At 38.8% G+C, this 144179-nt stretch overlaps 2 protein-coding genes and 1 long non-coding RNA gene across 15 annotated transcripts; 1 reads left to right on the plus strand and 2 right to left on the minus strand.

Annotated features, from left to right (window-relative positions):
* Positions 1–4753: 4753 nt before the first annotated feature.
* ALS2 (alsin Rho guanine nucleotide exchange factor ALS2) lies at positions 4754–66660 on the minus strand. 12 transcript variants are annotated; one of them, XM_087885116.1, is made up of 35 exons: positions 66554–66660; positions 60780–60854; positions 59464–59613; positions 58008–58927; positions 55680–55731; positions 55371–55553; positions 53545–53713; positions 53070–53166; positions 51481–51558; positions 50470–50652; positions 47247–47418; positions 44991–45171; positions 44052–44117; positions 41109–41268; positions 37973–38104; positions 37435–37563; positions 35930–36000; positions 33687–33753; positions 32554–32756; positions 32236–32301; positions 31703–31801; positions 31124–31288; positions 30575–30686; positions 19529–19606; positions 19303–19436; positions 17953–18120; positions 16657–16774; positions 15809–15966; positions 15539–15661; positions 14523–14699; positions 13873–13918; positions 12603–12664; positions 8778–8927; positions 7816–7912; positions 4754–5856 (listed from the first exon to the last, which is right to left on the minus strand). In XM_087885116.1, exons 4-35 carry the CDS (start codon positions 58761–58763, stop codon positions 5818–5820), a joined length of 4491 nt encoding a protein of 1496 aa, XP_087741242.1. In that variant the 5' UTR covers positions 58764–58927; positions 59464–59613; positions 60780–60854; positions 66554–66660; the 3' UTR covers positions 4754–5817. The 12 variants fall into 12 exon arrangements, with proteins under 12 accessions (XP_087741242.1, XP_087741238.1, XP_087741208.1 ...); XM_087885112.1 differs by having other exon boundaries at positions 37961–38104; XM_087885082.1 differs by having other exon boundaries at positions 59464–59618; positions 66554–66652.
* CDK15 (cyclin dependent kinase 15) lies at positions 66434–109454 on the plus strand. 2 transcript variants are annotated; one of them, XM_087885118.1, is made up of 13 exons: positions 66434–68893; positions 71386–71483; positions 72131–72210; positions 75578–75672; positions 76376–76438; positions 86391–86514; positions 87181–87301; positions 89240–89333; positions 90176–90239; positions 94661–94709; positions 98197–98336; positions 104924–105019; positions 109286–109454. In XM_087885118.1, exons 1-13 carry the CDS (start codon positions 68783–68785, stop codon positions 109303–109305), a joined length of 1155 nt encoding a protein of 384 aa, XP_087741244.1. In that variant the 5' UTR covers positions 66434–68782; the 3' UTR covers positions 109306–109454. The 2 variants fall into 2 exon arrangements, with proteins under 2 accessions (XP_087741244.1, XP_034286853.3); XM_034430962.3 differs by lacking the exon at positions 109286–109454 and having other exon boundaries at positions 104924–107234.
* LOC148116621 (uncharacterized) lies at positions 96560–104975 on the minus strand. The gene is made up of 2 exons (XR_015731992.1): positions 104897–104975; positions 96560–96710 (listed from the first exon to the last, which is right to left on the minus strand). It is a non-coding gene; the product is annotated as an uncharacterized LOC148116621 (long non-coding RNA).
* Positions 109455–144179: the final 34725 nt, after the last annotated feature.

The following is a 144179-nucleotide window of genomic DNA, read 5'->3' on the forward strand; positions in this document are numbered from 1 at the left end:
TATGTATTACAGGAACCTAATGGTTACAGAATCTAGTATACCAGTATATCATATTCTAGTATTATTTATTATATCCTTATTATTGTTTCCCTTCACTATCTTTTTTGTAATCAATATGATTAATCAATATGAACATGAATATTCCAATTATTTCCATGCAATCCAATTTCTTACAAATCAATTAATTATATTTACCAATAATAATAAACCAAATAATTTCCCCCATATATTCCTCCAAACCACAACTTAACCATTTCTACTTTCAACACAATATACAATTAATAGTATCTCAATTATTACAATTCCCTAGTTAAATAGAGCTTTTTTTCTTTTGTGTTTTAAGATCTTGAACTCTCCTCTTTTGCCCTAAATTTCCCATTGTTTGCACCTACCTTTTTTGGTGAGCAAAAAGAAAAAGAAATCTGTCCCTGCCTCATTTTGTCACGTTGCAGCAGAGCCTGCTTTACTTTCAGTTTCGTTTTTTCCCTAGCATAGCTACTCATTTGTGTTCTTTTAACACTGATCAGCTGTAGGGCAGCCCTTTGAAGCCCCGCGGCAAGAGTTTAAACAGTTTTTTTCCCTCTAGCCATCAGCTGGGACTCAGGAGGAAGCAATAGATTGGGAGTGGGGCCAAATAAAGGGGAAGAATAATGCGCGGGGGGGAGGGGGGAGAACTGGTTCGGTGACGTCATATCGTCACCGCTACAGGCTCATGGGAACCTGTGCGAACCGGGAGCAACTCACCACTGGGCGCACCCGGGTGGAGGAGCTGCTCCGGGATGAGCAGCTCCGGGTTGAGCAATGGCCAGTCCTGTGACTAGAGCTCTGGAATATGGGACTGGCCAGGCAGCTCATGGTGGGGCTGTAAATCTCCGCTGTAGAGGGAGGTTTGTGCAACTTGCAACTTTGCAGCGCAGCCCTTGCTGTCTGGAATGAGGTAATGGTGCAAGGGAGGGTGGCAGTGCAGGCGGACCAAAGCAACGAGTGGCGGGAACCCCAGGCTGTTTTTTCCCCCTGCTGTAGCTTCCTGTTGGCTGACCCCACCAATGGTTGTTCCTGCCCCTTGCCCTCCCTTCCCAGTCACTCCTCGCCTGGCAAGGAAAGGGAGGGGGATGAAGATTTGCTCCATATTCTAGAGCGGGAGGGAAGCTTTGTTTCTTGCTGGATCTCACAGCCATTTCTTCCAGCCCTTGTTGGTGCTCTGTGCACCTCAGTCTCTCGGGGAGACGCTTGACTTCCTCTCAGCCCCAAGACACTGGCTGGCCCATGAGATGAGAGAGAGAAAGAGAATGAGAATCATAGAGAGAATAAAAGAGAGCGAAAGAGAGAAAGAGAGAGAGAGAGGGAGGGAGAGAGAGAGAGAGAGAGAGACAGAAAGAGACAGAGAGAATGAAAGAGAAAGAGACAGAGAATGAAAGAGAGAGAGAATGAGAGAGACACAGAGAGAATGAGAGAGACAGAATGAAAGAGAATCAGAGAGAGAATCAGAATGAGAGAATGAAAGAGACAGAATGAAAGAGAGAATCATAGAGAGAGAATGAGAGAATCAGAATGAGAGAAAGAGAAAGAGAGAATGAAAGAGAGAGAATGAGAGAGAAAGAGACAGAGAGGGAATCAGAGAGAGAATGAGAGAATGAGTGGGAGAGAGAGAAAGAGAGGGAGGGGGGAGAGAGAGAAAGAGAATGAGAGAGAAAGAGAGAGGAGAGAGAGAGAAAGAGAGAGGAGAGAGAAAGAGAAAGAGAGAGGGGGAGAGAGAAAGAGAAAGAGAGAGGAGGGAGAGTGCCTGAAGGACCCCATCCCATCACTGGGAGTCCAGGCGCTTCAGCAAGCGGCGTGCTGGATTCGTATTAGAGGTCCATGAGATTTAAAATTATAAACTTGGTGGTCCCTGAGGTCCAAAAGCTTGGGGACCCCTGATATAGTCAACTATGTTTTACTAGTGTACATGTTGTTCAATCTAAACAAGGCTCAACATAGCTAAAGTAGCTGTAACCATTAGGAGAAACACAACCCTGAACTTGCTAGTGCAGCATCCCCTCGATTCCTTCCTTGGCCCATACATTGTTACCAATACCTAAGATTCCTTGTTTACTCAAAATGATAGAGTAGATAGTATTGCACCCAATAAATTTCAGATGTACTGAAATGAAACAGCTTTCCAGGATAATTTCCTTGTAGTTTCATACCTAGCTTCATCACCAAAACTACCCTGGTTCCCCTGAGAAATTATTGGTACTAGAAGCGGGGATTCCTGTTGATTTCTCAGGGCTGTTGAGTAGGGTGGTCCTTGTGCTCTAGACAGCAGCACTAGGAACATCTGCTTTGTCCACCTGATATTTAGTTGTGGAACGCTGTAAGTTTCTTTTGAGCTCTCTGCAGCAGAGGAGCTTTCAGAAATTAGAGCAATGAATAATCAGAATGCAAAAGATACCCAGTTCTCCCTTTTGATTGTGTTTGTATTTGATGAAACAGTGAAGGCATTTGACCTATGTCTGAAAGCAGGACAACAGTCAAGAAACTGAAATTGACCAAACAGAGGTGCCATCACTGGTAAGCAACTGACAAATTGGAAGACAGCTCATTCTGGACCAGGATTGTTCTGCAGAATCCAACCCAGATTGGATCCTGCATTATCCCGGAACATGTATATTCGCCTTCATTCCCAGGATTATTTTTTCAATGAAGAGGGTGAATAGTTTGGAGGTAGTACTGGGTCATCTTGATCACCAGCTTATTTATTCTTCTACCCAACTATAACCAAAGGGATAGAGACATTTCCATCTATGCAAGAGCCTGGCCAACTATTTTTTGTTTCCTTGTTGGTATGGGGAAAACACTTTCGCAAATATTAGTTGCAGAAAGAAGTGTCAATCGGAATGAGGTTCTAGACAGGTTTGTACTTCAGCAAAATATATGCATTCAAGTTCAGGAATGCAGTAATTTACTACCAATATTATTTACCAGTTACCAGGCTTCTGAACGTTTAATATATAATTAAAGCTTAATTCCACTAAAAAAAAAATTGGTTCTTCTTTAATTGGTAACCTTAAGATCCTCTACTTGAATGCTCCCCAAAATATAGTTGCAAATAGATAGAAGCATCTAATTTCTGGAGACTAGTTCTTTGAAACTAATTGTTCCTATGAGACCATATCTATTCACCATGTTTTGATGAATGCAAGTTCAGAATGTTAAACTCCACAGCAGAATGTTAAACTTTCCTAGAAGCTGAGGTCTCAATTTTAATTTTTTAAATGGCCTTCCAGGGCCATAAAAAATATAGCAGGGTCCAGAGGCTTAAGTTTCCTATCGTTGAGCCTCTAGCTCTGCTAGTAACTCTGCTTGTAACAAGAAGCAGCAGCTAGATTTTTGCAATATTATTGACCAAACATATTGAAAAGGATAAAGGAGATAAAAAAACCTTGGCAATTGGATAAATTACCTTTAGAATAGAATAGAATTCTTTATTGGCCAAGTGTGATTGGACACACAAGGAATTTGTCTTGGTGCATACACTCTCGGTGAACATAAAAGAAAAGATACATTCATCAAGAATCATAAGGTACAACACTTTAGCACCAAGTTTATCTTTATATTGGATGTGGATTTGTTGATCCACTTATTAACCACATTAATGATGAGGTAGTTCCCCATTTCCTGACAAAGTAAGCATATGCAGAGGTTCCAAAATCCATAACACCTATTTTGTCATTTTTGTTTAGTAAAAACTTCAGTGTTTTCAGTCAACAAATATTGTTAGCTCATCTCGGGGTGAAGGATTGCAATATGGGAATCCACACATGACCTGTGGATCTCAGATTACCCATCCCTGTTCTATATACAAACACTGTTAACATTCAGATACTTCCCTGCTCACTAAATTTTAGTGTATTCAGGCTGAAAATCTGCATTGAAGAGACTAATTCATATGTATGTAACAGCTAACATAACACATATTAAATATTCTTTTATACAACTACATAATTTTGCACTTCCAAAAATAGATTTTATTTCTGACAGAATTTACATATTTACAGTTTTTAATAAAATTCACTGGATTAAAGTCCAAGAACTCATAACTTGTTTTTTTCCCTGCATATGTAGTCCCACTTTAGACATGAAAAACAAGACCAGTCCCTCTATGTCCAACTCACTTACAAGGTGGTTGTGGGGAAAATAAGGTGGTATATTCACAAAAGTGAGTTATTTATAAGTATAATAAAGGTGACATATGAATAAATATTTTTTTAAAGAAAATACCAAAGCACAAATATTAGCACTTAGGCCAGAACCCTTGACAATGTGCTTGCTCATTATCAAAAGATGCTACAAATAATAGCTAGTTTAATTGCATGTGATTGTTTTTTGCAGCTTTGTAAATTTTTGTGAGTCATGTCCTTAAATGGCTCAAAGGGTTTGTGGTCAGTGGCTACATATATTGATTCTTAAAGTTGACAGTATATTTGATAGTGCTATAATGTAACGGGCAACTGGCAGACACTTTTTGAGGCTTGAGGAGATCCTATCATGGGGATGAACCAAAATAGGTTGTGTTCCTTTGTAGGCATCCCACTGCTCCTGAAAACAGTAGCTTTACAGCCCAAAGAGCCTAAAAACAGAAAACAATCCTTTAGGACTGATTTTATTTACTTTAGCGAATGGAGAGCAAACTATGCTGTTAATGCAAGAAAACTCACGTTGAAATGATAATAAAACATTTCCAAAAAGCAATTTATATATTACAACAAAAGAATGACAGAATTAGTATTTTTATTATGAAAATTGCTTCATTTATAATTACAGTTCAACGAAAATGTATTTTTAATAAAAGAAGTTAACACACAAGCATGATTCTGATGTCCAGAGGTTATTTGTATTGAATATTATTAACTGAATTTAACCAGGGGAGTTATAGCAAAGAACAGCACCTGTTTTATCCAGAACGAGAGCTACCTATACAAGGCAAATAAAAAGTAACAAGAACAATGACATAGAGTTGCTGGTAATAAGGTTTCCTTCTGTCAAATGGCATTGCAGATATAGCAGTTCAAAATCGCATAATGATAATACTTCAATCCTGAGCGCACATCTTTAATAAGATTGCAGTTTTATCATTCTGTAACATGAAGTCCACCATTGTCAAGTAAACCATTTCAACTGTAGCTTATAAACTTTTGTTCATCAAGGGTTAGAAGAAATAAGAGTTCTGTAAACATTTTTAATATTAAATTTAGTGCTGACATTTGCAATAACCAATGTTCCTTGATGTTAAATACTAAATTCCCCTTAACACCTCCCTCCAAAAAAGTAAACAAATATCAGCTCCCACATATTTAACACTTTGGAATTAATAAATCCAACAGATCTTGATTTCACGCAAGCACTTGTATTTCTATTTATAACTTTACAGAGAGGATTTTTTTCACAAACTATTTTTTTAGTAAGTTATTTTTGTGTCAACTTTTTTTCCCCAGTGACACACAAACCTAGGCAGCTTCATTTAAAAATAATACAGTAGTTCCATAGTGCATTTCAATCCTTCAAAATCACAACATTTTAAACTTCTTCTGTATCAAAAGCAGCATGTTCCTGGATGATCTTTTTCTTTCTTGAGATCTATGCAAGTCTAATGTTTTCTTCAAAAAATAATCGCTTTCCGAATCTTATCTCTTTTTCTTTGATCTGACATATTTGCTTTTTTTCTGACTTTAAAGCTTTAGAAATTACATCCACAGAATGACGACTCTGTTTTCATTTTAAGTATTTCAGGGAGAATGAATAAAAATTCAGGCAAGTCTTCCACATAAGGCAAATGTGTTAGGTAAGCTTTTCATGCTGAATCTGGTAGTAGCATGCCTAAAAATAAAATTTTGAAAAATAATAAGCAAATGCATCTGATTCATTAAACATACTTTAATTTGCCAACAGTAAGAGGAGTATAAAATTATAAAACAATAAAAATAAAATCAAATAAAATGCTAAATAAAACTAATAGAAAACAAAACAAAAGGAGATTCCTCAAAACATCTTTAGGCATCTAAATACAAGTAGACAAACCCAAACCCAAAACTATTCAGTGGGAAAGGAATAACTTAACTTACTATTAAAAGGAGTATATAGTAGCAGTCACGCATGCCTGGCATAAAGGAAGGACTCAGAGAGGTCCAACAATTAAAATGGGCATGGGGGGCTCTACTTTTTATTTACCCTCTAAAGATCATGCAAAGTTCTTAGAAAAGGTCCTCTAACAGAATACATTTGTTCTTTTAAATTAAAAAAATAGCTCCCTTATATGCAGATATTCAAGCTTTATGCTGGTCAGGACTTAAAATATAGTATCACATGGGACCCAGCATAGTTGATAAAACGCTAACATTATATAATTGTCCTATTAATAATTTAACTTCCAATTAATGTATTCTATTTTGGATTAACTGACATTTTGAAGCAGACTTCAAAGACTACCTCATATCCAATACACTGCAGTAATCTAATTATCACCAAAGTAGCATGTGTATATGTGTGTACATGTATGTGTGTGTTTATCTGCAGAACTATTCCTGTACAGTGGATTTCAGGTGAAATAGCAACCAAACTGATAAAAAGATATCAGTGAGGCCACCGATGACTCCAGTGACAATAATGAGTCCAGGAGCACCATTCAATTAGGAGTCTGATATTTAATAAACTAACCCTCTCCAACAGAGATTGAACATCATAACCTGGATAGATAACCTTCCCATGTACCAGCAGATGCCTAATCTGCACTAAATTCTTTCTTGGCCTTCATCCAATTCATTATAATGCTCAAGTACTTATTCAGGATATGTACTTCCTTCAAATGAGCTAAATGAAAAAGAGAAGGGAAGGTGAGTGATAGCAACTCAGCCCTCATCTTTGATGTGGTTTCAGGTAGATGTTAACAAGAGAGGATAAGATAATACCACCCCCTCCAAGGAATGCCCTAATAAGGGCTCTGCGTAAGGCATAATCTACAATTTAGCCAGTCTACTGTGAGACTGCCAAGTGAATGATCTAAGAAGTGAATGATCTGGGTGCACTTTCTGCTATCTTCTTAGGCAAAGCTTATTGCCATGGCCATTTCTTAAAAGAAAAAAAAGAAATAAAGCCAGACCGAAGTAATTTAGAGAATAAACTTTATCCAGATGCATACAAGAGTTTGTCAGGAAATACTTTCAGATCCATTTTTATCAGGAAGTAAATATTACTACCGTAGCTAGTAACATTTCTTCATCAAGGTAATTATTCAGGTTACATTTTTTTTAAAAAATTTGATTTATATGCCGCCTTTCTCTGGAGACTCAGGGCGGCTTACAATGCATTAAGCAATAGCCTTCATACTTTTGTATATTTTATACAAAGTCAGCTTATTGCCCCCACAAACTGGGTCCTCATTTAACCTACCTTAGAAAGGATGGCTGAGTCAACCTTGAGCCTGGTAAGATTCGAACCTGCAGTAATTGCAGGCAGCTGTGTTAATAACAGGGTGCTTTAAACCATTGTACTACCAAGGCTCTGTAACATTCAGTTAGGATTAGCCAGTTACTGATATTTCAAAGAGACCTCTTTAAAATAACAATAATAATAATTATAACCAGCTATTCTTTTCTTGTTAGTAGCAATGAGCCAAGACAGGCAAAGAATAATTGGACATGAAAATTTTTTGTCTATATTTGATCCAGGTCAAATTAGTGAATTTAGTACCAACTAAATATGATTCTTATAATATCAAAAGAAAATGATGCAGAGGACATTTCAAGATTACTTTGAATAATGAACACAATTAAGACATGCCTTCAGAGTAGTGAACATAATGCCTTGCTCCCCATGTTGGAGATACGGATCCATGAGGTCCTCAATCAAGTGCACTTCAGACCCCAAATTTCTTATCCTGTCACAAAAAGGAAAAATAGTTATACTAATTGGCATTTATCAATCAGCAAATGCAAATGCAAACTGTGAGTGTGACAAATAAAGGAGAGAGCTGAAAATGGATGTTTTGAGTTTGAAATGTGTTATACTGATTTTATAGGCAATTTTCCAACACTGTTTTACCTATTCCAGAATGTTGTTTTGAACTTTCAGTAAGTTTGAAACAATTCTCAGCTCAAAATGGGATGCTTGGAATGTGAAATGGCCCATTTTAACCCAAAATGTTTCAAATTCAAAATATTTGCACACCATTGCACATTTTATTCCTTTCGTTTTATGCAAATATATTATTGTACATCTCTTGTGGAATCAACCACAAAGCAAATTTTCAGGACTAACTCCCATGAATATCTAAACATCAATATTATAATCACATAAAGTTATTTATTGTGATTCTATTTCTTCCTAATCAATTTTAAAATAATTGCATTTTTTTTAGCCTAAGAGTCTTTCACTGAAACTGACTTCTGCTGGAAGATTATCACAGGTGTTCAATAATAACTATGTTTTATTCTATGTGTGGGAAAAGCAGCACATTTCTTCTAGAAAGAAATGATTCAGCTTTAAGTTTCATTGTATAGTTTCAGTGCCAGAGAATCCTATGACTTCTTTTTAGAAAATACAATTACCATATTTAAATAAGAGTTATATTTTCAAACTAGTCCATTCAGAAGAGGATCAATTAAAATATGTTATGCTAGAGAATTCCAACAGATCAGAATTAATTAGTAAAACACAATTGGGTCCCATGGCTTGTATCAGTTAGATGAGTGATGGAATAATTATAGCTATAATTAAAGAATTTGGTTCAGAATTTTACCTACCGGGCTCGTAGCACCACATACAGAAAAACGGGAAACAAATCATCCATGGACCAAAGGAAATCTTCATGAAGAGACTCAAGAACACTCTGTGAGATCTCCTCAAATGTCTGCTGGATCACCTTCAACTTGTCAGTAGGTGTAAACGTTGTGCTATTAGGAAGATTATTTTGAGTGTTGAGTGCAAAAATGAGAGTTTTGTTCAATCTCTCAATATTAAATTGAACCTCTCCTCTGATTATTTCAGACATATGAGGGACTACAATATCAATGAAATTCAAGAAAGATCCCAAGTTCTAGATGTATTGAGAGGAAAAAGGCCTTCAGAAAAGAAAGTTTCATTTGTACCGGGTGAGTTTCCTTCTTCTTGAAAGAAGTTTTAGGACTTAAACATTCTTATTTTGGAATAAATAGCAAAAGAATGGTTAGAACATTGAGTTTTGGAAAGTTATAAAAGGACTAAGGCACCAGTTGGATTAGAAGTATAATTTTAGTTACAAGAATCAGTCTAAGATTTTTAAAATTTTATAAAAAGACAGTATATCTTTTTGATTTTAAAACTAAATGTCAGAAATCTTTTTGTGATTAGAAAAAGAAACATGATGACAGGGAACATTGAAAGTTGGACATTACAGGGAAGAGGAAATAACTACAGTAATAACTTTAGTAATTCAAAATAATGCAAATGACCAGCTGTCTGCAAGGAGTGTAAGTCCTTCCATTCCCCACCATCCAGTCAGAGCTGAAGAAGCTTCTTGGATGAGAAGCAAAATGTCTTCAAAAAAACCAAGAAAGTGCAGTTGCCTCTTGTAAAAGGACCTTTGGGACAACTATGACCTGGATCACTATGAATCTCCATAGATTTATTTTATTTATTTATTCATTATTTAAATTTATATACTGTCCTTCTCCCGAAGGACTCAGGGCGGTATACAGCCAAAAATAAAAACATAAAAATATAAAATTTAAAACAATTTAAAAGTATATTAAACAAATTTGGCCCATATTGATTAAAAAAAACCCTTTTTAAAAAAACAAATTAAAAACAATTAAAAGAGCTACGCCAGCCCGGCTTGCTGGAATAGAAAAGTTTTGAGGGCATGGCGGAAGGTGCGTAGATCCGGGATCCTTCGTATCTCCGGGGGCAGTTCGTTCCAAAGGGCAGGTGCCCCCACAGAGAAGGCTCTCCCCCTGGGGGCCGCCAACTGACATTGTTTGACCGATGGCACCCTGAGGAGCCCCTCTCTGTGGGAAAGTACTGGCCGGTGGGAGGCTACCGGTGGCAGAAGGCAGTCTCATAGATACTCAAGCCCTAGGCCATGGAGCGCTCCAAAGATGGTAACCAATACCTTGAAGTGTACCCGGAAGACTACCGGGAGCCAGTGCAGCTCGCGCAGGAGAGGTGTTACATGGGAGTGCCATGTCGCTCCCACAATCACCCGTGCAGCCGCATTCTGGACCAGTTGGAGCCTCCGGGTGCTCTTCAAGGGGAGCCCCATGTACAGAGCATTACAGTAGTCCAGGCGGAAAGTGACAAGGGCATGAGTCCCGATCCAGAAAGGGACGCAACTGGCGAATCAGGCGGACCTGATGAAAAGCCCCCCTGGCCACAGCTGTCACATGTTCTTCTAAAGACAGCCATGTATCCAGGAGGACGCCCAAGTTGCGAGCCCTCTCCGTGGGGGCCAATGACTCGCCCTCGATAGTCAGTGACGGTGCCAACTGACTATAGTGGGACGCCGGGAGCCCCAGCCACTCGGTCTTGGAGGGGTTGAGCTTGAGCCTCAATATCTTGAGATATTTAACTATTCTAATAATTAAAGAAGAAGAGACCCACTAATATAGAATACTCTAATTTTGGAAGAATTCAAGGATATTTAGGATGGAATTAGATTTAAGATGGTCTGCTATCATAAGAATATTCTAACTGGAAAAATTCAGGATATTTGGGAACAATGCACACAGAAATTACTTTTCAGACTTACTGCTATCATAAAAATGGATTTAAAAGAGGTGGTAGAATAGGACAACACAGATATTGAAGAAGCTGCTGTGAATGTGCAATTAAAAATGACACATTACATGAACAATATGGAAAAATGAAAGCAAAAGGTATAAAGTTGGCTTATTTATTGAGGTTAAAATATATATGCTGCTATTTCTGGCAATTCTTAATGGACTTCTGCTGGTTAGGATTGAGTGAAAAGATGTTAACACTTATTTATAGATAAGGAATAAGATACAGAATGAATGGTTTTTTTGTTGTTAATACCAGAAAAGAAAATAACCTATTAAAATTATTGGTACGTATCTTGATGAAGGGATAAGTAATTTGTTTATATATCTCTTTTCTTTATTATTTTTCTTTTTCTTTACAATTTTCTTTTACTTTTTATATTTTTCTTAGTTTGTATTAGTTTTTTTACCTTTGTAATTGTAAACTTTAATAAAAAATATTTTTTAAAAATGTTTGTTCTATGGATAGACTGTGCCCAAAATTTGTTTTGGAAAAAATGGCAGAATAGGAATACGTTTTATCTGACAAGACAGAGTTGACATTAAAAGTAGATTTATAAATGACAGCTACAGGAATGACATGGAAAGATGACTCATTGGACATACAAAAATAATTGATTAATGCTTTAAAAATCAAAAGGGAATTACAAATAATAAACCAAGAGAATGGCCTGGATAATTCTTTTACACCAGATTGACAAAAGAGGTTGATTAAAGCTTGGATGAATCTTGTGAGAAAGGGCAAAAAAGAGATGTTCTATGACATTTTTTTAAAAAGTGTATTTTATTTTATTTTATTTATTTATTTGAATTTATATACCACCCTTCTCCCGAAGGACTCAGGGTGGTGTACAGCCAGAATAAGAACACACAAATAGAAAATTTAATAACAATTTAAAATATATATTAAACAATATATTTGGCCTGTAACTAATTAAAAACCCATTTTTAAACCTCAAGAATTAAAAATTAAAGATTAAAAGTTAAAAAGAATTAGAATTAGGCATGTGTTAGACAGGGATCACTGAGGTGGCTGACTGCCCCTGTGAAAGGAATTTTTTTTGGGCGGTATTATCTTTACCCGTGGGATGCCTAAATGCTGGTAGGCAACCGGGAGAGGCTCCTTTCTTGTCCCTACACGGTTTATTCGCTCACAGGAATCGAGCCACTGACCTCAGAGATACGCAGGCCCAGCATCTTACCACGTGAGCCACCGCAGCCCCCTTTATGACATTATTTGAATGGATTAAAGATTACTTATAACAATATTAATTAAAGGAAGGCATATAAAGTTGATTTATTTAATCAAGATTAAAATATGTGTGTTATTTCTGGCACCCTTAATAACTTTTGCTGAGACCAGGATTGAAATGATTATGTTTTTGGATTGATTTATAGACAAGAGGGGTGACATCATTTGTTGTAAATTAAGAGGAGGTGAAAAGTTACTAAAATTGTTTATTCTTCTTGTGATGAAGGCTGGAAGTCTATCTATCTATCTATCTATCTGTCTGTCTGTCTGTCTGTCTGTCTGTCTGTCATAAAATTATTTTTTTAAAAAAGATAATGTGGCAAACTCTGTTTAGTCTATATATTTTTTCTATATTAAACAATTAACTCAAAGTTCCTCAAATCCTTATTTATTTTGTTATCAAAACAAAAATGTGTAAGTGATGAAACAGTGTGAGATAAATTTATTAAAACTGTGAATGAGACAGCTTGAGTATATGACACAAAAACATTAATCACAAGACAAGTCAACCTATTTCCCAATGAAAGGTGGGAAGGTAAGTATGCTAATTTTGAAATTACCTGATCTGTTGTAGGCATTCCACAGCAGAAGCAAAACAGGCATCTTTTGTATTTGGCAATACCTAGGCATAAGAATAAAAAATATAATTATGGCTAGCTTTCGCCTTAAGATTAAACTGGACTGGAATAAATAATTTAGCATATTGATTTACACCCCCCCCAAACTTTATTAAATATCAGAAAAATATGAAATGCAAAAAAGCAAAGAAAAGAGAGTTAAATAAAGGAGGGATCGGTGTGGAAAAAAGCAAAACTAGGAAATGCAGACCAAAATGTAAAAAAGCCATAGAAAAGTAACTTCCAACTTTGTTTGGTATAGATAAAAGCCTAAAAGTTAATGACCCTTTGAATTAGAATAAACCGTAGCAACTAGTACTTCTATCATTATAAATAAGTCTAAGAATCAGGTGATTTCTTTCATTTCTTTCAATTCCAAACAAAAAATATCATATGGTGGTTTCCAAATGGAAACAAAGCAACACAATGATTTCCACAATAGATGTACTGCATCGGATCAAAAATCAAGTAAACAATATACCAATCAAGGAACTGCCAAAGAAGTCAACAATAAACAGCCCAATCAAAAAACCTCTAAGACCACCCCCATCAATACTGTCAGGGGAAGCCACTAAAATATAAACTGAGAGCAAGCCTTACTAGCACTGACAATGTTACTTAATTTGGGTAAGGAAACGTCTACTAGAAAACAACCAAGCTCAGAAAGCACCAAGGACTCCACACCTAATATGTTCATTTCATAAAAAACATATGATTTTGACCTAAATATTATTTAGCTGCTGGTTTAACATAACTGTTACAAGGCATGACGCAAAAATGACATCTCACTGTCACATCATTCATAGGATATTCGTACTTAATAAAAATCACAAAATACAGTTTCTAAAAGAAAACATCCATCAACCAACAGAGAATCTGAACATCTTGGGAATAGTAAACTCGCTGCCAAAATAATTAAATATTCTAAGAAATTAAAAATCTAAAAATTATTTAATAGTGATAGAAAATATGTAAGTGAGAAACATTTCCTGTAAATATTACAATGTTGTTGCAACAGGAAATATGAATTGTTTCTGGAAGACTTAAATGTTGTAGAAGAACTACTAAGTGTAAAAAAGATACATGATTTGATACTTTAAATATTAACTGAAAGATACTGACAGTATATTCTCCAATTCTCTTTCAACCAGGATAAAAATTCAGAGGAACAACAAACATAAATTGTACAAGTAAAATTCCTGTAAACACATACCTTTTTATTTTCACCAAGGGGAGATGCTGTTGTTGGCCAAAATTTCCTGTAAGTAGTACCATAAAATAAATATGTCATAGAAGAAAGATTTGTAAATATAGAATGAGTCATTCAGAAAATGAGTCCAAACCATTAGTGGTTTGTCCCTTATTTACAGATACAAAGATCTCCCAGATCAATAAAGCCCTAATTATCACTGAAGTCCAATTTCTGGGTACATAAATATTCTTCTCACTTTAAAGAGAATCCAATGAAAGACAATATATAGTGGATTTACATTAGTGGATATAAAATTTTAAGCACTTTTAGATTAGACCACATTATATTATCTAGATATTTCTGACAGTGGAAGTTTACGAAGTTTCGAAGTTTCTTTTGCTACTCAAAGTAAGCCTATTTGAATGCCAAGAAATTCAAATAATCAATATGACATACAGGAATTTCTTAAGATCATGATAATTATTTGTTTCCTACTAGGAATCCTTTCAGGATTGAAGGTGCTTAGTTAAGTAAAACTTAACTAAGATAATTTGGAAGGGACAAAAAGGGAATTAAATATTTTTTCTCCTGCTTAAAGCAATAATGAAAACATACATCTCACAACAAAAATTAGCTTTCAACTTTTTTTCAACATGTGGAAGCATGCTTACGTTTGTACTCCCAAAAAGCTCAATAGTGCTTTGTCTGGCTGTTTGTTCAAACGCAGAACACATTCCCAGTAAACATCTTCCTCTCGTTCATTGTCCAAGGCATACAGCATAAATAGAGGAGGGTAAAGTCGTGGGAGCAGCACAGGAAGTAATAAGCCAGAGCTTGTAACCACATAGCTTAAACACATAAAAAACAGGAAAACAAAACATTTGGGGTATTATTTTGAGGAACTGGTGTTCTATGAACATTAGTGGAATTGATTTGATTCAGACCAACTAATATTTTTTTAATCAAGAAAACATGAAGAAGCAAAAGGGAATGGAAGATCTGAATTTCACTTTCTCCTACCTACTTCAATTCTCTTTCAACCAAGAACAATTACTTCTTAAATCCTTTTTCTTAGTTATTCCTGAAAAATTTGAATATTTCCACACACTGCAAGACATTCCAGCACAGAAATTCTTTAACATTTAAACTATATAGAACGAGCCAAAAGTATAAAGATTTCTATGCATTGAGGGCATGATGCATGCTATTAACCAGTGGCCAGCAAAAGGGCTCCTCTGGCAGAAATAAAGAAGATTATACCGCTGTGGTTAATACTCCTGCCTTGAAGCAGTATAAGAAAGAGTAGCAGAGGCAAATCAATCTCAGTCTATTCATTAGTTAGGTAACCTGGCATGTCATCAAAAAGGGTAAAATATTGAAAAATCTACTGAATCAGAACTTCTCCATTTGAAATAGAACCCCCTTAAACATAAACATTAAATAGCTGAAATTCACAGCATTCAATCTATAATAATGTTTTAGCATTATACATTTGTATTTAGCTTTTTGTTTGGATTAAATGAAGGATTAAAAAAAAAGGTATAGTATGCTAAATGATATCACCTATATTCCAATTGAAAGAAAAAGAAAATGAAGCCTGAAGCTTCTTTTGATCAGATTTAATGCTAGCTCTTGTTTCCTAGATTTATTTCCCAAAAACCTTAGTGCTTTCTTGTGATCAAATTACCCAGGCTCTGGAGAGTCAGGTTCGGAGTCCTTTTTTCCAGTACAGAAAGACCTGGTTCCTTTCATCTCAGTCATCAGTGAGGGAATTACACTGCCCTCTTCAGGAAGATCAGGGAACAGGAATCTTAAAAGTAATATAAAGGCATTACCATCAAAATGTGTAGTCTAATTGAAAAGTATCAATAAATTTTGAAACAAAATTTTCTTCATCTACTCTTTCTGCAAAATGAATCAACAATTCCAAAGTTGCTTAGTAGCAGCGTCTTCTTACCTGATCAACTGGAAGATGCGTTTCAAATAGGATTTAATTTCCTTCACTGCCTCCTTCAAAAGTCGTCGATTGGCTCCTACTCCCACATACGTCATGCGGTATACAGCTACCAGGGTTTCAACAAGTTTTCCCAAAGGGTGCAGAGGAGTATCACATGCCTTAAAAAGATGGAGATGAAAAAAACCAGAAAGCTACATAAAACAGCAGAACTAAAGGGCCCAAATGTAAAATATTTTAAATAATGTAATTATAAATAAATTAAAACCTAAAAAGTATGAGCTGTGTATCTCACACAAATAGATCCTAAGTTCAGGATTAATATTTGTGCAGTATTACCTGAAATTCATATGAAATACTTGCAGAGTTCGGGAAGAAATAGTTTTCTTAGAAAATTATTTAATCCAAATTCACATTTTTAGTAAGCATATGATTCTCAAAGTTGCTATTTATATATATCCTGTCTTAAAGATGGGACCTTAATACCTTTTTCTGTAATCACTACAATTCTTCTGGCTGGAATTGCTGATAAATGGTGGCCTTAACTTGGATGTTGATGATGAAGTACAAACTCAAAACTCTAAAATCCCAAGAAAATTCCAAATCCCATCCACTTTATATCGTCATCCACCCAACTGCCATCCCCCATACGTTGTCCATCCCTGTGCAACCAAGCTTCTTTTCCAAGGAAGCCCAAATAATCATGGGAACTTTTTCTATGTATTAGTTAATTAGAAAAGTATATTATAGATATCATTACAGATAGCAGCCCTTATTTTACTCTGCTTAAGAGATTAGTTAACATTAGCAAGCTGTAAATGCATATTATATAGATATTGGCTTGCATATACCTTTATGAGATATTTTTTAATGTTGTCGTATTTTTCCAATGAGAAGGCACCGACATGTTGTGGAATGAACTCCAAGCTTTCCAAGGTTTGTGCATGTGATCTGCTCAAGAGTTCTGGACTGCAAGAATAGATGGCTAAGGTTAGAACCTATACAGAAAAGGGTTGGGAACCAATAAACACAACAATTTTTCGACTTGTAGTTATTAAAAACTGTTTTTCTTTCTCAACAGAAGATTTTTTTTCTCTCCACAAATTAACTATGAACCTTTAAAGCTAAAAATGTGGGGGGAAACCAGAAATACATCAGAATAATCAACTGTTAATGTTAAACATTTTGGCTTACTGTCTTGCAATTTCACAGCATGAATCAGATTTGTCACATTCATCCCAGTTTCACATCTTCAAACAGATAATTATTTTTAAAATTCCATTATTACTGATTTTAAGTGCACAAGTTATATTTCTTTCCTGTATCACTGGCAAATTTTTTTTTACCCAAAACTCTTTTAGTAGGTAAGTAATTATGAATAGAAAACAACAAATATGTGAAAAATAGCTCCACTATAGAGCCTCTCACTAACGTATTTACTCTGACAATATCAAAAGAATTTAGAACATGTTGTCAGCGTCCCAGCACTGACATAGAAAAGGGAGGAGAAGCCTGAACTTTTGCCTGCTAAGATTCGGTCTCCTCGGAGATGGGGAGGGGGAAGACATTCCTGTGATCTGACGAAGAAAGAATCAGGAAAGTGACTTGGAAGATAGCCAATGAGAAGCAGAGAATTGGGGATCGGAAAGGGAGGGATTGGGGGGCAAAGGTCAGTACTGACCGCGAAAGAGTCAGGATCAGATTGCTGTGCTCGAATAAAGAGAAAATTTCCTTAAAGATCGGCAGTTTGGAAATTCATTTATTTTGAGATAGCATCGAAACCTGACACATGTCACACTGAGGAATTTTGTATTAAGGATTAAAAAAGGGATTAAGAAACACTTTTCATGTTACTTATCCATAAATACAAATTGTTTATATTCCAGGGTATTTGCAGATTAACTTCCCTTTTAACACTTTAGAGCAGAGCTGTCAAACTCACGGCCCGTGGCCTGGATGCATCACGTGCTGGCCATGCCCATGCCTGGTTTAGTGAAGGGGAAAAAAACTCATGATATGTCACGTGACGACATGAGTTTGACACCCCTGCTTTAGAGTGTTTCCATCTTTACAAGAAAATAAATGGCAACTGGACTTTGTATTAGAACTGCTGTATTGAACAAAATACATCTGCCCCATCTACTGACCTGTCTTTGTGTTGCCTTCGATTGGTTGTCAGGGCAACAGCAATGTTATCCCAAGCTTTCCACCTATCCCCTTGGCCTGGCTGTTCACAGCCGAGCTGGTGCCAGCAGTCCTCGAACACCGCCCTCCACTTCTCATCCGCTGGGACAGCAAGGTTTCCTAACTTCCGCCTACATTTGACAACATTTAACAACAGTAACTACAGGTTTAACAAAACAAAACAAAACAAGAGTCCACTTCTGAAAAGTTTCTCCCCAAAGCAGACTTTTTGATATCATAACAAAAGTAACTCTCAATCTACGCTAAAAACCTTTAAACACATTTGCACAGAAAGAATGAAGGAATCAGCATATCTTATTTTGCACTAGGCAAGACAGTCTTCCTCACTCCAATCCCTTCTTCCCCAATCCCAGCGTTTGAGGCTTGACTAGCTCTATGGTACTAATGAAAGTGTTTAAGCTCTTTCTATATACAGCTTTTATTAAGAACCATAACAATTTAATTCCCCATTTCAAGATGAGTAGTCATATTGCAAAAAACCCAAATTTTTGTTATGTAAGTTTTCATGGATAAATTTCAGCAGTTTCCATTATTACTGAAAACCTGCCAACCATAATGTAAATGGGCTTCCTAAATATTTCAAATAATCATCTGATTCAAGAGTACTACAGATAGCTGAATATTTTTTATTTCATTGAATTAACATTCCTGAAAATTCATTTTTTCCCTGAATCTTGCACAAAGGGAAGACAGCAGCTTTGATTCTGCTGGTGCTGCAACCAAACTGAGGCTGTAAGAGTAGAAACTTCCTCAGAATCATGGAATAGATAGGCATCCTTACATCCACAAAGGAGTTCTCTAAATAAAGATCTCAGGCTGCTTATGTCTTTAAATTACTATTAAACTTACTGGTGCAATAACCACCAAGTACCATATCAGATGCTAATCAGTGCAATTTCTCCAGCATTGGGCCCTATATGATATTACCATGGCACAGTTACAGAATATTTTCTATTGGAATTTAGAAGTTTCAAATATCTTTAAGAGACATTTCAGTTAGGGATCTTGCAGAAAACAATCTTGGAAATTTTAAACACACAGGAAATTTGAATAATAGACTATATAGAGCTAATAAAAGTCTCTTTAGTCCTATTCTGTTTTCAAAAGTCATTAGGTTCAGAACTTGTCCCAAATTGTCCACATCATTCTCTGGTCCAATCATCTTAGTTAATTAAGTAAACTAGTTTGATTGGAAAAGCATCTGGCATCGAGTTAATGCCAGTGTTCAATTACAAGTTAATTACCTACAATGATAGAACCATCTGATGAGAAGCTAGCTCCCATTCACTCACAGTGTTTTAGGCCGATCTTTCTCATGATCATATAAAGTGGGTTTGAAGTAGGTTCCTGTAATCTTTATTCCAGATCCCCATTCACCACTGAATGTGCCTTCAATAGTGTCTCCATTTGGCAAAGTCAGTGTTCCCTTAGAAGGAAAAGGGGAAAGAGGAAAAAATGTATAATAAACTTATTTTTAATGAGCTGTTCTGCTTAAGAAAAGCAGGTGTTTCAAATTACCTTTCCATTAAGAGTCCAATTATCTGAAAATTCTCCTTCGTATACAGTGTCATCTTCAGAAAGCAATACTCCAGTCCCCTATGGAGAATATAGTACTGCAATCAGTGCAAGACATGTTTGGAATGATTCTCATATTATCATTGTCCATTATTTAAAATTTATATCTTATTTTTTCAGATATTTTAGATAAAAGCATTTTTTTAAAGAAAATGTTAAATGGTATGTTAAGTACGCTATTTATTATCACTAGATTCCATTTAATATAAACAGTTTTTGCAGCATCGTAATACATTCCACTTAAAATTCTCTGAATAAAAAAAATGGCTATTGTTTTTACAGATGGCATTTTATAAAGTTCCAAAAATAAATCAATTCAGCAAGGAGAAACAAACTCCCCAAAGAAGTCCATATTAGGTTCACAAAAAAAAAAAACAATGAGAGAAAAAATATATAGAAGAATGAGAGAGGAGACAGTTATGTACAAAGGGAGGGAAGTTCTAACATTGAAACAAGTACTGAGAAGAGCCAGAGACAGGAGAAGAGACTACAATTTTTTAAGTAGACAACTGAATAAACTTAAGATAAAATTCAGATGGCTCATACCGGAAGGCCTACTTATTTCATGGGAAGGAAAGAAAATCAGAATAGATACAATAGAAAAAGCTCAAGACTTTGTGGACCAACATCTAGGAAATGAAGGAGAACAGGAAAGCAGAGATAGTAGAGAAGAACATAGCCCAAGTGACCAAGAGATACAAATAACAAACAAGGAAGACAAAGAACCAAAGAAGGGAAGGCTGGAGAGGGAGGAAACAGCGGGGATTTCACAAAGAGTTACAAGAAACACAACAAAACTCAAAATAACAGAAAATTAAACACTAGCGGAAATGGAAGAAGAAATAAAGCTCATTTCCATAAATATAAATGGTTTAAACTCACCAAGCAAAAGACATCAGATGTTTACAAAGTTGCAAAAATTAGAGGCAGACATAATCACATTACAAGAAGTACACATAAGAAAACAACAGAAAAAACTACTTGAAAACAAAAAATTAGGAGTAATATACACATCTTTAGGAGATTGCAAAAAAATGGGAGTGGTAACATATATTAGAGACCACATAAGATCTAAACTGATTTACACTGATAAAGAAGGCCGAGTCCTAATGGTAGAACTAAAATTGGAAATAAAAACAATATTGTTAGTAGCTATTTATGCTCCAAATGGAAACCAATCAGATTTTTACAAAAAATTACATGACAAACTAAAGGAGTTGGACTACGAAAATGTATGCATTGTCAGCAACTTTAATGCGATAGTAAACTTACGAGAAGATTACCACAGTATTAGGAAGAATAAAAATAAAAGGAAGACATTGCCACAAACATTCAAAGATTTAGTACAAGAAATGAGCCTACACGACACCTGGCGAGAACTAAATATCAAAACAAAACAGTACACATATTTTTCTGGCCCACATCAATCGTGGTCCAGGCTGGATATGGCTTGGATGATACCCCAACTAAGTAAAGAAACACACGAAGTAGAAATTATGTCTAGTATATGGGCCGATCACAATCCTATCAAAATAGTCTGGAAAGGTTTTTGAAAACAGAAGAGATGGAAAATGGACACAAGTATAATAAAGGAAAAAGAATATCAGCAAATGATAGAAAAGGAAATCAAGATATTTCTAAAAATTAATACAAAAGATACAACATCGTTACAAAACCTATGGGATACCACGAAAGCCTTTATTAGAGGCCTAACTATTGCATATGTGGCAAGAAGGAAAAAAGAGAAACAAAGAATCAGAAATGAATTATTGGAAGATATTAAGACAGAGGAAATTAAATTACAACAACAGCCCAACAACATGATTGTGCTACAAAAGCTAAATTTGGCCAAACACAAACTGAACCTAACCACAAAAACTGAATTGGCACAGAAAATAAGAATGGTAAAACAAATTAATTTTGAACACGCTAACAAAACTGGACGCTGGTTAGCATATAAGCTAAAAAAGCAAACAGAAAAAAGAATTATATGTCAGATGTAAATGCCTTATTCTCTAATGTGTAAATAATGTATATATGGGATATCAGGGGTTAACTTATTCTTTGACTCTTAATGTATTCATAATTCACCACTCCCACTCTTGGCTCCACCCTTTGTATATATAAGGAGCCACCTTCACCATTTTATTTGCTTCTATCTGTGAATATTCAGTGAATATAGAATGCCTGTTATAATTAAAGAGAAATATATTTAAACTTCTAACTCTTATTATTATTATTGAGTCTGATCCTGAAAATATTGCAACAAGCTGGTAGCAGAGGATGGTTAATTGACTCAATAAATACCTAAAAATGTCTAAGAAAGATAGGCCCAACACCAGGGCCTACAGCAAAGAAATAGAAACTGAACAAGAAACAATCAACAAATCCACAAACACGATTTCGAGAGAATCCGAAGAATACACCACTGAAGAAGGAGAATTAATAAATGAAAATGATGACCAGGAGGAAATCGAAATAGAAAATAACGAACTCAGGTCAGAAATATTGAAGCTATTAAAAAGCCAGAAGAATGATGAAAGCCTCATCGCGAACCTCCAAGAAATGCTGAAGAACAGCGGAGCAGCGAGAGGGAAAAACATCGCTAAAGAGAAACCCAAAGACCAAAAAACTGTGAGTAATATGACTACAGAGAAAGCCGTTATGAAAAAGAAAAAATGTGATCCCGCGCGAAATTTTGAATGGCAGCCATCTTGGTTTCAACAAGCCTCCAAAGTGAACGAAGCAGAGCCAATCAAAATGCTCAGTTCAAAATTTCTGGCGCGAAAGACGTTATCAGACAACGAAAGTGAAAAGGAGGATTCAAACTCTTCGGAAGAGCCAGAATCAGAAAGTGAAGACGATTTAACAAAATCTCAAGTAAAGTCAGCAATGAAGACGCTTTTTGCTGCATTTGGGCCAAAATTAAAAATTTCCAAAGCGCCAACGAAGAAGCAAGCGAACAAGCCGATACCTCAAGACCTGCACGCTCCCATCCTGACTTCGAGAGCGACGACGCCCGAGCCCAGAGAGCCATGTCGATTCCGCCCTACACCGCAGACCGAAGCAAGTGCCAACGCACCCAAAAGAAAGAGAAGAGCAGTCGCCGCCATCAGAACTCCTAAGACCGAGCCAGAGACCGACTCGTCTGAAGAGGAGCGGAGCGAGCGAGCTACAATGGAGAGAACCTTCCACGACGACGCCAAAGAAGAAATGAACAACGCGCATGTGCGAAACTACGTAGACGGTCCGGAAAGACTTGAACTGGCCAGAGAACCGCGCAGACTCGTTGCGAGCATCCCCATGCCGTTTTGTAATTTCCTACACTTGCGAGACCACGGACTACCTCAGGTTGTAAGTAATGGACAAAATAATGTGGGAAACTTACCCAGTGACTTTCCAAAACTTAGGGTTGATGGCATTAATTTGCAAGAATGGTATCAACAGCTTCAGGTTGTCTTTATGAAAGAAAATTTACTATTTTTTATCACTAGTCCCCCAAGACCTTGGACTTTAAAAATAGATTGTTTACACCATAGAGCATTTTTCTTAATAATATCTAGCGTGTCTCCTGCAATGTATCATAGCATCAAACCAAATCTAACTGTTTCAGAAATAATTCAATGCATGTTTAATTTGTTTCACAGCGATAGTGTAGCTACCACCACAAGAATGTCTAAGGACTTCTTTTCTTCCAGAGTAAAACCAGGGGTTTCCATAAGTGAGCATTTAATATCTTTAAACAAAATAAGAGCTGAGCTGCATTTGAGGGGGGAAGTGATTTCAGATCAAACAATGAAAAGTGTTATTATCAATTCACTTGATTCATCATGGGATAGTTTTATGTCACACTTAGACACCATCAATCTAGGATATTTAACCATAGAAAGTCTATCTAACAAATTGATAGCAGAAGACAATTCAAGAAAAAATCGTTCTAGCAATCACACAGAACACAAATCTTTTAGGAAGGTAGCTTTCCAAGAAAAATATAATGAAACTTTTAAATGCCACAATTGTGGGTCCAGGGAACACAATAGAAGAGATTGTCCCAAAATTTCAAAGGAAAGACATAGGTCAGAATATAGGAATAAATACAATTATAGACAGTCTTCCACAGATAGACATAAATATAGAAGCCCACCAAATTACAGAGAAAGTAGAGGGGGCAGAGAAAATTCAAAAGAGAGAAAATCTGGTTCACTGAATGGACTAAATAAACAAGACAGCACTAAAACGCAACAAAATGAGAACAATAATTGGCTTATTGATTCTGGGGCAACTAATCACACCACTAATAACAAAAATATATTGTCTTCATTTACAGAAGATAAGTTTGTAATAAAGGTAGCTAATCAAGAAAAGGTTCAAGTATTAGGCAGAGGGAATGTGACCTTGCCTGGTCTAGGAAAAATAGAGGGGGTATTGTTAATACCAGAAATACCTCATAACATACTAAGTGCCATAAAACTAAGCAGAGATTCTGACATCAATATAGTTTTCTCAAAGGGAAAAGCAACTTTAGAGAAGAATAAAACAAATGTAGGCACTGTGATGATTAAAGGAGGCCTACCCTATCTGATAACAAAAGAAAGATGGTTACATAACATTGATTCAAATGTGGAAGATTGTATTGAGGCAGATGATGAAAATATTAGTAACAGTGACAATGATGAATGTAAAATATCTCATGATCACGCAGATACACACAATGAGAAGAAACCAAAAATAGGTAAACCAATTCATGATGAGTGTGCTCACATCTTACATAGGAAGTTAGGACATGCAAGTTTTCCTGTAGTACAAAAAATGACTGAACACGCAGAAGGTGTCAAAATAAAAAATTGTGAAAATTATTTGGAATGCTCAGTATGTAAATCTACTAAACTAAAAACTAGTCCCAGGCCAAAAAAATCCACCAGATCAACTAACAAAATTTTTGACTTAGTACACATGGACTTAGTTGGCCCATTAACTCCATCAATCACTTATAGAAAACGTTACTTCCTAACAATAGTAGACGATTACAGTCGCTATGGTTTTGTTTACACATTAAAACACAAGGATGAAACCTTTCAGAAATTTAAGGAATTTTACAAACGCATAGAAACACAACATAATATCAGAATAAAACAAATTATGACAGATAGGGGATGTGAATTCATGTCTAAAGAATTCTCCCAATGGTTAAAGGATAGAGGAATGCTACATTACACGTCTAGTCCATTTTCTGCGTTCCAGAACGGGATTGCAGAGAGAAAGAATTCCACATTACAAACCATGATTAGGTGCACATTAGAGGATGCTGGTTTAGGCAAACAATTTTGGTCAGAAGCCTTACATTATTCAAATTACACTCAAAATAGAACCTGGTCCAGTATTGTGAATAAGACACCATATGAGGTGATGTATAATAGGAAACCAAAATTAGCACACATGCACATATTTGGGGTCACTGCAGACGTACACATACCTAAACAGTTGAGAAGAAAGGGAGAAAACGTATCCAGAAGATTAAGATTTATGGGATATGAAACTGGCACCAAAGGGTACAGATTCATTGATAATAATAACAAATTTATAGTTTCCAGAACAGCTGTGTTCCATGAACAGGCCAACTGGTCTAAATTACATCTTAATGAAATATTTCCAAATAAATGCAAAGATACAAAATCTCGTGAGGAAGGGACAATAGAAAATCAAAATATCAACAAAAATAAAAACAAAACCAAAACATGGACAAATAGTCAACACAAAATAAAGACAGACACATTAACAAAAAAGGAAGCAAGATATTTGCATGACAACCATAGCAAACCTGAAAGAGCTATTAGGAACAACAGAAATCAAATACCAAATAAATACAGAGATTACATAATGCATATGGATGGTGAACAAATAACACCTAATACATATGAGGAAGTATTAAAACTCCCTCGTGAAGAAAAGGAAAAATGGGAACTAGCTATGAAAAAAGAGATGGAAAGTTTGCAAGGATTAAATGTATTCACACCTGCGATTGCACCTAAAGATAAAACAATTATTGGTACCAGGTGGATTTATAAAATTAAGAACCTAGAAGGAGGCAATACTCTATACAAAGCTAGATTGGTTGCACAAGGTTATGCTCAAAAATATCCGGAGGACTATACTGACACGTACTCCCCCACAGTAAGAACAGAGAGTGTTAAAACAGCTCTAGTAGTAGCATCTGCACTCAATCTTGATGTGTTTCAATATGACATACAGACTGCGTATCTACACGCAAAACTAGATAAGGAAATATATGTAAGAGCACCTCACAGTCAATACAGTAATAAAAATGAAATTTGGCTATTGAACAAGAGTTTATACGGATTAAAGCAATCTGGCAAAAGATGGTACGATTGCTTGGTAAAAGTACTTAAGACCATGGATTTCAACGCTACCACTGCTGATAACTGTTTCTTTGTCAAAAAGAGTGATGATTATATTGAATTTGTATTGATTTATGTAGATGATATTTTATATATAGGAAAACACAAAGAGAGAAGAGAAATCTTTGTAAACAAGCTAAATGAACATTTCTCGTTGAAATCTCTAGGTAAAGTAAACAAATACCTTGGTGTACAAATTAACAAAACTAGAAGGGGATTCAAACTTACTCAGAAAGATAAAATTATTGAACTTCTAAACAAATGCAATTTAAACAATGCTAAACCCTGTGACACTCCTATGCAAACTGATTTCCTTAGAAATACTGATGAATCTTCCCCTGAATTCAAGGATAATACATTTTATAGATCAGTCATAGGTTCACTTCTTTATATATCTAATTGGACTAGGCCAGATATTGCATTACCACTCAATTTATTATCAAGGCACGTTAGCAAACCAACAATGTATCACTGGGAAGCTGTCAAAAGAATTTTAAGATATCTGAAAAGTACATTAGACTTTTGCCTAGTATTAGAACCTAGTGATAATAAAGAACCAAAGCTCACATGTTACGCAGATGCGGATTGGGCTGGAGATATATCATGCAGAAAAAGTACTTCTGGTTATATTTTTCTATTAAATGATTGTCCAGTTTACTGGTACACTGGTAAACAAGAACTGGTAGCCACTTCAACCACAGAAGCGGAATATGTTTGTTTATCCAAAGCTGCAAATAACCTTGTATGGTTTAATGATTTAATTTCAGATGTTTGGAAAAAACCTGCTTTGCCTTTTGTTATGCATGAAGACAATAAAGCAGCCATTGAAATATCTAGATCCGATGCCATTGGACAAAGATCCAGGCATATAGATATAAAATTTAAGCATGTGAGACAATTGTCTCAAGATGGATTTATCAAAGCAGTACATTGTGATACATCTGAACAATTAGCTGACATATTGACGAAGCCTTTACCTTCTAAACAGCACAAATATTTAACTTCTAAATTGTATGTCTTATATTGTCCTGAATCTGAATGTAATTGGTGTTGTATAGCGAACCGGCATTTAGAGGGGGATTTGTCAGATGTAAATGCCTTATTCTCTAATGTGTAAATAATGTATATATGGGATATCAGGGGTTAACTTATTCTTTGACTCTTAATGTATTCATAATTCACCACTCCCACTCTTGGCTCCACCCTTTGTATATATAAGGAGCCACCTTCACCATTTTATTTGCTTCTATCTGTGAATATTCAGTGAATATAGAATGCCTGTTATAATTAAAGAGAAATATATTTAAACTTCTAACTCTTATTATTATTATTGAGTCTGATCCTGAAAATATTGCAACATTATACACCAACTCCAAGACGAATCAGGAACTCTTTACCACACACATTTGGAGAAGAAAATCATAGCTAAAAAATTCTTTCAAAAACTTTATCGCCAGGAAGATGTCCCGGAAGATCAAATCAAAAAATACCTCCATAAAACCAATCTCACGAACTTCACAGAAGACCACAGAGAGATGTTAAACCGGCCCATAACAATGCTGGAACTAATGGAAGCTCGCAAAAAACAAAAGAACAATAAGACTCCAGGATTGGATGGAATTCCTACTGATGGAATTCCTCTATAGACCAAATACTGTTACAAGTTTTCAACGAAGCATTATTGATAGCTGAAATTCCAAAATCCTGGACAGAAACTATTATTACATTAATACACAAAGAAGACTCAGATCCGACGCAAATTAAAAACTACAGACCAATTTCATTACTCAACGTGGACTATAAGCTATTCATGTCAATACTAGCACAGAGACTCAAAGCAATAATACATAACTATATACACCCAGACCAAAACGGTTTCATACCTAAAAGACAAATCAAGAATAATTTGAGAATGATTATAAATATTCTGGAATACTATGATCAGAAGATAGATAAAGAAATGGCCATAATCTCCCTTGATGCCCAGAAGGCCTTCGACAACTTAAATTGGTCTTTTTTCATAAAACAACTTGAACTAATGAACTGTGGAGAGAAATTTCATAACCTGATTAAAAAAATTTATTCCCAACAAACAGCAAAAATCTCAATAAACGGTGACATGACACAAATTTTTGATATTCAGAAAGGAGTACGACAAGGATGTCCCATGCCACCGCTAATATTTATAATAGCATTGGAGGTATTATTAAATGAAATAAGGAACGAGGAAGAAATCAAAGGACTCAAGATCCGGACAGAGTACAAATTGCTCGCCTTTGCAGACGACATAATTTTCAACTTGGAAAACCCAAGATGATCTGGACCCAGACTGATGTCGATGATAGAAGAATACGGGGAAGTTGCGGGCCTCAAAATAAACAAACAAAAAACAAAAATAATGACGAAAAATATGACCCAGACACAGAGATTGGAATTAGAAGAAGAATTAGGAATCCAAATAGTAAAGAAGATAAAATATTTAGGTATTTGGCTGACAGGAAAAGCAACCACGATCAAAGAAGATAATTACACGAAATTACTAAAAGAAATTAAAAAAGACCTGGAAATCTGGAATGGGCTACAATTGTCATTGATGGGCAGAATCAGTTCAATTAAAATGAATATATTACCGAGAGTACTATATCTATACCAGGTAATACCATTACATCCAGGAAGGGATTTCTTCAAAAATCTAACAAAATTACAATGACTTACATATGGCAGGGAAAGAAGGCTAGAATTAAGATTAAAGCACTACAAGACACACGAGACAAAGGAGGCCTCGCAGTACCAGACTGAGAGCTATATTATAAAGCAGCCGGATTGACCTGGATCAAAGAATGGATGAGATTAGATGACAAAAGAACTTTATATCTAGAAGGCTTTGATCTCATACGAGGATGGCACGCCTTCCTATGGGATGGACCAGACAAACAACACATGTACTTCCAAAGACACATAATTCGGGCCTCACTCTTCAAGATTTGGCAGGGAATCAAGAAAACTTATTATACTAAAATACCAAAATGGTGGTCCCCGATGGAGGCATTGATATTTCCAAATACCCTTGAAATAGGAAAGATGATGCGATACCAAGATTTACTGAATCATGAAGGAGAACTTACTCCAAGACATCAACTCCAAAATGGCGATATAAATATTGATTGGTGGCACTATACTCAAATACATTCAAGATATAATGCGGATAAAATAAAATACGGAATTGCAAAAGATCTGAACGAACTGGACAGAATTCTATTAGGAGCAGACCAGAAAATGATTACCAAAACATATAACTATCTTTTGAGAGACAAATTAATAGAAGAAACAGTTAAACATAACATGATAATGTGGGCCAGGGACATAGGACATAATATTCAATTGGCAGATTGGGAGAAATTATGGAAGCAGAACATTAAAATGACAAGAGCCACATCTTACAAGGAGAACCTCATTAAAATGTTTTATAGATGGCACCTACCACCAGCCCGACTTGCCAAAATACACCCAAATACTCCGGCATTGTGTTGGAAATGTAAAACAAAAAAGGGGACATATTACCACACTTGGTGGAAATGTAGGAAAGCCCAACAGTATTGGCAAGATATAAAAAATATTATTGAAGAAATAACGAACATTCAAATAGAAAACAGTCCAGAATTCTTTTTATTTGGCATGATAACAGCACAATATCTTAAGGAAACGAAATATCTCATCATACATATCTTGACAGCAGCAAGACTACTGTTCGCCCAAAATTGGAAATTAGACCAACTCCCATCCCAAGACAAAATTATCGCAAAGATAACAGAGTGTGCTGAAATGGACAGATTGACGCTGGAACTCCAGGAAAAGGAAGAAAGTGAATACTATCTTGTATGGCACCAATGGTATCAATGGCTGGAAAGGAAAATCAGCAATAATGTAGAGGATAGAAATTAAGGTAAAGACTTACATAAGGAGATGAACTCATAAGAAAAGTAAATTTGTAGTGTAAATTTATAATGTTGGAATTAGATACTTAATAATTACTTCCTATTAAAATATATAAGCTCAACAACATATAGTCTGTTGATGACAAAAACGTATATGTAGAATGTTAGGTGGGTTTGTAGGTGGTGGGTTTTTGTTTGTCTTTGTATTGTCTTTATATCTTTGTTTATATTTTAATAATAAAAAAATATTAAAAAAAACAAAAATAAATCAATGTATTCAATTAACTTTCTGCAGAGAAAAGAGCCTCTTAACAGTATTGAAAACTCCAGCAGAACAACTGGTAGATCTTATAAATTCAAATGAACAGATAAAATCTTTCACCTGTACATAACCTGGGTCATTTGAAAGACAAAAGTTTCACTGTAGCATATGGAAACAATTTTTTACTTTAAAGTAGAACTATTCAGGAACACTGCTGATTAGAAATATGTCTTCAAACTAAAATACTACTACCTTTAAAAAATAAGTGCAATAAGATCATCATATATACATATATTGTCTTTTAAAGGGCAAAGCAAAACTGGGCATAGGTAAAAATGTTTCCCCATTATACAACATTTATTTATATGAAACTCACCATCATTTTATTGTTGTTAAAGGATCCTTCATAATACAATCCAAACTGTGTGACCACAACACCATTGCCTTGGCAAAAATCATCTTGCCACATCCCCATGTATTTTTCTCCCCTAAAGATACAGAAACATATTACTGTCTCTAAAATCTGAAAAAATGAGAAATGAGGTCAATTGGATTAGGTGACATTCTAATTTAAATAACAGTTTATTATAGTTGAGCAATTGTTTCAACAACTACTAAGATCACATCAAAAATCTATTACCATCCTTTCAGATTTAAAAAACTTGTACTAGCAGGCACAGACTTTTGTGAACTTCTCACTCTTAAATGCAAGACTGGTGATTAGGTGTCTAATGGACGCTAAAAGTAATCATGCCACTGAAATTTTATTTCAACGAATTAGAACTAGTATTACTGTATATCTCATTTCGAGGATTATTTAGGTTCTCTGCTTAAAAATAAACATTTCTTAGCAATTCTTTTTCCTGATACAGTATAGTAGCACTATATTATTAATGAAGTAATTCAAATGTTCAGATCTATTTACCTTGTAATATCATCAAATACTCCATATCCAGCCTTCTTATCCATCACCCATTGGCCAATGAACATGCTAGGTGAAGAAGAAGTCAGTTTCCCACTGCGAAGAAGGCCATGGCCATGACGCATATTATCCTGGAAGCTTCCTTCGTAAACCTCCCCAGTTGCATACCTAGAGGAAAAATAAGTTCACCTTACTACAAAGAAGCTGAGGATTTTGCTCCAAGATATTTCTCCATCATAATTTTTTTCTCTCTCTCTAACCAAGAGAGATGAATGACTATTATGTGGGCAATACCATTTTGATAGGAATGTGGAAACTTAGATTATGAGGTTAAGGAAAATATTTCTGGCAATTGATGTTCCCACCGTCATGGCCCTTATCAAAAATCTGGTCTGTTTTGTTACAGGTAGTAAATTCTATATCAAAATAGTGTAAAAGTCTGGGTACTTTCTGCTCTCCTTTCTAAAACAATGTGGGACTGGCAGGTAGATTATAAAGAGGTGGTTTAAAACCTAGATCTTCCTATTCTTAGTCCAAAACATAACCACTACACTATATATGCACTCTGTCTTTCTCTATTACCTGTAGATACCGTGTCCACACATTTTGCCTTCTTTCCAAAATCCAATATAATGGTCACTCTTCTTCATTGTTTTATTTGGTAGTTTATATTCACCATATCTGCCAATATTTAAAAAATCACAGCATTTTACAATACTAAATTACAATCTAAATTACAATGTAAATACTAATTTGCAAAACCATGCATGTTTCAAGAAAGGTTTGGAAGACATACTTTGGATGTCTATACTATGTAAACATAGTAGTATCTTCTATTCAATAGGCAATTGAAGTTTCTCATGAGCCTTAAACAAAATTCTTCTGCTTTAAGGTGTTCTCCTAAAATGTTTTTGCTTTTGTGAAAGTCTGAAAAGTTGAGCTTCTCTACCAAGAAGGGAAGAATTGTTATGCTTACAGAGTCCAACCCCCTCCTTCCAAATAATGTTTAAGCCTGCCCAGCCCTACTAATCCTAATGTGACAGTACTTTTTTTAAAAAAAATTATTTGTGAACAGCAGGTTTCCCCCCTCCCTCGGCTTAGTTTATTATACCTACCCATCCTCCATGCCATTTCTGAACATGCCAGAATACATCTTTCCATCTGCCCACTTCAAGACTCCTCTGAAATATATGGAATACTATAATTATATTGGTTCTATATTTAAATTATCACAATACAGGTTATGCATAATTTTTATAACTTCCAAAAGCAACTAGGCTATGCCAGATTAACTTTTAATTCTCAGAGTTATGACAATGTAGGCTAAGGGGCTTTCAATATATATTACTGCATCTATTTCAGGGTAAATCTACTATAAACATTTAGGTACAATAAATGACTTCTCATATAATCTGGAAAAATTTCAGTTTCACCTTCCATGTGGCTTCCCAGAAAGCCATCGACCATTGTAAACAGCATCCTTAAGCCGAGGGTCTTTATAGAAGGTATATCTTGCATTCCTTGAAATAGGAGGCTCCTGCCTCTGAAGGCTTCCACTACCACCATAGGGAGGAAAATCAGATGTCCCTTTTAAGGCCTGATCTATAGCTTGGCTTATAGATTTCAGCCACTTAGTCTGAAACAGAGTGAAAAATAGTCAAAAGCTTTCTGATGCCTACATTCCTCTTCCTTCTCTCATTCTGCATCTCTTGCAGGAATTCCATGGAATTGGTATTACACATCTACTGAGGTCATGGAATTCATACATAATAACAATAGTGGATTGTAGAATACAGTATAAACATTCCAGTACTTTTACTCTTTAAAAATCAGAATTGAATTTTAACATTACCAGTTATATAGGCCCAATATACAATGCTATATCAGACATTTCTTCCTAAATTAATTAGTTAACCATTATGTAATTTGTGAAGCTCGTGGCCTATATAGTAGAGCTCAGTCCAACTATGAGTTGTGGGTTACCATTTTAAAATAAATGCTGAAAGATAGGCAACATATGATTATTTAATGTTAGTAGTTCTGAAAGTACATAGGTTCACACCACTAAAAATGTCAATGTTCAACAATTGACATTTGTTCTGTCCCCTTGTTTTAAAAATTAAAGGATAAAATGGACATACTTAATACGCAACAGACTTAACACAGTTGTTTAGTCTTTAACCACCACTAAAAAACAGTTATGAGGACCCTCTGAAGATGTAATTTTATCTCTATCAACTATTGGGAATCCCACCTAAAAAAATGTTGAAAAAGGTGAGATCCCTGTTTGCTAAGCAGTTACCTCTTCTTATCAACTATTTTCCAAAGATGGGATGCTGGATATTTAGACTGTACACCAATTCTAGAGGAAATTTACACAATATAGTAATTTTATTAGGTTGATCCGAAATCATCACAGATCATAAAAAAAAGTTTCATACCAATTTCAAAGAATGGAACAGAAAAAATACAGAATAGGCTCTAGAAAGCAAGCCATACTAGAAAATTGAAAAATCATTAATGCATCTGATGAACTGAATGGAGGGAAGGGGCAAAAAAGTCCTACCTTTTCTTGTGGAGTTGATGAAATGAGAATAAATTGTTCTTCAGGTGTAGTGATTCTCAAACCATTCCTAGAGGAAAGAAAATAAACAAAGAGTGTTGTAAATGTTAATCAGAGAAATGACTATATTACATTCTTTTCATATAAAAAAATCCAAGACTCATTTGTTCTCCCTTTCTTCTTCACTTCACATCACCGTAATTAATGCATATTACATTATCCAAGGAACAAACTTTGTCATCTTCTCTCTAGTATTGACTAAATATAGCAATTCAGACTTCTGGTTTTACTACGGAATTTTTATTCCAGGAGGACACAAGATGGAGAATATTTCTGCAACAGTGAAGAATGACATAGCTAACCCTATTCCACTCCATTTCAGAATTCCTAGAGCAGGGGTATCAAACTCAAGGATTTGGCCCTCAGGGTGCTTAGATCTGGCCCATGGGGCTGCCCTGGAAACAGTGAAGGACCGGTCTGCAGTGCCTCTGCCACAGCGAAAACAAGAGCTCTGTTTTCACTGGCAGAGGGTTGCAGGAGGCCATCGCAGCCAAAAACAGATGTCAAGCTGGCCACACACCCCTGGCCACGCCCCCCCTGGTCAAACACAACCTTGATGCAGTCGTCAATGAAATCGAGTTTGACACCCCTGTCCTAGAGGGAGACGGGCAAAGCTGCTGCAGCTGGTCTCCTTCCTCTCCATCCCACACCTGCTCCAAAGGGCTATCAACATGATGTGTTCTGTGGGAAGGATCTATGACTTCTTCTAGAGTCATTAAAAAAATGTACTGTCTACATGATTGCTTATTTAGATTGACAGGATTTGAATCCTGAAAAACAAGATGCAGTAAATAAATACTTTTCTTCTTAAACAATTGCATGAGTACCGTATTTTCCGGCGTATAAGACGACTGGGCGTATAAGATGACCCCCAACTTTTCCTGTTAAAATATAGGGTTTGGGCTATACTCGCCATATATGACTACCCCTCTTCCAATGCACACCAAATAAAAATTAAATCGACCATCAGAGCTGGGACCGTCAGAGCCATGGTTCTGGCGATCCCAGCTGAGTTGCAGGGAACTCAGCTAGGATCGTCAGAGCTGGGATCGCCAGAGCTGGGATCGCCAGAGCCATTTAAGGCTCGTCAGAGCCTTTCGGGCTGGTCTGCCTGGTTACAGGAGAACGATACCCGGCGTATAAGACGACCCCCGACTTTTGAGAAGATTTTCATGTGTTAAAAAGTCGTCTTATACGCCGGAAAATATGGTAATTGTTAATGAAGAATACATGCAGTCTGCAAATACAGGTAGTCGTTGACTTACGACTGCCAAAAATTTCTGTTTCTAAGCAAGACAGTTGTTAAGTGAGTTTTGCTCCATTTTACAACTTTTCTTGACACAGTTGCTAAGTGAATCACTGTAATTGTTAAGTTAGTAACACAGGCGTTAAGTGAATCTGTCTTTCCCATTGACTTTGCTTGTCAGAAGCTCGCAAAAGGAGATCACATGACTCCAGGATACTGCAATTCTCTTAAATATGAGTTAGTTGCTAAGCATATGAATTTTGATCACATGACATAGGGATGCTGCAATGGCCGTGTGAAAAACGGTCATAAGTAATTTTTTTCAACTGAAAAAACTTTCAACGGTCACTAAATTAACTGTAAGTCAAGGAATCACCTGTAGACTGTATAAAACTAAATACTTTTACATCTGAAGTGTACATTAGACTGTTTCATAGATTCAGCAGGTTTACACTTAAAAGCCCATATTAACAATTGTGTCAATTGACACAATTTAAATTCTCTTATGAGTATGAAAGCAATTTCAAGAGTAAGTAGGAATAGGCTGCAAAATAAGTTTTAAAAGAATCAATAATTTGTTAACTAGTCCAAACCAGGTGTGGAATGCTACCGGTTTGCTCCAGTTCGGGTGAACCAGTAGTGATAAAAACTACCAGTTCGGGTGAACTGGTAGTAAAAAAAAGCTACCGGTAGTTTACCTGCTTTCTAGCAAGGCTAAATCGAGCGGCACAGCCGATCGTCGAATCGTAGCTTTTTTTAACTACCGCTTCGCCCAAACCGGTAGCTTTTTAAACGTGTAGCATGTGGTGTGTACTGCACATGCGTATGCAGTGTGCGCTTGGCGCGCAATGCACATGCGCAGACAGCAAACCGGTAGCAAACCAGTTCAGATTTTCACCACTGGTCCAAACTTAATATAAAGCAACTGAAAAATACTTACATATTACCAGACTCTTCTGAAACAGGTTCTACCCACAGGGTAGACAAAGAAAAAATATGGTGAGTTGAGAACTATAAGAGAAAAAAAGGAAAAGATCAATCTTCATATTATGTTTATGGCCATAATGTAAGGTTCAGTCCATGGTCTTTGCTTGGGCCCTAGCTTTCAATTCAAGATGTTGGTTGTTACTACCTATAAAAACGTTTTGTGGTATGGGATCAGAATGCTTCTCTCTACAAGCCCTCCTACATGTATAGGAGGAGAGCATGCTCTGGGTCCCTTTGATTAAGCAATACCATTTTATGGGACCCAAAATGTTGTGGCACTTGACCACTGGAACATCTCCCCCCCTAAGATTCCCCTCACCACTAGCCTTTTGAAAAGCAGTCAAGACTTGGTTCATTGCTCAGACTTTGGATGATTAGTAACTGCTTTGAGGTTTTATTCTCAGCTGTCCTTTTCTGTTTTAAGATTATTTGGGGGATTGTTTCTGAAATATTTTTTAATTATTGGTTTAATTTTAAATTCTATTGGTTGCCCAGAATTCCTCAGGTGAGAGGGACAGCCATATTAAACAAACAAACTCTAGTGTGATTGCAACATTCAAGTTCCATTGCAGTCTGTGCATTACCATATCTGTACAAAGAAAAACTCTGATCCATAATTCAGTGATGTCCTCTATTCTTAACATGCCTGATTAGCAGCAATTGACAAAGACTGGAGGAAAAAAGCAGTAGCAGCATTTGGTTTCTCTTTTGTGATAAATTACTCACAATTTAGAAGATCCGAATAACTGGACTGGATGATAATAAAAAAGAATTCAGAGGGAAGAGAGGGAGGGAAGGAAAACAAAATCTATTTTTGAATTGCGTTTGGACTAATGAACCTACAAACTAATGAACTAGCCTATATTCATTTTTTATTATTTCAGAAAATAGAAAAATCTTACCACATGCCAGGCAGAATAATTTTAGTGACAACACAGAAGACTGCCCAATTAGTTACCTATATGTTCTATACCTATAAAATAAATACAGATATTGAATATTTCTCTACTGGGGATATAGATACATTTAGTTTGCCAGGAGGAGCATGTTGTGGGTCCATCTGCTAAGGAGCTTCATTTTGCAGTTAAGAGAGCCTTTTCTGCCATGCCCCCATCCTTTGGGACACCCTTTGAAACAAGGTGAAATTGGCCGACCTTACAGACCTTCTGGAAGGCCTTTAAAACCTGCTTGTGACATCAGGCCTGTGGATGTGAAAGTTTTGAAATGCAGTCTTCTGTGTTTTTGTTTTATTATAATTTTAATTGTTTTAATTGTGTTTTAATAGTTTTGTTATTTTAATTTCGATTGTTGAGTTTTTGTTATTATAACTATGTGCACTGCCCAGAGTCAGATAAACAAGATGGGTAGCTATACAGTATAGATGAAATAAACATGCTTTCAATTTGAAGGCTTCCTTGTCTTAGGAAGAGATGACTGTCCCATTCTTCAAGTACAGACCTGAGCATGGACTAAGGCATCATTGAAGAGGATAAACCAATTCACTGAAAATCTCCCAGCATGTTGCAGCGACAATCCTCGATTGCTGCTTTCACAGATTAGTCGCCGTTCAGGTTTCCTCAAGGAATCCTATAATTGAAAAGAAATACAAGGCAATTTAACAACAGGTAAAGCAATTCATGCCAGGAATTTGCAATGTAGTGCTGGTGGAGTTTGAATTTATTTGCACTTAAACATTGTAATGTAATGTAATGTAATGTAATGTAATGTAAGGTAAGGTAAGGTAAGGTAAGGTAAGGTAAGGTAAGGTAAGGTAAGGTAAGGTAAGGTAAGGTAAGGTAATGTAATGTAATGTAATGTAATATAATATAATATAATATAATATAATATAATATAATATAATGGAATGATAAATCATAATTAACAAGATACCATTTTCTAAAACTAGAAGAATTATCTTCATGAAAGTAGAAACAGAAAGTATTACAATTTGTGGTAATAAATAATATCAGCTCCTAATACACACACACACACATACTGTCATTTTCCCAGGAAATGTTTTCCAAAAACCCAGTGTATATTCAGCGTCTTTTCTTTTCCTACTGAGATGGACAGCCAGAGATTCATAAGAAGAGCTGGAATCCTGAAGGCTTTGATATTCTGGAGATGTCTACAGAGAAAGAGAAAGAATGGAGACTCATGAATGTTCCACAAGACCATCCCAATATTTTGATATAAATTACTGTATTTTTTGCTCCATAAAATACTCCAGACCATAAGACGCACCTAGCTTTTGGAGAGAAAAACAAGAAAAAAATAATCTGCCTCTGCCTCCCAGCCCCAGCACGTGGCTTGTCAGGGCTCCACTCCGTTGCACTCACCACCGGTCAGCTGAGTGACAGCTGGATTCCAGCCTCCCATAGCCCTGCCAATCAGTGGGCTGGCCGACCAGAAACGGTGCTATTGCTGCCTCCTGTGTCTGCTGTCTCCGCTGGGAATGCTGGAGCCTTCGCCAGCATTCCCTGGCTATTGCTGCTGCTGCCTATCAGTGGTTGGATCAGCTTCCCGGAATACCGCCAATCAGCTGTTCCAGGTGGCAGGAATCATCGCCTATCACTGCCGCCTGTGGCATCCCCGCCACCTGGAACAGCTGATCAGTGGTATTCCAGGAGGCTGATCCAACTGCCGATAGGTGCCGGCGCTGCCGACAAGTGACAGGCAGAGAAAGCAATAGGCAATATTTGCTCCATAAGAGGCACAGACATTTCCACCCACTTTTTTGGGGAAGAAAAAATGTGTCTTATATGGCAAAAAATATGGTACTTTATATTACAATATTAGAAAAACCCGTATTTAATATATCAGTGAAGTTAGAATAGCTGGATAAATAAATTTACCTTCCATAACACTGGAGCTATAGTGACATATTACATAAATTAACTTTCAATCTACTAAAGCCAAGATGTTAGCAGTATTTACACTTAAAAAGTTTATATACAGTACACATTTTTTGCCCCAGCAGGTGGCAGCATCTAGCAGTCTTTTCTGGAATCAGAAGAAAACAGCAGAGCAGCCGTTAGTACTTGGAAGAGAGATTTCTAGGAATCCTAGGGATGTAAAGACTGCAATTTCGGGGGGGGGGGGGGGGAGGGGAAGATAGGCGGTGGCAAGCCATTTTTTTTAGAGCTGCCAAGAACCACGTCTGTGAAATTACCAGGGGTTGACCTCAGCTTTACAGAATTTTATAATTACCATTTGTAATATTCTGGAAACAGCCTTGGGGCTCATAAAGTCTGATTTCAGCATGATTTATAGCAAAGTAATTTTTAAACTGCCACCTAAGAAGATCCTCTATTTTCTAAAGAGGCTTAAGGGTAACCTAAACATTGCAGCCTTTGTTTCAAGTTCCAGGTAGCAAATTCACATGCAACCTGTAGAGTGCTGGTGAAACCTACAGTTCTGCTAAATTCCAAAAGTGTCCCCTCCTCCAGGAAATCCACCCCAAAGAGAAAGATTCCTTTTGGGAATCAAATGCACTGAGGAAGGCAGATCTCTCAGGGATATTATTACCACTATTAGGATGCTGAATTGTTTGGTCAACAGGAAAAGATTTGTTGGGGGTTAGGAGCCAGTAGTGGAAAGGAAAGCATCAGTGCATATTCCATTACTCTGATCAGTCTTTGAAACATCTTCCTTTCACCTTCATCTTCCCAGTGCCTTCCTTTTATGAGGAACTCAAAGATGAAGAGTGTACATATACCAATAGCCATTCAACTATCCCATTGCCATCTCTTCCGCATCCAGAATTCAAAACATGTGAAGGAATGGTGGGTTCCTCCCGGTTCGACCGAGCCAGTAGCAGTGACGATATGATGTCACCGAATCAGTTCTCTTTGTTCGGGAGCTGGGCCCTCCCCCCCGCGTTATTCTTACCTTTTATTTGGCCCACCCCCAATTTTTCGCTGTCTCCCGAGTCCCAGCTGATCGGCTGGAAGGAAAAAAACTGTTTAAACTCTTGCCATGGGGCTTCAAAGGGCTGCCCTACAGCTGATCAGTGTTAAAAGGCAGTGTGGTGGTAGACCAGTGTGCTCGAAAAACAAATGGGTAGACCGGTGCCTCCAAAAACAAATGAGTAGACCAGTGCCTCCAAAAACAAATGAGTAGAGTGGTGCCTCCAAAAACAAATGAGTAGACCGAAACGCTCCAAGAACAAATGGGTAGACCGGTACAGCTGTGTAAGCAGTTAAAAACCTGGTAGACCAGTAACTCTGCTAAATCCTAAAGAATTGTCACATGACCATCAAATCACGCCCACAAAATAAACCACGCCCACAGAACCAGTAGTAAAAAATTTTTAGAACCCACTCCTGATGTGAAGAAACTTATCCACTTTTTAGAGGAAATAGCAACCACTGTTTGGATCCCTTTCCCAAATAACGGGTGAATTCATTCAGAATTTATCCACATAAGAACTTGTCTACTTTATCATAAGTCCACTAACCGTGGTCTGCTAAACTTAATTTTTACTGGACTTGAGCCTAACCCTAAATTTAATACAATGTGACCTTCAATTACCAGAAATCCCCAATCAGAATTCTGGCTAAGGAATTCTGGAAGTTGAAGTCCATGTATCTTAAAGTTGCCATGGTTGGGAAACACTGCTCTTATACTTTTGCTAAGAGTCCTCATTTTGATGATGGAAAAATTTTACAATACCAAAGAATATACACATGACAACAGCTGCCATGCAACTGCCAATATTATTAATAGCTTCCATCCTGAAATAAGCATGCAAATCAGTTGTTGGAATGCAATCTTCCACTGTTAAGGGGATTATTTCATGAAAATAGTTACTAGACAGTATTCCATTATCTCATACTGAACTCTTATACAACATAAAGAAATTCCCAGAATGTTTCAATAATAAGCCTTTTTTTGAGTTTATAGGCAATTCCATAGCTAGGAATATATTTAATGAAGATTAACTGTCCTATTTACTATGGCTAAACCAAAGAATGCAGAACCATGCAAACAAGTTCACATTCAGAAGCACACAGTAAAAGATAAACAATTAAATTAAATTGCATGATTTAGCTATCCCGAGACAGATTACAGGATTAAAAACAAATAGATAACCTACTATTTAAAAAAAACTTTCACACTGAACAACTTACCACTTCAAAACAGGTAGCAAGCTTTAGTAAAACTCTAGCATAATTATGAAGTCGTCTGATTGGCAAGAAAAACAGAGCATTTAGCATATCCATTAATGGATAAATCTCATTTGTCTCTGACAGATCTTGAAGTAATGCTTGGTTTTTGCCTAAGAAATCCCTACAGGTAAAGGTAAATATGTATTATGTCTCAACAGTACTCAGTATTTAAAGAAATGAAATGAATTTGATTATTTAAGGAAATAACTTTATATAACACACACACATACCATTGCAAACATGATTAATAGATATGATATATACACACACACACACACACACACAGACACAGACACACACAGAGCTTCCCAAAAAATATGACCTACCCCGAAAATAAGCCCTAGTCAGATTTTTGGGAATGGGCATAATATAAGACCTACCCCCAAAAATAAGCCCTAGTTAAGGTGGCATGGCCAGCACAGGAGGCAGCCCTTCCCTTCTCTGGTCACCTCATGGAGGCTTGGCCCACGGATCAGCTGAGCCAGCAAGGCCAGGAACTGCCTCTCATTCTGCCTCTTTGCAGGTCTCCCAGTGCAATGCTCTGCCGCAACTTCGGAGCAAAACTCCACCTTCCCTGCGTAGGATTGAAAGGCTGAAAGCTTTGGAGGGAGCATTTTTGGGATGTGCATCTGTGCAGAGCTCCCCAAGGATAGAACAATTGGCAGGGAAATGGGGGGAATTTTCCTGCTGATCGGAGCAAGGCGAAGCCTCCAGCCTTGCAATCCTCCGCAGGGAAGGCAGAGGTATGTTCTAAAGCTGCAGCAGAGCGTTGCACCAGACCTCCACAGGTAACATTTCTGAAATGTTAACTTTTATCACAGTACTCACAGGAAAATCCCCCCCTCATCAAGGTTTGATTTGCTTTCTGTGAAGCTTTGGGCTGAGAAAGGTCTGTGCCATTCACTTCTTTCCCCTCCCCTCCTCCGGCTGTCCATTTCAGCTTTGGCAGACAACCGTTCACCAGGGTGGAGGATCCCTCGTGGAGTGCGATCGAACCTACAACCCCAACGAACTCAGTGGGTGCGAGCTACCCCAACCCAAAAAGGGGAAGGAGTTGAAGGGGGGGGGGGCTGTGGGAATTCTGGGAGTTGAAATCCACAAGTTTTTAAATGGCCAAGTGGCTGCCCATGCTGCTGCTGACCTCTTCGCCCTCCTGGCAGCGCTGCTCTCAGTAGCGCTGTGGGACTGCTCCTGTCTGGCCGGGTTGAATCATCCCAGATTAAAAACCTCTGAAAATGGCGCCATGCTGCCTTGCCTGCTGCTTTACCACACACAGCTGGAATGAGAGTTGCAGCGCCCGCCAAGGCCCGAAGAGCACCGAGCTCAGTGTAGCTGTAGCCCAGCGCCTGCAGCACCAAGTAGGTGTGTAGGCTGGTGTTCAGCAGCCCAAAGGCGGCTGCGGGCAAGGCGGCACAGGCAGCATGGCTTCACCCGCAATGCCAGCAGCATGGGGCCTGCCGCATCCGAGAAGTATCCCAGCAGCAGCTGGGCTAGCAGGCAGGGTAGGTGAGAAGCTCCCTGCCGGCCAGGCACTGAAGTTCTGCCACTGCTGCTGGGAGGAGGGGGCGGGGAGAGAGAAAGAGAGATCTGATCCAACCTCAGAGGGCTGGCGGCAATGTGCTCTCTCTTTCTTTCACACACATACACACACACACACCCTCCAAGGCAGCCACATTCCTTCACTATCCTGCTTTCTAGTTCCGTTCTCTGCTGGGCGTATAGGGCAAGAAATCTGTGGGACTACCATTAAAAAAAACCCTTCTTGCAAGAAGTTGGAATTGATTGATTGAACTTTTTTTTACGGTAGTCCCACGAACTTGTTTCTCTGCACACAATGGTGAGAAAAGCAACGGAGCTGGAAATTGGGAACTGATAGGCAAAGAAAGGCTTGGAGGAAGCGAGGGCACCTGGGTGGTGGTGGGTGGGGCAAGCTTTTCTGCTGACAAATTCCTCCTCTTTGACGCCCGATGCCAAAAGGCAGAGAAAGAGTTACCGGGGAGAAGCCAGTTGTCCCGGGAGTTGGGAATACCCTTTCTCCCCACCCCAGTTGCCATCCCCAAATTGCATAAAGGGGGTGGGTGGCTAAGTGAGGGGCAGGAAGCCCTGTCATGCCTGGCAAGAGGGGGAGAAGAGACAGCAAAAGGAGCCCAATCTCACTCCACGTACCCCAATGAAAGGTAACAGCAGCCTGGCTGCTTCCCTTCCCTGACCTCTCTGGCACTGGAAGCCAACTAACAGACACACACCCAGTCACTCATTCATCCCCCGCTCTCTCTTCCTCACCAGCCGAGATCAGAAGTCCAGAATCGCCGTCGCGGCCCAGAACACAAGAAATGGGCTCCCTTGCAGCGCCTCCTCTCCCTCTTCTCCTCCCAGGCAGTGGTGGTGCATCTGGCTCACTGATTTTGGCCTGATCTTGGCCAGTGGTGGCAGCGTCTAACCCGATCCTGGCCAGCAATCCTGCGGGCAGGAAATGGTCACGCCGATCCTGCTTTATGGCCGTGCCGACAGAGCCCGCACCAGCCACTGTTCGGAGCTCCGGCACCAGGTCCCCCCCCCCTCCCCAATCCCAGGTCAACAGGTTGCTTGACCTGGGACTCATGGCCTGGTGACAATCCCCACGTCGCCTGCTCCACATGTTTGCTGAGTAGGGATTTGGGAACTAGCCAGGCTGGCTGAGTGTGCACAAAATGCTGAGCTGGAGAACAGGGCGGGTGGTGGTGGTGGTGGTTCGCGCCCAGCTGGCTTCACGTAGGAGAGGAGGTGCTGCGAGGGAGCTCATTTCTTGCATTGGCCGGGTGGGAAATACCCTACAATGTACAAGCTCCACCTTTATCATGATTTTAATCATTCATTAGTGCAAGAATAAATCAAATGACTCTGCGCATGAAAATGTGCACTTACACTGCTGGCTTGGAGAGTACTGAAAATCCTCCCATAACCAAAAAGTTTGTCAAGGAAGCAGAGTACCTAAAACAGAACAGTGGAAGAAAAGTGAATATTCTTGTGGATATCATCATGAATCTGTCTAATAGAAAATGTAAGAAATGAAACTCTTTCTGCCTAATCTCCGACTTTCCAGCCTTTAGCATTTCAATGTGTTTATATCACTAGACTCTGGTAGTAGAGTTTCCTCTCACTTTGCTTTGATAACAAGGAACTCTATGTCCAAATTCTGATACCTTTACATGTTGTTCTCTCCCCCGTCATAGTACAGCAGTACAACATTACTATTCAAACTCAAATTTTCCCATCTGGCCTGGAGTATCTCACATCATAAGCGCTGTGATTAGGAAGCAAAGCAGCATTGATTCCTGCTATACAAGATTTATATGAAAATACCCAAAGTAATGCGATAGGTAATAAAGAGGTATTTTTTTTCTTAGCAGCTTTTCTGTCTGAGGCATATGTCAATAATATTGCATAATAGCCATTTGTATGTCACATTAAAATGAAAGATATATCACAGCATGAATCTATGAACTGTATTCTTAAAGGTTATTGACTAACAGATTTAATATTCTCCTGTATTTACAGCATGGCATACCTTAAATTTGATAATTGAAAATGCCCAATGCTTGTGTTTCAGTGCTAATACGATCATAAAAATACTCAATTGATGACAGTTTCAAGAATTCTGCTTCTTGCCTGCCAGTCTAAAGGAGTAGCTGGTGATTTTTCCAATCATTCTTCAACTTAATTTTACAGTGCAAGTCAGCAGTTCAGAAAACAGTAAGCATAATGTTTGAAAACTGTTAGTTTTTGTTTAGAATTCATTCCATTTTCAGATGCAGCTTTACCTAGTGTAATAAAAATCCACAAATTAAAAAAAAAAATCCTTACTCAGTATAACTTTCCAAAAACAGATTTGAATGCTTCAGAATCACCAGATTCTTTGCCTCTTTTAATCCTTGAAGAAAGCTGGTCAAAGAGGCTCCATGCTGACCAATCAGGTAACACAGTTTGCTGAATGTGCTTGCCATTTCTTGCAGCAATTGGATGGTAGATGCCATACCTAAATTATCTGTAACCCAACAATAGTTGAAATACATGGTAGAAACATTGCCAATTCAATATATCAGAAACAAGAATTAGTTTAAGCTCTCAAAACTATACATTTAAAACTGTTTTCAAAGATTCTCATGAACTAGTCAGTAAATCCATCTTTATTTAATTACAGTTATGAACACTTAATCATCAAGGACCTTTTACAACATACCATGGGAGTTTAGCTCATCATACATACAAGTCAGGACACAAATAATTTGCTGGGAATGAGAACAGGAGGCAAAATTTGGAAGGAGCATTTTGCAAGAAGGTTGGTCATGAATGTGGCCGCAAGAATCTGAGGATTGAAGCTAGCTATGGAGTGAGGGGAAAATTAAGAATGTCAGCTGGACAACAAAGCTCAGCTGAAGGAATGGAACATTTTAAATAATTGATAGAATATGACTTATTTACTGCAATGGGAAATTCAGGCTGTTTTCCTTTTCTATGAAGAGGAATGTAGGGGGAACTTTGATGAAGGTAGGCAGGAGCTGTTAAGGGAAGAGAAATGACAACTTTGACCTATGAAGACTAAAAATCCCCTAACCCAATACATCTTCCTACGGAAAAGGAAGCATTGGTTCAGTTGTTTCATGCCAAAATGAGCACCTATCCATACTACAAAAATACTCTTTCAAGGTATCTAAAAAGACCAGTTCAACTACAAGAACATTTAGAAAGCCTAATTCATTATAATAAGCTGAGAAAAGTTTCTGAAAAGTAAACAGGGCTCTGGGAAAAAAAAGAAGGAAATCCCCAGAAGAAAATTATGTTAATGGACACTGCACCTTTGGTTATTTCAAAACACCATTGTCTTTGCAGTCCTGTCTCATTGTCACAGACATCCTAATAGCCTTATTGAACTCACTAGGCACGTAATGTGCTATAGTCAATAACATTTCTGGCTGCTACATCCAATCAATTCATATTTTAATTTGCTTAAACTGTAACCCCAACCTTCTTCAGATGTATCTTGTTGAGTCACTGAGAACTGGATGGTAAATAAATTTAATACATATGATTTGTCTCTAGTACTGTGAATACACCAATGTGTACTTTCAGTGTAATGTGTTTTAATCTCTAGTACCAACAAAGGAAACATCGGCATCAAATATTGCTACAAATTGGCAAAAGAACCAAGATACTCCAGATATATAGAAGCTAGATTTGGGCTTTTGCAGCAAAGACCAAATACCTCACATTGAGGAGCTTAACTGACAAGATTGTTACCCTTTTCTTTTGGTTTGTGCAAATATTTTGGATGCTATTCCAGAAGACCCTAGTAGCAAGAATGATTATACAAGGACACTCCTCCCATGTGAGTGTATGCAGGAGGTGCACAGAATGCCCTGCAGCTTGACAACGAACCTGGATGGCTGAGAGATACCTCTGGAGGAGATTACCACCTCATGGTCCTTGAGAAGATGAGGTCAAGAGATGCCTCTGCAGGAGATTGCTGCCTTACATATTGTGTGTATCAGTGGTGGATATGCCACAGATGCAAGATGAGCCTCTGAGGGAATGCATCCTTGACCATCAGGGCAAGACCTGTATACTATCCATAATTTAGTATATTAATTTGGAAAATGGTCAGGTGTCAGGTTGTGTGATGGAAAATGAGGAAGTAGAGACTGAGGAATTATGGGACTTTAGCATTAGAAAATGTTGTACATGGGACTTTATCATGAACCCTCTAAATTTTCCATCAGCTGGGAAAGAGAAAAATGTAAGAAGGAAACTCAAAATAATCCTGTCTCACTTCTGCTTAGTGTAAGGAGAAACTCAGCAAGCTTTCAAGTTTCAGTTATTATGTCCTGGAACAATAATATAGTATTCCTGTACTCCTTGCACTATTGGTTTCCTGCTCAAAGGCAGACAGTCTTTCATCTAGCACAATATACGACTGAGGTGGGTGGTCTAAATACAGAGCAAAACCGAAGACAAAAACACAATGGTACTCCTGTCCAAATAAAGAAACAAAAACAAAAAATTACTTCCTAGTGATTTTTAGAAGTCAGAAACTGAAGACAGTGAAATAAAAACACCTCTTACCAAATCCCAAGAGTGGTCGGAGAACTTGAGATTTTATAGAACTCAGTTTAGAGTAGAACTGTCGCTCTGTCGAAGCCAACTCATGAAGACTTGCGATGTATCCCATAATGTTCTTGTCCACTAAAGCCAAGCACTTATTTCCACCTGTTGTCACATGGCTAATATACCCTAGCTGGAAGAAAATACATTATTTTGAGAAATCTCTCAAGACAAGACTCAAGGTTAGCCCTACTTGATGTTCTGGTAGACATTTGCCTCTTCTATTTTACCACTTGATCTAGTGAAATAAACTCTTCAAAGTAGATACATAACATTAACGTGACTTACTATATATACCCTTTTATAAAAATCATGGTATCTGTACCATATGAAATATTAATACTTGAGGCATTTACTTGATCAGATTCAGGAATAATAGTCTTAGATCCGGTAAACTGTATCTGTATTCTTTTTCTTTGATCATATCCTTAAATACCCAGGTTTGGCATAGATAGTGTGGCTTGTGAAATCAGATTCCAATGATGTTCAAGGATATTCATATTCATATTCATTCATCCTTGAATATGAATATGAATGTTGGCAGTAATAGCCAACACCCTAGATAATAGGCTCAAGATCCAGATGGATCTTGACAGACTTGAACAGTGGGCCCTAACTAATAAAATGAAATTCAATGTAGAGAAAAGTAAAATCTTACACTTAGGCAAGAAAAACCAAAACCACACATATAGACTGAAAGAAACCAGGCTTAATACCAGGTAGCAGTAATTGTGAGAGGGGTCTTAGTGAGCAACCAATTAAATATGAGCCAAGAGTGTGCAGTGGCAACAAAAAAGGCCAATGCAATCCTAAATTGCGTTAACAGAGGGATTCAATCAAGATCACATGAGGTACTAATAACACTCTATAAAGCCTTAGTAAGACCATACACCTAGAATACTACATCCAGTTTTGGTTACCACATTATAAGAAAGATGTTGAGACTCTAGAAAGAGTGCAGAGAAGAGCAACAATGATGATTAGGGGACTAAAACATATGAAGAACGGTTACAGGAACTGGACATGACTAGTCTAGTGAAGAGAAGGACCAGGGTAGACATGATAGCAGTGTTCCAGTATTTGAGGGGCTGTCACAGAGAGGAGGGGGTCAACCCCTATTTTTCAAAACACCTGAAAGCTAGTCAAGGAATAATGGATGGAAACTGATCAAGCAGAGATTCAACCTGGTAATAAGGAGAAATTTTCTGACAGTGAGAACAATCAACGAATGGAACAGCTTGCCTTTAGAAATTGTGGGAGCTTCATCACTGGAAGCTTTCAAGAAGAGACTGGACTGCCATCTGTCAGAAATGGTTTGGGTCTCCTGCTTGGGCAGGGGGTTAAATTATATGACCTACAAGATCCCTTCCAACTCTATTATTCTGTTCTGTTCTTATTCTGTTCTGATATCAATTAAGCTCTTTCAGAAGATTTTACTCCTTCCGCTTTCTTACTGTTGCTCTTGAACCTACTTTCCATATTCACTTACTTACCAATAACAGAGAATATTTGTAGCTAAGGGTTGAAATGAGGGGTCCTTGGTGCTTTCCTGATGTTACCTAGTTTAGGTAATGAAACATCTACAAGAAAACCACCAGAGAGCACCAAGGACCCTCACTTACTTTCTCTAAGAGATGACCAGGCTGAGCAGGGTTGGGGCAGGGTCAAACGCATAATCAATTTGGAGTTGCTCTGCTCTCACAAGAGATCTAAGTCCAGTTCTCCTTGAATTCTGTTCTTATCTAGCACCAATTTGTTTTGATTATTAATAGATTGGATTCTTGTGTATAGGTAGCATGTAATAAACTTGAAGTGCTTGAACTAAACTTCTGTTCCTGGTTACTTTCGCCTCATACTTTCTCTACATTTCATTCCAAAACCATCCTTTTCCAGAAAGTTTTTGGTTCCATATCCTATTTTATGTGCCATATTACAACTAAGCTTGTAATAAAGCTCGTCTATTTCTTATATCCAATTTAGTCAGTATGTTTTACATACTATTGTTTATGTACTTTATAAAGCAATGATGGGCATATATTCCCTAATTGAATGTTATATGAATCCCAATGTTTCACAAACCACAACACTTTCACCAAACTCAGGTGTAAGACGAAAAAAAAAGTGGAAGAAGATGTTCACTAGTTTATGATTTACAGGTAGCCCTTGGGTTACGATGGCAATTAAGACTGAGATAATGATTGGAACCACGTGATGCAGTTTAAAGTGCAACATTATGTGACTGCATTGCTTAGTGATGGCAATCATGGTTGTAGCATAATTCCAAAATGTATTGGTTGTTAGATAGGAAGTGACAGGAGCCACAGGCAAGGAGCGCAAGGGTCCTGCAGGGGGAGTGGTGGAGGCTGGGGGAGGCCTGCGACAGACACACATGATAGAGGACAGGGAGGGTTTTGGAGGCTCGGTGCAGCCAAAGCACAGATCAAGGGAGGCTGAGAGAGGGTGGGGGACTGTTGGGAAGGCCCAGTGCAGACTACAGCTCTCTGATGTTGTAATTGCAAGCCAGGCGGCAAAGCATTACATCGCACAAAGCATCACATTACAACGGGATGGCTATAATGACCAGAACTGCAGCGCAGTGGGAGCTGGTTATACACTGTTTTCAGCACTGCCATAATAATGAACAGTCACTAAATGAACTGACATAATTGGAGGACTATCTGCAGTAATTCCTTGAAACTACAAATTTAATTTACTGGCTTGTTCTTTATATAGTATACCAGTAAATTGAAACAAATGCCTTACAAAACATGAATGTATATTGGCTTTTTGTTAGAATATATTTTATTTTTTTAAATTAGGATAAGAAAATTAAGAGTCACAGAAAACAGTGCATAGTAACAGTGACTTCACTGTTAACGTTATATACTACTGACGGTATTTCTCAACACTATAGCATCTCAGCTGAAAACAATAATGGAAAATGTAATGTTTCTTTTAGCTGACAAAACTTGAACATGAAGCAAAAGGATGCAGCTGCGGCACAGATGGTTATTTTGCAATTACAATACAGGTCTGATCCTGGGGTTGGGTTCCACTGGAAATTATTTTCCATGGTCAATGGAATGAGAGATTACACATATTCCTGAGACTACATATCACATACCTATGTTCTAAAGGAAATCCTAAAGAACGTTTAGGAAATCAACCAGAAGGTAATATATACCTTACTACAGTTTAGCAGCAATGTTGGACTTTTTAGGCAGTTGTTTTCAGATGAAACACTATCCTCTTCTTTTTCTTCTCGGCCACTATAATATAACGAAGGCTGAAAATCTTCTCCATCTACTAGGAATAGGGAATAATCTGGACCTGCTGCTATATTCCAAATTCTGTTGTCATCACACATCTTGCAAGATATAAAAACATAACTTAGGAACATAAGAACAGCTCTGGTAAATCAGGGCAAGACCACTTTTAATCTACAACAAGATCCAGACAGTTGTCTCTTGCATTAAACTGTTTAACTGGTAGCTTCATCCCTACACCTGGTATTTGGAAAAATCCTACTCTCAACCTAAAAGCAACATTTTAGTTTTCAAGTCCAATTGTACTTAATAAATTTCCCCTTTATCCAAATTTTCTCTTTAAACCCAAATTAATTGCCATTGCCACATAATGAGGTAATGAACCCAATGTAGAATTATGCTTAGAATGAACAAGTGTCTTCTTTCATCTATTTCAGATCTCCTTCCAATTGGTTTCACTGGATGATCCCTGTTTTAGATTTTGCATACTTCAATCATAGCCCTTCAATCATTTTTTAAGCCAGAGTTGCAATCATTTTGTCTTTTTCTCCCTACAAAGTGTTTCTGCTCCTGATCACTCTGGTTCTGTATGATCACTCTGGATCATACGGACCACAAGAAAAAAATTACAAGGTAAATCACAGATCACCATTCCTCAGCTGCAGATGGAAAATATAGCTTTGGACTGTTTTCACTTTGTGCCATGTTAAGAGAAACCTAAGATACCAGGAAGATTCTCTTAAGTCAAGATTTCTATATTTGGGGGAGCAACAGGATCTTTGAAATCATGGAAAGCCCAGCTGAAATGTCTTCATAATTGTCTTCTTTTAATCAAGGAATTGGTAATTTTTTAAAAAAGCAAATGTGGTGATGTAAGTTGAAATTACAAATAATTATTCTGAAAAGAAGTTAGTGACAATCAAAATTACCTTTGCCAGACGAGGGATTGTGGTTGGAGAATTCAAATGACTTAGCTGTCCATAAATATTACTGCCCCATGCATATACCTGCAGAAAAGTAGAGAGAAAAGCCACATTGATGTAACCTATGCCAAGATAAAATAAAATAAGAGTGTAGAAAAATAAGAAAAAGTCCATCGAAAATAGCCTTCCACAGTGGCAACTTTCAGATGTGTTGTACTACAATGTTTCTCTCTGGGCTTCTCAATCTCATATCTGGGATTTTGGTTGATTCCTTATAGTTTCTGCTCTGGGGGGATTTCAACCTCCATGTCCTTGTGGTATGGCTGAAAGTAGCCCAGCAATACAGGGTTAGCATAGACTTTTCCCATGCCATAACTAGTCTAACTCATAAAATGGTGGCCATAAATTGGATCTACATTACTCTCATAATTTATTATTTATTTATATCCCACCTTAATTATTTTTACAAATAACTCAGGGCAGTATACACATCCAACATTCCTTCCTCCTATTTTTCCCAGAACAGCAACCCTGCGAGGTAAGTTGGACTGAGAGAGAGTAACTAGCCCAAAGTCACTCAGCTGGTTTTCATGGCTAAGGCAGGATCTGATCTCAAGTTCTCCTGTTTTCTAGCTTGGTGCCTTAACCAGGTTGCTCGTTATCTGGAGAACATTTCTAGAAATCCTTTGTCAAAAGATGATCACTTTTTAGTCATTGAGGCATGAGCACATCTAATTTCCTCAAGGTGGTAGGCCCGCACTCATGATGAAACGGATATGTTTGAGGAATTACCCAATAATCAGATAAATTTTGTTGAATATTGAAATCCTGAGTAGCAAAGTTGCTAGATATGATTATCCCAGAATTGTCTCTTCCTACTAACTAATCCAGAAATGCCTTTTGATTTACAGAAAATGGTAAAAGAAATGCCCAGCATAATGATGGCTAAAAAAGGAAAAAAATGAATAAATTTGCCTGGACATGAATATAAGTTCATGTTCAACCTATACCATTATAAGGCCAATTAATCATCACTATTTTTATACCAGCCTTGTGACTTTGCTATGCTGCCATGACTCTGTTCAGGATGATCTGACTGTCTTAATTCTGGGGAATTAAGAGGCAGATTAGCCTGTTTTAAGGTGTTGTTCAAAACTTTACAAGTAAAGTCCCTCTCTCAGCCCAAGGCTCTCTCATATTATTATGCCACGTTGTGCTCCTGAATAAAAGGAATGGTATAAATACAGAAATAAATACATAATTTCACTCTTATAGTCCCCATCAATGCTTATTCATCCAAACAAGAAGAATTAAACCCTAACCAGCCCAGGCAGCTAGAAGTCTACTACAGCTGGAAAGGACAAACTGGAATGACAGGCACCTGTTCATTCAGATTCTGGCCATCAATAGGCATGCTTTCAGTCTCAGTTCACATAAACATTTAAATGTGTATCTATAAAAAGTATCCATATCAATACTGAAAACATAATGTTGAAAGGAAATCTGAATATGGAGTGAAACACAGAAAACACAGAGTTTGATCTAATGAGTGAAGCTCCAGATGTGAGATAAGCAAGCAGCACTTATTTTCCTACCTGCGATTTAGCTGTAAGTGCCAAGGAATGATGGCCACCAGCAGACAAATGAATTACTTCCTTACCATCAAGACTTTTTACACACAATGGTTGGAGCCTGCAAACCCACAAAATGAAATCAAGATCCTCAACTTACAGAAGAAATTTGCACACAGTACTTTTCATAGGAATGCAATGATCAATTTTTACAATGCCAATACAGAAGACAAATTGTTTTGTTATGATCAAGATGGCCCACATATATTGAACCAGTCATTACAGAGTGAAAACATATGGAGACAATTCCAATTAGGTTATAGTTAACATTGTGTGAGCAAAAATTAATCATGGATAGAGAGAGATTTCCCCTGCTTTCCTCCCTGTGGCATCTCCAGTAAGCCCCACAAATCATACTCCATCACAGATGAACACAGAGGACTATAAGAGGGAATTACTGTTTCCTAACAAAGGAAAGCTTTTCTCTATATACTCTTACCTTGGCAAGATATCACCATGTCCCAGTTGCCCATCTTTTCCTTTCCCCCAGCTCCACACCTCAGTTCGCAGAGACGGAAGAAGTGCATCAGCTTCACCACTGTATGTAGGTGTCAGGGCAACTGTCCTCATTTTGGCTCGTCCTACCTTCCTCAAAAGCCTTGGAGAAACTTTAGTAAGGGAAGCAAGAATAAACGGTTAGAGCATAGTGATGATCTATATCTTTAGTTCAACTAAATATATTATTTGCTAATCCTTAAAAGGCAGATTCACATGGTCTTCTTATCAGGTCTAAAAGCTAAGTATTAAACTGAGAACGTCACCTAGGCAATTTGTTATAAGCATGATGTATCTTTTCAATTGACTTTGAAATAAAAGAGGAATGCCGTACCTTCATGATGTTAATTAATTCCCATTATAAAAAATTCATAAAATTTGTAGTGCTAGCCATATCAGTCATTCAGAGTACATCAGGTAGCTATTTCCTATAAAATTACTATTGCTTTTTTGAAGAACAAAATTCTTATCTCAGAAAGACATCATCATATTCCTTTCTAAGAAGTATTCATAAAGAGAGAATGTTGCAATTAGTCTGCAATTTATACCCATTTGATCCTATACTGGAATCCAGTTAGCTAGTCTAAAAACAAAAGTAACTTCTCCTCCCCCCCCCCCCCAAAAAAAAAAAAGGAATGGTGGATGTTTTTATTAGGTGTCTACATACAAGTTTAGGACTACGAGGTTTGAGCTGCAAAAATATGACTAGATGGCAGCAAAAAGATACAGAAAACTCTTTCTTGCTATCTAGAACTTTGCAGCTAAGACCTGGTAGCTGCTGAAAGCCCCCTTTGCTAAAAGAAAGGAAAGTTGTGCCAAGTGGTAAAAATTACTGGTTGAATGATTTATTAAAATATCTGCCCACACTTACTAAATTGTAACAGAAGGTCCTCATCTATATACCTGTGAATAATGAAAAATCTTAGGAAATGTAGTAAACTCATAATGAACATATTTTATCAAAAATATTTTGGTGTGAGTATCAGAATATTCATATTCAGAGGCATTACTTAATTGAATCTGGACCTAACCAATTTTTAATTAAAACATAGTTGGGCACATATTTTTAATAGCTCTACAAATGAAAAATACTGAACAAAACATTGTAAAAGATTGTTTACTTCTCTGCCTTAGGACTTCAGTACATCAATTTCTAGAAAAAACAGTCACCAGGGCAAACAATACTTTTCTAGAAGTCACAATTAAGCATTCTAGCATTACATAAGAGGCAACTATGAAGTGGCAGGACTACCATATTGGATGATAAAAATCATTCATGTTCTCTTTGACTCTAAAGGACACAGCTGTGATTGTACAACTGATGAATTAAAAAGAGAGATTTAAAACAGATCTCATTTATACATGGGAAGGGTCCCTGCAGATTGGTAAGCGTGTACATATAAGGAATAGAAAAAGTATTTTGAGAAACTGACTTTTTAAAATATAAATTTAAACATTTTGAAAATATTTACTCTGCTTAAAAATAACATTTTTGCTAGATATGTGCTTCAAAAACATTTACAAAATAAAAGGTCTAAAAGGTATTTTTACTAACAATGCTCCTAATAGCCTATCTTCAAAATCACATACAAAGAGATAACAGCATCTTTTAGTGTTTCCCAAATCTTCTAATCTTAGGATCTGCTTCTAAAACAAGGTGCTACACTGAATACAATCTGCCATTAGAAGCCTATACATTCTTTACACTTCGGTGAAATTAGATGATAACATCCAGGAATGAAAATCCTAGAGATCAAGTCAGCATCTCACCTTGGGAGAGCAAACCAGGCAAGGAAAGTCTTCGACAGATTCCTTCAGATTCCTCTTCTCTAATATCTACCAAGCTGGAACTTTTCTTGCCTTGCATTGATTCCAGCTTGACCTGCTCTTCTCGGCTGTCTTTCATTCCATCAAGGATTGGAGAACTTCCACTAGGTGGGGATGCTGTGCAACCTGGAACCGGGCCATAGAAGTTCATTACCTTCTTCAGAGACAAGGCTCCGGCTTCATAAGTAGCAGCTACTCTTACACCAACTGCAGATGCACAAGAAACCACTAGGCTATTAAGGGCAGATGTACCTGGGAGAGGTGGACCGGGGAGACAAACGAGATGATCCTCTTCTTGAGACTGCTAGAAATACAGTAAGCACATCCAAAAAATCTATTACAGCATATATGCCAACTTTAGATAGTTCAAGACATCTTGTTTTATTACAAATACATACAACTGATATTGAAGATGAGTTATTTAAGTGTCTTAGCTTTGTTTAAGAAAAGTGACCTATAACCCAGATTTTTTTAAGAGATAGCAGAAAACTCTGTTCATTCATATTCAAAAAAATTAACCAAAGGCATTGAAATACTTGTTGCCTTCTGTATGAAAAGCTTGCTATTATTTCCATAACTGCCACTCTAAGTGTACATGTCAGACTTGAACAAAGTACTAAGTCTGGATAAATAGCCTAAAGTGGTCATCCTCCCAGTTAACTGCTTTCTACTTCTGTTTATTTCAATAATAAAATGGTCATTTATGAAGTAACCAGCACATGCTGCTTTCCATCAAAAGCACTGCACCTTTCTCTTTACCCAAACAATAAACCATACAACATGTATTATAAAGTATATGAAAATAAAACTGCCATTTAAAATTTTAGATCTGCATCCTTTTATTTCAGTGTTTTCCTAAGCCAGTTCAAATCATGGTTTGTCCTGCCCACTTTCCCCTACATTGTCTAATTGTACACATGCAGCTCCTGCTAGGAAAAAAAAATCAAGATTTTACGAGATAAAGCAATAAACAGGGTATCTTTCATAAAATGGTGCAGTTGTTTTAGTCGTGTCTGACTCTTTATAGGCAAGTGATCTCCATGCTATCCTGACAAGCTAGTATCTTAATCACAGAAAAAAACTCCCCAACATTAACTTAGTTCCTAATTTGGAAGTTTAGCAACATACATAAACAATAAAAGTTTTTTCAAACAGTACTGAAGTTTTTGATTTTTGAATTCATCATAAAATATAAATTAAGTACTAACCATATTAGAAAAAAACTGTTCTAGTTGCTGCATCTATACACTGCAGTTAGAATTCTTTCTGAAATCTGGAATTCCGGTTTTACGGTGAATGAATAGTCTGCTGATGCACAACACCTGGCTTCTACTAGCAGATGTGAGTAAATAAGTTTATTTTACTTAATGTTTGTTCAATAAGATGTTTTGTTGGATGTGGAAGAAACCAATTTCCTGCCTGAGTAAAGCTAAACAAGTCATGAAGAGAACCATCCTGAACTTCAGAAGCTCCCATGTGAAAGAATAGTTGATGCAAATACACCAAACACATTCAATGTCTAAATAATTCTGACTTACCCTGACAATCAAGGGCAGTTATCAAGCAGTACCAACTTTGTCCAAAAAGGACAATGAATTCATGAGCAAGCATATGATATGGACCATTTTACATTTATATAATCCACTCCATACACCATTGCCACTAAATGCTTCTATCATAACGATGAAGCAACAGAGAATTACAATGTTGATCAGAAATTCCAAAAAAGGTTACAAAAACTGGGGGGAAAAATCTGGTCCTTTATTCATTCTTCTACTGCACTGCTATACGGTTTTGTTAATTTTAAGAGAAAAGTGAAATATCTCTAACAAGCATGTCTCCGCATAAACCATCCATTTGAAGATAACTTGGCTAATAGCAAAAAGCACACATTCAATACTGTTGGCTCCTGATAAGCCGAGATCACAGTTCAGTTGTAGGCATTACTTGGCATTGATTAGTGTTCAGCAGTTTTCAAAATCTGAAGCATAAAAATTATGTCCCATTATACCTTAATTTCCATGATAAAGCTCTCATTCTAGAGTGGAGAGAGGGAAGATTCCATCTACAGTACTAAAACTAGGTTTTACTTATAACTTAGAAAGCTTAAACTAAGCTATTAACAGCTCAGTCTATGTTTTACAACAAAACTATAGTAAACGAATATAAACCCATGAAACTTTCTTGTTAATTCTACATACTTAGATTGTAATAAAAGAATTATAAAGAAAGTGTTGAGATTATTCCAATAACCTACTCAAACATGGCTAGGAATTTTCGGATAAGGTTTTATCCAAATCTGGGGAAGCATGGTGATTATAAATGTGCTATCCACCACAGCTCACTTGAAATTTATGTTTTTAGAGGCCATGTGATATTCCATGTGAAACCCCACTCCCTGATGTTACTAGATTGGATCATGAAACGTCTGCAAAAAAAAAACAACCAAACTCAGAGAGCACGTAGGACCCCTTATGTGAAATTCTTTTGAGCTTTTATGAGAAGTTTTAAGGTTTTTGCATGCACATAATACAACATAGAAAGAAAGAAAAGTATGGCCAAATAAATGCAGATGGATACCTGTTCAGGTTGAGAGCTGATTTGCTGCTCCCTGCTTGCATTTAATGAATTATCTGAAAGGTTCATCAAGTGTTGCTTTACTGCTGTTTTGTCAGTGATCAAAGGCTTTCCTGGACTAGAAACGCCACTATCTTCCTGTCCATCATTGTTCGAAAATATACTTGCTACACCATACTCTGCCCCAGGCAACATCTGATCTTCTGAAAGGGTTTTTTGGCAATCCTCACCTTGGCTGCTTGTTAAACTCTTTCTTTCCAAAGTTTCTAGTGATGAACAAGACATGCGATTCTCAGACTGAGACTCAGTCAGTACAACACCCAATGGACAGCAGTGGCTATCAGAGATGATGACGTGGTCTTCTTTATCAGTCATGGTAATGAGAAGTTGGCTGCAGTGATTGCATCTCTCTGGGAGAGGTTTTAAGTCTTGACTGGGGAGACACTGCACCAGGGCCAAACTGTGATGGGTCCCACAAGCAATCTGAAGCACCACACGCCCTGCCAGGTATTCAACTTTTTGCGGCTTGGTCACTGGAAAAGTATTGGTTATAAGGCCTAGTTGACAGCCACTTCCCCATGCCCATATCTCTCTACTTTGCGAGAGTGCCAAGGTGTGCTCCTCTCCACATGTCAATTGCAAAATCCGAATTGGCAAGAAAGGTCCAGCTTCGCCATCAGAAATGCTGACGGGGGTGGGTTCTGGCACAGTAGTCTGACTGGCCACAGCACACTGACCAGCAGAATTCTCCCCCCACATATATACCACTCCTCCTTCAGTTACTGCTCCACTGTGAAAGCTGCCAGCTGCCACTGTTACAACATGTTGTCCACTCAAACCTTTTTCCAGTGTTGGACAATTAATAAAAGACTCTTCTAGCCCAGGTCTCCAAGGAAATTTTCCAAAACTATAGACTTTGCCATCTGAAAGAAATGAAAGTTATTCAAATTAACTTCAGGTTTCATGACATACAATTTGAGGGGGAAAAAGAATTAAGAGGTAATAAACACATCTTGAACATAAGGTGCAACAGCTCAATAATTGGATGATGAGTTAGTTATTCAAAATTTGAGAAGACAAACCTATAGGAACAAAACTGCCCACAAATCAAGATCCTATCAGTAAACAAAATAAACACAGAACTGAAGCTGTGTTTTATCACATTCCAACACGATATTATACACCTTATACCATAAGGAATCCATGAGAGCATTGCAGTATAAAAATTAAACTTTATTTTTAAAAAAGAAGGTATTAATATATTTCTGGCTTGCTCTTGCCAATTAAGAATAGAGATACAATTGCAGAGATTAGAAACTTGTGTAAATGAACTAACATTTTGAATATCAAATTAAAACTTTTTCAAATATAGCTAGTTGAAAATTTATCTTGGTAGAATTTTAAAACTGGCTATTTTCCTCTAAAAGGAAATGTTTCTTTTAAAATCCAATGTCCATACCATCAGACAGAAGTACACCGTGGTTTTCTCCAAGTGCTGCCTGCAACACTCTTTTTCCAGTCCAACCGGGAAGTCTTTCGGGGGTAGGACAACAGGAACCAGCTTGCCACACATAGACCAGGCCTCTCTCTCTTGCTCCTTCCTGGGCTGCTAAGCTAGCATAAATATGAAACAGTGACACATTTAAAATCTGGGCACATCAGAACTGATACAAGTAGTGTATTGCACATGTTATAAATGTTTTCAATTTCTTTACTTAGATGCAAATCTACCCCCAAAAGCAGTTGGGTTCTCAATTTTATGATATTGGAAAGAAGTTTAAGAAAATCTAAGGACATATTTATAAAATGTTAGGAAAAATTAAGATATCTAGAATACTTGTTCCTAAAGTCTCTGCCACTTGTACTGATAGAATATGAAAACTTGTGGGGGTAGCTGTTTCACAGGGCAGGTTAATGTTGGGGATATAGGTGAGGAATTTCAGGCTCAAATCCCTACTCAGCCCTAAAGATCCCCATGAGACCAGGCAAGTCATTTTCTATATCCTCAATTTGTTTATGAAATTGGTTTGCTACCTATCTCGTCTAGAGATAACTTACCAATAAACTAACAGAAGATTATTTTGAAAATAAATTTGATGAAGCAGAGCACGAGTAAAAAAAAAAATTAAAGCTTTCTTTTTTAAAAAATATCCTACTGTTCTCCTTCCTGTTTGGTTTGAATGTATTTATTCATTCATTTAAATTATATATCTTATATTTCTATGTTATATATAATATGTCTCCAATCTAACAATAATTATCTTTGTGCTCTGATCTGAAATTCTATGTAATTTTAAAAAGCACATATATTAGCTAATATTAACTTATTAGTTTTATAAGGCAACAAAATTTAGATTTATTACTCAGCAAAATACTATTTCAGTACTCATTCAGCCAAACACATACATATATAAACCAATAAGGAACAATAAAAAATCTCATAGTTCTGCACCCCAGATAGTTGGATGTTTACAGAATGTAATTCCAATGGTAGTTATAGCAATAGTGATAGCAATAAGCACTTAGACTTATATACCGCTTCACAGTGCTTTCTAGCCCCCTCTAAGCGGTTTACACAGTCAGCATATTGCCCCCAATAATCTGGGTCATTTTACCGACCTCAGAAGGATGGAAGGCTGAGTCAAACTTGAGCCAGTGAGATTTGAACTGTTGGCAGCCAGCAGGAGTAGCCTGCAGTACTGCATTCTAAAGACTGCATCACCGTGGGCTCATGTTATGAGTTATGAGACTTTTATGAGTGAAGTGTAAAATTACCTTTCTTCTTTTGAGTCCATCAGTCACTGAAAATGCTCCATCACCAAGTTATTCTCCTTTGAAATAACAACAGGCCTGTGTGGTAAATCATTAAAAACAAAACAAGCTCAGGTGAAATTCAGGCAGAATGGAGCTACATAACACAAAGTCTAAGAATGGTAGTCAGTAAAGAACTACACAAAAGTGTAATGATAAAAATATCTACTCTATGATATTCTGTTAAAAAAGTACCGTATTTTTTGGAGTATAAGACTCACCTTTCCCCCCCAAAAGGCGGTGAAAATTTGGGTGCATCTTATACACCGAATGTAGCCCCGCCCACCCATTGGCCCCCACCCTTTCGCCTCTGCCTCCCAGCAATTTACCTCCTTGCAGCAAGCAGCAAGAAGAAACAGCCCGTTTCAGCTTCAGCAGAGACTAATTAGCACAAGTTGATTGTCCCTTGGATTGGCCTCCCGACTCTCAGCTGTTTCAGGCTGCAGGGATTGCCATTGCCTATTGCTGCACAGGCCTCTGCTGCTTGCTGCAAGGAGGTAAATTGCTGGGAACAGATTTTTTTTTCTTGTGTTAATCAAGCTATGCTGAAAACGAAAATGAAACTAAAGCAGTCTATTTGCTCTAACGAGGCAAAATTGCTGGGAGGCAGAGGCAGATTTTTTTTTCTTGTTTTCCTCACCAAAAAAGGTAGGTGCGTCTTATAGTTTGGAGCGTCTTATACTCCGAAAAATATGGTAATTTACAAATAAAGGTTCATTATACTGGTAGTTATCCCATCTACTTTAAGGGGAGAAATGCTTCAAAGCCTGTTTTCTTCAAGACAGCTGACAACTTCAGCCAAACCTGCTAACACTGCTAGGAGGTGTTAAAAAATATTTGGCCTGCTGCAACGGATGATTAAACAGTAAATTTGTGATCATCAGAAAACTGCATTGCTTGGCATCAATCCCTAAATACAACGGCGGCGGCAGCTTATTTACCATATATTTCTATGGACTAAAAATTTAAAACAGGTAAAGTGAAGGAAGCCCTCAGAGAATCAAATTTACATCATGCCATTTATAAAAGTATGAAAATGTCAATATTTTATTTGAATTAACATACCGGTATATACCGATATTCCTCACCATATACCCATATTTATATTTAGAAGCTCTAATTGCCTAGCATATCAGAAGTAACATGACTTCCCTACAATTCAGGATACAGGTCTTAATTACAAGCTTAATGCTTACAGATATTATGCAAGACATAACAGTAATGGCTAGGTGTAAAAAATGTAGATAAACTAATCCCTATACTGCGCATACAATTCTTTTAAGTGTTTACTAATGTATCACCAATCAGTGACACATTAAACATATGGTATATTTTAACAATTAAGTAGACTCACTTTTAGTACATATAAAATACCTACCATGATGTCATGTTTATGGTTTTTCAATTCTCCAAGGCCTATTCAATCATCAGCCTCACTCCCCATCCAGGTCTGAGAGTTCACTCAAGAGGATGGCTCAGACTCAGTAGGCTGAGCTTCTGATTCCATACAGAATTCCACCGGAGGAGCAGAAGACAATATGATATTTGTCCATTTCTCCTCTAGTTTCCAAGACAACCTCCCCCCCACTCCTTTAAATCTGCCCAGGAACAGTGAGGGAGGTGCTACTAAGAACTGTAAAGATCTATGCACATTAGCATTCATTCCACTTTCCACAGGCTGCAGTGCTGAGCTAAATGTCACTGAGGGGATTCTCCTGCTGACAAAAAAGCAGCTGGATCCAACTTAGCAATTCCTTGGTGTGTTGGAGGTTGGCACTAGGAATGTATGCACTGCTATGAGCCATATTGCTAGCATTCTCCCAGGGAGTCTAAGGCAGAGACCTTTTGTAGTGCATGTTGTTTCTCTGTTTGCCATTGCTGAAGCAGAGGTCTTCCCTGTTTCATTATTTAGTTACGGTATTAAGGTTGTGAGATTTAATACTCAAATTGAATAACTATAATGCTAATTTTCCCTGACACAGCAAATACTTAGCTATAAGAAAGAGAGGGATGATGGCCGACAATTTCTTAGTAGCTTAGCTATTATCATGAAATAGTCTTGCTGTGAAGTCTTGGTAAAAATAGACTGCTAGGAAAACAAGGAATGCCAAATAAGAACCCAAACATCCTATTATCCTTTGCCACATTCCCCTAAAACCAGCATCATATTATAAAAGCAATGACAAAACCAACTGCAGGCGGCTGAAAGACTTCTACTATAGCTAGTCTTTGACTTATAATCACAATTGGGACCAGAATTTTGGTCGCTAAGTGACAGTAAAGTGAGTCATCATTTGATTAGGTCTTATTTTACAACAATTTTACTTTGACTGTCAAGTGAATCACCACAGCCATTAAACAAATTTGGCTTCCCACATTGGTTTTACTTGTCAGAAGCTGGCTGGGAAGGTCTTCAATCATGATCACATGGCTATAGGACTCTGCAACCATCATAAATGAGAGCTGGTTGCCAAGCATCCAAATTGTGATCACGGGACTGCTCGAGTTATGTTGTAACTTTAAAGACAGATTATAATAAAGTTTTGTCAGCATCGTTGTAACTCCAAACTGTTACTAAATGAATGGTTGTAAGTTGAAAACTCTCTATATAATTAGCATTTGTAATATAAAAATATTTAATAAACAATTGTTACATCCTAGGTAATTTATTGCAACACTCATGCCCTGATAGCATACAGATCATTCTTTGTATCATATCTGATTATATTTTATCTCTACAAAATCTACGCAGATAATTATATAAGTAAGCTATGATTGAATGTAAAAACATGAATCTCAAATCACAGCATATTGCAATGAGTGAATGCAGGCACTCTCTATACTTTACCAAGATAAGTCTTATCTTGTGCCGAGACTATGTCATAGAAATAAGTAATATTTTTTTAAAAAAGCATTCAAATTACAACTGTGGCCTCTCTAGTTACTGAAATCCAAAAATATAATTTTCTGCATGAAACCAAAGCATTAATGGAAAATAACAGAGGAAATGTGCCTTTCTTTATAGTAGCCTAGCTTCATTTCATAGCAACCTATTTTTAAAATGATGGATATCCTACACACGTATAAATAAGAATGTCAGTACTATATATCTAGTTTAGAATAATTTCATCTGATTGTGAGAGATGGTGCCCATGGAAGGGGAGATAGTGTGATGAGACTACAATGAAGCAACAGTTTTCCAAGAAGGAGGGATAACATTCCAGAAAGGGAGGTTGAGATAAGAGGCAGCTCAGCCCGGAAATGAATAGGAAATAGAGAAAAAGAGTCAGGACAACAACTCCCTAGAATCTCCCAGTACACTAAGGTGAAAGTAACAAGAATTTAGTCTGGCAAAATTCTACTGTGTGTAAGCAAATAAAGAACTGAATTTTGGCTGAATTGTTACATGCTGTTTTTGGCTTTGCCTGCCATATATTTTCCTATAAGAATAAAAAAAAACCCAATTCCTTCAATCTCCTTTCATAGGACTTAATTTCTAAGTTCTTAATTATTCTGTTATCCTGTCCACTTACTTCAATCTTTGGTTTTTTAGTGAATACAGTTTTCAAATACAGATGTTAGTTTACTCCCAGAGTTCTGGATTTTAAAATCCATATATCTTAAAATTGCCAGGGTTGAGAAACCCACATTTAGTGCCTAGAACTGAACTTTATCTCACCTCATGTGAGGCTACCCTCAAGCTTGATGAGCACTCTTGGAAAATGGCTCTTCAGCCAGTTACTTATCCAACTTAATAGCTACACCATCTTGTCAGCATTTAACTGCTAACCAGACAACAGAAGATTCTTAAAGTAGCTGGCTTTTCTACTAAGAGCTGCAGTGCAGATCACTCTTCTTTATGGTTCCAAACAGCTACACCTGTGTTCCCAATACTTCCATTCATTCAAGCACCTTGGAAAACATAGGCTAATTTTCCATAGGTACTGAATCAAGCCAAATCCTCTGGACTATTTTAAAGAGTTTAGGACTTCTTAGCATTCTTCCTCAAAGAGTTTGAACCTCTGTAGAACCTGAAATTCATCAACTCAGGCAGTAACTCTCATGTGGGCGGATGGTGCCATTTTGGCTATGTAAGAAGCCATACTCAGGAGAAAATAAGCCGGCTGGGTGATTTTGGGCCAGTCCCTCTCTTCAGCCCAACCCACTTGTCAAGGTGGTTGTTGGGAAAACAGGAGGCAAGAGTATTAAATATACTTGCCACCTTGACTTATATCCTATTTTATCCTGTCTCATTTGTGTGTGTATATATATGTATATATATATAAAGTGTTTTTCTATTGAAGCACCTAGTCTACCCCAATATGGGAGGCAGCATACTACTTCCCTTTCACCTTTCAGCTCCAATCCAGGAGCCCTCAAGCTGGACAAACCATTTTATACCAAATTTGTATTTGCTGATAAAGAAAGGGAGACTAGTATAGATCTATTTCAAGCTATTTAGCTCTCATCAGCTAGTCATACCCTTACAACTGCCTAATATGCAGGCAGCCCAAGTTCGAATCTGAGTAAGGGTATGGCTAGCTGATGAGAGCTAAATAGTTTGAAATAGATCTGTAGTCTCCCTTTATTTCTTTATCAGCAAATATAAACTTGGCATTATACACACACACACACACCATGTTTTCCAGAAAATAAGACCGTCTTATATTTTCTTGAACCCTGAAATAAGTGCCTTGGCCTTATTGCCATGCACTCAAAAGCTCGATTGGGCTTATTATCAGGGGATGTCTTATTTTTGGGGGAACAGGATATATATATATATATATATATACATATACATACATACACACACATACACATACATCTATATCTATTATATATACATACATATACACACACATACACACACACATATATGTAACGCACACCTTTAGATTTTTAAAATCCCACCATTATTATTTTTATAAGGGCCCATGACATCACATTTACAACACCTTCCCCCAATTTACCTGTGGCATTTAGAATCCATTTCCTCCCCCCATCAACCCAGGGCCTGACAAACATTCTCCAGACAATGTCAAGGGCATCTTTTAGTATGTATAAGTCAAGAACAGAGCGCAATATCAACCAAGTATCGTATCTTCCCCGAAGAACTCATGGGAACGTTTTCCTTAGGATTGGCGAAGGGCTGAATCATAGGAGAGTAAACCCTCCTGCGTTTCCCAGTACAAGTTCAGCTCAGGAAAGGAAACAGACAAAAAGGAGATCTGAGGGCTCCTTGGCGCGCTCTAAGCTCGGTGATTTTTCTTGCAGGCGTTTCTGCGAGGTAGGTAGCACTGACGACGTTACCTAGTTCGGGTAACGAAACGTCTGCCAAGAAAACAAGCGAGCTCAGAGAGCACCAAGCACGTCAACCCTGAGCTACAAAAATTCTCCTTTATTGGGAACGGGGAGGCTGGCTCCGGGGCCAAGCTGAAGGGGCACAAAGCCGGGGCTTCGTGTGAGCAACAGGCAAGGCGAGGCCGTAGAACCGAGAAGGGTCTCCAGATGCTCCTCCCTCCAGCTCCCTAACACGAGACTGAAGTTTCTACAGTCCAGCCGGTCGGAAACTCTGCCCCGCGAACCGCCTCGCTCTCTCTCTCTCTCTCTCTCTCTCTCTCTCTCTCTCGCTCTCTCCGTTCCGAAGGTTTCGGGAAGGGATTCCCGCGCTGTAACGACCCGCACGCTCCACCCCCGCCTTCTCACACACCGAGCAGGACCCCCCCCCCGCCTCTCACCTGAAGTCTCGCGCCCGCGCTTTAATTGCCCAAATCACCGGCGGCTTCCCAGGCACGCTGGAACCAGCTGATTCACGTAAAGAGAAAGAGGCGGGGTTTGCTGGGCCGAAGGGGCGGAGCTGACCTGGCGAATTAGGTGGGGAAGCTGCAGGAACAGAACATGAGGACGGGATCTTGAATGGGACAAACTAACGCAGAAGCGTGAGCTAAACCGCTACTAGAAAGGGGGTAATAACACGGCTGAAAGTGGCTCTTTTATTTTATTGAAAATACAAGAAGCGAACAAAAGAACAATTCTCGTATGATCTGAAGAAATGACAGTTATTGGCATCTTCTTAGAATGGCGTACATTCCTTTTTTGCCTCTTTCTATTTCAGAGATCATGAGCAAAATCAATAGTAAAGCGACCAAGTCTAGCTTGGGAAGCTGCGACCTCTAGTGGGCATCAAATAGAATAGACAATTCTCCCTCGTTGCTGCCCTCTGGCCGTAATGTCGCTTTTTAGTAGGCTCTGTTCAGCGCCGGTGCCTCTTTTGTTTGGGAAGCTTGTGTTTGTTTTCAAAATACCGTCAGTGCCCCGTAGACAGGAGTTAATGAATACACACCATTGTGCGTGCTTTAGTACTGTTATCAATGCTGAACATTATAATTGCAACAGAAATTGGCAGGAAGTTGGAAAGGTGCAAGGGTTCTAATTTGTGCTTAAACCCTGAACGTAAGTGACCAATACTACCTAAAATATAGAGGGCTTTTTAAAAAAAAAAGTAAATTCAGCTTTGCACTGTTCAGGAATGCCAGTGCATTCCAGTGCATTCATTTCTGAATGAAGCCCAGTGAATTTTCAGTTTTAGTTTTCTTTGCTTTCATAATGTTGGGAGTTGAAGCATTTTGTAGGTACTGTGAGCCTTCCTGAGAGCAGGAATTTGATATGAGTAATTACTGGTGAAGCAGGATACAGGAAATACGTTATAGGCATGAGTAAAGCTTACCACCTAGATAACTACATCTATCAGAAGGAAAATCAAAGAGTCAAAGCATGTGAAGCTGGGAAGAAAAGCAGAAGGAACTGACCTGAGATTAATCCTCTTGTACATAAAACAAAGCAGGCACTGTGATAGACAAAGAGGGGACACAGAATAAATCCTTAATTGTCTGCCTACACTCCCTCAAGCTGTGCTACCAGCTGTATAAATCATAAATACACATAATTATAACTATTGCTGTATTAGGGGAAGTAAACAGTAAAATGAGACCAGCATGCACGAACCAGTCTGCATTTAATCATATTTTACCAACTGGAAGAGATGAAATATCTCAGGTTTTTTTGAAATAAAAAACAGAGAAAAGTTCCATGCTGTAATACTTCAAGAACAAAAACATGGGAAAATTGTAAAAATTGTAATATGTGTGCACATGTGCCTTCAAGTCAGTGTTGGCTCCTGTGATTACCTGGATAAGTCCCTGAAATTTATTTGGCAGGATGTTTCAGAAGTGCCTCACCCATTGGCTGCTTCCCAAGAGCGAGAAAGAATGACTGGCCCAAGATCACCCAGTTGACTTCATGCCTAAAGCAGGACTAGAACTCATAGTGTCCCAGTTTTTAGCCTGGTGTCTCAACCATTATTGTACACCAATAGGCAAAAAACTGATGCCATAGTTTCAGATCTTGTTATTTTACCATAAGCCCCCAAATAGTTGAACATTCATTTTAAACACCTCCCACCACCTCCCCTCAAGACAGTCCCTAATGCCCTGACTTTTCATTGTAGCCTTATCCCTTGTCCCCACTGGTCTCTAGGCAAATGATTTGTGCAGCTCCCATTGAAAGGTTCAAATAATGCAAAAGAAGGGTTGCCCCTTGATACAGGCTAAGTTCTGGAGCAGCAAAGTTAGTCTGTTTCATAAGTATCACAGCTTTGAAAAGGAAGCCCACAAACTGCAAAACATACATTCTCCTATATATTCATACTTTTCCCACTGATAATTTGTGTTGGAAATTAACATAATATTTGGAAACATGCACATTATCTGGAACAATATTTGGTAAACTGAAAGAGTTACACAAAAAATACATTTGAAATGTTAGCCTAAAACTGTAGAAGAAAGGGAGTTCTTATGAGTCATGAGAGACCTCGTGCAAGTCATATGAACATTCATACATTTCCAATCTTTGGTAAACACAAAAGAATATGAGAAACAGAAAATCAAGCAGTTTAAGGGCCGAAGAAAATGGGCGACATTTTATGTGGAAAATTTTCCAGCCCCAAGTGCCAATGCTGCCATTATGAAGAGAAAGATTCATCACAGCAAGACAACATACAATCAAAAGGAGAACTGAAAGTAAGCAGTTTCTTATTTATGACAGGGAGAGGCATGGGCTAAATCTCATGAAGTAAAGGAAATTTCTTGATTGGGCTGCATATTAGCTTCACAAAATAAGAAACATTAGAGAAAATAAGGTGATAACATATTAGATTGACTAATATATAAAGTTAGCCAGATGCTTGTCTTTATAAAACACAGGATGCATATGCATATTTATAGTGCATGGTCTTTGTATATGCAATACAGGTAGTCCTTGAGAGTTTGTTTAGTGACCATTCAAAATTACACTGAAAAAAGTGACTTGTGACAATTTTTCACACAACCGTTGCAGCATCCCCGTGGTCACATGATTAATATTTGGCTGCTTGGTAACTGAATCATATTTATGACCGTTGCAGTGTCCTAGGGTCAAGTGATCACTTTTTGTAACCTTCTGATAAGCAAAGTCAGTGGGGAAGCCAGATTCACTTAACAGCCATATTGATTATTTAATAATTGCAGTGGTTCACTTAACAACTGTGGCAAGAAAGGTTGTAAAATGGGGCAAAACTCACTTAACAGCTGTCTTGCTTAGCATCAGAAATGTTAGGCTCAATTGTGGTTGTAAGTTGAAGAATATCTGTACTGAATCCTTAAAAGACCTATCCATTTAAAGGCCTAGCAGAACAGACCTGCTGAACTCTGAATGGCTATAAGGTGGCAGCCAAAACATACAGAAAACTAATTCATCTGGACTTTTACCATATCGAAGTATAACCTACTATATTCTCATACTATAATATAATTCTGTCACAAATCAGCTAAAAAAAACCCAGAGGACTGATAGCACAAAAAATATGGGAAGATCTGATGAATAAGCACATATCTTATGGGGCTCCCCTTGAGGAGTACCCGGAGGCTCCAACTGGTGCAGAATGCGGCCGCACGGGGGATTATGGGAGCGAGGGGTCGCTCCCATGTGACACCTCTCCTGCGTGAGCTGCATTGGCTTCCAGTGGTCTTCCGGGTGCGCTTCAAGCTGTTGGTTACCACCTTTAAAGTGCTCCATGGCATAGGACCTGGGTATTTGCGGGACCGCCTTCTGCTGCCGATAGCCTCCCACCGACCAGTACTCTCCTACGAGGGACTCCTCAGGGTGCCGTCAGCCAGGCAATGTCGGCTGGCGACCCCCAGGGGGAGGGCCTTCTCTGTGGCAGCTCCTGCCCTCTGGAACGATTTGCCCCCGGAGATAAGAAGGATATCGGATCTCCGGGTCTTTCGCCGTGCCCTGAAAACTTTTCTTTTCCATCAAGCAGGGCTGGCGTGAAACACCCCCCCTTTTTTTATAGTTTTTTAGTTTTTTAGCTTTTAATCTGTCAATGGGTTTTAATTCGAATTGTTTTAAATTTGGGCCAAAGTATGTAATTCTTTTAATAATTTTAAATTTTGTATTGGTATGTGTTTTAGTTCTGGCTGTGCACCGCCCTGAGTCCACTAGGAGAAGGGCGGTATACAAATTGAATAAAATAAAATAATAAATAAATAAAATAATATCCGTTATTGAAATGTTATTAATTCACCCAGCCAATTTAGAGCTCTAAGAAGGATGCAATAGACAAGGAATTCGTTGCATCCACCATAGTTCCATAATTTTCAGAAATCAAATCTGGAAGAGCTATCAATTCTGTTTCATCCAGAGCATGAATTTTGGTGATGAATTCTTGTGGGAAAGGACTTCATGCTTTACATGAAATGAGCTGTAGAAGACATTGTTCATCAAATCTGTGTTTGAATATGCAGCTTAATTTATTCTAGGTTTGATGGGTTACAATAAATGTAAATAACAGATAATGCCCATAGTAATTTCAGTTAACTCTCAATCACAAATAACATGATACACACATATGTATATATGTAAATATAAGTGTGTGTGTGTGTACACATGTATGAATGTATGTCTTGGAGTTAGAAAACAAGGAGAAAACTTTGGTCTTCTCAATTAGTATATGAAAGATGATCCTTTACCAGGCAGAACAAAAAACAATTCATTTGAACTTTAATTATGCGCTCAGATAATCTATCACCTTTGGATTCTTGCTTTTAACTTCCTTACCTCATGAAAGATCTATTAAACTTAATTAATTTTTCTACTGAATAATCTTGCTGGGCTCACCAGGAAGGATACTTCTGGCACATTAAACATTCTGTATTCTACTATTAGCAAAGCATAATCAGTGTAGACATGTCTCAGAAGTGACAATGACAGGTCTTATAAGTGAGCAATTGTCTGCAATCACAGGTTCAAGTGAGACAAGAAATGTCATCTGAGAGCTGTTTTTGAGTTTGGGAGTCTGAGAGTCTGTTTTCAGACTTGGAAAACATGTAAAGGGGATACTTTTTGCAATCATCAAAGTATAACTTTCATGTGTTAATTGATTCACACATAGTGAACTGTTGGGTCAAAAAACGTTTAAAAAATCTTAGAACTGAATGCATATGTTCTCTATCTCTCTCCACTGATACTCAAGACAAGAAAAAGTCTCCCATTTGGGAACGTTTCATCCTACTTGCCTCTTGAGACACTGAGTGAAGGTCCTCACTCCATGGTGTGCAAAGGAATCAGCAGGTGAGTGTTCTGCAATGAATAAAAAGCTTTATAAGAAGCATTCTAGAATGAAAACATTTGAAAAGCTAATTATTAAGGTACAATAAGATCATCTCAGCTATAAAAAGTAACTCTGTTAAAATTAGAGCATTCTTTGCACTTATTGCAAATCCATAAATATTACCTGGAAAGTTGTTATACTACTAAGTGAAGAAAAATAGTTTCACGGGTGATGCGCAATGTATCCAACAACTATTTAATCCAAATGGATCCTCACACTAATGCCTCTCAAAAGCTTTGACTCTGTGTCTGCATGATTGCAGAAATGAGAATTTAACCTTCAGTCGAAGTAGGTTTCTAGATTATATGCCATGCCATGTTTCACTGCAGAAAGGGGAAGGAAAACTTTGTTTTTGTAGTTTGAAGAAAGCAAATATTAGCATGTTTTATCCTTGAAGGCACCATTTGGAGACATGCCTCCTCTCTCCACATATTTGGTAGACTGTTTGACTGCATAAACAAAGCTATTATTATATGTATGAGTAAGTCGATTTAGTTTATGTATTGCATGGTACTGAATTACTTCAATGGTGGTAGATTTATAGATTTGATCTGTGAATTCAGTTATTCGGTATAGTGAAGAGACATATTATATTCTGTCCCAATAGAATATACAATCAGCTGGTAGCTTTGAAAGTCATCAGCCTAAATACTGAGGAGGGAATCCCTTTTACAGCCATAAGAGAAGGTAAGAAATATGAATACCCCATTGAGTCTGTGTGATGAATCATGACCTGAATATTGTGACCAGTTAGGTTGAACTAAGTATTATTATTATTACAGTATTGAATCATTATTTTGATGCCTTTGACTCAGTGGTGACTCCCGCTAGTCTGGATGAATCCCTGTAGTTCTCATGGCAAGATTTCAGAAATGGTTTGCCATTGCCTTTTTCCTGGGGCTACGAGACAATGATTGGTCCAAGGTCACCTAGCTGGACTAGAACTCACAGTCTCCTAGTTTCTAACCTGCTATTTTAACCACTACACCAAACTGGGTCTCTTTTGTATTAGGCTTTGAATTTGAATGTATTAATTGAATTTATTAATCTTAGAAGCAATAGAAGGCTATATTGGTATTTAAACAGAACAGTGGTGAAATCCAAATTTTTTTATTACTGGTTCTGTGGGAGTGGCTTGGTGGGCATGGCAGGGAAGGATACTGCAAAATCCCCATTCCCACCCCACTCTGGGGCCAGCCAGAAGTGGTATTTGCCGGTTCTCTGAACTACTTGAAATTTCCGTTACCAGTTCTCCAAACTGCTCAAAATGTCTGCTACCTGTTCTCCAGAACCTGTCAGGACCTGCTGGATTTCACCCCTGAAACAGAATCAGTTGTCTACATTTCTGAATATTTTGCTCTTCCCATCCCAGGCTTACAATCAGATGCACACATATATGTGTGTGCATATATAAACAAGAAATATTTATATAGTGGGTTTATTACCCCTGAGATATACTGTAATCAGGTAGAGTAGAAGTTTATGCTACTGCTGTCTAAAATACCTGCAGATGCTCCAGGCTATATGTCCCTACTTGCACCTAACAAATCTGCCCACACAACTTATTTTTTCTGGCATGTTCCCATCATGTTGCCTTCATCACATTCCAGCCCATTAAGGAAACAGGCTTTAAGTTGTCCTTAATTGTGTTAAGATCAAAATATTCCCCCTGCCCCTGTCATACACACCCCAATTTTGACACTATCCAAGGACAGCCCCAAGATGTGCAAAATCTGCTAGGTTTTGTTATCCCTAGGATTGGAAGGAAGTCACTGAAATGATTGCAGTTAATGAAAATGCTACTTTTAGGGGTTTTTTTTTTCCTGATTCAAGAATTGGTAGAGAACCCTATAACTCAGTGGTAGAGACAGACTTATTTTTGCTGTGTTGAAAGGAAGGCTTCTGAAAGCATGTTTATATGATATATTCAGCCAAGCTTTGTGCCAACCGTAGGTGAATTCTTTGATCTAATGCCAGTCATCATTACAAACTGAGGCAAACTCCTGCTTGGGAATAAACAAAACCTTGGCCAGTATCCCACCCACCTACACAGGGATGGGGCAGCTTAAATATTTGCTTTTTAAAATTTTAACATTGAAATTAAAAGCAAACAAAGAAACAAAAAAACAATGGTGTATCCCAGTCACTACACATCTTGTGTGAACAGAGTCACTTATGGCATGTACATATTTACATAACCCCTGTTTTGCAATCACTCTTTCTTTCCTTCTCTGTTTACAAATGCTAGAAGGATGAGTTAACCATAACATAATTCTGGCTTCTTGGTCCTGAAGACCATAGCTGGTGGCTAAGAAGAGGCAGGAGACATTCTACAATAAATTCTGGTACTTCCTGCTTCAACCAAAGACCACAATGCTTCAATCAACGGTTTATCTTCTAGACAGTCTTTAGCAAATAGGTCCTGGAACCACTGATTAATTCTGGAAGGCAAAACAGGGAAGGAGGTTGAGACAGGGGATGAAGTTTGTTCCTGTTGTAAGAGATTGTCTAGGATAAAAGCTAGAAACATCTGATCTGATGGAAAATTTCCTGAGAAGTAAGCTAACCATACGTAGTAATTTCATTGTGATTATTCCGGTATGATTCTGATTATTCCTGTGCTGCAGCCTAAGCAATCCAAGTAATTTACAAACATCCCCCTCCAAAAAAAAAAAAGGCTCTGCAAACCTGCAAAGGAATGGCAGTGAGGGTTTAATCATCTGTAACCATCCACAGGCAAAGGGGGAGCAAGTTCAAATAAGTAAACTTGTGTTCTTATTTTGATTGCTGAAACACAGCTTTAGACATCCAACAAACCCTTTTGTCAGTACAAAAGGAGGAGGAGCTTCTGAAAGTCCACTGATCATGACCTCTGTCGTGGCATAACTGCCTGTTAAGAGTTTATTTAACCAAGAGAAGGTTTTAAGAAACTTACATTTCATTTAACAAACCTCCCACCCCCCACTTCAAGCAATTTTAATTTAACAATAATGCATTTCAGCAACAGAATAGCAACACTTTTCCAAGAGTGTGATAGCTGTAGAAAGAGAACCATGTTAGTTTCTCGTGGCAAAAAAAGTAACAAGAGTCTGGTAGCACCATTTCTAGCTAACCAACTTTATGAAAAGGCTTACATTTTCATAAGATGTAGCTCACTTTATCAGATGGCTAAATTGATATAATATGTTAAAAAACCCTACCTTGCTCTTTGTTCCCCAGGCTATGGGGTGAAATGATCATTTAAACCATTCTGGAGCATTCATTCTATAATTAGGATGACCCAGTTTGATAATCTCTTGTTCCAAATTCCAGGGGTTGAAACATCCCAGGGATATTACAGTTCAGAGTGATTACAGGAAGGTTGGGTCAGTCTCACTGATCAATCAGAACTATGTCTGACAAATCAAATATGCTGAGAATGAGAAATTTGACAAGTTGAAGAAGATAGGAAGCTAGGAATGCAAGAGAAAAGCCCACTGCGTTCAGAAGAAACAACTGAGCAGGCGAAGCAAGCAAATGAATTGTAATGAAATGGCCCCTTCTAAATTATGCACTGTACATTCCACAAGCATTGTCTTCTTATTTTACCTCTTTTAGCTGCTTTAACTTTTTAAAATGCAAAGAATTGAATAAGGTTATATGATTTTACTGCCCCTTCCCCCCCCCAAATAACAGCGCAAACTATTAATGCTGGATGAAGGGACTTTCCTTTCCATCTACCTGTCTGCCTTCTGGTTCGATAGCACAAAAGCTTGCATGTTTCTTCAAAGAAGAGTTCTAGGAGGGAATAGTCTAATAACAGATGAATATGTGCGCAAAACTGTACCAGGGTCCTGTGACTTGTAAAATGCATTTCAATTGAGTGTCATTTTTTGTTCAAACAATTTTAATTATTGGAATGCACATTTTTTGAAGATGTAAATAAAATGTTTTAAAACCTAGTGGAAAAAAAAGGAAATATTCCAGCCACCCATGACTGCCTTGGTATCATCTAGGTTGTTCAACTGTTTTCTTTGTCCCTGCATCAATGTGATTGTTGTATCTGTGGTCCTAGTTTCCCTCCTCAGGAGCCTGAAACATGCCAATATTGTGCTCTTTCATGACATCTTCCAGACCAAAGAGAGCCTGACTTTAGTCTTTGAGTACATGGTGAGTGGCTTTTCATCAGATTTGTTCATTTGCTTATTGAAGGAAGCAAACCCTCTTGTTTTTCAGTGCTTCACGGGATTTTACAGCAGTATGGAATGGATTCATCACAGTGAATGTTGCTTTCTGCATGCTTTTGACCCTTGTCCTTGAGATTGGCCTGCTCTCGTTTGTATTTTAAGGTCTGCCTTATGTGACCTGAAGCAAGCAGGAGCTGATTGTTTTCGCAATTACAGTCAATGCATTCAAGGTGCTCTTTTCAAAGATTTGTTTCCTAAATTCAATTCACTGCCTTTCCATCGCTTCTCAGGATTTTACCATTCAACTTTATCATTTTATGTGTCACTATCTTGATTTTTTTTTTTGACCCCTCTCTGTGGACATCTCTGATTTTTGCTTTTGGACAGTTCAAATATTTCTCAGCCTCCACCCATTACATGTATATCATATGGTGCTATGCTTGTAAGTGATTTGGGAGAGTATTATACAAAGATTTAATCCAGAAATGAACAATGAAGAAAGCAGATAGAGGTTTTCTTCACCTGGTTTCCCAGCAGAGGGTTTCATGGGGTTGACTAAGAAGAGGTCACTTTCTATTCAGTAATTTTTTTGTTTTTCAAATGTAGTTGAGTTGTACTTTGATAAAGAACTTGCAAAAAATTTCTGGACTTGATAATTAACTCTTATTTCTTCTGCATCTATTTAGCATACAGACCTGGCCCAGTACATGTCTCAGCATCCTGGGGGCCTTCATCCTCATAACGTTATGGTATGTTTTTGAAGAAACATGTATGTTAAAGGCATGTATTATGAACAAACATTATTAACAAGCTTAGCATATTAGGGTTACCAATTTATTTTAAGTATATATTTTCTCTTTCTTGCCTCTAGTTCCAACTGTGTGATTATTTTGTATTAACAAGTATGAAACAGAAACCAAGATTTATTTTCTTTCCCCGTTGCGGAGTTGAAGTGCACTTTCTTGAGTCAGTCAGCAGAAAACTGCAACTGTCCCCATTGTTAATCCCTATCCTGCATCACCTGATTTCACTCCAAAGAATGGATGACAAAGCCTCACAGATTTAAAAACCTGGAGGCTGTTTTTGGATGGTGTGGGAATCTGCTTTGTTTATAGTTTCAGACAAGATTAAGGAAATGTGATGAGGATAGGGCAGAACAAACCTGTTGCCAAGACATGCTTCTGCTGTTATACGCAAGCAGGAAAGACTGTATTAATCTCCAGAATGCCTTCATAATATGAAGTTTGGATAACCTGTCAGGTGCATACAGCCTTCCACCCTGCATATTATAGCCTTAGCCACTGATTCTTAAGACTATATTCTCTCCTTCCTGCCCCCAAGGATGTCAAATGATTGCATGAAATGTTTGTGAAGTGTAATGCTCCTGTATTACACTTTTGTCCTTCCTCAAGCCCTCACCAAACAAAGTTACACCATATTGCTAGCCATTCGTTTATGATCCCAGAATCCAAAATCAAGAAAAAAAAATGCTTATTCTTCTTAATATAAAGATCCTTCACCATGGAAATCTGCAAAATAAATCCCCACCATGATACAGATCCTCGATTTACGACCACATGGAGCCCAAAATTTCTGTTGCTAAGCAAGACATTTGTTAAGTGAATTTTTATTACCTTTCTTGGCACAGTTGTTAAGTGAATCACTGTAGTCGTTAACAAGGTTGTTGAGTGAATCTGGCTTCCCCATTGACTTTGTATGTCACAGGGGTGCAAAAGGTGATCATATGACCCCAGGACACTGCAACCATCATAAATGTGAGTCAGTTGCCAAATGTTTGATTTTTGATCACATAACCATGGGGATGCTGCAATGGTTATATGTCATTTTTTTCAATGCCATTATAACTTCAAATGGTAATTCTTGTAAGTCAAGGACTACCTGTATTCTGATGGCTTTTGATTCATTATTTAGTCACTAATGCATCCCCAAATTTAAATCATGATTAAACAACTGAAGTTCTGCTTAACTGCTTGCTTTGTTGTTGTTGCTTTATTTTCAAGAAGGAAGTAATTCAATATCTGTTTTCAAAAGAAAACACATTTTATCCAGTTTATAAAGAACTCATTATTTAAAGCACCTGTAGTGTGCATGTGGATGAAACCATGGATTTCCCCCCCTTTGTGATGTTAGTTGTTGCATTTCATGTACAAAGATCCTTTGGAGGCTGTGACAGTGACAGCATCAGAAAGGGGGGATTTGAAGTCCTCCAGGGTCTTACAGTGCATGAAGTCATTTTGACAGAGCACTTCGGTTCAAACATCATTTTCACCCCCAAACCATCAGGAACGTTCTGGGGCCACTTATATCCTCGGTGTTATGTCCATATATGGGCATCCCCGCCGGATTGGCTAGTCCACCAGCGGGAGATTTGAAGATCTGTCATTGGCCGGCTTGCCTGCCGACTCCCTGTATAAGGCGAGCCCGGCAGCACAGTCGGCTGTCCTGTTTCTCTCTGAATAAAGTGCTGAACGGACCACTAGCTGCTCGCGTATTCTTTCCCTGCGCCAATCTAACACTGGCGATGAAGGATTTCAAGAACCACAGTGAAGAACCTCATGGCACGATCGCCACCCAGCCCGACTCAACAGAGCAAGTCACTGAGCTGGAGTCACTTAGAGCTGATAGCATGAGAACCATGGCAGTGCCACAAATCTCGCTGGGACCATTCAACCCCGATCAGGAGAAGTGGAAAGCCCATATGATTAGGTTGCGCCAATTCCTGACTGGCAACGGCTATGAAGACCTGGAGGACAACCGCAAACGAGCCTTGTTCCTGGCACATTGTGGATCGGCAGTCCTGGAGATGGCCATCAACCTTGTGGCACCCCAGGACATCGAGACCATGGCATGGAACGACCTCCAAGACGTCCTCCAGGAACACTATGCCCCAACTGGCACACTGATGGTGAACAGATTCACCTTCAGCCAACAGAATCAGCAGGAGGGCAAATCCATAAAGGACTTCATGGCAGCACTGCGGAAGTTGGTTGCCAACTGCGAGTTTGATCACGTGGACAACGCCATCCGAGATTGCATCGTTTTTGGGATGTGGGACATCTCCCTGCAGAGAAAGTTGCTGAACAGGAGAAAGGTCTCGCTAAAAGACGTAATTGAAGAGGCCACAGCCACAGAAACATCAGAGGTGGCAGCGGCAGTGATGCGGAGAGCCAAGGCAGTCCACAGAATTAAGAAAGCCCCCCAGACCTCATCCGAGGAATCCACCATGGGATCTGAATCGGACGAGGAAATGGCGGTCCATAAGGTCTCCAGACCACCAAGACCACACAAAATGGCAACTGAGGGGAGAGCTGTGCCAGCTGCAACGGCGACCACGTGAGAGACAGATGCCGGTGGAGAGATGCGACCTGCCGCCGTTGCCAACGAAAAGGCCACATCGCTGAGGCCTGCAGAGCTCCAGAACCAGTCAGGAGAAAGCCAAGCCGGAAAACCGCAATAACCAGAGGACATCCAGACGGTCCTATCAACCAAGGCGCGAGGGAGACGGGTACCCGTGAAGCAGAGCGGTCCACCAAACCACTATTGCCCACACCGATGACCACAATGCCACAAAGTTCATCATGACGGTGCACGTGGAAGGGACTCCATGTGCCATGGAAGTAGATTCGGGCTCAATCTACTCCATTATGGACTGGCAGCATCTCAAAAGGCTGAAACTGCAGATCTCAAAGAGCCAACTGCAGCTGCTTCACGCAAGGCTCGTCGATTTTGGTGGAAACCCCATCGGGGTCCTGGGGAGAGCTTCGCTGAGTGTCAGCTACCATGGCTTCAAGGGCGACCTACCCATCACCATCGTTAAGGACAGCTGCCTGACCCTGCTTGGAGTGGAGTGGTTCGAGCCTCTAGGGCTCTCAATCAAAGGAATCCATCAGATTCAGCAGGATGAACTCGACAAGCTCCTCGAAGAGTTCAAGGATGTCTTCGACGGCAGCTTAGGTAAATTTTTGGGGAGACCCATCTCTTTCAATTTAGATACCTCAATCACCCCAATTCGGCTCAAGCCTCGCAGGGTTCCATTTGCACTTCGGCCTAAGGTAGACGCTCAGTTGGATAAACTGATTGCCCAAGGCATATTGGAACCAGTCGATCATGCTGCATGGGAGACCCCCATTGTGACCCCACTGAAGCATGATGGATCTGTGCGCATCTGTGCTGACTATAAATGCACCATTAAAAGGGTATTATAGCAGAGCGCATACCCAGTACCAGTGGTGCAGTATCTGTTGCATTCACTCGGGAGTGGGACCATATTTGCAAAACTGGACCTGGCCCAGGCTTACCAGCAACTGCCAGTTGACGAAAAAACTGCGGAGGCTCAGACTATTGTCACTCACCGGGGCACATTTAAATGCAACCACCTTCAATTTGGAGTCAGCGCAGCCCCTGGCATTTTTCAATCGATGATGGAGTGCCTTCTCCAAGGCATTCCAGGGGTGGTGCCGTACTTTGATGATGTACTAATCTCCGGCACCTCCAGATCTCAACTCTTGGAACGGCTTAGGCTCACCCTAAAGCGGTTCCAAGAGAAGGGTTTGCATGTGAGGAGAGAAAAGTGCATCATTGGGGTCCAGGAGGTCGAGTTCCTGGGCTATTTAATAGATAGCACTGGCATACACTCCACCAAATCTAAGGTCAAGGCAATTCATGAAGCTCCGGCCCCCAAAAACAAGCCAGAGCTTCAGGCTTTCTTAGGATTGCTAAATTTCTATAGCGTTTTCCTTAAACAGAAAGCCATGATTGCTGACCCACTCCATCGCCTTCTGGGAAAAGCGGCCCCTTGGAAGTGGGGTAGAGCCGAAGAAACCGCTTTCAAGAACGTCAAGGGGCTCCTATCCTCAGACAGCGTGCTGATACAGTATCACGAGACGCTTCCGCTGGTATTGACCTGCGATGCGTCTCTATATGGAGTCGGGGCTGTCCTCAGCCACCGACTGCCCAACAACACGGAAGCCCCCATCGCCTTCTTCTCTAAGACCCTGGCGGCAGCTGAGCGCAACTACAGCCAGCTGGATAAGGAAGTCTTGGCCATCGTGGCTGGCATCAAGCGCTTCCACGAATACTTCTATGGGAGGGCATTCGAAATCATCACTGACCATAAGCCCCTCCTCGGGCTATTTGCAGGCGACAAACCAACACCGACATATATGTCACCAAGGATGACGCGCTGGGCCATTTTCCTCACCGGGTATTAGTACACTCTCACACACAGACCCGGTAAAGCCATCAGTAATGCGGATGCCCTCAGTAGGTGCCCAACGCAGGAACCGGTGGAAGACCCCACACCCACCCTCGGCCTTTTCCAATCGACAGAGACCTGCAGTGCCCAGTATCTTCCACTGACATGCCAGCCCACACGAAGAAGGAAAAGACCCTCAGGCAAGTCATGTCCTGGGTCCTGAGGGGTTGGCCAACAGAAAAAGTGGGCGAAGAGTTCAGTCCTTTCTTAAGAAATCAGCAAGAACTCTCAACTATGAAGGGCTGCCTACTCTGGGGCGACAGAGTAGTGATACCACGACCGCTGCAGAAGAGGACCCTGGAGAGCTTTCACATTGGGCACCCGGGCATCGTGAAGATGAAGGTGCTGGCCAGAAGCTACGTCTGGTGGCCCACCATAGACAAGGACATTGAACATTGGGTATCCAGATGCGCCCCGTGCCAGGAGGTCAGACCAGCACCAGCACAAGCCCAACCTACAGAATGGGAGACACCTAGTGCCCCCTGGTCCCGCATTTACATTGACTTTGTGGGGCCTATGGCAGGCAAATACCTCCTCATCGTAGTGGATGCATTCTCCAAGTGGCTGGAGGTCATCCAAATGCCCACCATCACCACCGAGGCAACCGTCCGGGCCCTGCGCAGACTCTTTGCCACCCATGGCATTCCGGACGTCCTGGTGTCAGACAACGGGCCACAGCTCACCGCCAAGCCGATGGAATTGTTCCTGGCCAAGTTGGGCATCTGCCATGCCCTCATTGCACCATACAGGCCGGCTGGAAATGGACAAGTTGAGAGGATGGTGAGGCTCACCAAGGAAGCCCTCACCAAGATGGGCACCGGGGATTGGCAGAAGAGGATCGATAAATTCCTCTTCACGCAGCATATCACCCCACACGCCACCACACACAGAAGTCCAGCCGAATTACTCATGGGGAGGAAGCTGAGGACACCATTGGACTGGCTACACCCCCCGTACAACCCCCAAGAACCAGCGAGCGGAACCCGGCTGCCGTGCACCTTCACCGTGGGAGACCCGGTCTACGCTCTCAACTTCCGCGAGCCTCCGAAGTGGCTGAAGGGAGTGATCAGCAGAACAACGGGCCCGAGGTCGTACCAAGTGGAGCTGGGAGACAGGCAGTTCCGGAAAAGGTGGAGGGAAAGCGGCGGAAACGGCGAAAACCAGTCTGACAAGGTAGGCCTATACCACCCCGACGAGGTAGGCTTGCACCACCCCGACGAGATAGGCTTACCACAACCAGATGAGGTAGGCCTATGCCACCCCGACGAGGTGGGCCTACAACACCCCATCCAGGTAGACCTACCACACCCAGACGAGGTAGGCCTACACCACCCAGACGAGGTAGGCCTGCGCGACCCCGACACGGTAGGCTTACCACAACCAGATGAGGTAGGCCCTACAACACCCCGCCAGGTAGACCTACCACACCCAGATGAGGTAGGCCTACAACACCCAGACGAGGGAGACCTCCGACACCCCGGCAAGATCGGGCCGCTCCAAACCGGCGGAGCAGGCCAGCTACCACCACCGGAACGCGAGGACCCCCAACGACAATCATGACGGCTGCAGCGACAACCGAGACCAAGGACCCGGACGACAGTGGATGCCTCTAGCACTGAAAACCAGCCACAGAGTGAAGGGAAAAGAACCATCGACTTACCGGGTTCCTGGCGTCCAGTCCTGATCAGCGGCGAGTTGCAGGTGCCAAGGCATCGTTCCCCGGGGCCGCTGTGGAGTCCTGAGAACCCAGCCGGAGGTGCTGGGCCGGAGCCTGCACACTCGATGGCCGAGTTCCAGACGGTTCCAAGACGGGAACAGGGAGAGATAAGAACCTCGTCTGCATGGATCGACAGCGAGGCAAGAAGTGATCTGCACAGATCAGATAGGACGGGGAGGTGCCCCGCCTAACTGCGCGACTACGTCACGTACGTGGCCATTGGAGAGACGGACTAGGAATTAGGAGGGGAGGGGTGTTATGTCCGTATATGGGCATCCCTGTCAGATTGGCTAGTCTACCGGCGAGAGATTTTAAGATCTGTCATTGGCCGGCTTGCCTGCTGACTCCCATTATAAGGCGAGCCCGGCAGCACAGTCGGCTGTCCTGTTTCTCTCTGAATAAAGTGCTGAACGGACCACTCGCTGCTCGCGTATTCTTTCTCTGCGCCAATCTAACACTCACCACTGCTCAAAGTATTCCTCATCAGTCCACCTGCACCCCCTGCACAAACATCTGTAAATAATCTATGCCTTTTCCACACCCTCCATGTTTACATGTTTCTTTCTTACTAAGTACAAACACAGCTGATTTCCGTGAACTGGCAAACTAGTGGTGAAGTTTCATGGCAGGTGGAAGAACATCTTTTTCTTATTCTATTATTTATTCTTTAGTTTCAAGGATAAAATACAAAACAAAGAAAAAGAAAGAAAAAGAAAACAAACTAACAAACATTTGATATCAACAAGAAAAACAAAAAACATGTGTACAACCCCCCTAAATATCAAATACATTATTGACAACTAACATGAAACATTATTGTCAACATTATTGACAACTAACATGAAACATTAAAAAAAAAATTCCACCCCACTGAATGCTTACAAATATATCAAAAAGGTCTTCAAAAAAATTGCACTTTTCTATATCTGATAAAAATACTATTACTATTACATAAAAAGGTATCCCTGATGTTGAAATCTGTCTAATAATTGGATTGACCCAACTTCTCTCTCTCTCTCTTTCTCTCTTTCTCTTTCTCTCTCTCTCCTTCTCCCTCTCCCTCTCCCTCTCCCTCTCCCTCTCCCTCTCCCTCTCCCTCTCCCTCTCCCTCTCCCTCCCAGGGAGGGAGCTAGCCCCAAACCCTGCTTTTTCTTTTGCATCAGATTTCTCAGACTTTTTTTCCTTTTGTATTTATTTAGGAAAATCCCCAGGCATCCTAATATGCTTATAAAACAAGGCATCATAAGCCCTTCATATCACTTTTAATATGCTTCTTTAGTTGTTCTTAAACAGAACCCACATGAGATTGAATTGGGATGAAAATTCAATTCATAAAGAGAAATGTTTTTTTAACTCTTTCCTCCTTGTTATCAGATCTCCACAATTCCTGTTTTATAACAGTTACAGTACTTATGAAATATTTTATTCATGTAATATATCCTGTAGTTTTGCATGAATACTTTAGCATCTGACATTCATTAGAATCCCCCTTTTTACATTTCTCTTCTATCCCTCACCTTTTTTTTTTTTTTACAAAAATCTACATATTTAAGCCCTGCAGAATTTTGCTTTCAATAGCTTGAATTAATATCAGGAAAGTAGTGTTTGTTTTATTCTGTGGCAGTCAAGTAATTAGCAACCCAAATTATCTTGGAGTTGAATATAGAAATAGAAGAAACTAAGACATCATTCAGTTACCAAACAGAGACAAAAGAACACAGCCAAATCTTTTGAAACAGAGTGGGATTTTTAAAGCATGAAAAGAATGCTCACAAATGGATGCATTTTGCCATTTGCCATATAGGGAGTCCTGCATCTTGAAACAACTCCCAAAGTAGCCATAACCAACCAAAATCCCTTTACCAGGAGGGAAACTGATCAGATGGTTCCCAGCTATCTTATCTAGCCTTCTAAATTCTTTCTATGATTTTAGCAAGCCTCACATTATTCTAGCATCCCTTTGGTGGGACTTGGAGCCTCCAGACAAATTCTGGGGCATCTACTGATGCTTGCCATCATTGGAAAAGATTTCTCTGAATTGTTTTTCCCCATTTGAGGCCTTTGGGATATAAGGGTGGAAATAGGCGAGTAGGTTTGCCAGGTGTCCACTATTTGAGCGGACAGTCTGCTTTTTTCACATTATGTTCACTATTTTTTTTCACAAAATAGTGGACATTTTTTTATTCAAAAGCTTTATGATGAAATGGTACGTAATCTAAAGCTGTACAGTCTAAAAGAATAAGGATAGGAGAATCGCGTTTTGTCTTTTTTTTCATAAGTTAGAATGAGACAAAAAATGCGATGAGCAGTTTTTTGGAGTGAAAGTTTTATTTGCCTTACATAAAAAACATTTGCCTGAGAATGCCGTGCAAAAGTTCAAGAAAGAAGCCATCAACGTGTATCAAAGAGCCATTGCGTACCTAGAAAAGTGGTATAATTTCACCGATTCAGTATATGAGACGCTAAATTGTTTCAATCTAATTGATCGCAATAATCCTCCAACTTTAGAAGAAATGACGAACATCTGGTTATTATCACCATGGCGAGAAGAACTTCCACCCAACACTCTCTTCGATGAAATTTCTGCCTTAGAAGAAGTTTATGTTCATCTGCAGGGCGATTCATCCCTTGATATGAGGACGTACTTTTTCAAAAAAGAGCCAGCTCCGGGTTTACTGAAACTGTTCCAGTGTTGTGCATCAATCCTGGTATCAAATGCAAACGTTGAACGAATTTTCAGCGTCATGGGAAATTTGTGGACTGACGAACATAACCGACTGCTTGTACCATCAGTTCGAAGTGAACTTTGTATATTTTTTAATATTTCTCAACGTTGTACTGAAATTAAAGAATTATTCCTTAAACACAAAGAATTGATCAAAGCTGCGCAGTCAAATAAAAAATACACACGACAGCAAAGTAAAATGTAATTTAATATTTTACATATTATTATAATATATTTGATGTTTTGAATTTTAAGTAAAGTTTTGAAGTGATTATTTTAATACGTGTTAAAATGTTTGTAAGAAAATATATAATTTAATTGTAAATTTTTTTTTTACTACTTAACCCCCCCCCCCCCGCTTTTCCGCTATTTTTTGGAAGCAGACCTGGCAACCCTAGGCATGAGAGACCTCTGCTAGGCAAACTGCTTTCACTTCTAATATCACTCCCCCAAACACCCTGAAGTTAAGCTATTCTGTTGGGTTGTTGTAACTTACATCACCTTTCTTTAGCTCTTGAGTGAAAGATGGATATAAATCTAATAAACAAAATAAAACAGTCCAAAATAGTTTTTTCCCCTAAGGTTGAGCTAATTAATTTTACAATTTCTTTTTGCATTTTAACTTTTCACACTTTTCAAAAAGCTTTATCGCAACATTCTGACATCCTATTCCAGATTGTTTTTCCTCAATATTCTATTCTGTCCATCACCCCAAGTTGCTTTTATTACTCTTCTCTTGGGGAATCCTGGTTTCTGTTTGACTATGGAGGAAAATAAAAATAAAAGCAAATAAATCTCTTCATCCAGCACTTCTACCAGCAAGAGAATAGTTATCTTTCTAGGAACATGTGTTGTGGGTTTTAAACACGTAACTAACTTATAAGGAAGAGTCATTTTATTCATTCTTTCATTCCCTTTCTTTGCCCTGGAAGTTTAAGACACTATCTTACACAACCGTGGCTCTGTTTTCCCTTTTGTTTCCAGCTTTTCATGTTCCAGCTTCTGAGAGGATTGGCTCACATTCATAAGTGCCATATCCTTCATCGAGATCTGAAACCTCAGAATTTGCTCCTAAATTGCTATGGAGAGCTTAAATTAGCTGATTTTGGTGAGTAACCTGGTCCCCATCAGACAGTTATTCAGTAGATGAGTTTCTTGGGTATATAAATTCAGAGCCAAAGAACAGCTGCTGCCTTTAATTCAGCTCAGGCTAAATAGATGTCAATTTAGAAATTTGAGGTAATTAATGTTAGAAACCAAGAACTATATGAAAAAGCAACTGCATTACCAGTATATAGTTGGATAGTTACTTTAGATTATTCACAACAAAAAGATGCAAAATAATTGTAATACAATATCTCTGTGATTTGTGCCCTGCAATTTATTGTATAGACGGGTGTCAAACTTGATTTCATTGAGGGCAGCATCAGGGTTGTATTTGACCTTGGGGGGCGGGGGGGCATGGCCAGCTTGATGTCACTCATTGAGGCTCCATTTTGGGCTGCAACAGCCTTCTGCAGCCCACTGCCAGTGAAAATGGAGCCCGGGAGGGCTGCACATGGCCCTCCCGAGCTCCCTTTTTGCTGGCAGAGGCACCACAGGCCGGTCTTTTTCTGTTTCCAGGGTGGGCCCACTGGCCAGATCTAAGCACACTGTGGGCTGAATCCCGCCCCGAGGTCTTGAGTTTGATACCCCTGGTATAGACAATGGGTCAAAATGATAACTGTGACTGATTTAAAAATCCTGATTTTTTTTTTTTTCTCTTCCTTGTCAGGTCTTGCTCGTGCTAAATCTCTCCCCAACCAAACATACTCTGCTGAGGTGGTGACACTTGGCTATCGTCCTCCTGATGTTCTGCTTGGAGCCACTGATTATTCATCAGATGTGGATATTTGGTGAGAACAAGTTTGAACCATTAAGAGGAAGGAAATGAAGCTCAACACACTCATCCACACAATAAGAGCATTTTAAAATATGGAATAATGCCATGAAGAACAGCATACTCTGATTATCAAAAATTACATGGGCTTGAGTTGGAAATTAATTTTTTTCCCCCCTCTGAACCCTCAATTGCTAAAAGATTTAAATATTTAATATCAATTGTGTCCCCCAAATGAAATGACATGTTTTAATTTGAGTAGTCTATTATAGAGTAGACTGCTTGCCAAGTGGTAACTAGAGCACTTTAGGAGAAAAATGAAACTAAATCCAAAGAATTCCATAAGCAATTCTATAATCCCTACTTCATACAGTTTGATTATGATTAGCTCTTCTGATTTCCTAATTGTTACAGAATTCCTAGAAACTTTATTGATTTGATAGAGAACTAGATCTTTATGAAGTGATAAAGACAAATGTCATAGTTTGAAATATTTCATCTCATTAAGTTACAACTTTACTGAAAACAAGTATATTATTTGAAGCACTATTCCCTGTAGAATCCTCAAATTACTAGCATCAGTTTAAAAAATCCTGGTCTGCAGCCATTCTGATCACTATTCTATGTCTCTAGCTAAATTATGATCATGACTGACATGCAGAGTCATTCCCAGTTCAAATGTCTTGCACTGTGTGTGTGTGTATGTTCTAATGTTGATAGAAAACAAGTACTACCCATAGAAACTCGGATTAAATCTCTGGTCCTGGTGACCGACCCAGATTTGATCTTGCAATAATCCAGAGCTGCTATGCCAAGAGGGAAGGGAAATGAATGGTGTATGACAGCCCTTAAATTGTCATGAATTTAGGGGTGGTTAAACATGTAATGAATGGTGTATGACAGCCCTTAAGTCTTCTGATGTGTTTAAGAAAGTATGTGGGAAGAATTAAAACTAATTATTATAGCAGAGCAATTTATTATGGCCTGGAGGAGTTTATGGTGTAAGGAACTTCAACTCTAGTCAGCCACAGTCATTATGTTAATAACAAGAGTGCAAAATATTTGAAAGATATAATTTTGCCTATTCCTAATAAAAGCTAAAACTGCAACTTTTACTTTCTTCTTCCTCCTAAACTTGGTTTCTCCTTCTCTTTTATCAGAGATCTTGATATTTAGGCAGTATGATATGCAGTTCAGATCTTAGTGTTTCTCATATTGTAGTAGTTGTGACAATATTGTGCTACCTGAGCTTTTGTATGTTATATCAAGAATGGAGCCTAGGGCATTAGCTGCAGGCTGAGCTTAAGAGCCACCTCATAATTGAAGGAATTAAGGAAACAATCTGATGGACTGCAGAAGCTCTGCTCCGTTTAACTCCTGATCTGGATATTAGCTATTTATCGTATACACAGCCTCAAGCATGCTAGATTAGCCTTATACATTTTTGAGTGTATGAGCATACGTATTTAGATTAAATGTTGCTCATTTAGTTAGGAATGTTGGATTCAATGTGAATCCAAACCAGTTTCAGAGTGGTAGTTTCTCATGGATTCTTTCTTTCTTTTAGGAGAGAAAGATGAACCTTCTGGAAAGTCCATAATAAATTGCATGCAATTTACTTTAATATGCAGAATTTTGCATCTAGTTTTCTCTGTTATATGCTTTAATGCAACTGCCTTAATTTATGCTTTAAAATATGTTTGATTCTAGTTTACATTGTCTCTTACACAAATTCCCCAATATTTTTCTTTTTTGAATCATTATTTCAAGTATCTGCTACCGTATGTAAATTTTGTCATAAAAAATGAAAGCATTTTCTAAAATACGTTGCTAGTAGAAAGCATGATGAAAATTATACTTTATATTGTTATGTTTTGATTTAGATTAGACATATTTGTAATATGTATAAAAACAGAACTAGATGGCTAAGTGACTTAATATTATTTTTCTCCAGGAGTGCAGGCTGCATATTTGTGGAGATGCTTCATGGTCAACCACTGTTTCCAGATGTTAGCAATATCTTTGACCAATTAGAGAAAATCTGGATAGTGAGTACAATAATATATATGAGAAATTCATAGTAAAACCATCAGCACTTCAAAATGTTACCTTATCAATACAGATCTGGATGTGTAGCATTGTTAGATTCTCAGAAGTATCTTTCTGTCTCTTCCTTTGCTTTGTGAATTTCTTATAAAATGAATATAAAAATTCAACAAGAGAGGGAAAAAAAGGAGTTTCACTTTTTGTGTGTTTGATCTTCAAAATACAAAAAGCTAAAAGGAGATGCCTTGATACATAATAAATAAATTCATTGTATTCAGTTTTCTGAGCATGTAAAAAACCAGACATACATTGGCTGCAATTTTAAAAACCACCATTATGCAGGAGAACTCCTTTTGGGTTCTTAATTCAATCCATAGCTAAATGCTTGCTTTGAGGTATTTTATCTTAATTGGCATGGATTTATTTGCTCGACGAACGAGTCCTAGGACTTGAGCCTTCAAATTAAGTTTCAGAGGTACTAAGACCACAATGACTTCAAGCAATGCTTTGAAATGAAGTTTTGAACACCTGTCAGAAGATCTGCTTACTGACTTTTCCCTTTCACTTCAAAGCAGTGAGATCTCTCCCCTTCTGACAGTCTGCAGCTTCTGAATGCCTTCTCTTGTAGAGACACAACCTTGATTTCTTGGAAGAGCACTTTGGCTGACCATTCTGACAGCTGCAACCAATGATAAATATGAGAGCTTTTGTACGGTACTTATTTCCTTCTTTCTTGGAAAGCAAAGCTTGCTGGGCCTCTTTTCAGATGACTCATTGAAAACTAGGATCAAGACTACAAAAAGCGTTTTAGAAAATACATTCAGTTTTGTTTCTCATTTGAAAGGTATTGGGGTTCCCAACTGAAGAAACATGGCCAGGAGTTTCCAAACTTTGCCACTACAAGTCAGGTATGATTTCATACCAGTATATAAGAATGTTATATGTCTTCAGCCTATTTGCTGATGCATGGATGTGCTGCTGCTGTGAAAGTTCATTATCATTTGATCACTTTCCCCATTTCCATGTGCAATGAACATGCTCACAGGGGCAGCTTTCCTCCATGAGGAATGCAGTAGTCTGCAAACCAGGGGTGAAATGCTCCCGGTTCAGACTGGCTCGGGTGAGTAGGTAGCGATGGCGGCGGGCAGTTCGGAGAACCGGTAGCAAAAATCCCTTCCCCCCGCCAGCTTGCTTACCTTAGCTGCTGTTCGCAACGCCTGCCTTGCTTCGCTTGCTGTAATCCCTGCAATCCATTGCATCAGCAAGCAACTGAATCTCCCTGCCTGCAATCAAGCTCATCGGTGAGCAGCTCTATCTCCCTGCCTGCCTGCCTGTAAGTTTTTTTCCCCTTTGGGAGCTTTAAAAAAAAATAGTTAATTGGGTTGTTTTTAAGTTATTCTTTTTTTAGACCTAGCCATTTAAAGTTTAGGAAGTTTTAAATTTAGCTGCTTTTATATAAAAATAAAAATAAAATAAAATAAAATTTTTGTGGCTGTGTGAGGTTCCTGCTTGTTGCAGGGGCATTTTGGGTCTAGCACAGCTGCTTTTACATTGTGGGTGAGCCAGTTGTGTTGTGTTGTGTTTGTGTGTGTAAAGTGTGAAAGTTGGTTTTTTGGCCTTTTTGTGGCTGTGTGAGGTTCCTGCTTGCTGCAGAGGCCATTTTGGGTCTAGCACAGCTGCTTTTACCTTGTGGGTGAGCCAGTTGTGTTGTGTTGTGTCTTGTAGGTTAAAAAAGGGCAACAAATTGATGTCGACTTGGCCACGCCCACCTGACCAACAAGCCACGCCCACCCAGTCACCTGACCAACAAGCCCCACCCACTAATTAAGCCACGCCCACAGAACCGGTAGTGAAAATTTTTAGATTTCACCCCTGCTGCAAACAGGTTGCTGGGGGTAATGGGAAAACGGTCTTCTTGCAGGATCCAATCTGGGTTGGTCACCGGGACCAGAGGTTTAGTCTCCCGAATTTTTGGGCTCATTCTGGAGCCCATCCTCAGGGAACTTCTCTCCACCAGAATGGGTACACCGACCCAGATTGGATCCTGCAACATTATCCTGGGATACGTATATTTGCCTTCAATCGTGAGAGTCTTCTTGCTTCCCCATTCCATTCCTATAATTCTGCCCAGAATCAGTGAGAAGACAGGAAGCAGAGAGGGATAGATAGGCCTTTCCTTCCCATCCATCCTGTGGGAATCTTTATCTCTAGAACTTCAAAGGGCCAGTTGTCTCTTAGTGGGATGGGGGCATTTTTTTTTTAAAGGAGCCTTCCTTTCCTTTCCTTTCTATTTAATATTGTCTCATGAGATGTCTTTCAGAACAGCATGACCCAAGTGTTGTGTTATAGGGAAGCAGTGATCAACGCCAATGCAAAGAAATGTGAAATATAAAAACCCTGAAACATGAACTCCCTCCTCTGCATCCTGGGAGAAGGGACAGAGTCTGTGTGAAAGTCAGGAGGGCAAGTGGGGGAAGCACTTTCAGTCTAAGTTTTTCAGGTCTAGCAGAGCATAGTAACGTCTCTTCAAAGAGGAGGATGTTGCTCAGATGAGCTTCAGAGGCCCTGGTTTCCCTCCCCTGCTTGAAAACTAAACATCCCTCATTTTCACAGGCTGGCTGGTTTTGTAATGGTGGGGAAACTTTCACACCATTAGCCAAGATTCATTAATCATAGTCGCGTGAAATGGGAATGTGCTGGCTTCCTCAGCAGACTAGAGTTTGTGCCCCATCCTGCCTGCCCTGACATAGTAATTGGGGGTTGGGGAATTAGGTTGACTGCTTTGAATGAGATTCCCCGGGGGAGTGGGAGAAGGGCAGGGGGAGGGCAAAGCCTCAAACCACTCATCAATTCCCTGCTGTTTTTGTAAGGAAAAATATCACAAACCCAGAGAAATCCTTGCTGTGGGAAGGACAGTAGTGAAGCAGTGCTAATAAAGTCTCCTCATATGCTTTTTTAAAAAAATGTGACTCTAGAGGGAATACTAGTTAATTAACAACTGTTTTTTTATAATTTAGCAAAATATTGTACGTTTGTAATGCAATTTAGTTGCTATTTGGTAATTTTTGATGTTTTTAAATGGCACTCCGAAAGCTACCAGTTCAAGGCATTTATTAACTATTCTGTCCTTTCCTTCTTAATGTTGCTTCTAATTAAACAATGAAGAAAATCAAAGAGAAAATTACAATAAATGAAAGACATTGGTTGGACTCCCAAAGCCCACAAAACATTTTCTGAATTCTAACTGAGAAAGTGCTTCATCTGAAATGGATTATAATCATATAGTCAATAGATACCCATTGTTTGAAATGTATTTTTCACAGTGTTGAGAGTAAATTTGTACTTTTAAATTGTAGGTTAGCACTGAAGCAACAATAAAACAAATCAATTTAAAATATTATCATGCCAGATTAAAAATATGATTTGGATCATTATGGAAAGGAAATAATATAATTCTGATGGAAGATGTCTGGATCTTACATAGCACAAATTGACAATTCATTTTTAAAGACAATCTGCTTTTGGGGGGCTGGATGCTGAAACACACGAAAAATGGTTGCAGCAACTGGATATGTCCAATCTAACAAAAAGAAGGAGTAGAGATGACATGATTGCTATCCTTCCAATATTTGATAGGCTGTCACAAAGAAGAGAGGGACAACCTATTGATATATTGATATCTGATTAATGTAATGTTGAGCATGTAATCTTTGATTGGAGGAATAAAACACATATGAAACAATCACAGAACAGTAGAATTGAAAGAGAACCCAAGGATCTTCAACCCTCTGAAATACATAGGGAAACCAATTAAATATTTGTGAGATGGTGGCCCTCCAGCCTCTTATGAAAAACCTCCAGAGATTGAGAATTTACAATTTCTATAGGTAAACTATTTCACTGATTTCAGATGTCACTTTTCACAAAGTAGAACAGTTACTGTAAGACTTCTGAAGAGACAAAGCAAACTAGGAGAAGATTTGGCTAAGGCATTTACACCTGACTGGGGTACAAGAATGCCCTTCTGTACTGTCTTCTATGACCCCATGGCCTGACCTTTATCTCGTCTCTACATGATTGTGTTTGACTGATTTTGCTGGACCATGGGTTTTTTTTTTAGTGGTCATTGATGTTTTACTATATCTTGGTTTTTTTAACTTGTTTTTATTGGATTGTTTTTGTCATGAGTCCAATGTCACTTAGGTGAGATTGGTGGCCATACAAATCAAACCAATAAATAAAATCCCCAGACCCCTGGATGAAACAAAGTTATGTCTTTTTTAGCTTTATTGCTATTAAAGTAGAACTTCCTCCTTTATTCCAGGAGTTGGTCAAGCTATATAAAATTCATCTCACTTTTCCAATAGGGCCAGAAATCCCATTGTGTTTGAGGATATGCAAGGGTTTTAGCAGCTCTTCTGATTGGAAGAGGATTTCACATAATAAATACTAAATGGTTTAAGTATCCATTTGCTTGGATTCACCACAATCAGAGTTATAAGGATATAGGTTCTAAATTAAAAAAGCTTAGGTTCGCTTTTATTAACTCAAATGATTGGCTACATAAACAGTTTTAGTATTTGATCATTATACCAAATCTCAAACTTCCTGCTAGTCACAGACCATCAGGGTAAAATGAACTGGAGTGACATTATTTCTGCCTTTTCATGGATCCTTGGGAGGAGCAGAAGGTAATTTTTTGCATTTTTAAAAATGTCCTATCTACTAGGCCAGCTACAGGCATAGCAAGGAGCACCTCTTTTCATATGCCCAGCCTCTGCTGCCCAGCACCCTTTGGGGAGTGTTCCAATATCTGGAATGCCTGACCTTGGAAATTCTTGCTTTGAAGACCCTGGGAAGATGGGAGGGGATGGGACCCTTGGGCAAAGACTCTATTTGCTTTGTAGAATTTGGAAGTCTTTCAAACTAGACTTTTTTATTAGGAGACTGACTCCTTCATGGAAATTTATGGGGGGCGGGGGATTGGTTTCTAAACATCTTGATTTTTCACTTGTTACCCTCCTATGTTTTCCCACCATTTTCTTCCTTTTTCTTTAGGCAGACACCGTTGTTAGGAAGAAACAGACTGCATAATGTCTGGTGATTAACTGTGCTAGGACCCTCCTGTCTGGAGGCACTCATCTAATTGATTGCAGTATGTTTGCTCTGTTAAAATCAGATTCAAACATTTATGCCAGCATTCTCTACCAAGCAGGCTAACAGTTCTATAGTACAGCCATGATAAATATAAGGACAGGAACAGGAACTCCAAGTATATATGACTCAAATTGGTTGTGTTTAACCCTGTGATTGCATATTAATTTTCCAGACAGATTCCTTGGCAGTTGGCCTCAGGGGCTTCAGATGATCTGTGACAGGTAAGCTATCTACAATCATCAAATGGTCCCTTAAAGTCAGTGTGTTCTTTGTGCTTAATCTAAGATAAATCCAAAATAATGGTAATAATCTTCAAACCTAACAAAAAAATATATATAAGAGTGCCAATTTCCAAGAAAGGCGTTGATACTTATCATTATCATTACATCCATGAGTTGCCTAAAAGGGATGTTATTTTAATGAAAGCAACAAAGTGAGGATATGAGAGACTAATTTCATGTTACCTGAGGGTGAGAATTGCAGACCAAAGCTAGCATAATAATATATAAACAAGGATCAAACAAGGAGATGAACTGGAGTATATTCAACCAAATATGGCACTTGAAAGCAAAATGGGATCTCTCTCTTCACTAAACAAATGTTCCCTGCCAGATTTACTTCCTGGTTCTAGTTCTTGCAGGGCTTTTTAGGTTTGTACATTTTCTTGAGAATTCTCTCTCCCTCCCTCCCCCCCTCTCTTTTGAGGTCCTTGCTTCCTCTAAGACCTTCTAGGAAAGACTTCCTAAGATAAATGGAACTTCCTCTCTTCCTAGATCCCACCTGCCTTTCCTTTGAGAAGACAGTGGCTCTGTTTAGAGTCCCTAAGTAGACTTCTGCTAGTCAGAAGGCAGCTAAAAATGAAAAGCCTGCTAGTTAGACTGTTGATGCTTTAATGCTTTGACTATATCAGGGGTGTCAAACTTGATTTCATTGAGGGCCACATCAGGGTTGTGTTTGACCTTGGGGACCCGGGGTGGGGGTAGCCAGGGTGGGCATGGCCATCTTGACATCACTCGTGTCAGGGGCGCCTGTGGTGGCCTGAGAGTTCTGCCAGCAAAAACGGGCTCCCGAGCTCTGTTTTTGGCTGGGACGGCCTCCTGCAACCCTCTGCCAGCATAAACGGAGCTTGTGAAGGCTGCCCGTGGTCCTCAGAAGCTCCGTTTTTGGCTGCGATGTCATCTTGCAACCCTCTGTCAGTAAAAAAGGAGCTTGGGAGGGCTGCACACGGCCCTCGCAAGCTTCGTTTTCACTGACAGAGGTTCCGTAGGCCAGTCCTTTGTTGTTTCCAGGGCGGCCTCGCGGGCCAGATCTAAGTACCCTGCAGGCTGGATCTGGCCCCTGGGCCTTGAGTTTGACAACCCTGGACTATACACTTCCTTCTGTCAGATAAAAGCACTGCCACTAAAACAAATACCCATACACAAATTCCCCACAGATGCTTCTAAGATTCAGAACACCATTGGTTTTGACCTTGACAAACAAACTCAGCACTAGATGAATAAAGATAAATATTGTGGAGTGGAACTAGATAAGACATAGATCCCAGATACCTCTTCTTTAAAATATCCCGTATTGTTTTGAAGTTTAGGCTATGTCCCAACTTGCACCTAACCACAGCATTAAGCATGTCCTGGCAACAGCTTTCTTGCCAATGTAATCACATGGTGTTTCCTTCCTTTTGCGTATCAGCTTAAGTTGTCCCTGATTGTATCAAGTGTTAGAGTAAATATTTTTCCCATTATTCTGACATTACGAAATGACAATTTCAAGGTCTGGCGAAAGGGCCATCAAGGTCTCCATCTATTCTGGATGGGCAGGAAAATATACTGGCATGAGATGTGCTGTTCCTGTCCCAATTCTGTCCTATTTTATTTCTCCGTCACTGCAGTTGCCTCACTTCCCTTTGGGTTGAGCTAATATTAAAGTATCTTGGTGTCACTTATATACTTAACTTTCCAATTGCAATTGAGCTACAGTTCGAATTTTGCTCTCAGTTGTAAATACGCTGCTCCTTTGATTATTTCCTCAGTTGTGAAAAAAAAAATCACACACCACTTAGACTTCAAATGTAGTTAGACCCATATGCATGTTTTTGTTGGAAGGGTAGTGAGAGAAGAAGAGAGAGCCAGTCCAGGCAGGGTGAAGCTCTTTCGAAGTGAAATGCCTGCTGGGATGGGTTGAGGAGAAATCCGGCAGGCTGAGTTCCCATGAGCCACTGGGTTCTTTGAAGAAAGAAAGAAGCCCATTAAAAGTTATAAAAGACAAATGTTTTGTTTCCTTGCTTCCTCCCTTCCTTCTATTTTTTTAAAAATATTTTTATTTTTTTTAATATAAATAGAAAGAGCAACATACTCAATATCCATATAAACAGTGTGTTGTCTGGTTACAATTCTTTTGAATAATACTCATCATAGTAATAATAATAATAATCTCTAGTAGTAATCACGTAATGACAGTGTTTTTCCCTCATCATATTAATACATATCAATTATTACTAATCATAATTAATAAGTTACAATAATGAACCCTAATAGTGAAATTAATCTTTCTCTTGTAATTTTAGAAGTTCTAACTTCTGTTTCTCTTATTTAACCATTGATAGAGCAGATCCAATATCTCAAAAGATTCAGTGTCTTCCTTTTCTTTAATTTCAAGTTTATTCATTATTTAGTTTATTTATTTCTGCACATTCTAAGATTTTTGTTATTATCTTTTCTTCTGTAGGGATCTCCTCGCCCTTCCAAACAGAACTCTGGCTTCTGTTAACACATATACTATTAAATATACATTCCTTTTACTGTATTTTTCCTCCATTCCTTCTAGTTCACTTCCTAGATGCCAAGATATTTGACATTAGGCTTTGCCACATATAGATACACATCACCTATATCTATTTATATCCTTAAAAACCTTAAATCTTAAAGGAACCTGGGAACTGTTTTAAATCAATAAATAGCCACAACCTTTCCTAGTGGCTACTAAAAGGATAAGAACTTCTGTGCAGGTATGCTTACAAAATGAGACATTGTAATTACTTGTCGAGTGAACTTCTGGAGAACTTTCTTCAGAAAGTTCTCCAGTAATTGATTAATTAACAATGATTGGCATAGTGATTTAAAAATTTTACTTTTTTCTGCATCCTCCTAAATTACATATCAATGTTTCCTTCTTCTTATAAGCATATCTTTTAAAATCAATAAATCTCAAAACCAACAATTCAGTTTTATCCAAGCTATTTAATCACCTGTATAATTACTGTGGATAAAGCTGAACATTTTATTAACTTTTTTTTTTTTAAAAAAAAGCAGATATGTCATACTAATCTCATTCAACCATGCAAATTTTAAATGAAACAGCAATATGGATTGCATTACTTTGCTTTTGGTCTAGTTTTACAAATAATGACTTCTTTTCCAGACTGATGATTTTGAAAATATATTCCACTGAGAGAACATCTAAATATGTATCTTAACACTTAAATATAACTACTTCTGAATTTAAAAGAATTTAGAAATTTCTTGATTTATCCATATATATTTAATACTTATACTAATTTAAGGGTAAACTTCCTTTTTCTTTCTCTCTTTCCTATCCTATCTTTTTCTTTGGATTCTTCTCATTCTGGCTTACATATTAATTAATATTTTTCAAAAGCTAACAGCAGAGTTTGAATTCCTAGAATTTAATTTTCCTGTTTTTGTCTTCTAGGCTGATCAAGGTGCCTGAGGCTGAAGACTTGGCAGGAAGAATGCTAAAAGTACATCCACAAAATAGGATTTCTGCACAACAGGCACTTTTTCATCAGTTCTTCAATCCCCTGCCCTCTGAACTGAGCCAGCTTTCTAATGGTATATAAATCTCTGTTCCCTATCCACTCTCAGGATATCAGAATGATCGTATTTATTTCAATACCTTTTGGTGAAAGGTACCATAAACACAGTCGTGCATAAATGAGGTCAACTTTATTACAGCCTGTAGTCAGCAAATAAAACAGATTTTCAAAGGAAAAAAAGCATCAAAATAGATAAACACAAACAAGCATATACAGCTTGGGCATGCCTTGTTTACTAAGAACATAACGCCAGAAAACTCCAGTGAAAGAAACCATGAAAGGCTATAAGAACCACATTCTTCAGCCACTAAATCAAGAACAGACAATATTTTGGACTTCCGGTTTGCAAGCTTCGGCGACGGCGGTGATTTTTTAAAGACCGCCAGCCCCGCCGCCTGTAGAGCCGCCCCGCGAACGAGGAGCGGCTCGAAAACTCCGAAATCTTGAAGATTGTAGGAGCAGAGACAGCAGGGCACAGGTTGAGCCCCTGTAACCCCCCCAGGGAATTGCTTCTGGGGGTGAAAACAGGTGCGGCTCCCTCCCAACCTGCGGAGACTCCGGGCGGCGTGGGACGATTCTGCCTTCAGCAGAACAAGCCGGCAGCAGCAAACTTTTAAAGTGAAAGGAACTAACCCTAACAAACAGCGGAAATATCAACTTGAATCCAGAAACTTGAAAATTGCAAGTATTAGTGCTTTGTTGACTTTTTAAATCAAAAGAGAAAGTGAGCGAGTGAAAGTGATTTGAAAAAATATGGCGCCCAGCATTTGAGTTAACGAGCTAATGAAATTGGATTTGTGAAGCCGTCCTGCTTTGCTACAAAGTTATAAAGCTGCTACAAAGTTGCTCTATCTAAAGAAAAAATTTCTTTTTCTAAAATTTGACTTTGCTTTACTTCAGTTTCACTTGATTAAATCTGGGGGACTTTTTTAGAAGTTTCTGTGGAAGAGGGAAAGGAAAAAGAACTTCCCTCTTCAGAAAAACTAGCTTACGTGGCACGATGGCTTCAAAGAAGCAGGAAGGGAAGGCAACAGGGGGGGGATCCCCCATACATAAACAAGAAACGCAGCTTCCCTCTGCACAGCAGTTACAGACCCAGAAAAAAGAATTTGATGTGGGAGACTTAAAACAATTTATTTCTAAAACTCTGGATGATAAATTTCTAAAATCTCAACAGGAAATAGATGATAAACTTCAAAAATCACATCAGGAATTTATGCAGGAAATTAATGAAGTTAAAGATATGGTGAAACAGAATCAAAATAAGGTGACCAAAAAAATATCAGAAGTGGCGTCTGGCCTGGCAGAATTTATTGGGAAAGTTGATTTTAAAGTTGAAGAATTTAAATCAGAAGTTAATGTCAAGATGAAAGACAATGATTATAAAATTGATGAAGTTGACAATAAAATGCAGAGAATTGAAGATGAGATTGTTATGATACAATTCCGGGCGATGGAATTCGCCATACGGCTTCGGGGAATTCGAGAGGGGGAGAGACAGGATTTGAGACAAGTTTGTTCTGAAGCCTTGGCCAAGATTCTACAAGTTAATCCTGATGTGGTATTTCACAAAATAGATAAAATTTACAGAGTGAACTCTTGGGTGGCCAGACAAAGACAACTGCCTAGAGATGTGGTCATATACTTTACAGATAGAGAAATTAGAAATGATATCCTGCAAAAATCTTTTCATACTTCTGTACAAGTGGGGGGTTCACGACTTGAAATCTTTAAAGAATTACCTCCTAAAATGTTGAAAGCCAGAAAAGAATTTGGTTTTCTTGTTAAGGAATTGAAAAATTTACAGATACCCTTCCGGTGGGATGCACCAGCTGGGATAATTTTTAGATATAAGGGAGAAGGATATCGGTTGAATACCGTGGAGAAGGCACAACACTTTTACACTACTATTCTTAAGGAAAGAACACCATCTCCACGTACATCCACAGTTTTGGAGATTAAAGAGAGTGAAGAGAGGCAATTGCAAGAACAGTCCAAGCAGGAATTAGAAGTAGTGCAAGGTGCAGAAGGAGGTTTTTTGAGTGAGCCCCTGTTTGATTCTTCTCCAATTTTGGACTTGATTCAGTTGACTGAAGTTAAAGATCAACGTATAACTAGAGCTCAATCTAAGCTACTTAAACAAAAGCAACAACAACAACAGGAAAGACAAGACAAGAAGGCAGTTAAGAGTACTGTACAAGAGAGTGGAGCTATGGGAGGAGCGAGATCGAAGCTCTCGGATGAACTTCAAGCATATTGCTCTGTGCTCCAGAAAGAGGCTGATGACCTTTAAGTGTTTATCTTGGAATGTCAATGGGTTGAATTCAGCACAGAAAAGGAAGAAACTATTTACATATTTGAAACAATTTAATAATGATATAATATGTTTACAAGAAATGCATATTACAACTCAAGATCAAAAATATTTGATAAACTCAAAACTAGGAGCACATTTTATATCTTCAACTTCGCAGAAAAAGAATGGTGTGGTTATTTATGTAAATAAAAAGTTAACAGCTAAAGTTATAGAAGCAGATCAAGATGGTAGGTTTGTAGCAATTGAATTGTTTACAGCAAATGGCCAAATTCTTTTGATTGGAATTTATGCTCCCAATCAACAACAGGACTATTTTTACAAGATGTTACATACTAAAATATTGCAATGGGACTATAGATCTATTTTAATTATGGGAGACTGGAACGGAGTAATTGATTCTAAACTAGATAAAAAGAGTTTGGCAAAGTCTAGAATTAGACTACCACAGACTTTTTTTGATATGAAAGAAGATATGGAACTAAAAGATGTTTGGAGAATACATAACCCAAAAGAATTGGATTACACTTTCTTTTCTGATAGACATAGATCCTTTTCTAGGATTGATTTTATCCTGTTGTCAAATGATCTACTTGTTAAGACAAAAAGAACAAAGATTTTTCCAAGAACTTTGACTGACCATAGCCCTGTATGGATAGAAATTGAGATGGATAAGGTTGAGAGACGTTCTTGGAGATTAAATGAGAACTTGTTTAGATATGAAAAAAATACAATAGAACTTAAAAAGCATTTGAAAGAATTTTTTGAAATAAATTTGAATAAAGGTACCCCAATTGAAATTGTTTGGGACGCAAGTAAAGCTTATATGAGAGGGGTACTTATCTACATGAACTCTAAACATAGACTGTTCCGACAAAAGAAAAGATTTGAATTGGAAACAGAAATAAAGAATAAAGAACAGTTACTTATTAAAAACCCAACAGATGAAAGAATACGAAGTGCTATAAAACTTTTGAAAGACCAATTTCAAATGCTTATGGCGGAACAAGTTGCAACAAACTTACAATATGCGAAGCATAATACATTTTGCAACGCTAACAAACCGGGCAGATGGTTGGCTTACACATTGAGGAAAAAACAAAGTATACGGACTATTGATAGTATTGATATTGGAGGGAAAGAATTTTTTCAACAAAAATTAATTAAAGAAGCTTTTGTGGACTATTATACCAAACTATATGCCAAAGAGGAGGTGCAGAATGGACTTACAGAAAAATATTTAAATGATAAGAGAGTTACAAAAATTACTGATCAACAAAAGGAAAGAATGAATTATCCTATAACAGAGGAGGAGATAATAGCAGCAATTAAACAGTTAAAAACAGCCAAAGCTCCTGGCACGGATGGTCTGACCGCAGTGTATTACAAAACTTTACAAGCTGAAATGGTGGGACAACTTAGAGATTTATTTTGCAATATTCAACAAGGGGGTAAAATACCCCCATCATGGACAACTGCTTATATATCTTTGATACCAAAAGAACAAGTTGGTCCTAAAAAACCAGAGAATTATAGACCAATATCTCTTTTGAATACAGACTATAAAATCTATGCGAAAGTATTAGCCAACAGGTTGATGCCAGTAATTCAAAAGGTGATTCATGAGGATCAAGCGGGATTTATTGAGGGCAGATATATGAAGGACAATGTAAGGCAAGTAATAGATTTATTGGAATATCTTGATAAGAATAAACAGATTCCTGCAGTGCTGGTTTTTTTGGATGCAGAGAAGGCCTTTGATAGAGTGGATTGGAATTTTCTACTAAAGACTTTAAAAAAGATGGACTTTGGGGACCAATTTATACAGGCGATTTCAGCAATTTATCAAGAGCAAAAGGCACAGATTATTATTAATGGAAGTCTGACGACAGAGTTTAAAATTGAAAAAGGAACAAGACAGGGATGTCCGTTGTCCCCACTTTTATTTATTTTAACATTGGAAGTCTTGCTAAATACAATACGGGACTCTAAAATTTTGAAAGGCATAATGATAAGGCAAGAGGATTATAGAATAAAGGCATTTGCAGATGATCTGGTTGTTACCCTATCACAACCAATGGAATCAACAATCCTGATGAAGGACATTATACAAGACTATGGTAGAGTTTCAGGTTTTAGACTGAATTCAAAAAAGACTAAAATGATAGTTAAAAATATGACACAAGATCGTAAACATGAGCTTGAAAGGAGGGCAGGTTTTGAAATTGTACCTAAGGTAAAATATCTTGGAGTTCAGGTTGCAGAATCAAACATGAAATTGTTTCAAAATAATTATGAGGTGTTGTGGCGAGAGGTTCAGAAAGATATGGAGACTTGGAAAAAGCTGCAACTGTCTTTACTTGGAAGAATAGCAGCAGTTAAGATGAATATTTTGCCAAGATTTCTGTTTTTGTTTCAAATGATTCCGGTGCTTAAAAGTGATAAACAACTGAAAGTTTGGCAGTCTGGTGTGAATAAGTTTGTCTGGAACGAGAAGAAGCCGAGAGTGAAATTGAAAATTATGCAAGATGTTCCAGAAAGAGGAGGCCTTAAACTCCCAAACCTACAGTTATATTATGATGCAGCAGCTTTAACTTTAACAAGTGATTGGTTTGGAAGTAAAAAGACTGGAATATTGAATGCAGAAAGTTTTGATCTTGAATTTGGATGGCATGCTTATTTATTTTATGACGATAAAGTAGATAAAGTATTTAAAAGTCATATACTTAGAGACTCTTTGATGAGAGTTTGGAAGAAGCACCGACTCAAATGGGATTATAAAATACCGCTATGGCTGGATCTTGGTCATACTTTGTGGAATACAAATATAATGTCACTCGGGGGGTTTTTATATAAAGAGGTTCTTTTTACAGATGCGGGCAGATGGCAGCTGAAGACATTACAGACACTGTTGGATGAAGGGTTTAATTTAACTTGGTTACAATATAATCAATTACAACTGAGATGGAAAGAGGATCAAAAAACTGGTATTATGTTGCATGAGGAAGAATTGGTTAGACATATAAGAGAGAAAGGTCCAATGCATATTAAAAGGCTTTATAATGTTTTGTTAGAAAGAGATTCAGAAACGGAATTAGTTAAAGATTGTATGATTAAGTGGGCACAGAATTTTGAAGAACCAGTGATGCTGGAAACTTGGGAAAAAATTTGGGTACAGAATGTTAAATTTACACAGTCGCAAAACCTGAGAGAAAATTTTTATAAAATGTTTTATAGATGGCATTTAGATCCTAAAAAGTTGTCATGTATGTACCCTAATGTTCAGCCAAAATGTTGGAGATGTGAATGTTTAGATGCTACGTATTATCATGTTTGGTGGACCTGCAGGAAAGTTAAGGCTTTTTGGATAAAAATTTGGTGGGTCATGCAGAATGTTTTGAGGAAAAAAATTCAATTTTCTCCACAGTTGTTTTTATTGGGTATAGTTAAGGGTTTTACACGGGGTGAAATAAAATTGATATTGTATATGATAACAGCAGCAAGATTGTTGATAGGTAAATATTGGAAGAATGAAGCTTTGCCCACTATCGAGGAATGGACTTTGAAGATGGCTAGTTTTGCAGAGATGGCGAAGATTTCAGCATATTTAAAAGACTGTTCACAAGAGACTTATGAATGGGAATGGAAAAGGTGGATAGAATATGTTCAGAACAAATACCAAACTAGAAAGTATCAAATAGCTTTTATTTGAAAATAATGTATTAGAAATATTTTAAAGAGACAAAGTGGAAAAATTATACAGGGGGAGGGATGGGTTCAAGCTTATATATCAGTGTTATTAGTTATGAGTACATAATAGGGAAGTCTGGGGGGGGGAGGGTTAGGGAGGGTTAGGGAGGATGGGAAGTTTGGGGAGGGAGGTGGGGGGGGTGAAAAAAGGGGTGAAAATGTAATTGTAAAACTTTTGCAATAAAAAAAAAAAAAGAACAGACAATATTTTGAGGGTCTGGGTAGTTCTGGAATGTTTAGAGCATTTTGCAATTGGATATAAAGCATTCACTTCCCAGAAGGCAAATAAATAAGACCATGATAACATCTTGTGACATTGCCTGAAAAAACTATTGAGCCAATAGGTTTTGAGGAAATGATGGTGGCTTTTACTAGAGGTTGTTCAAGCAACAGGCAAGGCACTCACTAAGAAATTGTTCCCTGCCAAAGGACAGAGTATTGTACAGGACACTTGTCTTCCAAGGCAGCAGATGGCTATTGTCCCATGTAAATTTGCCTCAGTGTATCCTTACCTTTGTTTTTTTTCCCTTTCGTCATAGCACAGTCCATCTTCACAGTACCTGGAGTGATGCTCAAACAAGAAATGTGTGACCTCTTTTTTTCGTCTCAGAAGGGCCATCAGGAAAATAGTTCAAGCAAGTTTTGGTGAAAGAAATGAAGGACTTTTTTTTTTTTCAAGAGAGAAAGGAGGCAGACAAATAAAACCATATTGTTTATTATCACTAGCTAAGACAAATGGGGATAAACTATGTACATATTTTACGAATCCTGGATTTCAACTTACATGCCCCATGATTGGATTAGCGATGGGTGGCAGAGGAAGAGATATGGATATAGTACAAAACAGAACTTTTCTTTCTGCAATTCCAAGAGGAAATGCAACTCTTAATACCAAATTTTCCAAATATGCGGAGTGGAACACAGTGTACCACAGCATCGGTTTTAGTTTCATCAGTTTGACTCTAATTGTCCAGAACTATTATCCTACGCTGACCTTCTGCCATTGTTAATGGCGTTATTCCTTTACAGTTCCATATTAATGGAACTTTTTAAAATGTGCATTGTATGTAGCTGATTTAACATTTAGCTGAATTCTTTGCTTCTAAATTGCCTCATTCATGAATCTTCTGTCTACAGTTTAGATCCATAATTCCTATCTTACCGCCCCATAGCATCAATAACAGAAGATTCAATAGTAACCTAGCCTTATGCAGGTGGCGTTTTATCTTTGTAAATACTTTTCCAGGCACCCAAACATGACTCTCACACATTATATTTCCAAGACTGTACTCACCAATTCTTGGAAAGCAAGGAGGGAGTTCCTGGGGTGATTTGATTCAGTAGTATTTGAAGGCTGAAGAGGCTTCAAATACAAGGCTTATTGTAATATTTAAGGTTCAAATGATGTTACCCAATTTCATAGGAGATCCATTGTTTGTGGAAGCCATGTTCCATAAGTGCATGGTGTTTTAAAAAAAGTCCATTTTTGTGGGCCAGAAAGAAAATATTGTATTAATTCACAACTATTTGAGCAATACGTTTAATCCTTTCAGACACAAATTGAGGAGTTCAAAAATTTCAGTTTCCACTTTGTCCAGTGTTAAGTTTGATGCGCCACATTTTCACATTAATTTGATAAGTTTAAAAATACCATACAAAATCATACAGATTCCTCTTTAATATAACTACATAACCATATTGTTTATAATTTTGTCATATACATTTTTGCAGTACGTATTTCACAAACAATATGTATTTTATATATTATTTTTACTAGCATAAGCAATTGTATACACCCTTGACATGTTTGTGCGTATTTAATTGGAGAAATGGAAGATTTTTTAAAAAATGCTTATGTCAAACAATAATTGAGTTTTTGTTGTGACTTGATCTAAACCTGCAAAATTTAAGTAATGTTAAATGCAAGTTAAACTGGCTATCCCTACTCTTTTAATAATTTTAATTCCCTTTATTTTCTTACTAATATTCAGCACTGCCTCTCATCTTTGGATATATAACTTACTCAGTTTGAGCTGGCCTGTTTCTTTTTTAACTTTTTTTTCCTCATTTAATTTGCAAAGTTGTACATTTGTAAAGAATTTCCCAACAAGTGAAAATGGTTACCTAATTTGTGGGATTCCTTATTTCATTTCCAAAAGTACACTCTGTCTCTGAGATTAGCAGCAGTTAATATTTACATTTTTTTTGCATAAACATGTAGACATTTGTCTCCAAAATTTGCATTCAAAGGTGATACATAGATCTTTCACAATGCGTTGTCATAAGACATTTAGAAGTCCAGCTGTTCCGTTCCATTCTTGCTCTTCATCCAGGCTTCCATTGTTCTTCAATACTGTAATGATTTGGGACTCCTGTTTTAGGCTGTAATCCTCTGAAGGATCTTAACATTAATAAAATTTAAGGTGTCTTTGAGTCTGTTGCTTACCTCCCAACTGAATTATCATGTAGGTTTGGCTACAAAGGCAATGCATTTCCTTCTCAAAGACTGTATAACATGAAGAGAGATCTTTCTCTCCCTCTAAGTCATTTCTTCAGTAGTTCCATGTATTGCTCTCAACTACAACCTAACACCTACCCAATTATTTGCGATATTTGCTCTCTGGAGAGACAGACCCATCCAATACTAAGATAGCATTCTTCCCAATGCAGATAGGAAGACACAGGGTGCTGTTTTCTTCTCCTGGGTAGGTGTTAGTCTTCTTGCCAAGGATTGCCAATTGGCAAATCTTTGGATAAGGTGTAGAATCTTTCTTTTCCTTGCTGCTTCTTTCTTCCCATGGTCCCACCTTGAAATGCCTCTTCAACAACAGTTTTCGCAGGTTTGACAACCTACAGAAATTTGAGATTAAAAGATTAAGATTAAAATACAGTTTTCAGTCTTCTAGTCTATACGTTGAAGACCTAAAGATATTTTTATGATACTGTTTATTGTTTATATAAAATACTTTGTATAACATAAATAATTATAATTTAAGTGAGGAAAACAGCATAAGAAGGAAAGAAAATTGTATATTTTATTTTAAACCTTTTTAGAATACAATAGAATAGAATTCTTTATTGGCCAAGTGTGATAGGACACACAAGGAATTTGTCTTTGGTGCATATGCTCTCAGTACATAAGAGAAAAAAATACATTCATCAGGAATCATAAGATACAACACTTAGTGATAGTCATAGGTTACTATAAGCAATAAGCAATCAAATCATACTAGGAAACAATATAAATCGTAGAGATTTACAAGCAACAAGGTTATAGTCATAAGTGGGAGGAGATAGGTAATAGGAAGGATAAGAAGAATAATAGTAATAGTCTTAGTAAATAATTTGACAGTGTTATGCGAATTAGTTGTTTAGCAGAGTGATGGCATTCGGGGAAAAACTCCTTGTGTCTAGTTGTTCTAGCGTTGTTTTGAGGGTAGAAGTTGAAACAATTTATGTTCAACTTCTATCAAATTTATAAATTTGAACATAAAATAAATTTATGTTCATTTATGTTTTGAGGGTAGAAATTGAAAAAAAATATTTCCACAGATTCCTGCTGAAATATTTCTGTTAATTGAAAGCAGTATTTTGGGAGAGATAAAGGTGAGTATTATTAAATAAATGCTGAAATTACTGAGATTTACTTACATGTTTCCCTCTTTCTTTCTAAAACAAGTGTTGGAAGTGTTCAGTTGCTGGGATAGCTGTCATAACGGAAGGCATGAGGTCATAATTAGATGTTTGAGGAACAACCCTTTGAAAGTAGTCAACATTCTTTTTCAGTTGCAATATTTTTCAAAAAATACTTATTTGAATTCGACATTCTGTTTCTCTTATGAACCTCCTTTTTATTTATTTATTTATTTATTTTATTATATTTCTATACTGCCCTTCTCCTGCGGGACTCAGGGCGGTGTACAGCCAGGATAAAACATAGCATATAAAATTTAAAAACATTTAAAAAACAATTAAATAAATTTTGGCCCGAATTTAAAACAACCCAATTAAAACAGAAATTCGATTAAAAAACAGAGAGGATGGGATCAAGCCAGCCCAGCTAGATGGAACAAGTGCGTCTTCAGGGCCCGACGAAAAGTCCGGAGGTCTGATATCATGCGTATCTCAGGGGGCAGGTCATTCCAGAGGGCAGGTGCTGCCACAGAGAAGGCTTTCCCCGCCTGGGGGTCACCAGCCGGCACTGCCTGGCCGACGGCACCCTGAGGAGGCCCTCTCTGTGCGAGCGAACCGGTCAGTGGGAGGCTATTGGCGGCAGAAAGCGGTCTCGCAAATACCCCGGCCCTAAGCCATGGAGCGCTTTAAAGGTGGTCACCAACACCTTGAAGCGCACCCGGAAGACCACAGGAAGCCAGTGCAGCTCGCGCAGGAGAGGTGTTATATGTGAGCGCTCCTTCGCTCCCATAATCCCCCACGCAGCCGCATTCTGGACCAGCTGCAGCCTCCGGGTGCACCCCAAGGGGAGCCCCATGTAGAGAGCATTGCAGTAGTCCAGGTGGGAAGTGACGAGTCCTTGCGTGACCGTGCGTAGGGAGTCCTGATCCAGAAAGGGACGCAACTGGTGTATCAGGTGAACCTGATAAAAAGCCCCCCTGGCCACGGCCGTCATATGCTCTTCTAAAGACAGCCGTGCGTCCAGGAGGACGCCTAAGTTGCGAGCCCTCTCCGTGGGGGCCAGTGATTCGCCCCCAATAGCCAGCAATGGGCGGCCTTTAAAAAAATTATATATTACAGTATTTGATTTCCTTTTTTTTTTGGTCTCTATGACTATAAATAAAGCCATGACGGTGATGATGACAATAGCATCAACTTTCATGGCTTTTCTTCCCAACCTTCCTAACTCAAATAAAATTGGTTGATGCATTTTTCTCTTTTGTCCACAGATTTGTTGATACAGGATTAAGAAGATTAACATCATCTACATCTAAGTCTTCTGGCAAGATATTTTCCATCCTGTTCTAAAATCTGCAAAAGTTGTATTTCCCCCCCAGGAGCTTGCAATTTCATCCTTAAGAATTGTTTGTATTTTGACAGCCCACAAATAGAGGAAGTTGTAGTCATAAACAGTTGTAGTCCCTTCTGGATTTTTGTGTCAATATTTAATATTTTATATGAATTCAAAGAGAAAAAGCACAGAAGATAAGGTTTTACTCATAATTGTAGTTACATCTTCTATTTCACAAACTATCAGCTGACACAAATTGCTGTTAATCTTTGAAATGTATTATTTATCTATAGTGCTTTGGATGCTAGAGAAATAGAATGGGATACTGTTAAAAGATGTACAATCCTCTGATACCTAATATTTTCTCACTTTTTCTCACTCATGTTTTATTGCGGATGCATCAATTTTAAGCTCTGGCTCCGCCCATGGCTGGTTTATACTGCTGAATGACTTTTGCTATGTGTCAAAAGTTCTCCAAATTTTTCCTATTGCTTTCATAAGATGATATTTGTTGAAGAATAATAGCATATTTGGGATTGGTTTAATTGTTTGGGACAGAATTTCAAGCTCAAAAGAAACATTACCTATTCAAAGATAACAGATATTCAGAAAGATAGATGAGAAGATTGATGAGATGAATGGCATGGGCTTCGTAGAACACTAACTTTGTTGTACAATATCTCACTTTCTATCTGGTTCTTCACTGTTAATTGTTTGGAATCTGTTCCCGACTCTCTCTTGGTATTCCAATATACATCTGTCCTCCAGAAAAGGCTGTCATAAGGCACCAGCCTTTGAATGCAATGCAGTGGTGGAGGGGAGTTATACCTTTGGAAATCTGAATCATTTGAGGCACATCATTGATATTGTGTTTTTATTGTGCAGATTGAGGACTATGAATGAGCCATTAGAAATATTATTGCAAAAGCAATGTAATCATAGAAACATCACCAATGATGAGCTATGGGGCTAGCCTTTAGATTATAGAATAAATAAGTACTGTTTTATAAGTGGACATCCAGTGTAGTAAAATGCTGGCATTTGTGACTGACAGTAGCAGGACTGTTAGAATATCTCCTGAGTCATTCACAGAATGTTAAAGGCATAGCTTTTCTTCTTGGCAATATCCTAGTATTTGGAATCTATCAAGAATTGCTGGCTTTTGGAGCATGGGCCTTGCTAAAAAGAATGAATGTAGAGTGAATGAATGTAGAAATCTGGAAGGAGACAACTTTCAAGCAACATGGCCAATGTTTTGGGAGATGTTCTGTTTAAATCATAAGCAAATTTCCAGGCCTTTGATTCCGTCTTTTAAAAATGCTATGCTTATTAGTTTGAAGTTGTTTTATCTTTTAATAAAGCCAGCTTGCCTCAGTCGTTAAGACAGTAGGCTAGAAACTGGAAGATCATGAGTTCTGGTCCCACCAAAACTCACAATCATGAAGCCAGTTGAATGACTTTGGGTTAGGCTTGCTTTGTCTCAGTTCTTGGAAGAAGACCACTTCCAAATAACCTTGCCAAGAAAACTATAGACACTTGTCCAGGCAGTTGCCAGGAGTTTAACACTGACTTGAGAATTGTTCCCTTCTCATTAGTCTCTATGTCATTCTATTGCTTTCCCAGATATATGCATACATACAGTAGATGCCTTCACTCCCCCACCACCTTCCCACAGATCTCCTTTGACCCTAAAGCAGACCATTTCTTTTTCTACTTTCCACTTATAGTATCATTGTTGCTCTGATGCTAACTCTAGTCCAAGCAACAGCAAAAAAAAAAAAAAAACAGGCTGTTCTTTCATTCCTGCATTCCTTTGTAGATTCATGGAAACTTGTAACAAGGAACAACTGATGGTTCGGCTTCATAAAAACAAAATGATGATGATGAAAGAAGGGAAGCTTTGGAAAGATTGGGAAAGCAAGGAAAGAATGCTTCATTCAGCCTGGGCAGAAATTGAAAAGGTGCCCACTGGCGATATAAGGGCTAAACTGAGTATGAGCTTCTAGGACTGAGCTTAATTCATTGGTTTTGGTGGGCCATTGTTGGATAAAGTGCAACATTACACTTTAAAAAACCCTCAACAACTATTAACCAGTAGAGTACATATCGAGGAGGAGGAGCTTATCTGTTCCAATGCTGAGAAACCAGAGAGTGACCCTTCCTGGCATGGCATATAAACTCTACAAGGTGCTATTATTCTTCTAAAGAAAGTTTTATTTCTCTCTCTGGATTCCTTGTGAATATTGTAAGGTACCTATACCTATTTTTAGCAGAAAATGTAAATATTTGCTTAACAAAATGGTCCTAGGATGACATGCTATAATTTATATATGATGCTGGATTAAGGCATTCCTTTTGACCGTAGGAACACTATGAATTAACAACTTAATACTGTAGCAGTAGCAGTACTATATATGCTTTCATGTAATGCTACATAAGAGTATTAAGGTTTACAAGTAAACAGAATTTTGTAGTAAACTCTCATTCTCTGAAAGTCTCAAAGGTGCTTTTTCAAAAGGCAACTGGACTGTGTTTTCCTTGAGGAAGGCGTTTCACTTCTCAAGGAAAAAACATAGTCCAGTTGACATTTGAAAAAGCACCTTTGAGACAATCATGATCTGGATGACTGAAAATCTCCATAGACATTCTCTGAAACCAATGAACATATGTTTTGATGGTAACTGAACCTGTCTGAGATGCTTCAAGTCAGCCAGTTTTCAAATTTTTGTAATACCTTTGGATTTTTGAAGTGGTTTTGGGTGATGAATATAAAGCTTCATCTGAGAAAATATGTAGAAAAATAATTAGCTTTGTATGTTTCTTTCTCTCATTCTCTCCTGAGTGTAGCAAAATAGAGCATTTCTGTTTAAAAGAAATACTTTAACATAGAATTCCAGTGTGTTAAATTTAAAATTATATTCAGCACATTAATATATATCTGATAATTATCCCACAAATACTAAACTAAAATCATCAGGAATTCCCTTTGATGCTTGGCTTGTTTCATCAAAACTTTTAAGCCAATTAAGCTGATAGCAGGTAGAAAGAAGTCCACAAAAGTGACTTTAAAAATATATATCTTTGATTTTACAGTACTATCTTGTTCCATTCTTTCTTTTTAATTAAGTTCCGTCGCTCCTCACCTTCCTAAGTGGGTAGAAAACTAAAACTCATCTTGCCCTAGACCTCCAGAGGCCAGATAGACTAGTCCCACCATCGGTTGCTGGAGGGCAGTCAGCTGTGTCACGTCATCAGGAGGTCAGAAATAGTTCCTGCTTCCATTGCTTTTTTGCCCATCCTTGATCATTCTGTTTCTCTGTTTGAGTAAGGAAATGTCTCTGAAACATTGACCCAACAGGTCACTTGTTGTCTAGTACAGTTAATATCAACTAAGGACAATTTAAAGCTGTCTCAACTATGGGACAGTGAAAAGGTGAAGGCAAGATCATGGGACATAATAGAAACGGTCAGATGTGTTTGTGCCATGGTTTGGTGCAAATGGGGAAAAGCACATGAAGGATGAGTTCTAATATTCGAGGTGATTTCCCAACTCCAGGTGACACTGCTAATATCAGGCCTCCGAAGTCAGAGCTCCAGAATTATTACAGATACCAAGAAAAAGGGATTATGGAGGTTTTGAATCCACAGGATTCAAACACCTTGTACTTGTGAAATGACTTGAGTTCCAATGAAGAAGTAGGAAAAAGTGGAAGAATCATCAAAAGAAAAAAAAATGCATACAATGAAGATAAAATTTTTGTTTTCTTCTCCATTCTCTTCTATCATACTTTGACCTTCCTGTTGCAATTGTTCTCTTCATACAGTTACTGCTGTTCTGACAAAGGTCCCCCAAAGCAGCTTGCAGCACAATGTTATAAATCAACAATAATAAATACACAATTATTTGACAAAACAAATAAGTATTGAAAATGATCAAGCTGCCTCCAACATCAATAAAACATTCAAAAGGAAAGCCCTTGCAGAAAGCAGTTTAGAAAGCAGAAAACATGTCCACCTCTAACTTCTTTTAGCTATTTAATTAACCCATCAATACATTGTTTACTATTTATTGAGATGTTAGTTGAGAACAACCAATATTTATATTTATATATTATATTTATACATTCGCATAATACCTCCTCTCTACTAGTAACTAGCACTAGTACCACACATGCATAAAAGGCCTAGGCCAACTCTACATACACAGTTGAAGGAAATCTATTAACACCAACTAATTGTAAGAAGAGGGCATTTTTATGGACAGGGCTTATATTCAGTATTTCATGGGATAAACAGATAGGATGCTTCACTTTTAAAATTATTCAGGTAGAAGGTACCTGATATATTCATATCTTAATTGGAGCATTTTCTGCTGCTGTTTGATTTTAGGGACTAAAAATTTAATTAAAATAATTTTACTACAGTCTATTCATATTGATAAATATGAAATTCCACCAGCTTCTGCTGGATTGGCATCTGCTGTGAATTTGTTGTAGCTAAAAACTGGAAGATTATGTATAATAAGATATATCAGTATCGTTTATGTAACATGACCTGCAAATTAATAAAAGCCAGTAAGTGACCATATAACAGTATGTTTTCTGAAATTCAGAAATTTCAAAGAAGGATCTGATCCATACTCATTATCAACTGGAATTTGCATACCTGGATAGCATCTTTGAATCTGGTTTGGATCTTGATTTTTGCACCCATTTGAATTGGGAAGATCTTCAGGCTTCTCAATTTACTGAGTTACACATAATAAATTCAACAGAAGACCAAAAATAAATAAATAAATCCATGTACCTTATTTATATGTTTTCAGTTTAGAAATGTGCCTGACACAAAATAAGATGTTTGAATACATTGTAATTAAATTCATTTTATTCACCTTTGTGAATATTTTCTTTAACACTATTATATCTCAGTGAGATATGGACTTTTTTTTTTTTTTTTGAAATGGAGACTTCCTTTCCCTTCTCTTTATTTAATGTTTTTTCATGAGATGTTCTTCAGAACAGCATTACTCAAGTGTTGTGGTGTGGGGAAGCAGTGATCAAAATCAATGCATGGGCAAATGAAAGAAAAGTGAATACACAAGCCCGCTTCTCTGCATCTTGTCGAACTGGGAGAAGGCGCAAGCTCTGTTTGCAGGAGTCAAGTGAGGGAACACTTTTAGTCCAAGATTTCCAGGCCTGGCAGAGCATAGTAATGTCTCTTCAGAGAGGAGGGTGCTGTTCAGTTGAGCTCTAGAGCAGTGGTTCTCAACCTGTGGGTCGGGACCCCTTTGGGGGTCGAATGACCCTTTCACAGGGGTCTCCTAAGACCATCGGAAAACACATATTTTCAATGGTTTTAGGAATAATTTTATGGTTGGGGGTCACCACAACATGAGGAACTGTATTAAAGGGTTGCAGCATTAAGAAGGTTGAGAACCACTGCTCTAGAGGCTCTGCTTCCCTCCCCTGCTTGAAAAACAAAATCCCTCATTTTTATGTGCTGTTTGTGATAGCCAATCAGGAATTCAGGCTTGTTTTGTAAAGGTGGGGAAGCTTGCTTTAGCCTGGGCTCATTAATCACAGTGGTGTGATTAACGTGGGAATGTGTCAGCTTCCTCTTCAGACTAGAGTTTGTGCCCCATCCAACCTGTTCTCATGTAGCAACTGATGGCTATCCAGGTTTCTGCAGCCCATATCGGACAGACCTGGAATATTCCAATATTTGATCTTTACATTCAATTTCTGCTTTATTCAACCTATTAGTGTTGACCCGTGTATATTTCTTGTCTCAAATCCTTCTCAGGAGGCATGAATAGGCATAGGTTCATCTACCAATTTAATGATATATTTATTAAGATGCTTTCCCAATAAAGCTTTCAGGAAAACATACCATTTTACTTTTGGATAATACAACAAATATATTTACTGTTGTTTCCTGTGATGGTCTGAATTATTGATATTTTATACAAGCATCCTGACATTTTTAGTCATGACAACATCTGGAATTTCTAGGCACCGTAATGGCCATGAGGGGGAACTTGCACATTCACAAAATGTCATGGTAACAAAACAGAAAACAACAAATGGGAAATGGAGTCCCAAAGCCACTGTGGGATGTCTTTTTATCATATTTAGTTCTATATGTGGATTTCTGCTTTTGATAAATCTTTTCTATCTTAATTCTCTTGAAATATCTGGATAAGCATACTACAAAAGGTGAGGCTTTTCAGCCATTAGCATTTTATTATCTGGGTTTCATCTGGTCAGCTTCTGCTGTTCAAAAATTAATTAAAAGCTAATCTGAATGTCTTGTTTGTGCCAATACACAGATGGGCTAGATATTTAAAGCTGATTCTTTTGCAGTCAATTTACCCACAGATAGCAAGCATCTGAAGGTTTAAGTCTGTGACTATTGCTGGACGCATAGTCAAAAAAAGGCAGTAAATATGTTTTATATACAGCTCTGGGGAATTTCATCATCTCACTGCTACTAGCACATAACAAGAAACAAGGAATAATAACTGATAGAAAGTAAGACTGGTTATGTTGCATGGCAATCAAGAATACGACATCTGTGAGTGTCTGTATTGTGTGTGTATGGCAAATTACAACATGCACTGCAACACACGCCTGGCTCCTTTTGAACTTGTACGCAGTGTGATGATGAAAAGGTGGGCCTTGGGCTGTGACATCACAGTACACATTTCATCACTTCAGCTTTATTATGCTTAAGAAAGGATGTCTATAATGGCACTCAGCGCCTGTCTCCAACAATTTTACAATTAGACATCATTAATTTTTGTCTATTAGTGAAAGATTACATGAAATGACTGCAATTTAATATGCTATGCATTAGCAAATTGAAATGGACAATCAGAGTGTTTATTACTCAGATCAGGACATCATAATATTTATTACTGGTCATGAAAAAATAATGAAAGAATGACATTTTTATAGTTTAGGAAGGGTAAAGCCATAGCACTGCTCAACAAGCTGCTTTGATTCCAGGTACAATTCAAGGTGTTGGTTATTACTTTTAAAGCTTGCATGGCATGGATCCAGGTCAGTTGAAGAAATATCTCACCCTAATGGGACCGGCCCAGCATGCCCCACCCAAACTAGCAGAGGGGGCATACTGGGGATCCCATCGGTCAAGGAATTTTGGCTGGTGGGGTCCAGGAGAGGAGCCTTCTCTGTTAGTCCCTGCCCCTTGGAATACTCCCTGAGGTGAGATTGACTCCCACCCTTCTGATTTTCCACAAGAAGATTAAGGCTTGGTTCTGCCAAATGGCCTAGGGTTCCAATGGGGGAGTATCACACTGGAGATGGTTGACTAATTAAAAGACAATCCCACCTCCCCTTTCCTTCGCACATCCAGCTCCCTCCTTCTCCACCTTGTGGAGACCATGATTTTATTTTGATTGTATTGTCATTTTATTGGGTTTATTTATTTCTAATGATTTTAACATTTTTATGCTGTAAACCTCTCAGAGTCACTTTGGAGCAAGATGGACAGCAAATAAATTTAACAACAACAACAACAACAACAACAACAACAACAACAACAACAACAACATAATAATAATAATAATAATAATAATAATAATAATAATAATAATAATAATAATAATAATAAAGCAAGAACAGTTTTGGAATACAGTTCAAGCAATGACTGAATAATATCAGTTAGTCTTCATGGATAAGCTCTTTAACATAATGGTTATACTCTAGCCACTGTTGAATAATAGAAAAGGAGATTTTATAATCAAATTCAATTTGAAATCAACAGAACATGCATGCAAGATGTGCTGCTTGTGATTGGGGGTTGGAATGCCAAAGTTAAAAACATTAAGGTGGTAAATGTATTTGGTCTATGGAAATTCTCAGTCATCAAGGTCATGGTTGTCCCAAAGGTGCTTTTTCAAGAGGCAACTGGACTTTCTGGTTTTTATTTGAAGGCGTTTCACTTCTTATCCAAGAAGCTTCTGACCTAAATATATTTGGATTATACAGTTTAGGAAATTGAAATGGTTTATGCATCTCTGCCAATCCAATTATTTTTTTCATTACTAACACTGTCTTTAAATAATCAAAATGATGCCTCAATACATGGACATGACGAGATAGAATATACAGAAATCAAAGTGACTATATTGTTGTTAAAAGGAAGGTGTGCTATACTATCAAAACATGCCCAGGTAAGTGCTGACTGGAACTGCTCATGACCTGCTCATGTGCAAGCTAAAGAAGACAACCAATTAATTTCCACAAAACAAACTCGAACATATATCCATTATTTTTAAGGAGAACATCAGGAATCACCTTGAAGTGCTCAGTGTCAATAGAGAACCAGAGGAATTGTGGAATGAATTTAAACAAGTTGTTAAGGATGAATGTGAAAAAAGACTCTAAGAATGAAGAAACAAAAGAAAGCAAACGGGAACAAACAGTGGAAATTGCTAAGAAAAGAACAGGAGCCAAAGCCAAGAAAGACAAAAATGTCGGGAAAATTTTGTTTCTATATATAAAGTTTATTGTCATTGTATGTATATACACAGTATACCCATACAACGAAATTCACGTAACACCCAGAGACCAAGCCCAACACACATGACAATCCCCAGACATACCCCCACCCACCAAAAATTCCCCACCCCTAAACCACCCAAGCATCCACACAGCAGACCAAGTAATGCTGTCCAACAGCTCACTAGATGTCAAATCTAGTTCTAGTTGTCAGACTAAAAGGAAACAATGGCCGGATTAGGAGAAGCTTCTTCCCCTCTCCTCAAATGCCCGCTAGAAATGGAACATTTTCCTAGGAGAGTTCTGAGTAGAGAATCTTGGCCACCAGGTGGCACCATTCTGACACAATAGTTTTTTTTATTCCCCAAACTTTTCCTCAATTTAAAGAAAGTTATTTTTTATTTTGCATCCCTAGTTTTGATAAACTTTCCCTTCCTGTCACTACTTAAACCTCTTTTTAAAGAATCCCTTGTTGTTTCACTTTTTTCCAGCAGATGGAAGCAAGAAGTAAGAGTTTATATTATATACTAAAGAAATTTAGTAAAAATTTTGAATGGGATACATTTTTATTGTTTTGTTATCCTTTCCATTGTTGATGCTTCGAGTTAAAGAAAGTCTCTGGACTTTTCTTCATGTTCCTTGTAACCATGGCATAAGCATGCTCTGCTAATAGCTTTTTTTTCTCCTGTGTCTTCCTGACATTGCCTTAAGTCCCCCCACCCCCACCCCAGGGTGGGTTCTACCTACCTTTACTACTGGTTCGCAACGGGGCATGCGCAAAAGCATTCTGATGACATCACGGTCGGTGGGCAGAGCCTCTGGCCGGTTTTACTACCGGTTCTATAGAACCAGTCCGAACTGGGGCAACCCACCACTGCCTCCCACCCCAGCTTATATCGGAAAAAATTAAAGCTGTCTTTAGCTGTTCCGGTTTTAAAGGGGTGTTTTCCCTACACAATTTTCCCCCATGGATCCAATATCATGCTTCATCAAGAGATGATGAGATCTGTGATCCCAGCCCCTTTTAGCCACTGTAAGCTACTACAGGAATATCCTGTCCCCTCCAGGACCTGGTCACTACTTCTCACTATGACCATTTGGACCTGGGCTGCTCTATTGCATAGAGACAGTTGCCCAATTGCCTTCCTTGTGTAGGAAGTTAGCACCCATCCCTCTCCTAGGAAAATGAGATATTTTAGGAAATATTAAAAGGGCAGAATATTTCCCCCAAAAGGCAGGTAGAAACTCAGCTCCCCCCCGCCTTTGTTAATGGGCCATTAAGGCCTGAGGCAGTCCATTCTACATAACAAAGATAGGATTAGCCCTCTACCCATCTAGCAACAGAACTCACCACATGGCACCTGGGAAGATTACATCAGCCAGCAAGGCTCAAGCAAGCTTGGGTCTCAGGACAGCCTACAGAGTTGCCCCTGCATGGCCCCATGGGAGTCTGACAACCAATCAGAATACAAACTCAAATTCAAAGCCCAACGGGCATAAAACCAAGGCACTCTCAGCATCTCTTCCCTTTTCTGCTCAGGAACTCAAGCCATGTGATCCTGTTCATCAATGAACCTTCTCTCCAAGCAACTTCCATGAATCCAGTGTCTTTTTCCCCACTTGGAACTGAACCCAGAAGGATATTTCTTCCAACACTTGAAACCTGAGCCGTGCGACCATGAATCCAGCATGGTCGCACGACTCAGGTTTCAAGTGTTGGAAGAAATATTACTACTTATGTAAAGAGCAGACAAGCTTTGAGGTTGGGGGTTAATCAGCACACCTTAAAGGCGGTTGTGGATGCTCTCACAAAATGGCAGCCATCGGAGAGGAACCTTGTCTATTCACCAAACAACGTCTATGATGGATAGGGCCAATAATAAAATACCCACCTACTAGAGGTGCTCCATATTACCCCAAGTTATCTTTGCTTGCTAGGAAAGTGGGCACTTTTCTAAGCAAAAGTCTGAGCTACTAATACTAATCAATTTTATTTTGAAGACTCCGTTTGATCTATAGCAGTCTAAATATATATTTTATTCTTATAAATAAAGATGATACTAGAAGCGAATCCTTTGCTTGGCAATGTGCCAGCATCTTCTGCAATTATTATAATTATTTTTAATTAAACTAATCTAGCAAAAATAGAGATGAGCCAAAGAGACTGGAAAGGTACCATTGGCGATATCCATACGTACACTGATACTTACAGACACCATATTGGAGTATACATGTGATTAACTTCTCAGACACAATGCTAATGGGATTATTAATGCTATGAACAGGTTTTTCCCTTACCAGTTTATTTTTAGAATAGAACATGATGGCTCCATTAGCTTGTTAAAATCTGAATCAAAAGCATTTTAACAGACGGAGAACTCGTATTTAAAAATGCAGTGAAATGTTTAAGCTCCCCTTGCCCAATCTCTCTCTCTTCAGAGTTTATTGCTTATAAAAGAAAGAAACCAATCCAGATCACAGATAATAATGACTGATTCTGCGTCTTACAGATTTCTGCCTGTAGGTCTGCCCCAATATACCCTTTCCCTCTCTCCCTCCCACGCTCACGTACAAATGCACACATACACAGACTCCAGACTCCACCTTACTTCAGTTATTATTTACAAATGCCAGAGGTATAATGTGCTTTTCACACAAAGAATTTAAAATGTATACAATTAATTCAGCTCATCCACCCAGTCTGGGCACTCCTTTCTCTAGCCTTATCTCAAATCAGCAGCCAGATTGTCTTGCATTCTGGCAGTTGGGAAAGAGTGACTCCAGTTACTGGAGAGATCTCCCAGGAAATGTTGCAGTCATTAGAATAAAAACAGCAGGAGGAGCAGCTGTCACCTCTTCTTCTCCTGTATGGGAACATATGTGTTTCTGTGTAGTAGATCCATGTGTGTCAGCACCCAGCCAACCTCATCTGGCCTCGGAAGCAGAGTGGGGCCTGGTGCATTTGGATGGAAGCCGTTACAGGAGGTTAGTCTGGAAAGTGGGAAAATAATTCCCAGAAGGAGACAGTGGCAACTGCTCCCACACTCTTGCCAAGAAGACAATATGGTTGTGAAGTCACTGGGGCTCAAGCTTGACTTGAAGGAGACTTCTCATTCCATAGGTTTATATTATTGATACTTATATCCAATATCAACAATTTGATATAAACTGAAATTACAGTGAAAAAAAAACCTGACAGGCTGACAATCATTATGAACATAATTTCCAGTGAAAAATTAAAGTTCGGGGACATCCACAGGCGGTGGGGAAATGACAAAAGTAGTGATGCAAACTCTGGCCGTTTTGCACACATGCACAGACAGTGGTGAAATTCAGCCAGTTCTATCCGACTTGAGCAAACTGGTAGCACTGGTGGCGGGAGCCTCCCCCACCTGCCCGGATGTCATCATGTCCTGTTTTTGACTCTCTGTGCATGCACAGAAGGCATGTGTGGAGGAGGTGCACACGCTCACATTTGCGAACTGGTAGCGAAGATAAGTGAATTTCACCCCTGCGCACAAACGTAAGGGGTGAAGGGGCTTGCAATGCAACAAGGTGATGTTGTTTTGTCATTTGACCAAAGCATTGGATTCTGTGGGCCTTGTTGCCAGAGTAGGAAAAAAGTTGGGCTATGAGGCAGGGGTGAAATGCTCCCGGTTTGGACCGGATCGCCTGATCCAGTAGCGATGGAGGCGGGTGGTTCGGAGAACTGGTAGCAAAAATCCCTGCCCCCCCCCACATGCCCAGCTGAGCCGCATAATCATCAGAGGCTTTTTTTTTACTTTTAAAAGCATTTTTTCTACAACCTCTTCAGCGGAAAAAATGCTTTTAAAAGTAAAAAAAAGCCTCTGATGATCGCGCAGATCGTCAAAGGCTTTTAAAAGAAAAAAAACTTTTTTTCTTTTAAATGCCTCTGACGAACCAAGCTGAGTTGTCTGATCGGCAGAGGCTTTTTAAAAAAGCGTCTGCTGATCAGGCAACTCAGCTTGGATCGTCAGAGGCATTTAAAAGAAAAAAACCCCTTTTTTCTTTCAAATGCCTCTGATGATCCCAGCTGAGTTTTTTAAAAAGCCTCTGCCAATCAGGCAACTCAACTGGGATCGTCAGAGCCTTTCGAAAGCATTTTTTTATAACCGCTTCACCAAAGAGATTGTAGGAAAAAATGGTTTTAAAAGTAAAAAAAAAAATTGGCCACACCCACCCAGTCACATTACCCCCCCCAACCAAGCCACGCCCACAGAACAGGTAGTAATACATTTTAGATTTCATCACTGCTATGAGGCCAATTATACCATTGAGTAAGTTATTAGCTAATTTGGATGGATGTGCTCTGTGTTTGTGCTCATATTTGTGGGAAGAATTGGAAACCAGAGCAAGCTGTGTTCCTAAATTGCAGCACTATCTCCAAAGTTGAAACATCACATGTGTAAATCTAGATCATTTCTCCCTAGATCCCCTTAGGGCCATGATGGCGAACCTATGGCATGCATGCCAGAGGTGGCACGCAGCACTCTCTCTGTGGGAACACAAGCCGTCGCCCCAGTTCAGCTCCGCCCCGCATGCCCGCACGCCTCCTGCCAGCCAGCTGGTCTTTGGGTCTCTGCACACGCATGTGCAGGGGGGTAGCGCGGGAGGCACTTGTGCTTTGGACACTCGGTCTGGAAAGGGTTAGCCATCACTGCCTGAGGGTGATGCCATCTGGTCTCCCTCAAGCATTAGAATAATGGAATCAGAGGCTTATAGCTACAATGCCAAAAGAAGGATGAAGAGGATCCAGATTTTTGCAAGGGAGAAAGACCAATGGCTGGGAAACATTTAAGTCCTCCATTCAGACCAATGGTAAAAGTTGTGCATCTTTCATCAGCTCTTGAAGACATCCTAGACTAGAGGGACAGATTTCCTCATGTGATGAGAGAACCTAGGGCAGTAGATGGTACTGGTTGTAATGTATGTATTTGTGGCTCTGTGTGAAATTAGCTAGTCTTATGGCTCCTACTAGGTCTTCCTGTCAAACCTACACTATTTTATAAGCTGCAACACTTGCTTTTTTTCAGTAATCAACACAGACACATGCATACATGGCTATGCACATGCACACATGCACACACATGTGCCCCAAAAGCATAAAGATGGCATAATTTACTTCAGATACAGAATTAGGGGTTGGGATTAATTGATTATGTGACTGTTCTGCTTCATTCATGGAATTCTAACCTTCGAATGGATTGCTTTTTTCATTTCTTCCTTTTATTCTTTCCACACAAAAAAATCATTTGGGATAAAAACTCCACATAAGGGTCTCTTGACTGATAATGCTAGAAACCATATATCTGGAAATATCCCTCACTGCTGAATTTTGATTGCTGCTGTTATGTTGCAAAAGGCTAAAAAGTTTTGCAAAATCATTTTGGACTAGTCTTAATACTTATAGCAGTCTTACATGTGTCTTTAAAAAATGATATCAGATCCAATCAAAGGAATGGAAATTCCAAATATTTTGTTTAAGGAAGACTTCATGGTTTATGTTTGATCAGCTGTTTGCAGTTGAATTTTCTGGTGGGATCCTTTGCTATCCAACTTTGGAAGCTCCAAATGATCTACTTATGAGATCATTATCAAATACTCCTAAAACTTTGTTTATTTTTAGGCACAGATTTTTCAAGACCAGGTTTCTTTTGCTTAGTCTAAATAAGACAATTCCAGAATAGTGGCTGCTGTAGCAGAAGCACTGGCAGTTTTTAAATGGATCTACACAAAAATCGAAGCAGCAGATTCCAAGAAAGGCATTTTGCACTTACAAGTTTATCATTAGCCTTGGGACAATTTGTATCAGCAGCTTGAATAACTACAGATTAATCATTTCACAAGTGATCAATACTAGGCAGCCTGCTGTATTTTATAATGTAAGGTAATAGTTCAGCATGTTTGCTAGCCTGTTTAGCTTACTTAAACATATGTTTCATAGCAAAAGTCCTGACCTGCCACATTAAAAATAAATAACATCCACTCTGTTACAATTTAGATGGCAATAAATAGAAATTGTGTAGATGATCAAGGAAACTGGTCTCCCTCTATTTTTTCAAGCTTTGTTGCTTGGCCTTTTTAATCAACCATAATATGAGCTTCCTGCTTAGCCATTCAAGTTCACAGCCATATGTCATACTCTCCCATATTTAATCATTACGGTGAATGGCCATTTAATCCATCAAATTGGACCCTTTTCCCTTGGGAGGACCTCATAATTAAAAGAATTCATGATGGGTGGCTATTCATCTACATCCAATAAGGGGAGGCTTACCATCATCCTTGATCTCTGGGTTCCACTATTGAATGTTTTATCATTGGACATTTTCCCACTTAGTGAAAATGTAGACTGTTGGAAGTATAGACTGTTTCTCTGTGCACAAAAGAGTTCTCAAGTATGTAATATAATTATCATTTAAATATTGTTTGATAGTTTGATAGATTTTTAAACTATAGCAAAAGATCTCCAAGGAATGGTCTTGGTACCTTCTGCTGTTCTAGCAGAAATGTAGTTTGGTGTTCTACTGATTGCTACTTAGGTACTGATACCTAAAATATTTAATTGAAACCTAGCCTGAGAGATTTGTCTTTCTAGGTTTTTGTTCCAAATTGATGTTCTCCTGAGAAAATTTGCATTCTCTTTATCTTTGTTAAACTTTAAGCTCTTCATTAGCTGGCTATTTCAACAGGAAACTGGAAAACCCATGCTGCCCTACAGTGTAGTGGAGTAATCTTCTGATATATCAGTTCAACACTGAGATATGCCAAAAATGATTTCTAACGATGTGGGCCAAAATCTGTAACCACTAAGACAACATCAGCACAGTCATCCCAAAGAATGTATATCGCATTAAACACTTTCCTGATCTGGCAAGTCAGGACCCAAGTCAGGGCTCTGTTTTGATGCATTGTCTGGGTTCCTAAACCTCATAATGCTTACAATTTGTTTTTCAGGACCTCACTGAAGGGAAATTCCATTTGTCCAATCAGTCATCTTGACAAAGAGATATATGTTACGGGAGCTATGCACTTTCTCAAAGCAATGTTACAACACCATTTGCTTCAACATTTCATTTTAGAACAATTTGAGAAGAAAGTTGAAAGACAATGTGCAAAACAAAAAAAATTGTTCATCATTTTTGCCCCCTTTACTCTCCTAATTGTACCATCTCTTTTCTTCCATTATCCACCTCAAGCATATCAGAACAAGCAAATGAATTCATTTCAAGTTATTTGCCATTAAGACACAATAACACAGGCTTCTAACTATATTAGCTAAATCATTTTTGGTAAGAGGAATCTATACAAGCTTCTATGAATTGCACAGTTCAGCCATTAAATGTTGACATTCAGATAATTTCCATCCATTTCTTCAACCCTTGTAGCACTGTTGTTATAATGAGGATTCCCCAATTACAGTTTTGGAATAATTGTAAAAATAGGATCCCATTTAGATGTACAGGTAAGAAGAAATACACTGTATCACATGGTATAACATGTAATGAGGCTAATTTAGGAAGTATCCAGATTTTAAATCTTTCTATACAGAAATTTATTAGGAAAACAGTGGCAAGCTTCTACAGCTAGATCAGACATCCCTTTATTTTAAAACAATCCTATAAGTATTAGAAACATTTAAAAAAACCTTTAGAGGTAGAACCACTCAGAGTAGGATGCTGTAAGAGACTCTGTAAGGCCCTCTCAGAGGACATAATGTGGGTTTTTAATCCCATGGATATGCTAGTACCCACTATCTGAGCCAGTCTTCAGATTGTACACAGTGTGTGTGTGTGTGTGTGTGTGTGTGTGTGTGTGTGTGTGTGTAGGGGGGAAGTATATAGGCATGTAGGAGAAGTGAGATCTGCCTTCTTTTCTACCCTGCCTCCTATGGAATACGAATGTACTTTCCCACTTTCAGAAAACTGAAGCAAGGGAATCTACCGGTGCTGCCTTTGCCGGCGGATGGGGACGCTAAGGAGGAGGCGGAGGGGAGGACTCGCAGCAGGGGGGAAGTTGACTTTTCTTTATACATACAGGTTTTTTTCCATGCAGAGTTTAAATTATGCCTGATAAAAGGAGTTTCGTGGCTGTTTCAGTTCTTCCCAAACCTCCTGGCTTTCTCCCAATTAAATGAGGTTTGTCAAAGCCACAGGGCTCTGCTGCTGCCTGAGAGGCAGACAAGCATTTCCTGCAGTGACATCTGAAATCCCCGAAGGAGGAGATGAAAGTGCTCCTGCCAAAAGGCAAGAAAGGAAGGAACAAGAGAGGGTGTGGAAAAAAAAGAGGTAGGGAGAGAGAAAGGCAGAAGGGGAAAGGTGGAGAAGGGACAGAGGTGACAGAATGGCCCACTACACGTTGCTCTTTTGGACAAGGCTGAATTGCTTCCATAGGAGGAAAGTATTCCCGGTCCTGCCCACGTCAGTCTGTGAGTGGGTCTCTCCGATGGCTGCCGGTGGGGCCTCCTTGGACAGGAAGATGGATGATCTTATCATGGCAACCAATCTATTGAGTAGTAAATCAAAATCACTGAGGCAGAAATATTGTTCTAAGTCCCAACTCATGTGACTTAGAGCTTATATTCATAGATGATTCTACAGTACAGATGGTCCTTGATTTATGACTGTAATTGAGCCTACAGTTTGGCTTGTATGTTGAGATGGTCATAAAGCAAGTCACCATGTGAACACACCTGATTTTATGACTTTTTACAGTGGTCTTTAGCAAATGTGGCAGTCAGTTGTTAAGTGAATGCCACAGTCGTAAAGTGAAGACCATGGTCATGAAGAAAATGCCACCATCATTAAGTGAATGTTAAGCAAAACCATTGTTCCCTATAGGGAGAGAAACTGGAAGTAAATGCCTGTTTCCAGCAAAAAGGTAATAAATTACGCTCATGTGACTGTGAGATGCTGCACATGGGCTGATTGCCAAGTGCCTAAAATGAAGTCATGCGACTGCAGAGGAAGGGGCAGAGGTCGGAGCTTCGAATCTGGGTCGCAAGTACCTATTTTGAGGCCCATTGTATCTTCTAACAGTTGGTTTAGTGACCAGTAGTAATATCAATATCACCAGCAACAATAACAACATTTCTAGATTATTTCCACTTGTGCTTTTAAAGTTACGAAAGTCATTCCAGGGTTCCTGGAGCAAATTTGAACTGCTGACACACACACACAAAGAAATAATAATAAAAAAATTGCCCTCTGTATCTAAAGGGGTCCTGCCAATAAAACTCTGCATACTAAAAAAACATTTTTGAAGGAGAAAATGGGGGAGGGTGACAGAATTATCCTGTTATCTTCATCTAAAGAGGATCATTGGATTGTGAAGTGAAAAAAAATGTAAAAAAGCATTTCTGCATAGCTTCCCCTCCCACATTCAAACCATAGACAGGTTCCATGGATTCTCCGGCCAATGCAATGCCTGGTTTGCTCTTTGCAAACTGTCACTCAGGCATGACATGGGCAGTCCATCTATACTCTGGTGATGCTGGTTTTCTGGAAGACCATTAGACATGCTATTCAATGTGCATTCAGTTGCCTTTGAAAAAACCAGGTACTGTAATAGGGTAAAGGGATATGTTGCTGATTCTATTCCAAGTGAGCGCATGAAAGAGGTTCTCCTGCTTCTACTGTTAATACGCTTTGCATGGCTGTGTTTATGACTTTGGAAGTAGGTGGTGTTCTAGGGCAGCGGTCACCAACTGAGTAAATTTTGGTGGTCTGCAGAAAAATTATTTGCATTTTTTATATTGCACTAAATCAGGGTCCTCAAACTACCGCCCTGGGACAGATACGTGCAATGAATGTTTGTGTTGCTGCAGAGTCTCCCCTTTTGGGGTCTTTTTGTGTGGGTTGGAGAGGGACAGAAATTCTAACTTGGGGTCTGCTTAGTCCTCCTGGTGCAGGGCTTTGGGCGAAGGCTGGAGAGAAGCGCCACTGGTGGCGAAGAGCCGGAGGACCTTGTTTCAGTGGGACTGCATCATGGCCTGGAACTGGCTGGCCATCTCAGCCCGCTGAGCATCCAGGCACCTGGCCTTGCACTCCCACAGGTCTTCCCTCTGCTTGGAAAGCCTATGCTTGTAGTCCTGAGTGAGGTGCTTCTACTGAGTCTCTTTCTCAGTCAGATCCAATTTGAACTGAGCCAGCTGTTTTGCCAACTCTTTCTCGTGGTGGCTGCTTAGCTCCAACAACTGCTTCCTGTTGGGGCCCTAAGGAGCCTGGGGAGGCGAGGAGTGGTTGGGAGGAGAGGGGCAAGTAGAAGCTGGCAAGGTGCCCTTCCACATGAGTGACATCTAGTTGGCCACGCCCACCCAGTTACATGACCACCTAGCCACGCCCACCCAGCCGGTCATTAGGCAGATTGTATTAGCGGGATTTAAAATTATATAGTGGTCCCTGAGGTCCGAAAGGTTGGTGACCCCAGTTCTAGGGATTACACTCTATACCCATTTTGCACCTTCCCTTTGGGGAAAGGGGCTCTGAATTGCAGCCAGTCTTTGACAGCTCTGCATTCCCTTGCAGCACTTGGGGAAATCTAGGACCTGGGTGCAAGAATACTGCCCTTCCAGCCCAGGTGACAGACAGACAGACAGAAAAGTAAAAGTTTAGAATCCACCACCACGACTTTTGTAGCCCACGTGACAAATTGGTGGGCTGTAAATCAGCTGAGAATTTAGTTCTCCATCTCCTTTCTGTCCTACCAATCTGTCACCTAGGCTATTTTTGAACAGATTTGCTGTTTTTCCTGTCACTTGAACTTCCAAAAGAATAGTTGGTCTGTGTGTTCAGAAACCACCATTTGGACCATACTTTAAGGAGAGTGTATGTTGGTGGTTTTTCCCTCCAGCAGCTGATACTGGTTGAGAAGGGGAACAAAGTCAGGGGAATCAGACTTTGATAAAGCCAGTTTAGTCTAGTGGTTAAGGCACCAGGTTAGCAAGTATGCGAGCATGAGTTCAAGTCCTACCTTTGTCATGAAAGCCAGTTGGATGACTTTGGGCTGATACTTTTTCTCAGCCCAACCCACCTCACAGGGTGGTGGTTGTGGGGAGAAAATAGGAGGAAGAAAGTGTATTGAATATGTTGGCCACCTTGAATTATTTGTATAAACAAATAAATAAATAAATTCTCACTTGCAGCCTTTAATTGTCCTGTAGTAAACAAACTTCTTCGCCCCTAAAATTAGACTGGACTTCCAGAAGACCCTGAAGCTGTGGCTTTGCCTTTTTGCCTGGGGATCAGGTGGTAGTGGTGTAAAATCTGGAAAACAATTACATTGTTTGTAAAATGCTTGCACTGTCTCAGATTACAGTTTTAAATGGTTTTTAATTGTTTTAATGAGTGTAATGGTCATTGCTGTTATTGTTTTGCTGTTTGTGTTTTTACTGGAGGCTGCCACAGAGTCACATATGTGAGACCAATATCAGTAGTGGGTTTCAATTTCGGTTGCTACTGGTTTGCTCATGTGTGCACGTGCGCTCATGCATGCATACAACGCTTCTGCGCATGAGCAGAGACGTCCGGGCAGGTGGGTGGAGCCTCCCGCCACTGTCGCTACCAGTTCGCCCAATCTGGGGCGAACCGGTAGCAACCCACCACTGATCAGCATGTATACAAATTGAACAAATAAATAACTATAAGTACAGGACAATTTGCAGGCCTTGTTACTAAGGCAAATCATAAGTTTAGGCATCAGGGCAGCACAAACTATGTTGGCATATTTTTTATGCTTACTCAAGGATTGGAGGAATGCACATTGATGCAGAAATACAATTGATGAAAGTACTATTGCAATCCAAGAGGCAGAGAAAAATCTGAGTCTGAAAATGCTTATTTGATTACTATGCAAAGAACAGAGGTGCGCTCCCACAAACATACACTAGTTCTTGCACATAAGCTGCTTCGGTAGGTATACACACAATGCTATTTCTTTTTCCAGAGTAAGCACACCTCCTGCTTTGAGGTAGCAACTTTGGAGTTCCTGTTGTCACTAGTGATTTTCCACAAGGCATTCACCTGATGTCCATCTCCTCTTGTAAAAGAGAAATGGTTCTCACAGTGCATTGACTTTCAAGCAATTAAAAAGCCAAAATGCAAAAGTTGAAATCAACTTTATACTGCTATTCCCTAGCTATGTGGTGCAGAGGTGTGGTGACTAGAGCATTCAGCCTCTCTTCACCCCAACTTGCAAATTTAAAAAATGGCAAAGGAGATAAACAAAATCAAACTTTAATTCAATTTTTAATAATAATAATAATAATAATAATAATAATAATAATAATAATAATAATAATAATAATAATAATAAAAATAATTAATGTGGAAGAAGATAACTATAGAACTGCAGAGAGCACAGTGAGGATAATTCCATGCTGCCCTTTCAGTTGCCTGTTTCCCATGCTGTTCCTGGCTGTTTCTTAAGGAACCTCAGAAATTTCACTCTGGGTCTGTAGGTTGGCAATGGGACTGGGCTAGTACTTTCTCCAGATTTCAGCATAGCTCTGCAGGACCTGATTGGTCATTGCCCCACATCTTGTCCTTCCTATTTATGCAAGGAAGAAAAATCTCATTGGACAGATCTATCAGTGCCTGCCTTTACTTTCTAAGGATTGTTCCCTGATCGTTTGTATACATGAATGCTTTAAGAGCCCCTTCCTACAACATCACTGCCATGGCCCAGGACTTTGACTCTGAAGAAACTGCTCCAGGTGAACTGGTGGAATGTCAGTCTCATGAGACTCCAGGCTTACCTGAGATTGAGCAAACACAGGCACCATGGAGTGGTCAGAGGGTGATAGACAGCCTTTAAGTCCTCATACTCTGAGAGTAGAGCGAAGACCAGAGCAAAGACACTCAATGAGACTTCTTGGCAGGCAAGTGAGTAACTCTCTTGATTAAATGCAACTGGCTGCAGCCTGATTTAAGAGGCAGCCCTGAACTATGTTACTCTGTTGGAAACAATTATCTGGTCTTCTACTCTAGTGTACTGTTCTTGTGAATCTTGCTTGTGAAACTCTGACCATGACTCTGACTATGGTCCCATTGCCTACCCCACTGCTCCCACTACTATCCCATGTGACCTTCGCCATCTTCTTCCTTCAGCTGCTGATGAGGCACATCCACCTGAGGCAGCTGTTGGCCCCTCAATGAGGCTGCACACATACACAAGGCTTCCCCAATGCTGTGCAAGATCCCACAAAGGCTGTACAATTTTATCTCTGCTTGCTATTTTTGTTCTTCAGAGGAAAACAGAAATTGGTTTGAAGAACATATGTAGCAGCCTGTACAATAATGGCAGCTTAACCCTGAAAGTCAAGAGGAGGTGAGGAGAATCTCAAGATTAGCCCACTCGGATTCTTGGGTATAAAACAACTACTTCAGGCTTGCAACTGTCTTTTAACATAGTTTATATCAATAAAATAGAGTTCTTGAATACTGGCGGTATCTATTTTCTGGTTATCTCAAAGGTGGACAATCATTTAGGAGGGCTACGAATGGATCAAGTGCTGCTATTGAAATATTTAAAACTTAAATCACTTTCACATTTTAGAAGCCTAAAGTGAAAGTATGTAACTTATTTTGGCTGGAGTATGATTTTTTCCCCCTGTATCAACAGATGCAGGTAGATCTTGCTAAAGGACTGCCCTGTTTAGCAACCATTCAAAGTTACAATGGTGCTGAAAAAGTAACTTTATGACCAGTCCTTGCACTAATGACCATTGTGGCATCCCTTCAGTCACTGAATGAGATTTGGGTGGTTTGCAGTCATCAAACATTTATGACCATCACAGCATTTCCATGGTCACTTGATTGCCATTTGTATGCTTCACAGCTGGCATCCCACAAGCAAAGTCAATGGCGAAGCTGGCAGTAAAATTGCAAGTCATGGGCAGGTGATGTCTTATTTAACAACTGCATTATTTTGTGATGGCATTCCCAGTCCAAACGGTGGTTATTAAGCAAGGACTACTGTATATGTTAGGTGGATAGGTTACAGAAATTTATTGAAGCCTTTTGTTGCCAACTGTAAATACACATAAAAAAGTGATAGGGTCTTGACTGTGTGGCTTCAGCTGCCATCTTCATTCTCCCTCCTCCCAGTGAATACACCTGTAGTCCTCGACTTAGAACAGTTCATTTAGTGACCATTCAAAGTTACGACGAGACTGAAAAAGGGACATTTTCACACTTACAATCTTTATAGCATCCCCATGATCATGTGATCAAAATTCAGACACTTGGCAAGTGATTCATACTTATGACTATTGCTGTGTTCCAAGGTCATGTTTCCAACCCTTTCCCAAACTTCTGACAAGCAAAATCAACGGGGAAGCCAGAGTCACTTAACAAACGTGTTACCAACTTATCAACTGCAGCGATTCACTTAACAACCGTGGTGAGAAAGGTCATAAAATGGGGCAAAACTCACTTAACAAATGTCTCACTTAAGAACAGAAATGTTGGGTTCAATTGTGGTCATAAGTCAAGGACTACCTGTATAACAAAATATGCAATATTATACAGCATGTAGAACTCAAGAGAGAGAGGCTTTGCATTAGTTTCACTTTGTTAAAGACGGGATGGCTATTTTGCAAAAGGTAATTGCTTAAAGTAGGTCCAGTTTGAAGGGGGAAATCAGGGCTGGTGATGCTAAGCAGAAAGAGAATCTGTTTAGAACCCCTTGTCCTCTATGCCCATCTTTTTTCAAAGGCAGCCCTGGAGCAGGATCCCCACCCCCCCAAACTTCTTGAGAACAGTAACTGAATTGCTGAGGTTGTGGGGCTCCATCCCAGGGCATGGCCAGCCTGGCTACAAACTCTCCCTCTCCCTCTCCCTCTCTCTCTCCCTCTGCCCTCTCTTCTTGCCCTCTGCATCAGATGAGAAGAGTAAAATGGAGCTGTATAAAGGTTTCCTGAGGAGCAAAAGTTTAAAAGGTGGAGATGGAGACGAGCAAAAAAACCCCACAAAATGAGGAACTCAATTAGCTTGCAGACAATCACCTTATTATCTTGTCCCCCAAACGGCCTAAACTGATGCTGCGGATATCCACATTTAAAAGCCACTATCTGTGTAGACTGCCTGGATGACAGCACTTCCCTTCTCATTTTCTTTAAACAACCATTTTTTCGCATTTATTTATTCCAAGGGCAAAGCAACTGCAATAATTAGACTGTCAGATTCGGGAACTTAATGAGGAGTCAGTGGAGTGGAAACGTTTGCATTTTGTGAAGGAGAGAAGCTTGGCGCTTTCAGCCTGTCTTTTGTCTCTCTCTCTCTCTCTCTTTTTCTTTCTCTCTCGCTCTCTCCCAGCCCACCCCCCCTCCCACCTTCAATGAGTGGGAAGAAAAAAGCTTGGCAGCGCATAGAAAGATTTGAATCCTTTTGATTAGAGGATTGCAGTCCCACTACTGCAATACCAGGAGGGGGTGGGTTTGCGTGCTTCTTGTTTTTTTCCCCTTTCCTTCCTTTTCTTTTCCTAGAGCTCTTGGTTTTTAAACAGAATTTTCAGATAAGAATTCTTTCAGGACTACAGACAAAAGCTAGGTTAGACTTTGCAAATGATGGTCTTCTACTTATGGGAAAGAGAAATGGCAAACATTTTCCAACTCTTTCATGTCATGAATATTTGAAAAATAATTGTACCTTTTAATTACACAATGCTGGAGTGTTGTATATACGGTAAACAGTATTGATATTGAGATAATTAGATTTGGAGGCCTGACTCTAGAGTAACTCTGGATAATAAAAACCAGTAAAAAGAAAATCCTCCCTTTTCTAGACAGCCATGTTCCATTTACCAAAAACAAACAAACAAAAAAAAAACCCCAAACAACAATTTCTTGAATCTTATCTTGCATTTTTCTCCAGGAGCTAAAGGCAATGAAACATAGCAGTCTCTCCTCCAATTTTTCTCTATTATAAGGAAAGGTGAAATGAGAGACAGAAGCTGAACCAATCCTGCCTAATGAACTTCCAAGGTTGAAAGTTAATCTGTGTTTGAGGTGCACAAAGATTTGAAAGTAAACTTCTTTATGTCTGTTGGAAGAAGTGTTCATCTGGATTCTGTTCCACGTGAGAAGAAAGACACTGGAAATATGGAGACTGCTTGGAAAGATGGTTTAATGGTGGACAGGACCACGTGGTTTGAGGTCCTGAGCAAAAAAGAGCACATGGGTGAGAGAGGGAGACAGATTTATACAGTACCCTCTCTTGGGCCCTGCCTTGGAGCTTCCTGTTCCTGTGTAAGAAATGTACTCTGATTGTTGTCAGACCCCCATGGGGCCATGCAGGGATAACTTTGTAGGTTGTCTTGAGTCCCAGGCCTGGTTGAATCTTGCTGGGTGATGATGTAATGAAGGGGCTTTGGGCAATTCCTATTATGGCTTAAGGGCTTTGTCTTGGTTTGGATCTTGAGTGAGGGCTAATGCTACCATGTCCTGAAGGCCATGTCTTTTGTGTTCTAGATAAGCTTTGTCTTGTAGATAGGTTGCACCAAAATATCTGCTGGGGAAGCAGGGAACTGAGGCTCTGAGTTTGTTTTTAGGAACATGTTTCTCATTTAGGGAAAATATATTATTCTGCCTTTTTAATATTTCCTAGAATATTTCATTTTCCTAGGAGAGGGGTGGGTTCTAACTTCCTACATGCCTAAAAGACAGAATGGAATTTAATTGCCTTTATGTTTTAAAAGCTGAAGGTCGGGGGGGGGGTGTCAACCTTTCATTTTGTCTCTGAATACCAGGGTAACCTGACACCAGTAAAACCTGTCACCAGCGGTCTGCAGCCTCCAATTTGAAATCACTTTGTGGCAAAAATCATGGCTGAAATTTGTAGTCTAGTTATTTTTTAAAAACACAGTCTTCTTCTTCCCTATCTTTGACCTTTTGTAATCACTTACTATATTAAGAGTTCTGGGGAATTTGAAAGATTGCACCCTTTTTGTGTAATTCTGATTTGTGTTGAGAAATAAATTACCTCATTATCGGTTTTACATTTTTGTCACAGAGTGAAAAGATTCCAATTGTTTTTATGTCTTCAGAAAATCATGCTAGTGCATCACAAGTATTCACAAACTGCATCCATTAATTGAAACAGATTTGCTGCATCTGTTTTGGCACTGAAACTGCCTAGACTGCTTTGTTGAGTGAATTTTACCAGGAGAGCTGGAGGGTGGGGGAGTGGCGTGCCATTTTTTTCAATCTCCTAGATCTCACCATGGATTACAGGATCCTTCAGGGGACTTTGTCCCAGCTAAGACACCTGGAACAGTTGGGTTCATATCAAGATTCCACAAGTTTATGTTTTATCAACAATGTGGATCAACATCTAGATGCAATCATTGAATGAGATCATTTGGCCTAAGAAGATAGCCTTTTTCGCCTCTGCCCCTGCATCATGGAACATCTTGCCCTCAGAAGTGAGGAAAGCCCCCAATCTCTTGGTCTTCTGCTAAGGGGTCAAAACCTGGTTGTGTAGTCTTGCGTGGGGGGACACAGGGACTCACACAACCATTGGGCTGGTTTGCGCCATAAGAACCCTCACCTTTAGTAACAACTGCTAATTCCCATCTTGGAATTCTTCATCTTTTGAAATTTTTATAATGTTTTATAATTTAAAAAATTTTAATCTTAAATTATTCTGATTTTAATGTTTAATTTTATTGACTATATTGTACACTGCCCAGAATTCCTCTCTGAGGGAGATAGGCAATTAAGAAATATGCAATATAAATTAATAAGAATTAATTTGGAGTTTTAGAATTAAATGCTGTCAGTATGCTCTGTGTCTGCTTTTTTCACCTAGGTGAAGCAGTAAAGTTGCTGAACCAGTGCCTAGTATGATAATGGAAAAGAAGGTCAACCAACTGAGGGTCAGTCCAGATAAAAGAAAAACAAAGCTGGACATGTTTGGGATGGGGCTGTTGCCCTCCCCAGAAAATCAAGCATATCCTTAACTGGCTTCTATGGCAACTTATCTGATATGTCTGCTATAGCCTTTTTTGGTTAGATTACTCTGGCACTGCATCCTTGGCATTTTCTTGGCAGCATTATGGAAATATTATGTTGCATCCATTTTCTGAGATTTCCACACCCCCACACACACACACTTTCTAGCCTAGCCAATTATAACAACAAAAAAAGGTTAGTTAGGAACCAGATATGCAGGTTAGTTAAAATGTCATGCATCAAGACAAATTGCAGTCAGACTCATCTCCTGGCAATCATCCAGAAGAACAATGATTGGGTAGGAGCTAAAAGCAGTTTAAGGTGGAGACAATTAGATGGAAATATAAGCTGAGCTTGAATGTCAAATCAAGGCGGTGGCTTCTCAGTGTCCTTTTTAGATCTAGAATTGTTGTTAATGTCCCATCAGAAACAGCATGAAAAGAGGTTAAAACAAGGTGAAGTCTTAAGGAAAACAAATCCCTCATCACAGTCTGACAAGCATTTTGCTAAAGGAGTCAAGGATAATGATTCAATCACATCTTGTTGTTCAGTGAGTCAGTCACTTCCGATTCTTCCTGACCTGATGGATATCATTTTGCCAGAATATTCTTTAGTAACTAAGTTCTTGTAAACTCCTGCTTGGGTCAACACTGATAGTGTCAAGCTGCCTATTGGCCTCTTTTTCAATTGCCTTTGATTTTCCAAGCAACAAATTCTTCTCTAGTGTAGCCATCTTCTCACACTAGACTACAAAAATAATTCCTTTTAAAATTATGCTTTCCAGGCTCACTCACTATTAATCTTGCACATCTCATTACAAGGAAGGCTTGAAATTTCCTCTTCACAATTTACCTTAGTTTTAGGAGTCACTCATGTCATTTCCTTTAAGTACTTCTTGTGACTTGCTGTGCCATCCTGTGTGTACCACACTTGTATATACAGTATTTATGACAATGGTGTGCTTGGATTTTGCTAATAAATTAAAAGTAAACCTGTACTTCCCTTCCATATATTCTAAAAATTGCTGGACTTCATGTTAGTTAACAATGTTCAGTAGATTATTTTTTTTTACACTGCAAATGGAGTAGAGCTTTATTGATAGAAGCTGCGGCAAAAGCTGTTGGACTACCTACCTGCACAGCAATAACTATAGCAGAAGGTATCGAGCTTCAAATTAATTCAGAAACCTAAAGGAAAGATATTTTTGATTATCACAAAAGTAATTGAATCTGGCTACGTTAGAATGATTAAGTGAACTGATGAAATATATATCAGCAGAGATACTAGCAATAGAGTACTTAGTGAAAAAACATGTTATTCTTCCTCAGTAGCACGTCTCAGCAATGATACAAAAAGAATGCCTTGTATTGTTTTTCTGTTTAGAAAGCAGTGTCAGAAAGATTGACGTGATAATCCAGAAGTTAACAGATCAGTCTGATTACTGGACCTTCAGGATAATCCAAACACTTCTTTGTGGAGGGATTCTTGGAACAGGACCTGGGTGGACAAATAGAATGGGGATGAAGGGCTGATAATTTTAAGACTGCAATAACCAAGCCACAGTTTAGATAGACTCATCATTCCAGATGTTTGTTTTCAATCTTTCCCAACAAAAGGGCTCAGGAGGGGTTTAATCAAAAGTTGAGCAAAGCCCCAGGGAACATAGCTTCCTTGGGTAAAGTCAACAAAAGGATTTGTTTAATATTTGTTATACTTTCTTAAAAGGATCTTCTGCTACAACTAACAAGATTATCAGTATACTGGTTCCACCCCAGTGGAACATTAGAAATGTGGAAAGCAGATAGGTGATTTAGCAACATTCAGATGACTTTTTCCTCTTCCACCTGGTAAGATCTTGGGTGGCAGAAATTTCCAGTGTGGGTCAGCAGTGTGTCAGCAGTGGGCTGTCTTAGAAATCTGCATTCTTGACAGAACATCAATAGAAAAGCAGCTCTTCAGTGATCTCTAAGTTATGGTGAGAAGGACTGGTGCTTGAATCTGTGTTCTATTCTAGACATCACATTTTTAAGGCTCTACAATAATTGGTCTACTGTGAACTGGAAAAATCCCACTCAGGTTGCCTGTCTCAACCTGTATCATTCAGTCAGTCAAAGCAGACTCTTTTCTACAAATAACGAGGACTATAGAAAAGGGAAATAAATAAAGAACTCACATGAAGTCAGTAATAATTATTATTGTAATAAATAACAAAGGTCATTTGGTCAACTGCCACCACATAGACTTCCCCTTCCTGTCCTAAGGCAGGGTATAAAAAACAAGCCCCAGGCTACGTCAGCCTCTCCAGACCTCTTTTGTGCCTCAACAGCCCCCAGTATAGATGTGAGGAAATACATTGGCCTGTTTTGAACATTTTGAGATTGAGAGTTTGTTCTTAAGGAACAAACTGGTAGCTTTTGGGTTTTCAGATACTTAAGACCCTCATTTTCCCCTTTTAAATTCCTAAAACTCCTTCCTAAAGTGAACCCTGGCTTAATCCACAACATATCAAGCAAAGTCTCAAGTCGCTCTCTTGCCCCCACCCCCAAACTTCCCATTTCTGTCCTAAAAGTAGACAAACTTTTTATAGCTAATTCAATAGCATATCTCTGACCTCACTAACCTTGTGCCCTCCAGAGACATTTAGCTAAAATTAAATTAGACCAAGCTGGCTGGGGATTAAGAATTCAAATGTTGAGACAGCTTTAACTAGAGTGTTATGAGATGGGCAAGTTTCTTTCATTTCACACACTGCCCCCCCCCCCGGCTCCCCATCCCATTTGGGTCTGCACATTGGAACACAAGATAAAAAGACTTGGCTTGGATCTTGTGAAGGTGTCACTTTGATAATGTTTCCAGGGACCCAGATAGAGGCCCTCTCCCTGGGCTCAGGAGACACAGTTTCATTACTTGCACAATGGGTGGGCTGTGGCTCTCCATGCCAGCTTGCTTTATTTATTTATTTGCTTGTTTAGTATGCGCTGATAATGAGAAATTTTTAAATTCCCATCCCAGTGTTTAAACACTTCTTCCTGCTGACAGCAGCAGGGGCACCCTTGATCAGCTGTCAGTCTAAAAAGTGGTTTGTTCCCTCCCTCCCTCCCTCCCTCCAGGAAAGTAAGTGGCATGTTTGCCAGTGGAAATAATTTTCTGTTTGTTTGGTGCTGGGAGTGACGGAGACATGTCCAAGTAGCTGATTGATTTGGGCGTGGGAATAATAATTGGGCTAGAAGTAAAGGCCTCTGGTAGAAAGTGGATGTGATGTCTGACATTGCATCGTGAATCAAGTCCTCCTATCAGTACATCCCTCCGGTGAGCTTCTGAATAGGAGAGAAAACAAAAACAAAAATATTGGGAAGGTTTTTGTACGTAAAAATTTCTGAATTAGGAACACCTGACAAATAACCTGTCTTTTTCTCTAAAGTCAGGTCCACACTAAGAGTTGCCAATTACTGATGACTAGCTAGATGGGTGAAAGTGCTTCTGGAAAGAAGATGAACTAGAATTCTACCTTATTTATTACTGTCTTTTGCCACATGGCTTCACCCCAAATATTGCATTTGGGATGGGTTAATGTAGCACATGCCTCCCCCCACAAGCAGAGTACTAACTTGACTCCAGTTCTAAAGGCTCTACTTCTCTTGTTCATGGAGAGGGCTTGCTGTGGCAGGGCCCCCTGAAATTAGATGTTGGCAACGGAAGCTCAACAAAGGGCCTGGGAGCAATGCCATTCCTGTAATGCAACCCCAGAGGAAATGTAATTGAAACTCATTTCCAATCTTCAGATTTCACACACGCAATTCTGTGAGAATGTCTCTGCTCTCTTTCTGTTTTGCTGAAATTCTGCATACCTTTGCCACTAAATGTTATCATAGTTTCATGTAGATCCTATAGATACTTAAAACCAATCTCAGTAAAAAAAAAAAAAGATAAGAAGATTTTGTGCTTGTTTTATTTACTTCATAAAGTCTTTATACTTCAGTCACCCATAGCAGTATTCTGACTTTGTCTTCTACAGCTGGGGTCTTCAACCCTGGCAGCTTTAAGCCTGGTGGACTTCAACTCCCAAAACCCCCCAGCCAGCTTTCAGATTAAAATGTGCACTATCTATTTGGATTGATTTATTTGACCTTTCTTTATTTTTTATATCTTTCTTAATTTGCATTACCTTTTTAACTTTGTATTTGTAAACTTTAATAAAAGTATTGCGGTGGTGGGGGAAATAATGCCACTTTGAAGTAGGTGAACTCATGACATCTTAATGAAGCAGGCTCCCTTCAGACTTCCCCCTAACAGATCCACTCCAAGGCTGCCTTCGGTGTTTAGAGTAGTCTCGTAGGAGGAGTCCTGTCTAAATCCGATAGATAGCTTGAGATTTGATTCCTAGTTAGGAGAAATCATTCTTTCCAAAATGACACAGAAAATATAGTGGAATGACAGACAAAGTTAAGCAAAAGTAAGGAGGAGGTGAGATGTGTACCTTTTTAGTTTTGTAGTATGGAGGCATGATGAGGAATCCAGCTGTGAGCTTCCTCCAATATGCATTTTGACAGCATGGCATGTGGAGTTTGATTCTGTTCCAGGAAGGCTTCACAGGGAATATCTGTTCAAAGTAATTATTCTCTTGAACCATCTAAGTACTAATTTATGGCAATGGAGGAAAGCACAACTATGGATATTGCTAAGAACAGATTTCAAAGCTAATTCACCACCATCCACATGGCCCAAAAATTCTAGACAGTTTTTGTGAAGCTGGACAGAAGTGACAGAAGACAAGCAGGTAAAAGATACACAAAGAAGGGAGATAGAGGGAGAACAAAGTGCCCAAAAGAGCAAAGTAGATATTATTGATATAGCGAGCATAGTCTTCCAAAGATAGCAAAGCTGGAATTCATTACTGTGCAACTACAAATTCTAGTTGATCACATTGCAGGGAAAGCAATATCATGCAACTGGTGAAGAGGACAAAGGAATATTCATTTAGGTGTAGACCAGAAGGAGCAGGACTCAGTTCCTAATTGCCAGTCAAAGACAACTTAGTGGACTCTTCTCTGTGATCCCTAGCCAGAAGAGCCCATAGTTATTGATTGGTGGTGTTCTCTGAGCTATCAATTTGCAAGCACGTTCAGTGCCCCTTATCCGTAATGTTCTCATTAATAGATTCCAAAATACTCAAACCAGCCCAGGTCAACTTGCAGATAGATTTTAAAATGGATTCAGAAAGACTAGGTATTGGAAAGACTGTTTAAAATCCTCCTATGGCTACTTCAGCTTCTCATTGTGAGACTCCTGTTATCAATCCACTTACGGTAGTTTAGGAAATGAGATCTGGATAAAACACAGGCAAGACTATGGCAATGGAATTGCAAAAAGAAAATAGATGGTGACCCTAACTGTTCTCAATTCTCCCAGCCACAGAGATCTACCTTTCTTGTTTGAAGATACAGCAGCTGATACTATATTAAAGCTAATGATTTGTGCTATTATGGTACAGTGAAAGAAATAGCATTTTGAAAGAGCCATATTAATTTGTCAACAGACAGCCCCTGCTGTTTGTTGGCAGTTTTTCTGACACAAAAGCTGTTTACATTCCTCTTATTATGTCTGTGTCTCCTTCCCCATTTCTCCTTATGCAAAAGAGCTGCCTTTTCCTTGGAAATATGCAACAGTATGCCTCAAGACTTCTATTGTGCTCTTGCAATCCTTGAGGACAGTCAGGATGGGAGTCACACCAAATAGTTGCCACCTGTTTCCTCTATTCCGTTTAAAGCTGAACAGACTGAGCAGCCCCTTCTGTGCCCGCTCCCTTACCAAGGTTTAGCACTTTATTTATGTACCGTGTTTCCCCGAAAATTGAACCCCGAAATAAGTGCTTGACCTTATTTTCAGGGAGGTCTTATTATTTTGGGGCATGTGGAGCAAGATGGGGCTCCTTTTGCCATCTTACCTGACTTCTAGTTCTGAGTTTAAATATTTTCAGGGAGGGCTTATTTTCGGGGAGAGGCTTATTTTAGTGCATGTGCTCAAAAGCCCGGTTGGGCTTATTATCAGGGGATGTCTTATTTTCAGGGAAACAGGGTAGCATCCAATGTCCTGATGTTCAGGTGGACATTTCAACAGGTGAACTTCTTTCACTGCCCTAACCTGTTTGCAGGTTAGCATCAGGTCCCAACAAGGCCTTTTGAGAAGAGATCCATGCAGACATGTACTTTAGGTCCCCGGCGTAGCATCACTATTGTAACCATCAAGAAAGATTGACCCTGGCTATAGCCTCTGTTCTGTAGTGCTCTGTAGAGAGGGCCAAGAATGAATGGGTGCTGGATGATTGTGGACATGGTGGAAAGAGAGCAATTCAAACTAAAAACTATGTTGAGGATATTTGTTTATATAAAGAGAAAGAATGAGGATCAAATTCCAAAACCAACAATGAAGGAAGAATCATTGGATCCATAGGGAGGGCAAAAGTGAGGAAGTCGTTACATGAAAGGAATGAAATCCTCAGAAACAGAACACTGAGGAATACAGGTATAAGGAGCAAAAGGCTGCATATGAGGCAATGTGAGGACAAGGTGGAAATAAGAATTATTTTCTTCCTTCTTTCCTCCTCCTCCTCCTTCCTCTTCCTCTTCTCCTCCTCCTTCCCCTGCCCCCTCCTCCTTCTCCCTTCTCCTTTCCAAATGACATAAAAGGGTTCAAGGGAGGATGTTAACTAGACATGATTGTGCTTTTGCTTTGTAGTTTGCTTTCATTACTATTTCTTACTCTTTTTTTTTGTGCTCTGGCTAATACTGCTTATCCTGAAAGGGAATAGTGTAATGGATACATATGTAAAATAGTAAATTACATCTATTCTGCCTACCTAGATAAGAATGCCCTCCCCATCCTATTGACCTTGAGGAAAGCTGGAAAAGAGTGCACTCTTCAGGGTTTTTGGAGAAACTTAATGAGGCAACGGTGATGATAGAATTTTAATAAGTTTATCAATTTTTGGAATGATGCTTTATGCTTTCATAACTGTGAGCCATTTAGGGTGGGGTGAGAAGGTGGCAGACAAATACTTGCAAATAGGTTATATGAGCTGAGATCATAGCAGGATTTCTGAAACAGAGATAGGTCACAGAGAGAAAGCTTTTATTATGCAGTCACTCTGCTTCATCCACAAAATTTTGCTCAGAGAAGCATAAATCTTCATCTTCCATTTGTGTATCCCTGTCACTCTCTTTAAAAAAACAATACACAGCAGAGCAACGGAGCCTCTTTACTGGGTAGAATTTGAAACAAGCTTGCCAAACAGAACGTTCATTTTGATAAGATTTTCTCAACCTGGTTCTCTCCAGATGAGGTTCCCTCCAGATATGATGGATTATTATGCTCATGACTTGCATCCAGGACATCTTAACATTAAAGTAGGGAAGGCTGCTGTCCAGGTAACACCAAGACACACATTTTTAAAAGTAAAGTGGAACATTTTAGGCACTAATATTCTGTGCCAGAATGCACCACTCCTATTGCACAGGTTTGGGAATCCTAAAAAGTACCCAGTCCTTCTTTCAGATTTTGCCAGGCAATGATGCATTTATCAGTCTTCTTTGTGACTCAGGCAGCCAGAGAGAAAAAAGTCGCACAGAAATAACCTTGAACTCAGGCAGCAAAGCAGGGGATTTGCTGCATCAGTGCAAATATTATGGCAGGATCCACCCCTTCAGCTCTTCACCCAGTGTAGCAAAATGGCAGCAGGACAGCAAAAGTGTGATGCATGCCTACTCTGGGAGACCCTGGAAGGGTTAATTGGATTTTACTTATCTTTTCTCTTGAATTCATTGATTTGGGTTTTCTCCCCCGTCTCTTCCCATTTCTTTCTTTGACTTTCTTCTTTTTCTTGCAGCTGATTAAAAACTCTTTTGAGTGTGAAGGTTTCTGAATCAAAACAGCTCAGCTGCCAGCTGGGTGCCAGGCAGTGAATATTCATGGTATTTAAATGCGGCATTCGGGAGAGGAGGGAGATGGACTAGTCAACTCTTTTTAGATGGAGATGAGCCACCATTTTGCTCCTTGCCTTCTTAATCACAAGGATTGTCTCTTGCAGCTCCTTATACCCCACATAAAATGGTCACCTCTTCTCTTTGCTTTGGGAAATGGAATGGTACCATTCTACCTAGTTTCTTCTGGGCTACAAAGAAGTGCTAATGACTCATGCCAAGCTCTACAAGGCAATTCTATGCAGGTTTACTCAGAACTCAACCTAATATTTCTCATTAATAACACTTTTTTTAAAAAGGTACCATTATTGCAGATTATTTCATTGCATTCACTACACCACCAGGCAAGTGAGATATAAT

This window comes from Pantherophis guttatus, chromosome 1, assembly GCF_059756535.1.
Source record: "Pantherophis guttatus breed Tessera chromosome 1, ASM5975653v1, whole genome shotgun sequence".
NCBI lineage: Eukaryota > Metazoa > Chordata > Lepidosauria > Squamata > Colubridae > Pantherophis > Pantherophis guttatus.

Excerpts from the sequence above, each read along its gene's own strand:
- CDK15 (XM_087885118.1), top strand. The coding sequence starts at position 68,783 with ATGGGCGACATTTTATGTGGAAAATTTTCCAGCCCCAAGTGCCAATGC. Across the intron at positions 76,439-86,390 it reads TTCATCCTCATAACGTTATG|CTTTTCATGTTCCAGCTTCT; the intron begins GTATGTTTTTGA and ends TTTTGTTTCCAG. Across the intron at positions 105,020-109,285 it reads CCATCAGGAAAATAGTTCAA|ATTTGTTGATACAGGATTAA; the intron begins GCAAGTTTTGGT and ends TTTTGTCCACAG.
- ALS2 (XM_034430911.3), bottom strand. The coding sequence starts at position 60,799 with ATGGACTCAAAAGAAGAAAG. Across the intron at positions 31,802-32,235 it reads AGAAATGGCATGGAGGATGG|ATATGGTGAATATAAACTAC; the intron begins GTAGGTATAATA and ends AAATATTGGCAG. Across the intron at positions 30,687-31,123 it reads GTATTTGATGATATTACAAG|GGGAGAAAAATACATGGGGA; the intron begins GTAAATAGATCT and ends CTGTATCTTTAG.